Source organism: Meles meles, chromosome 13, assembly GCF_922984935.1.
Source record: "Meles meles chromosome 13, mMelMel3.1 paternal haplotype, whole genome shotgun sequence".
In the NCBI taxonomy this organism is placed as follows: Eukaryota; Metazoa; Chordata; class Mammalia; order Carnivora; family Mustelidae; genus Meles; species Meles meles.
In genome coordinates this window covers 38,006,222-38,150,400 of record NC_060078.1, presented here as the reverse complement: position 1 = coordinate 38,150,400, position 144,179 = coordinate 38,006,222, and the positions used below count along the sequence as shown (strand labels likewise).

The following is a 144,179-nucleotide window of genomic DNA, read 5'->3' as shown; positions in this document are numbered from 1 at the left end:
AGGGCAAACCTGGGCCTTAGGCGATAAAGCTGGAGCGTGAATATCTCTCTCCCTTCCATCTGTCAGGGAGATGATTCTGAGCCACACTGCACACAGATCTGATAGGCCCCCAGCAGGACTGAATCCCATTTTTCTTATAGTGGTTTCCCTTCCTTCCCTCTTTCCCACTTCCCAGCCCCCAGTTCTCTTACCTAGGACCAATCACCAAAATAAACTACATAAAAGCCCTTGTCCCAGGTTCTTCTTTGGAGGGAACTTAGGCTACAATGGTTGGGTAAGGCTCAAGTATGACACTAAGTTGAGGAAACAAAGAAAAATTCTGACAGATTCACTTTCTTTAAAATGTACAACATTTGTATATCAAAATACACCATATACACTCTTCTCTTCCCTTCCCTTCTAGGACACTTTAGGCCAAAAGTCACTGAGGGGGGGGGCTATCAAGACAAGCAGGGTGGGGATGCGGGCAACATGGGTGTCAGAGCCTGAACAGAGCAAAGGGAGAATACATGTGGGCAGGAGGTAGCCCAGTGTGAGTATCCGAGCCCACATGCACTGAATTGGGTTATATGTGAGAGCAGGAGCCCATCTGGAGCCTCAGAGCATCTGGGGAGGGGGAAGACAGCCTAGAACAAGGTATCTAAGCCTCAGTAAAGCGAGGAGATGCCCAGTATGTGGTGTTCGAGCCTGAACAAGATGAGAAAGGCATGTCCTTCTCATCCTGGGGTCATGTCCCTAGGACAGTGCCAGTGATGAGGGATTGATGACATACAAAGTATTAATCAAACAACTAAATATATTATAGATGATGGTGTGGGAACCAACGTTCTCACTTCTATAAAAGACAGTTATTGGAATAGAAAGAAAGCAAGCTAGAATATACCTCATGGTGTATGATTAGAATTGGAGGCATTAAAACTCATAGCTTTATAAAAATATATATACCTATATATAGATATACCTATAGATAGATAGAGAATAAATACAGTTGTAAACATCTGAATGCATGCATAAATATGTATGTGTCCACAGAGAGGGTGGAGGCACGACACCCCAATAGCAATGAGCACACCTAGTACTCAGATTTTGGCTTCTAAATACTATTCTTCACTAAAAGGAACCAGGGATCCTTGGAGAAGTGGCTGACTCCAAGGCTGAGGAGAAACACCTTGGTTTGCCAAAAAATAAAGGAAATGTTCAAAGAACAATGGGGACAAACTCAAAAAGAAACAGAAGTCCACTTGAAGGGCTTCTACTGACCAAACCTAAGGCCAGTTGAGCATCAAAATAAATAATGTATTATAATGGATTGTAATAAAATAGAAATCCAGGAGCTTATACAGATAAAACTATGCAAATGAATAAATTGAAAGTTTGAAGAGGAACAAGGTATTTAAACAGTCTCAAAGCATCTCCCCACAAAATAAGTATTAATTACAAAGTTGGGGAAGTACCTTTAGAGTGGACAAATCTGGTGGGCCCTGCTTTGATCAGGTGTTCGAAGCTTTGCCCTCCTGTAATGAGACCAATCCAAACAACATGTGAGCTGGTGGGTCACGAGGAAGAGAGCTGAGCTTCACTTCTGCTATCCTGCCAAAGGCAGATAAGCTGAGGCAAACTGTGAGGGAACTGAAAGAACACTTCTATGAACATTCAACCAAAATACTGGCCTGGAATCTTCAAAAGTGTCCAGGTCATGAAAGTCAAGGAAAGACCGAGGACTGGTTCCAGATTGAAGGAGAATAAAGAGACATGACAAATGCAACACGTGATTCTGAACTGGATCCTTTAGCTACAGACAGCATTGTCGGGACAACTGGCAAAGTCGAACGGGGTCTCAGGAAGAGCTGGTATCCACATACAAGGTCCACTTCCTGATTTTGACAGGTGTATCACAATAACATAGCACAATGTCCTTGTTTGCAAGAAACACACACTAATGTGCCCAAGGGTCCAGGAGAAAAATGGTCTTTGGACTCTACTTGCAACTTGTCTATAAGCTTGATCTTATTGCAAAATAAAAGTGTAAAAAACCTATATAAAAATATAAAGACAAACTGGAAAAAATGCAAATCACATGATAGAAAGAGTTATGTGTTCAACTTAAAGCAAGGCTTCAAATTGTGTTAGAAAAATATGAATACCCAGATAAGAGAAAAAAAATGACAAAAGGTGAACAAACCATGTCTAAAAAATAAATGTTCAGTAAACATGAAAAAAGTTTACCTTCTCTGGAAACCAAAGAAATGCAAATGAAGATGAGACACCATAATTTTTGAGCCTTCAATTTGCAAAATATATGTTTAAATAATAATATCTCATCTTGGAAAGAGTGTGAGGAAACAGCTACTTTTATTTACTGCTGGTGGGAGTATAAATTCACACATTCTTCCTGGAGGACAGTTTAGCAATTTGTATCAAAAGCCTTAAAATTTTGCAAACCCATTGTGCTAGTAAGTCTATTTCCAGGAATGCTTCCTTAGGAAATGGTCATGAGTGTTCACAAATATTTATTGCAGAGTTGCTTGTAGAGGGAAACAATTTAATTTCCCAACAATAAGGGATCAGATAAATTAACCACAATACATGCAAACAATAGAATACTATGGCAACCATTAAAAATTATTTAATCAAATATCATTTAATGACAGCTGTGCATATAAATGTAGTTATGTGAGCATTAATATTCAAATCCTAGTGGCTCTGAGCTCCCACCTGCAGAACCGGAAAGTCCTATCACCTCCCTGTTGTTGCTAGGGGACAATGCAGGTGCCTCACGTGTGCCCACATGAACCAGCATGACTGTCTCTCCTATGGGGACAGTGGGCCAACAGAGGAGGTGCCTGATAGACAGGATCCCCTACTGGGCTTGGTGGGGGCTGTCCCATTCCAGAACTGCTCCCTGGCCCCATCCTACACTCCTATTCAGTTTCAGCACTGAATTCACATGCACCTGGACCCAAAGCTGGTCTCCTTGAGCTTCAGGTCTCATCACACCACTCAATTTGTTCTGCCTGCCCCCTCCCATCTGCACCAAAAATGGATTTAGGCCAGTCAGGGGTCTCTTCTTTTGTCCCATTCCTAAGCCTCAGAAAAAAAAACTTCCCAAACCTCCTCCATCCAACCCCCAACCCCTGTCACAAAAAAATCCCCTGCTACATGACAACCATGGGGGTGGGGCAAGAGAATCACCACATCCACCTCCTGGAAGAAACAGCTGGGTCCCAGCTCTGTCTCAGCCCGAACATACATCCCAGTACAGACCAGATGCATGACCAAACTCCAATAAAAGTCAATAAAAGCCCAGAATAACTTCCACCAAAAGGTTACCTGTGTTTATCACTTCAGGGTGAGAAAGTGAGTGATATGTATTTTTTGTTTGTTTGTTTACCTGTATTTTATTAAATGGTCCCTTTAAATATGCACCTTTGAACCTTGAAAATGTAGGGAATAGAGAGTAACAATGACCAAAAATGACCTGTGTCAGGTTAAAACAAGATCATGCACACCCCACCCATATACCCATCCCCCAGCTGCATACAATGAATGGACTTCTCCTTCACCCCTCTGAGAGGCTCCCTTCCTTCCCCCACACCACAGCCTGAACTTGGCTCCTCTCATTCCATTGGTCTTCTTTATCATTCCCCTGTGTATGTTTGTATCCCAGCAGTACTTCTGCTGCTTTTTAAATTTCCCATAAATAAAACCATACTCTGTGTAGTCTTCCGAGACTTGCTCTTTTCACTCACCATTCTGTTTCTGAATTTAGCCACATTGTTGTTTAAAGCCGTAGTCCCCTCCTTCGGCCTAGTGCGAACATAACGATGGAGTCCTCCACGGTCACGTGATGGGCATTTGCGTGGTGTCCTTTCATTTCACTCTCACCAGTAGCCCTGCAGGAATATCCTCGTCCATTCCTCCCGGAACACACGTCGGAGAGATTTTCCAGGTTCTACTCTGAGGAACAGACTTTCTCGATCATAGAATGTAGGCATCTCCAACTTGTCAGGATAGTGACTAATTGTTTTCCATAGTGATGTGCCAATTCAGTCTCTCCCAGCAGTGTGTCAGTGACAAGACTGGGATTCGTTTAGAAGTTTCAAAATGAGAACTGTCTCCATCATGACAGGCCTCCCAAGGCACATCTTCTTTGGTGGTTGGAGTCGCTCTCAAGCACACCAAGTAATTAAAAGGCACCTCTTTCTTAAAAACCCAGGTGGTGTTTTAGAATAATCTGGATCATATCCTGCTCTCCACACTCCTCTTCAGTTGTTCTTGGTTCTTGAGCTATGTTCTTGGGGGCATCCTTTGCCCTCCAGAGCCAAAGTAGCCCCTCGGAAGTGCCATGAGAGGAGCCCCTGGGATGGGCAATGAGAGGCCCAGACCACAAGCCAGTCGCTGACCTCACTCACCAGGTGGCCTTGGGTGGGCCAGCCTTTCTCCTGAGGAATGGAACAAGGGGATAGGGCTGGACAGTTTCCAAGGTCCCTTCCACCTTCAGGCTGTACCACTAAATCTCCCACTGCTTTTGCTCCTTCCTTACCAGGACAGCCACTGGAGGCTACCTCCTATTTACTTGTAGGGCTCCTCACCCCTACAAGTCACGCAAGGTGTGCAGGGGCAGAGACAATGACTTCCCAGGATCACATCTCTATCTTGCTTTGGCTCCGGGACAAAAGCATCACTGGTAACCCACAGACCCGCCTCTCTGTCCTGGTTCCCCTCAGACACTCCTTGCTAGGAACTCTAGGATAGAAGTTCCAAAGGCAAATGTTTGTGCCCTCCTTCTCTCTCATGTTTCTCCCTTATTGTGTTAAAGGACAGAATCATCAGACCTAGAATTGAGTCCTGGCTGCCTCAACCTTTTTGGCCTATGTGACCTGGAGCTAATCACTTAACCCCTCTGAGGCTTTAACTTCTTCATGTACAAAATGATGACAGTAGTCCCTAGCCCACTGGTCCGCTATAGGTTGTGATCTCATATCTGAGGTCACATATCTGTAATACTTAGCCCAGTGCCCAACACACAAAACACAGTGAATAAATGGTCACTTCCTATTAAAACAGGGCTCCTTTTGCAGCACCTGGGTGGCTCAGCCAGTTAATCCTCTGCCTTTGGCTCAGGTTATAATCCCAGGGTCCTGGGATCAAGCCCCGCATTGGGCCCCTGCTCAGTAGAGAGCCTGAAGCCCACCTAGAGAGGCAGAGGCTGCAGACAGAAATGGCCACGCCTACATGCTGGTCCAAAGAGGTAACACTCCACATCCTTACAAAGGCTTTGATGTTTAATTTAACTAGATTGAATGAGAGTTTTATTTCTCAAAAATTCTCCCTGCATGCCGTGTATCCCTCTCGTAATGCACTGATCTGCCATATTCAGACATGGTGCATGTGTGTGTGTGTTTGTGTGTGTGTGTGTGTGTGTGTGCTCACCCATGAACATCCCACTCTATGTAATCACCCAAGGACGGGGATCGTATTGGACTCCTCCATGGACTCCCATGAATCATCTAGTCCAGAGGTTTATAATGAGTGCACTCAACAAACACACGTGTTTATCAAGTATCACCAAGTATGCCACGGGCCAGGGTCTTAGTGAGTAGTGGGCAAACAGTTATGACTACAACATTGCTCCTGCCCTCAGGGACTTCACGTTCATATGGGGTATGCAAACCAAAGTCAATGATGGGAGCAGCCAGAGAAAGAGAATCCTAGGCCGCAGTGGCAGTCTGAGCCAAGGCATGGAGGCAAGAGGTGGCTTCATGTGTCCAGTGTGGTGAGTTGGCTGGAGCTGCTGCAGCCTCGGCTATATGGAGAGGTTTAATGTGATGACGTGACAGAAATAGGCAGGCCTACAGGTCATACCAAGAACAAGAGACTTCCTTCTCCCTCAGGCCATGGAGAAACATGAAAGACTTCAATACCATGTGCCCAGATCTCAACACAATCACTCAGGAGCCATGTGGAGAGTGATTTGAGAATTAGGTACAGAAGAGAAGAAAGTGGTAGAACTCAATAAAAACACTGGAAGATAAAATGGAAGGAAGTTTTCAAAAAGAAGGTCCAAGACACAAAAGGAAAGGTAGAAAAAAGATAAAGTCAGAGGGCTGATCCTGGAAGTCCAATATACAAATTATGAGTTCCCAGAAAGATAGAATCAAAGAAACAGAGGGAAGGAAGGCATCCAAGAAATTATTTGGGAAAATTTCCCAGAATTAGAGGGCACAAGTTTGTAAAGTAAAAGTTCTATTAAAATGCACCATACAATGGATAAAACAGAATGTCAGTATAGCCCAGAGAGCTCAGCTCCGAAGCCTCCCACTCTGATGAGAAGACCCCTCGGCTTCCTCGAGCTTTTAACAAGAAAACCAAGAATGGGTAATATACACAGGATGAGGAAGTGAACTGACATTGACCTCTTTATGTCCCTGGAAACCAAATGATCATAGTGAATATTCTTCCCTTTTTTTAAGATTTTATTTATTTATTTGAGAGAGAGAAGGAGCAGGGGGAGCAGCAGAGGGAGTGGGAGAAGCAGACCCCCTCCTGAGCACAGAGCCTGCTGCGGCTCTCGATCCCAGGACCCTGAGACCATGACCTGAGCCTAAGTCAGATGCTAAACCATCTGAGTCACTCAGGCACCCCCAAATTCTTCCCATTTCTGAAAGAAAATATCCAACCCTGAATTCTATGTTCGACTGAGTCATCAAGAGTGAATTTCAGAAAGGCAAGTTTTTGCTTCTCACGGGTCCTTCCTTAAAAGCTCTCGCAGATGCATTCTGCCAAATCGAAGTTGCAAACCGAGAGGGACACAGAAGACTGGAGACGGAGGCAATGGTGACAAGACTCACCATGGAGGAGAGATGGGAAGGGCGTCCCAAGGACGGTGACAAAGGCAGGGTCAGGATGAGGTGGCAGCCAGGCACAGGACAATCTCACCTCTGAGGGCACCAGGACCGGAGACTCAGGTGGGACCATTCAGGATGATGAAATCAGTAGCATGCCCGAGGCACATGAAAACCTTGAGAGAAGGCGTAGGCAAGCTGCAGACTTTAGAGTTGAATGAGTGATAAAGTAGCACACAGACAGGCAAGCAGGCAAAAGAACAGGAAAGTTATTAGCTCTGGGGAAGAAAAGAAGTTAGGCAAGAAAGGAAAATCAAAGTGCTTCCCATGGACCTAGTTGCCTTAAGCATTGCACATACAGGACTTGGACAACATTTTAAAAGGAAAAGGTCCCATTATTACGTAATACACGTAACCCTGCCCAGTCCTCCTGCCCTCCTTCCTACTTTCCCAAAGTGCCCAGAGTCGGACAAACCAAACCCAAACATCTCCCTCAGTCCGTCCTCAAGTAGGCAGCTCCCCTTTTAGGAACAGGAGTTATTTGGCCCCAGTGGGGGGGTGGTGGAGGGATGATAAAATAAATTTGAAAGGAGACCTGTAAGACTAAAAGAGAAAAACCTGGTAATTAGTGCTTCAGACAGATAATAAATTCTGAATCTCACAAATAAGGCTTTAGGAGTTGAGTGTGTATAATTGATACCCCAGCCTGGAGAGCCTATCAGATCGCCTTAATCCCACTTTTTGTCTTGTGCATTTTAAATTATTCAGTTCCTTTGAAAACCAGAAATACTGCCTTTGTAGAATCAGACAGCTCACTCCACAGGGTGCCAATTTAGGATCTCCACAGTGGGTTTGGCCAGAGATGCTTGCCTTGAAGTCTGGAGACGCGTATCCATTCAAACCACAGCACTCAGTGCCGGAGCTCGCCCACTTCATTCCATCTGCATTCTGCTGCCTGCCACCCTCTCCCACCTGGCGACTCCACTGGGAAACAGCCAACCTTGGGGCACCGGGCAGAGTGAGAATGGTGTGGGACCAGGAAGGTGAAAGGCCCAGAAAACCTTAGGCTGCTCAGAGACACATCCCCCCCCACACACACACCCCAAGGATCATGTCCAGCTCCAGCTACCCATGTTCGACAGAGAGGTCACTTCTCAGTTTCAGACGCTTCTTATTGTAAGACTTGACATTCTCCATGCATGATGTCACTGGAGTCTCACAACAGCCCTGGGAGATAGGTGATACTATCAGGCCCATTTCACAGGTGAAGAAACTGAGGCTCAAGGAAGTAAAGTGCTTTGCCTAAAACAAAGCCATAGGGCTTGAGATGTGAATGCAAGTCTGACTCCAAAGACCACTTTATTATGCTACTCTGGGCTGGGGCAGGACCCTGTAGATTTTAAAGAGGACTAACCTCGAAGAGCACAACTCATGGGGGTGGGGGGGTCAGACACATAAATAGCATTGACATGCAATTGTGAGCTCCTTGTTGGAGGGCTGGTGAGCATAGGTGCAGAATGAAATGATGTGGGGGTGGAAGGTGGGGATTGGGAGACAGTGATGTGTAAGGGGCTGCCCTACCCCCTCTTCGCTGGGACCGGCCTTGGAAAGAGCAGACTCAAGGGCATAGGAGGTTGTCTTCAAATCCCTAAAGGGCATGATCATTCTGAGCAACTCCAAAAACTCAACCAGACCCAGTGAATGAAAATCACAGGAAGGTCAGTCGCCCTGTGGGAGGAAGTCTGAACTGGAAGGCCCACCCTGCAAGAGTGAGAAGAGTCCCTGGCATGGAGAAGTAGGTGAGCTGAAGCCAAGCATCCTTTGTCAGAAACGTGGCACAAAGGATGCCTGAGCTGGCAGAAGGGGACAAGAGCACCTCATTCTCTGTTCTGACCCATCTTCCCTTCTCAGAACATCTAGGAAAACTTCCAGTCATGTGAAAAACTAGGATGATAACAGCCCCTACCTCACCAAGGGGCTGGGGGGACTAGATGGGAAACCAGGGCTTAGACAGATGAAGCAATCTGCCCAAGGTCACATGGCGTGCCGGCAGAAACAAGGTCACTTTCGCTGTGTGATCTTCCTTTTAAACCAGCTGAGCTACCCCTTCTTCCGTGGTGAGCCCCTTATGGTCAGTGAGTCTTTTTGTGCTCGAGATGTGCAGAAAAAAACAACAGATAGAACTTGCTATCTGGCAACTGACCTGTAATCCCCATGTATAGACGCCGCCACAGGCCCGAGCCCACCCTGAGCTCCGTGGGAAGAGGGCTGGGCTTGAATTCAGAAGACAGCCTTCAAGTCCCCCATCTTCTTCTCACCAGCTCCAGGATCTTGTGCTTGAGTCTCAGTTTTATGTCTGTAAAGTGGGGATAATAAGTTCTGATCTGAGAAACTGCCAGAGTTAGCACAGGCTTCCACTGAACAATGTAGGCAAAAGCCCTGTTACCTAATACTCTTGATGCATGTGAAAAGAGGGCTGGGGAGAGCTGGGGAGCACTGAAATCCTGCTATGTTCTTTGTCACAAGCAGACCCCCGGATGAACAAAGGCTCATGTGCAGGTGATGTCTTACGAACTTGCTCCTGGGAGAACCTCACAGGGGACTGGGGCAAGCAGGATGAGAAAGCAGCCGTGCAATGATGTGGTCACAGGGGGAGCCCCGGTATGGCCTGACCCTGCACAGAGCTCTGGGGTAGAAGTTATACCCGCCAAGTTTGCCCCACCTTGAAGAAAAGAAGTTGAGCTTTCACAGTCCTGCCTCGCTGAAAACTGGTTACAGGCAACACTGGGGACACCTCCTGCTCTCAGTCTCTTGGGGCGAAGTAACTGGAATCGCCTGCAAGTGATCCCCTAAAGACGCCTGCGGCTGCGAGCCACAGAAAAGCAGCGTGCAGAGGCTGGGGCAGGGCGGGCGTGGACAAGAAGAACTCCTAAAGGAGACCCCAGCGGATCTGGGGAGAGAACTGACAGTGTCCACTCCACTCCATAGACCGTCAGCATCCATGTGCTCACTGAATTCATATGCAACTCAACGAAGAGGATGTCATGAGCCCTGCTTTGCAGATGACGAAGCTAAGTCTCAGAAATGGGACTCACGGGGCGCCTGGGTGGCTCAGTGGTTTAGGCCACTGCCTTCGGCTCAGGTCATGATCTCAGGGTCCTGGGATCGAGTCCCGCATCGGGCTCTCTGCTCGGCAGGGAGCCTGCTTCCCTCTCACTCTCTCTGCTTGCCTCTCTGCCTACTTGTGATCTCTCTCTGTCAAATAAATAAATAAAATCTTTAAAAAAAAAAAAAAAGAAAGAAAGAAATGGGACTCACGGGGCGCCTGGGTGGCTCAGTGGATTAAGCCGCTGCCTTTGGCTCAGGTCATGATCTCAGGGTCCTGGGATCGAGCCCCGCATCCGGCTCTTTGCTCCACGGGGAGCCTGCTTCCTCCTCTCTCTCTGCCTGCCTCTCTGCCTACTTGTGATCTCTCTCTCTGTCAAATAAATAAATAAAATCTAAAAAAAAAAAAAAGAAAAAGAAATGGGACTCACCCAAGACCCCACAGTTAATAGGCGATCAATTCTATCTGCCTTCGAAAAAGTCAATCCTTCCACTACACAGATTTTCCTCCATTTCCCTCTGCTCCACGCTCCAGAACCCCCTGTGGCATTGGTGGGCCCGCAAGGGTTCCATTCAGTCTGCTTATCCCCTCAACGTCACACGGGGTCAAGAAACTCATTAAATTTGGGGACATGGAGACACTGGTGTTGGTAGAGATGACGGGGACAGCGGTGGTGATCGTGACAATAGCAATGGGGTCAACGGAGAGAATGCCGGTGATAATATCAGCAGCGAGGGTCACAGTATTGGAATGGAGGAAGCGATGAGAGTAGCAGGGGTGACAGTCGTGGAGATGGTGTTGGTGTGGTCAGGACGAAGCTGGTCATGGTGGTGGTGGAGGCGGGCAGGTGGCAGCAGAGGCAATGATGGTGGACGGTGGTATTAGATATCATGGTGGCAGTAATAGTGGAGGTGGTGGCGAAAGTGGCCGTGGAGGTGACGGCGATGACGGTGGTAATGCTGTCGCCCAGAGTGTACGGAAGGACACAGTGAATGTGGTGGGCGAGGTTCTGGTGATGGTCATGATGGCAGCGGTGATGGGATTGATGATCGTGATAGTCCTGGCGGTGACGGAGATGATTAGGGCGATTGTGACAGAAGTGGTGGGGGCGGGGACAATCGTGGTGGAGGGGGGACGAGGTGGGGGTGGCGGTGAAGATGGTGATGGTGTAACAATGGTTGTGGCCCGCGTCGTATCGATATGCTGGAGGCAGTAGGCGTGATGGTGACGGATGATAGCGGAGGTGACAGGAGATGGTAGTGACGGTGGAGATGATACAGATGGGGTAGTGGAAGTGGCGGTGGAGATAGTCACGGTGGCAGCTACTGTCGCCCCAACACAGTGGAAGTGGAGGAGGTGACGGTGATGAGGGGACGAGGGTGGTGGTGATGGTCATGGTGATGACGGTGGAATTACTGCCGGGGCATTGGCCATATTCTTATTATTGGTGATGACGGTGACTATCCAGGCGATGGTGGTAGTTGACCCCTGCCTCCCTCGATGCAATAGAAAATGGGACCCGTGGGTCCCCAGCTGGTGGCCACGGGAAGGCAGAGAAGCCCTCTGAGGGGTTGGGGCTAGAATGAGAACACAGTGTGCCATGATGAGGCCAAGACAGCCTTGTGCTACCACGGAGAGCCAAAGTCTGCAGAGGGGCAAGGATGGCCGCACGGGCAAGACAGCAGAGCAAGTCAGTCACATCCTATTTCAGTAACAGCGCGTAGCTGCTTGTTAGCAGAGATCTGCTTTCCAACGGCAAATAATAAAATTATGCTTTTTGTGCAGCTAATGAAATGCAAATTGAAGCTGGATGCACATTAATGCGAAGAGTTGAATATCCATTTAATCAGCTCCTCCCTGCAGGGGCCAATGATAAAAATGACAGAGGAATTGCATTGCTAATTCCGGGCCTGTCACATCTTATACACCCTTACCTTGTAAACCCACTACTCCTGTGGCTGGCACCTGCCTGAAGGGCCCAAGGTTTATGTGTCAGGGCTCTGGGAGCCTGGGAATCCCTTTTGTCGGGGAGGGATTAGGTGGCTGGGCCCAGATGGGAGTGGGGAGGCCTGGAGGGAGTAGAATGAATTAGATAGGATCTTTTCTATATAAAATAAACCGCCACGACCCTCTCTGCTGTCCGCCCACTGGGCCGGCTTCTCTTCTCCGAGGCGGGTGGGATGACAGTCAGACTACTGCTTCATGTGCTGGAAATCAGAGATCAGTGGTGTAACACCAACGCTGGCACACTGCAATGGCTGACCATGCGCCAGGTGCCCTGCAAGGTCACGGACAAGCACCTGCTCCTCTGACTGGCAGAAGTGCATACCCTTCTTCCTATTTTCAGATGAGGACACTGAGACTGAGAAGGGAAGGGCATGGCCACAGGACACATAGCTAATAAGGGATCTGAAGACACACAGTGTGACTCTTACAGCCACAGCCTAGCTATTAAAGCATACTGCTTCCCCTGAAGGAAATGACCTCTGGGGAACTTGGTATCCAGCCACAGAGCGGGGCCAGGAGTAGGGTGAGGTGGGCAAGAGCAGGGCTGGAGGATGTGAGGCTACGGTTAGGGAGTAAAAGACAGGAAGGACACGCCTAAACAGTAAGAGGGGCTGGAGGTCATCTCTGTCCCACTCTGAGTCTAGTCCAGACCAGCGACTTTGGGGCAGAGGCAGCCACCAGCCTATCTGAGCGAGCAGAAGGGAAGCAGGCCAGGCATGCCCTTGTTAAACACAGGAGAGAGGTGATCGAGGTAAATCTGTAAGGCAGTGATTCCCAAAGACCAGGAGGAAGACAGATCAGAGGGGAGAGAGGAGCAGTGAGGGCGTGCTGCGATGACAGAGGCCAGGGTGATGGGCTGGAAGCGGGTCCACATGCACGCATCCTGTCTGGGTCTCTTCTCTGTCATGCCGGAGACACATGGGGACAGCAGGGAAACTCTGGGGCCTCAGGGGTCTCCCCAATATCGACAGTACCTGTGGTGGTCTCTGAGGGGCTTGGGGAAGTATAAGCCTGTCTAAATGACAGTGGTGACCAAGGGGTCCTCCCTAGCCCTGGAGATTGGGGAGGGGACCCACACGCTGATGAACAACATGCACTCTGCTTTTGAAGGGCCTCCGCCCTGACACCTCGTCTCGGATTTCTGCCTGGATCTGAAAGCGTCCTTCAGACGCCACACTGCTACTCCGGCAAGATTTACCTTCCACTTGGCCTCGGATAGGACACAAATGAGGAGGACCAAGTGCCCAGCTCAGCTGTAAACAAGGACCCCAGAGTCCGCCACATGCCCCCAACCCTGCCTACCCTCAGCAGCTGGAGCAGAGATGCCAGATCCTCAGAGCAGCCCTCAAAGCCCACCCTGATCACAGCCACACCCATGCCACTCGCCTCAAGGTGTCACCATGCTCTCATTTTGGCCACTTCCTGAGCACCTGCTGTGTGCTGGGCATCCTACACTTGGCGCTCTACTGAATCATGGCAACAATGACTCTTTCATAAAGTAACTCTTTTCATCCCCATTTTACAGATGTGGAAACAGAGGCCACCAAGCTTACCAAGAACGTGCTTCCATTGACGGCCGGGGTCTGTGCTCTGCCATGCCGAGCTGGGCCATGGGCCGCCCCTAAGGGCAGCTACGGAAGAAGCTCACGTGGTCCCTGCTCCCAGAGCCCTTGTGAGTTCCTCTGGGGCGACTATCTTTCAAAAGAGTGGGTAATTTCTCACAGATACACAAACACAACCTAAAAACCCAAGCGCAGAGCAGTGGGCTCACCACACGACCGCTGGGGTATAAAGGAGAGAAAGAAATATATGTTTGTGTTTGCTTTAATGTAAACACATTAAACAGAGGCCCTCAGGACAAGAGAAATTCGAAGCAGTGTCTAGCTCAGGGGGAAGGAATGGACAGATGGGGGCAAGGGGGCTGGGGAAGAAATTTACTCTCTGATCCTCTCATATTATTTGTAGTTTTGAATACATAAATACACCAGCTCTTCAAAACTTTAAGTCGAGTTTTTAACTAAAAAATTTAACATCCTTTCACCTGCATTAGCCCAGCGGTTGTCCACCGTAAGACCGTGAGGCGTGTTTCTCAGCGAAGGAGCCAGAGGCGCAGAAGGGTTGGTATGAGGCTGAGGCTCAAGTCCTGGTCACGGGCAACTGGGCGCAGCCGCCCACCTGTCCCCTCCTTCTATGGGCATCAGTTCCTGGTTCAGTGCCCTGCAGGGCCGGGCACACTGTGGATCTGTGAATAAGACGTCACGCCCTGCTCTGGGACGTAGATGGGAGGGCCGAGGTAAAATAAACTGGCTACTGTAAACAAAGGGGAAGGAGAAAGAACTAAAGCTTGGCACCTGCAAGGCTTGGCCAGAAGAGCCCCTTGGTAGGGAGAGAGGCAGGCCCAGAGCCTGCAGACACTGTGGCTTTGACCTCCAGCTCCCAGGAGGACAGGGTCTGGCCTCGATTCCCACTGCTGCCCCACGCACCTGCCCACTGCTGCCTCTTCCCTCTAGTGCTCCAGCCCCTGGGCTCCCTTAGCACAACCAAGACCAGCATTACCTTTCCACAAAGCTCCACTTAGGAAAGCAAGGAGCTGAAGAGCAGGAGAAGGAGGTTCTGCTGCTGGGGCTCATTTCCAGTCTCCCCACCCCGCCACTGACACACCTGCTGACATGTCCACCCAGCAGCACCTTGGCCACATCCTGGCTGCCGACTGGCATCCTCACCTCCCTTCTCCCCTGGGGCTTCACCAGCCCTACACTGCACTCCCATGACTTGCCCCCGACTCCATCCCCACGTCAGGCTCCTGGGCCTCATCACCAGGTGACAGGCACCAGTGAAGACCCTGCAACCCTAGATCCTGCCTGGGTGTGCCTTCCCCTCACTGGCCACCCTCATACAGCCCTCAGTGCCAGGTGGAGACAAGCGCCAATTAACAAGAGTTACATGTGGGCAGTATGGGCAGCCTTCTGTGACAGGCTGCATTTGGGTTGGTACTTTATGTGCCCAACAGCAATGGGACAGACACAGACGGTGAGCAGTGGAATAAGGATATGAGGAAGGGAGCGGGTTTTCACAGAAGTTTTGAGCTGGAACCTCTCCACCAACGTTCTAGATCCTGGCCTGGGAAACAGGGTCATGAAGGTGAATGAGAAAGTGTTCCCCAGGGTAAGAGAGACTGGCATGAAAACAAGATGGGCAAAAGAGTGTCATAAGTAAAAGAGAAAGGACAGAGAGTTGACCAATGGGGACATCAAGGAGGCTTCCAGAAGGAAGGATGAACAAGGGTGCACTCACCAGGCAGGCCAGTGGGAAGGAAACAAACTTCCTTCACCACAGTTGTTCAGACCAGGTCTATATCACCTCTGTACCCGGTCGGCTCAAAGCAATGCTGTGGGATAGAACTTTCTGCAGTGATGGAAACGTCCGATACAACTGTCACTAGCTGGGGGCAACTACTGAGCTCTTGAAATGCAACAAGTTACAATGAAGGAACTGAATGTTGAAGTCTTTTAAATTTTAACTCATTTAAACTTAAATAGCTACCCATGGAAGGTAACTACCACACTGGATCCTGACACTTCTAGAAGAATGAAAATGAGAAAAGCTGCACTTTTCTCAGTCACTTGTTGGCTGTGTCCTACAAGGAAGAAATCGCTGAGGATTGAGGCAGTCCAGGAAAAGTCTGGTCAAGGAGAGACTCTTAGCATTGGTGAACTTCTGACATCAAACCAAAGTGGGGGTCAAGCTCACCTCATCCCCCCAGACCCAAAAAACATGGGCCATCTCGTTTCCCCAAAGCCAAGGACAGTGGCTCTCCTGAAATCATCACTCAGCTGAGTTTGGGGTGGCCTGAATTGTCTTTGTTTAGGGCTGTTTGTTTTGAGTGGTGTCATTATTTTATTTTTAAATTACCTATAATGCACCCTTTAAAAATTCCCTAATTACAGATAGGATAAATACATAATTGCAGACTTTTTAAAAGCACATATTATTTACTCAATACTCCATAATTACGGTCTTTTCCACGAAATGTATTATTTCCTGGATGGTCGGTAATCACTCCTTTGAAGCCAGCTGGGGAAGGCCAAATTGTCCCTCCGAGTCAGTTCACAGGTCACTGGTCCCAGCCCGTGAGGCAGTTCATGAGCCACCGCAGTTGGCTGTGGGAGCCCAGCAGGCCTGCGCCCACAGAAAGCCCCAGGCTCCATTACCACACGGGAGGATCCAGCTGCTGGGGCTGCTGGTCTCAAGAAAGGCGCTGGGATTTGGGGGCTGAGGTGGAGGTGCTCCTGGTTCTCTAGATTCTTCTGATGATGAGGGGGGTGGCTTAGAGATGCATGCTCAGGCTGGAGGTTAGCAGCCTGGCGGGTGTGTATCCCAGGGCCATCGTTGGCTCACCCTGCAACTGTAGAGAAGGCTCTTGGTTTGGGTTTTACCCCAAGCAGCCCCTGAGCCCGGGATCTGGGTGAGGGGATACTGGCAAGTCCAAGGCAGAAAGCAAGAAAGTAAGGCCATGCAGAGAGAGAAGCTACAGGCTGTGCCTTCGTGAGCAGGTTACCACTGTCATCTCTACCTCCAGACATGGCAGGACACAACTCAGAATTGTCCCCAAGGAAACTAGGTCTTAATCTACCAAGTTTCATCCCTTAATTCTCAAGGGTTGTGCCTGGGCATCTTAACTCCCCGACCCTCCGAGGCTGCCCGGCACACAGCAACCTAGGCAGGAAGCCATCGGCACGCCCAGCCACTGCCCACCAAGGCTGCAGGTAACCTCCAAGAAAGACCAAAGTTGTTACGGGCAGGCACCAGGAGTCTCTGCTAAAGCACCTCAGTGACTCTCTCTCTCTCCCTCCGCTTGCTCATCTGCAAATGAAGATAAAAGTCGTACCTGCCTCGGAGATTATGGAGAACAGAAAGTGAGGTTGGATAAATGAAGTCGCTATTATTGTGAGTGACAATGGATAAGGCCTTAGCTGAGCCCTTGGCAGCGTGAATGGCAGCCCTCCCCAATTCAGAGAGGCTTTCAGGACCAGCCAAAAAATTATCACAAGGCCTGCAAAGCAGAACCTGGCATGATGGCATATCCTTTGCCCCATGGCTGTGTCCCCACACCTGTTACCCCAAGTCAGACATTGCTGGCTGACCTATCATGGCATCTCTCTTCTTTCTCACTATAGACCCACGAGTTGGTATAAATATGAGTGACTTCAGGAAGATGAATCTGGGTTAGGCTCAGCTGGTCACAGCCATTCCATCCTCCTCTTCCCAAGTGGTAGGATTAAACATTTGATCTATCTCTAGCCAGTAAGATGCAAAGGAAGACATTTGGGAAAGCTTTCCTCTCTAAGAAAAAGGAGATACTCTCTCTTTTGGCTTTGGACAATATCGTATGAGGAGTGATGCTTGGTCCAGCTGCAGCCATCTTGCACCACGAGGGCCCAAACCTGAGGACAAAGTCAACACATTGACAGTGGCAGAACAGACAATGGAAAAAAATCCAGTGCCTTGCTCACATCACTGGGTCCCTAATTTGATAAGCCCCTGAACTATCCTGGCTCTGGTATCAACAACAGTCAGTGCTAATGTTGTACTCACCACATGGTAGGCACTGCTCTAAGCACTTTGCATTTGTTTACCCATTTAATCCTCCCAAGAGCCCAGAGAGAAGGCTACTATTGGTAATTCCATTTACAGATGTGAAAACTGAGGCCCAGAAAGGTTAAGTCCTGGCTCAAAGTCGGCAGTTAGCAGTGATCCCACCTCAGGCAGTCTGGGTTTGGGCTCTGAACTCTTCCGGATTACACTAGACTCGACTATTACTTTACTGTTTTTACGACATAAAAAAAATAAATCTTCCTATACTTTAAGCTACTTTGACTTGTTTCTTCTGTTAAGTGCAGCTGAAAGGATCCTAATTGATACACCTCAGCGAGATAAGCCAGGAAGGAAGGAAAGGAGGAGGGAGGGAAGGTGCGGAGAGGAAGAAAAGGAAGAAGGGAGAAAGGGAGGGAGGGAGGAAGAAAGGAAAGAAGGAGTTTAATTTTAAATTAAAGGGGCAGGGCTAGATCTCAGATGCGTGTCAGGAAAGTGGTACCTAGAAGTACATGTCTCACGTACTCCAGCAGGTACACTCCCTTGCAATGGCAACAGGATAAAAGACTATCGTCACTATTAGGCCAGCTTTACTAGGAGCCCAGATCTGTGTGGACCACTAATGTAGATCATCTCAGAGAGCCCTTGACATGACTCTGCAAGGCAGGAGCTACCATCTGTATCTTACAAATGAGGAGCCATAATATTACTCTCTAGCATGTACTGAGTTCCTATTCTATGCCAGCCACCAAGCGAAGCACTCTCCATGCCTTTTCTCATTTAGTCTCCACAATAATCCAATAAAGTTACCATCATTTTATACAAAAATAAACCAAGGCTCAGAGAAGCTAAGTATCAAGTCCAAGTTCACAAGATGATAGGGAGAGCCATGATACATACTCAATCTAGAGAGGAAAGAAGGGATACCCAGAGAACCAGCCACCTGCGACCAGGAAATGGGGAGCCGGGCCAGCAGGAGCCCAGGTGGGCATGAATCTCGGCCAATGGCCATCAGTTCCAAGAAGGAATGAAGTAGTTATCAACTGAAGCTGCCAGCAGTGGGGAAGAGTGAGCTCCCCATCATCACAAGTGTTCAAACAGAGGCCAGGTGAGGATTTGTGCCATGGGTGAGAGTGCGTTGAGACCCCATCCATCTCCACAAGTCAGGGATTTTAGGATTCTAAAATTCTATAGCCACCTGTCCAAACTCTCTCCAAAGCCGTGGAGAACTCACAGCCTGTGTGTTTCCTGCTGACTGAAAAGGGAAACCACAGAAGGAGCACTGGATCACGAGTCCACAAATCCAGGACTTGTCACTCTACCACCCCCTGGCTGAGGGACTCCAGACCATTCATGTTGCCTCATCAAGTGCCAGTGCAGAGTGTGACAGGCATGGCCTTCACTGGCACAACAAGGCACAAGAATGAGTTTGAAGTTCCAGGGGCTTATCACTTAAACACCAGCCAGCAGGGTTTCTAGAGAGCCCTCCCCAACCCTCTCTGGGCCTTAGGCCTTGTGAGAGCTGCTCCAAGGCAGAGAACAGTCATCTACAGCTTGGCCATGCTTCAGGTGGATGTGAGACAATTCTCTATTCCAATCTCAGTTTTCTCCTCTGTAAAATGGGCTTGTAAACAAGGTCTTCCTGAGGTCCCTTCCAATTCTGGAGTGGAGGAGGTTGGGGTCTAAGCAAGGTTGCCATGTGGGTCCCAGCCCTTGGGAAAGAAAGAGTTCCTCCCTGGCTTCTGCAAGCACACACTGGGAAATGGGGAATCAAGGGCTCCTCACCCCCCACAGGGCCTGGTCCATCCTTTATACTTACAAATGGTCCCCAGGACTCCCCCAGAAAAGTGAAATTGTGAGGCGATCCAGCTTATCCTTCGCCTCCTCGCTCTCCCCCTCAAGAGGGCATCGTGGACACAGAAAGACCCAGATTGAGGTCCCCAGTTCTGCCTCTCACTGGCTGTACAACCCTGGACATGCCTGTCTTACCTTCGGTTTGTCCCCCTTGGAAAGGGAACGTACTATCACATTCTCCCACTACTGTGAGGGCGAAATGAAACAAGGCATTCAAGAGTCCAGCATAGTACAAAGGACACGGCTGGCGCTCAATAAAAAAATGCCTGCTTTCTTCCACAGGCAGGGCCCAGCTCCACCCCTTCCCCAAGGACAAGGGCAGCTGGCAGGGCTGGCTTCGATGCTGGCCAGGACAGAGGTGACATCCCCCTCGCCCCAGTCTCCAACCAGAGGCAGGACTCCTGCAGGGTGGGAGCCAACTGGGCTGCGGGCAGCTTCTCCGGCCAGAGAAAGGACAAAGGAGGGGCCAAGGCTGAGCTGCGTCAGCAGTTGGGAAGGGCAGTGCTGTGACAGTGACACTGAGCACAGCCCCCTCTTCTGAGTCGGTGCCCAAGAAATCACCCTTGGCCCACAGGAGCGTGCGCGGCCTAACAATGAGGGCTCTACAGGCTCCCCACTCCTCCTGCCCCACCTGGCCTGCTGCCTCACTCACCTTACAGGTCTCAGCTCCTGGTCAGGGCATCCCCCCCTTCCCAGCCTGCAGGGACCCCTCTGGTCAGAGCTCCTAGTCAGGTAACAGCTCTCAATGCGGCACACGTGGACCCAGGGCCTGCCGTCCGCCCCACCCGTGCTGTGGGCAAAAGTAGAGATGGACCAGCCATCCCCACCTTGGCCCCAGCACCCAGCCATGGAGCGGCTTTTCTCACAAGGAGTGGAAGCCAGTGCCCCCCCCCCCCCACCGCCTCAGCTCTGGGTGCCCGTGTGCAGGCTCCCCTACCAGAAAGCATCCCTGGAGCACTGCCCAAAAACTTCCAAGGACCGGCAACGAGTCGGACAACTCCCATAACAAACGTGCACGTTTCCTGGTAGCGCTGCTGGCCAGGTAGCATGGTGAACGATCAGTCCTCTTTGCAAAACCGATGAGTCAGGAATACACCCCTAAATGCCTTCCAGAAGTCACTGGGCAGGGGGGGACACTGTGGGAGGAGATCCCACCTCCCTATCTGCATATTTAGGGATGGGGCAAGGGGTGTGTAAGACTCCTCTCAGAGCTAACCATCTGAGGGTCTGGGAACCCCGTGTCTGGGCGGTCCAGCCCCAAGTCTCCAAATTAATCCACCAAGTCAGGCCTCCCAACCATGGCGAGGTGGGCTCCTGACCACGATGGGAAGGTGGATGCCCGTAAGAGAGGCCTGGGGAGAGCAAGAGTCTGCGTTCAGTATCAGATCAGGTACAACCACAGAATCAGCAAGCCAGAGTCCTCCGCCTGTATAGGGAAGTCTGGGAGGGGCATAAGAGACCAGTCAGCACCCACCATGGTACCTCAGGCCACTGTGGAGGCCACCCACAGACATGTCCCTGTCCTGCCGAGGCTGTCTGGCATCTCCTCATGAGGGGGGTCTGGCCTTTGTGCTGGGCAGGGCAGAGAGCCAGGGAGTTGCCATACCCCAGGAACAACCTTTGCCAATGAGAGACCAGAAATGGTGGGCACATGCCTCAACAACCTTGTCCCCAGTGGGGTGATGCCTGGTGTGTTCCACACACTGTCCTAGGGGCCTGGCATTGGGGGGTGACCTAGCTCGACACCTTAGAGGCAGCCACAGGCGATTCTGGATCCAAGCTGAGGACACACACAAAAAAGGCACAGAGTTTCCATTCTGTTGCCACAGCTGCACAAACATCCCATTTCCAAGGGCCGCCATGGCCAAGGTGCCCACAGAGCTGCCCAGTGCCCTGGGCTGGCAAGACGTGGCAGGGCGGGGGCCGTGATCCTAGACCCCCCGCCTACTGCCTGAACCCGGCTCTCCGTGCGTTCTACAATTCAGCAAATACCTGTTCCTCTTCCCATAAATTGTGCTTCCTGCTCCCAACAGCCAGAGTCTATTTCTGGGGCTTAGAGCAAAATGCCTAGCTGACAGACACACGGGGAGCCATGCAAGAGCGAGAACAAGACCCCCAGGCCTCTTCTCCAACCCAATAATCCTGGATTCCGAATTGCAGGAAGATGAAGATGACTATGGAGAGAGGCAGGGGGAAAAGAGGGGCGCCGGGGTCCCTCCAACAGTGACCAAGGGCTCCTCTCCTAAAAGAAAGCCATAGTCCTGCCTTCAGGGAGCACTCAGTCTGGGAGGAAGTCATGCAGGAAAACCAATAAACCCAAAGCAGAGCGATGGGAGTCAAGCCAGAGGGAAGCACGAGACAGAGGAGACAGCTGTGTCTGGGATCAGGAAGGGCTTCTCAGAGGAAACGCGCCGAAGTGGAGCTACGTGAAAAAGCAAAGGAAAGGGACGGAAAAGGGAGCAAACCAGGCGCTTCATGGCCATGAACAGGCTGGCCCGGAGCCAATCCCTGGATAAATCATGACTCAGTGCCTGGCTCCAACTGTAAATCTGGGAGACAGACAGACGGCTCTCTGGAGGGACTGCTGCTCCCTGGGGAGGGCTCCAAGTTTGTCACCAGCTAATAGGGAATAAAAACACATCCGTTTGTGTGTGCAGAGATGTCTAATCTGCATACAGGCGCATGAACACACACACTCACACACACGTACCTCAAGCAAGGGCAGGGAGCAAAGAGAGCAGGTTGCTGCAGCGGAGTGTTTGTAAGAATTCCTGATTAGGCAGACTTGTCCCTGTCAAAGCGGAGGCTTCAGGGAAAAGACTTGCCCAGCCCAGGCACAGAGCTGCCTTCCTTAGGAGCAGGGCCATTTCACTTGTTGCTGCTTTCAAAGAGAGAGATGACGGTGTCGGGGGCAGGCTGGCGAAGCAGGCTGCTGGGTTTCCAGCCTCAGCGTTTCCAAACCATTGAGGTGACTTTGGGAGAATCTCTTCCCTGACCTGGGCCTCAGTTTGCCCATCTGTACCTTGAGGAGGTTCATCTAGATCAACACTGGTGAGTTCAGAGCCATCATGCAACACTCTCCTGAGAAGGACTCTGGGCTTGGTGGAGACACTACTGATCAGTGCTGTCTGGGCAGGCACAGGCAGGGGCGGAGGTGGTGCGTGGGCTGCTCACCATCCTTTGCCTCTGGGGTCCTAACATTCTGTGAGTCTGTCTTCTGGGGCTTAGACAAGACTCCAGCTTGTCGTGCTGGAGTTCACTCACCCCTGTGCTATGAGCCAGCTCTGCATCTCTTCCCAGTCATGTTCAGTGACAGCACACTGCATGCGGCTTAAAGTCAGCCACAGCCGAAGTATTTACACCACAGAAATGGGCCAGTGCGATAAATCAGGGTTTTCCTGGTTTGCAGGCCAGGGCATGGGGAGACGGGAGTCAGGCAGCCCCCCAGTCCTGGGATCCAACGGGAACCCCTGGTCCCCGGCAAGTGGCGGGTGCCCACTGATGCTAGAATCCAGACCATTCTATCAGAGACTCACACCCCGACACCCACCTTGTTCTGGATCCTCACAGCATTTGCCTCAGTCCAGTGAGGTTACTGTAACAGAATGGCACAGACTAGGTGGCTTATAAAAGACAGGAATTTATATCTTACAGTTCTGGAGGCCAGAAGTCCAAGCTCAAGGCACCTGCAGATTCAATGTCTAGTGAAGGCTGCCTTGTGGACTCTCTGCGTCTTCGCAGGGTGGAAAGGGGCAAGGGGGTTCTCTGAGGTCTCTTTTATGAAGGCACAAATCCCACCATGCTCCTCTCTCATAATCTAATCACCTCCCAAAGTTCTCTCCTCCTGATACATCCACGCTGGGGAGTAGGTTTCAGCATAAGAACTTTGGGGGACAAACATTTAGTCCATAGTACTGCTTTTGCTGCATGCACCCCCATTCAGAGCCCCAGTCATGCCCTCCTCCTCCAGGAAGCCTTCTCAGACTGCTTTAGTTTGCAGTGATACCCCACAATGCCACCCCAGCTCTCATTTCACTTTCTGTTTGTTGGTTCTGGGATGGAAACTGCCTTCCTGGAAAAGGTTCAAAGCCTAAGTCTCCTCCTCCTTCAGCCCCCACAGTCAGGGTCCCACATAGGCCTAGTCATGGAACAGATGTCTAGGGAGATGCCAGCTGAGTCAGCTACTGCCCGGGACAGAGCCCCGAAACACTAGTAGCCATCATCCCAATCAGATTCTTATTCCCCAGGTGGGGAAACTGAGGCTCAGAAGAGCACGGAACTGCCTGTCCAAGGTTGAATTAATTCTATAGAACTGAGGTCTCCAAATGCCCACCACACTGCCTTCGGAGTCCCATTTACAGACACAGAGACTGAGGCCCACGAAGGTCTAGAGGGTTAGCCAAGCTCATAGTGTGACCCAGTAGCCGAGTCAGCACAGACGCCAGATGCTGTGCCAGCATCCCCGAGGGGGGCCAGGCCCTCTACACCAGCGCCCCCTGCCTCTCCTTTCACTTCAGTCCCAACTTCCCCCAGCTTACCTAACTAGGCCTTGCCATGTCCACAGCAGGGCTCTGGAGCCCACCTGCCACCTCTGTCTCCACCTCCTGGAGGGGACATCAAACCTCAGGGGTCATAGCAGCAACCCGTGGGGCCTGAGGCCCCAGAATCCACGGGGGCCACTTTCTCCCCCAGGGAGCAAGGCCCAGTCTGGGCCTGCACGGGCTGCATTTGGGGCCGCCTGCTCCCTGTTCTCTGTCCTCAGGCTGCTACTTAACATGCGCACGGGAACCTCAACGCTGAGCGTATAGATTTCTCTTTGTCTTTGGTGGTAATTATTAGCTGTCTCGGCGGGTGAATGCAGGCAGAAACAAAGGCAGCAAGGGTTGTAAAACCTTTTATCTCGATCAGGCCGCATTATTTGATAAGGTGCTAAGCTAATAGCAACGCATGTCAAATTGTGTTTAGACAGATCGAGGGGCTGGGAATGGATGGTATATTTGTCTCCGGAAACCTGCACCTGCAAGGATAAGAAGGCAAGCACGCTGATATTCACAGCCCCGTGCAAAACGCAGACGGCCCTGCTTCTGGCTCCTGGCACAGAGGCTCCTGGGAAAGGGGGCAAAACAAGAGGCCGGGAGGGGAGAGAGTGGGCCTATGTTGTACTCATTTCCATTCAAGACTATCTCAGTATCTTTGCCCCCAGCCCCACAGGTCCCCACGGGGGTCAGCTGCAAAGGTAGGATTCAAATCCAGGTTCCCTGGTTCCCAAGTCAGAGCTCTTACCACAAGCATTTACTAAACCCCAAGTATGTAAATCTGTCCTTTATAAAGTTGACTCTTACAGACAAATCCCTACCCCCAGGGACGGCGTGGACCATATAGAATTTGTAGTGAATCATGGGCAGCCTTGAGAAGAGGCTCACAAGGGCTGGATCAATCAAGGAAGGCTTCCTGGAAAAGGCAGAGTTTCATATGGGCCTTGCAGGATGAGAAGGGTTTGGAACACAAACCTGGGGAGAAGCATCCCTAACCACCAAGCTCCGAACCCCTTACTGAGAACTCCCAGATGGACATCTGCTTGTCTTCCTGGATCCTGCCTGGCACTTCCTCTGGTTTGCCTTCCCAGACCCTCCAAGAGAGACTCCCTGCATCTCTGTATGTCCACAGCACCCCTACGGCTGACCATTCCGTGCCCTAGAAGGTGGGCGGGATGGTGGTGTCAGAGCAAGGAGAGAAGGTGAGGATGCACATGTCACAAATAGTTACCAAAGCCTTAAAACAGAAGTGCACAACCATTGACACGGTGGCTTTGTGTCTGGGGATAGCCCCTAGGGAAATCATGGAGCATGCATACAGCTCTCGAGCCTTCAGGATGTCCACCACAGGACTGCTTATATTAGCAAAATATTGGAAGTAACCTGTAATTGTCCAACAATGCAGAATCGGCTGAAAGAAACACTCGGGACATTCTCAGGAAGCCATTATGAAGTAATCATTGATCAGAGTCTTTGCTGGGGTTCTCCCTAGTGCAGACCCAGGGCTCAAATGCAGGAAGGGGGAGGCAGAGGAGTGGGGAGGTGGCATAGGAAGGCAGGCAGGCAGTCATGCTGTGTTTCAAACCAGCTACCAGGGTGGGCAATCGGAGTCTAAGTCCTCTGGATAAACTGTGGGATCAGTGTAACACACTTGCCTCGATGTACCACACCTGTTCTTTGGGGGAGGGAGTTGGGGTATCTAACACCAGCTTGCTTCAGTCGTGGACGGAGGGCTGTTGGGGGCAGGAGAGGCCAGTGTTGATTGCCCAGCACTTGCAGCCCGCCACCAGGCAGCCGAGAAGGCTCCGGCAGCAAGAGAAAGCCCTCAGCAAACAAAACCCAGCAGCAGTGCACTGAAGGGGCAGGGCCAAGGGCACGTGGGCGCCGCGCTGCCTCTACAGTCTATGCTTCCTACAGCTCTCAAACTGGGAAAACCCAGGCTGGATAGACAACGTATTTCTTTGCTTCAGGACTCCTGTTGGCGCACCGATGCGCACTGGTGAATTTCCAAGCCCTCAACTATACGCTGTGTTGACGATACACCTGCCCTGAATTTTCCTCCGGAGGCACACCCATTAGTGGCTGTGGGGACGTCACTGCCGTCCAGAACAGAGCTGGGGAAATGCTGTCACAGCTGCCTTCTTAGTGACATGGAGAAATGGAGAAGGCAGTTTCCTATGGCAGTTAGTGCAAGAGGCTCCCATTTTCTTAATGTGTGTGAAAAGAAACTGACCAGCAATTTCTCTTCTCAGCTTTGATCCAGAATAAGTATCCTCACCCAAGGAGGCCTGTCCAAGAGCATCGAAGGCAGCACTGTAATAGTGCTGGGGGGAAAAAAAATGCAGAAGCAATCTAAAAGCCCATCAGCAAAAGATAGCTAAATAAACTCTGATGTATCTATGTACAGAATTCCACCCAGCAGTAAGAACAAACGACTCACTGCTATAAGTACTGACATGGAGAAAAACCCCAAGACTAATAGTTAGGTGACAAAATCAAAGCGCAGAACAATACATACTGTGTGATACCATTTCTGTTGAAGAAAAACATCCAAACACACTAAAAATAAAACCGTGTATCTCTATAGGTACAGATAGAAATGTGTGCGTGCGCTTCAAGCAAGATCAGGAACGATACACATCAAACCCACAGCCGTGGTTCCCTCCGCGGGAGAGGGATAGAAGACCCTAGCCTGGTCCGTCCCGTGCTAACAAGAATGCATTCCTATACTGCGTGTGTAATTAAAAATAAACGAAAATGTTTTCAAGAAGGAAAAGGGAAAGCCTGGCAGTATCTCCACCAAAACACCAAAATATTTACAGGGTTTATCTCTAAGTGCTGGGATTAGGGGTGTTCTTAATTTTCTTCTGTTCGCTTATCAGTATTTTTAAATTTTCTACAAAGAGCATGCATGTTTTTGTAATAAGAGGAAGAAAACCTGAAGTAACATTTAATTAAAGACCCGCTACATCAGCCCCTGGTAGGAAGCCGTCCCCTCCTCCAAGCACTCTCCCGAGCTGCTTTCGATTGCCACCCCAGGCTTCCTAGACATTACATTCTGGGTATGTAAGAACCCAGCACCAAGAACCGAGGTGCTGGCTTTCCTGATCATGGCCGTGATTCTCTGCCTGTGCAACCTTGGGTCACACAACACCCTCTCTGGGCCTCAGTGCCATCTTCTACTGACAGGAATTCTAGAACCCGCACAGCCTTCTCCACACTGTGCCTGGAAGGTCTGGGAAATGATAGCTGGGCTTGTCTTGTGTAGAAGGCCCTACTTGTGTACAACTCACGCAGGAGCCACCACCACCGGCCAAGTCCCAGGACCCCAGCCCCCAGGTTTCGGGTCAGTTCCAGAGAATCCACTGGAATTCAAAGTCAGGCTGTGCACAGAAACGTGAATGATGCACATCAGGCCACATGAGCAACGCCAGGCTGGAGAAGCTGGGTCTCCCTTGAAGCAGGGCTCTAAGTGTCAGATTTTCCACTCTATTTCTCTGTAGCATGTTCTGCACATCCCAGTGCTAAAAATAACTGTGGCATGTGGGGGTGGGGGTGCTGGGTGGCTCCAACAGTCTTTGGAGCCAGTTTGGCACGGCAGCCTCCCTTCATCTGGGCAGGACAGGACCCAGCTCCACAGAGCCCTCTCCACCCTGCTCTCCTTGCCCACCCTTACTCTCCTCGCCCACCCTTACTCTCCTGTCCATAACTTCACCTTCTGCCTTGGGACTCTGGGGACCATGGGAGGTGGCAGCTAGAAATCACAGGGATGGAAAATCCCCAAAGCGGTCATCTCTTCCACTGCCTGGGAGGAGCACCATCACCCCTAAGTCCTTAAGGATGACAGAGAATACCCCTACATCTAAGGCCGTTCCCTGAAATCTAATCCACCAAACGGCCCACCTTCATCTCTTTGTGGAAAGTCATTCCCTAGCCTGGCTGGGATCTCTGCCGCTCCAACAGAGGCCAGTTCCTACTGTTCTCCCCCTCCAGGGACTTAAGAGAGAAGTGATGGTTCCAGGTTCAAATCCAACTGAACACAAAGGCAGAGGCGCAGAGCAGGGGTGATGTCTACTGTCCTCCGTGTCAGGTCCCTTCCCACCTAGGGGGAAACTCCAGCCACGCCGGCTGGATGCAAGGTAGCAAAGTGTCTACCCCACCCCTCCACTTTCCCTGGTGCCCCTATCCACCAATGCAGCCCTGATGCTGGATCCTGCATGCATCCACGCCCAGCCCAGGAGGTGGTCAGGAGACCTGGAGGACACCTGCGGCCTTGAAGAGCTTACATTTAGTGCAGGGCTCAAGACAGGGGCGTGAAAAGGCAACTAAAACTGTATATAACCTGTGGCAGAGGGAGGCATGGCCATCAGAGCATGGTCTCCCTGGAGGAGTGAGTTGTGAGCTCAGAGCAGAAGCAGGGAGGCCTGAGGCCACAGGTCCCGTGGACACCAGGGAATGCTAAGGAGAAGGACTCTCTGGGATCCAAAGGAGATAAAACTGAAAATGGGATTGAGATCCCATAAGGAAGCCCCACCTTTGAAGGCCAAGAGCAGAGATTTGGACTTCACTCCCTAGGCTACTTTTCTTAGAAAGTATTCAAAAAGCGCCTGTTAAAAGTGATTCTGTGAAAGGAAAGGTGTGGTGAATGGTGTGCGGAAAGCCAGCAGGGAGTGGGCTGCCCCAGAGGAGAAACGGCAGCAGGCACGTGGCCAGGGAGGAGTCAGAGGAGCTGCCAGGCAACTCTGGGAGCTGCAGGAGCCAGGCCACTTCCCAGAGCCTCGGTTTCCCGTCCTATGGAATGGGGTGGCAGTCCTGGGGTGGGGGGCTGCTGGGAGGAGTCTGGCGCTGGTCCCATCCCAGCTCTCAGGAGCGGGCGCTGGACTCAGAGTGGTAGGATGGAGACAGATTGCCCTGCGATGAAACCAGCGGACAGCGATATGAGCCTGGGAGTCCCTGCACATGTAACCGAGAACTTGAGATAGGACAGCATCCCTCCGACCTCTCATCCTTGGATTCTGCCTTCCCAGCCCCTTCCACTCTTCTCCTGACAACAGAGAGCCTCCATAGGAACAGAGTAAGGAATGGGGAGGGAGAAGGTAGGTGTTCCAGGCCTAGCTACAGCATTTCCAAACCGTGTGGCCCTGGGCAAGTTCCTTAACTTCTCTGAGGCTGTTTCCTCGTCTGTGAGGGGATGAGAAGGATGACGACAACAATGACACATCTGAGGTTTTATCACGTGCCAAGCCATGCTTTACAACTCCTTGTGGGGAGCTCTGCCATGATCATCCTATTTCACACACACAAACTGACACAGAGAAGTCAAGAAAGCTGCCCAAGATCACACAGCAAGTGAAGAAGCCCAGACAGACCTGTCCGGTGCTGAGAGGATTGAAGAGGATGGAGAAGAAATGCTCTTGACACTGGAATTTGCTAGGCATCTTCCAACATTATCACGATGCTGTGGCAGGCCACACTTTCAAAGGTGCCCACGACACCATTCCCTCTGCCAGGCTCTTTGACCACAAGACAGTGCTCTCCTCCATAAGGAAGTGGGTTCTGTTTTGCTTCCTTCTTGAATCTGGTGGGCCCATGACAGCTCTGGGCCCATAGAACGTAGCAAAATGGCAACCCCGGTTCAAGGTGCAGCCCAGCCCTCACCTAGCCCAGCTGCCTCCACTTTCTGTGTCCTGGGAGCCAGCTGCCATATGAAAAGTGCAACCACCCTGAGCCCACGATGCTGGGAGAGACCCAAGTCATGCAGAGGGCCCTGGAGAAGGAGACACTGCCCAGAGAGAGGCCAAGGGCACTGAGGGCCCAGGCATGGGAGGCAAGTGACCATCTCTTGGGCGACTTGCACCTGAGCCCACTGCCCCGCAGAGCCCAGTCACCCCACAGGATTAGGCACCATAAGAATACATCGTTGAAGCCCTGAGTTGGGGGATGATTATCACACATGAGAACAGAACCAGAACAGATGTCTCCCTCCCTCCTCTTTCAGTTTTAAGAGAGAATGTCATTACGAAGAGATGGGGAAGAGGGAAGACAGAGACAAGGCGACCTCAGGGTTACCAGCAGCTGGAGCGCACAGCTCCCTTCTGCTCTGCCTCTGGGTCCCAGCCAGGGGTCAGCCTGCCCAAGCACCCTCAGACACTGGCCTATGAGTTGGGGGCCTGCGTGCCCGGCACTGACTAGCACCAGCTCCTCTGATCTGCCCTCTCCCCTTCTGCTAAGTGAGAAACTGCAGTGAGGACCTCTGCGGTCCCTTCCATCTCCTGCCTCTCCAGCCCCTGCACCACGGGGCTCATTCCAGCCTGGGTCTGTCTGGCAGAGCCAGGACACTGTGCACCTGCTCAGAACTCAGAGGCCCTCAGGAGGCCCACACCCTACCACAGGCCTCTTAAGCCCCTGGGAAGAGAACCACTGCAAGCCCCTGGGTCCAGCAGACCCAGCCCCACTGCTGGCCAGTGGAGCTGGACAGAAGAGGCAGTGCCCTCCCAACCCTCACGCTGACACATGGTGACTCTGTACCTCGTGGGCTAACTGTGCCCGGTGCCGTGACAGGCCCTTGACATCCTCCCAGGCATCCAGAGAGGTAGAGATTGCTATCGGTTCATTCTGCTGATGTGGAATCTGAGGCTCAGAGATGGTCAATGACTCGGTTAAAATCACACAGCTGTAAATTCACACACAGTTTAAACCTGGAGGCCTGATTCCCTGGCTCCCCCACTTGTCCACAATACTAAGCTGCTGCCAGTGAGAACATGTGTGAAAACACAGATACGTCACTCTGCGCTCCCCCAGCAACCTACCTCTACATGGTCACCACACTTGCAGCCACGCACACACATAGGCACAGACCGGGGAGTCCGGCACAAACAGGTGCACAGGTAGAGATAGGCCTTACATTGGTCCACACTGATCTGTATTTGAAAACCCACGTTCACACGGAGGCACACAAACACTCCCCCAGGCACACGCTCCAGCATTCTTACACACAGACACAGACGCTCGTGATCTCGGCATGTGCTCACACACACACGTACACATCTACACTTCTAGCCACATGGACTCACGTGCAGATATCTGCATTCATACATCCTCATAACACACACACACACGTGCGCGCACACACACACACACACACACACACTGCACCTTGTTTAATGATGCCCGGGAAATGAGAGTCATTATTTTTATTTAAAAAAAAAAAAAAGAAAAAGGAAGAAGTCTCTCAAATGCCAATAGATTCCAGTGTGTTTTTTCAGTGCTAAAAGGTTTCACAAGCAAAAGTCGCCCAACAGTGCCACCTGCTGAAGGCTGGCTGTTCTCTGTCCTCGCCCCTTATGCTCTCCTGCCCTCAGAAGAGACCCTTCCTCAGTTTCCCTCAAAGTGCTCAGGACTCAGAAGCTGGGTGGGGGAGCAGGGGCAGGGGAGTGAATGCAGATGGGGAGACAGGAGATACTGAGGCAGAAAGAAACATGGAGAAGGGGAGAGGGAAGCTGACTTCCAAACCCAGGCAAGGAGAGAAAGAGGGAGGGAGAGCAGCCCTGTAGGGAGTCTTGGCGGGGTGGGGTGGGGGGGACAGGAGCCGAGAGAGGAGGCCAGCAGGACACAGGCTATTCGAGACAGAGAGCACAGAAAGAACCAGACCTAGAGAATGAGTCAGGCATACCAGAAAAATAGATACAGGAGAGACGGGGAGAGAGCAGGGCACGCAGAACAAACTGTCAGCCACTCCCATGGGGTCCCCATGTGCAGCGAGCCTGACTGTGAGCCCCAGCCAGCCTCCCTCTAGAGGACAGTAGGGAATGGGGGGGGGGGTGCAGTGTCCTTCCGGAGACCGGGATACCCATGACACCCCCAACCCCTCAAAATGCTTGTCCAGCAGCCTCTGTCCCAAAACAGCTCAGCTCTCCCTGTCCCTGAGTCGGGATGGGCTGACTCTCCCTAGGGAAGGCTTCTCCTACAGAAGGCTGGGCTGTTTGAGGAATACTGTGGAGGGGACTTGTCCAAGGTCACAAGGCACAGTGAGAAGAGTCGGCCCTGAAAACTTCCACGGGCCAGGCGCTGACCTCCACCTCCACTATTGTGTGAGGCCATGACAAAACCTGAGGGAAAACAGAGTTTGGGATAGAAAACTCCTTTGGTTCATGTCTCCAGCTTTGACTCGCTGTTCTCGGTGGGCCCAAGACACTCCACTCACGGCAGCTTCTCAGCACTGCTCAAGCGGTAGCCGGCAGGGGGCTGGGCCTCAAGTCCCCTGTGAGGAGAATTAGCCTCCCCACCACCAAGTCAGTCATCAACCCTCTGGGGCTTAAGTGGAGTCAGAGCTGAACAATCAGCAGAAAACCCTTAAACAGACCCTCAAACCACAGGACATTAGTTCTGGACGGTGCTCTAAATCCCAGTGGTCCCTTCCTGAGAGGACACTGCCCAGAAGACTGGGTGTGCAGAAGCGATGAGAATTCCAGCCCTGCCAGGCCAGCCTGCCATGCCAAAATCTTGGCACCTTTGAAAACCAAGTCATCGAAATCCTAAGACAGGCGCTCCCTGCAGGTGGCTATCTTGGGAGCTTCCTCCTGCCCTTTGAGGCCCTCTACACTGGGCCTTCCCTCTCCCAGTGGGACACTCTCTCCAACAGAAAGGCCCCTGACAGGGCAAATCCTGCGGCAATTTCCCTGCTAAGCAGCCTCCTGCGTGTCCCATATCTCAGCCCAGGCTACCAGGAGACATGTCTCTCACTTTTGTTCAAACGCATGGGACCCTCCCTGCAGCAGAAAGCCGCCCAAGCACAGCATAGAGCAGGTGCTGGCTGGCATCTAATTTGCATGGGATTTGCATATGCTTCCTGACTTCTCAAAATACCAGGAAACCCTCCTCCACCTTATAACTTCTCGGCATTCAAAATCCCTCCTGACTGTGAATCATTTCAGTGCCATGGACTTCCATTTGCTTAGCTAGAAAATGGGGTTCTCTCAGAAACCAGAGAGACTCTAAAGTCCTTTAAAGGTGAGTCCTGGCTCCAACCTAGCTTTCCAAAGGGTCATGGCCCCCACGCGCTTTGGCTGCCCCTTCCCCTCCTGCTGGGCCAAAGCACATAGCCCCTCACTAAAGGCACTCTACTCTCCCACGTCTATAGGACCTGGCTATAGTCCTATAGGATGCTGTTCCCAGACCTGGAACGCCCTTTCCTCTACACAAAAAACTCCTATTTACCCTCAAGACCCAGTTCAAATGGACCTTCTGCAAAGCTCCTCCATGTCATCTTCCCTACCTCCATGCCGCTGAGCAGAATTATTGCCACTCAGTGGGTCCCAGCACTTGAGCTCATTAACGGCCAACAATTAAAGGGATGATTTATTATATAACAGAGAGGTGTTATCTAGCACATATCTTTCCTATTAGACTGTGGACTCACTGAAGGTAGGAACTGTGGGAGAAGCAGCCACCACTGCACGCCTACAGCTCCTTGCCAAACACACTCTGATTTTCCCTCCTTAATGACTAGCCCAGACTGCACTAAATAGCTCTGATATCCGCACTCAGGGCTTTATAACATGCAACAGCACAGAACAGAGGGTCCTCAGGGACTCCGCTCCCTAGAGAGCCCTGTCTCTTGTTAAGCACCCAACTCGTCACAGACAAAACCCCCATTCGGGGCATACAACCCCAGCTAGAGCCTTGTGCCCACAGGTGAGTGAGGCAAGGGGACCAAGGCTGCTATTTAAGAAGCAAATAACCAAGCAGGGAAATTTACAGTCAGATAATTGGCAGCTCTGGTGCATAGTCAAATGCAGTAAATTAAGTGTTTTCCTGTAAATCAAGTTTATGATTTGCACTGGAGATGTAATTGTTAAAACTGTTCATTTTACCCGCAAATAGCAGTTGAAAGAAACCAATTTAGGAGTGACAGATTGGTTTTGATTCTAAATGTAGTGCTAAAACAGTTAATTTTAATAACATCCATTGGACAGGAGTCTGCCTGTTACTTAATATCATAGTCAACAATTTGAAAACTGCGTGATCAGCCGCTGCTGCTTCCGCTAAAAATTAATCCAATTTTTCCCCCAAATGGAGGCATTTCTCAGCAGGAAGTCGCATCTCCACGTAGGAGGGCTTTCCTCATTCGCCAGGTTACCGCCTTCCCATGCTGCGGAAGGAGGGCCACAAGAAGGTCAGCTGTAGCTGGAACAAAAGGCACACACCCTGGAATGCTGGGACTGAAAGGGACCCTTCCCGGTGTCGCAGCGCCCTGGATCTCAGTCCTCTGTGCGTGCCTGCATGCCTCTGGTGCAGGAGTGTTCATTCTCATCCCTGCCTCCTTCGCTGCCGCCCTCCCCCGCCCCGCCCCGGGGCATCTCTGAAACCGCGGAGATGTCAACTGCAGTTTCCATGGTCCAGCCCACCAGTAAATGGAAGACACTCCCCAGGCATCCGCCACTCCCGTGTGGCTCTTTCTACTCCCCTGTGGCTCTTTTCCTCCCCTAGGTGGTACTAGACTGGCCCTTCCCCGAGGCAGCATGCTGTGACAGAGGGTCTTAGACAACAATGGATAGTTAGTGGGTCTTTCTCAATGAACAGGACAAAATTTTATCTTCTACACCTGTCACCATCCTCCTTGTCATCTCAAGACACACAGACCCATCTGTCAATGTCCAACGCTGGTTTGTGTGTCCAAGATTGGCCTTGCTATTTTTGTTATAAACTAATTTGGGTCCAAAGCACACGGTGGGCTTCCAGCTTCCAAGGACCTCCCCGTTTGGTTAAGGGGAGTCTATGAACTGCTTTAGGGGCTCACTCTGATCATGAGCCAGGCTCTGCTCCTAAGGAGTCAAGACTCCTCAAACTTCAGCATGCATCACAACCATCCGGAGGGCGAGTGAAAGTGGAGTGCTAGGCCCCCACCCGCCCCCCAAGGGTTCCAGTTCAGTAGGTTTGAACAGAACCAGGGAATCTGCATTTCTAGCAAGCTCTCAGGTATACTGATGCTGTTAGCCCTCACTCTGAATGGCACCAATGTAAGGGGCCCGTGTTACCATCAACACCATGAACCTGACACAGAGGAGGAAGCTGGGGCCCAGAGAGGCGACACACAGAGGTCAGCACAAACAGCTCCCCCACCCCTATGCAGCAGCTCCCTCAATGACTCGTTCTCTCCCAAGGCACTCCCCAAGCTCCAGAGTCCCAGCAAGAAAGATGCACAAATCAGCCCATTTACCCAGCTTTCGTTCAATAATTTCGAGAGGTATTAAAAAGGGAAACTTCTGTAAAAGAAGGAAAAGCCTGTTCATTTTCATGGCCACCACTTGGAGGAATGGTTTTCTGGAGTCTAGGCAACCGCTTGTAAGAGTCTATTATAAAGGGAGGTCTAAATCACATTTATGGCTCATACTGTAAGGCAAATGTAGGTATTAAAATTGTTCCTTTTAAATGATAAACACCCGCTGAAATGGCGCAATAGAGTCACATCAGAGACTGTTTTCACCCAAAACAAACTGACTCAGGAAAGGCAGTAAATAGCAAATTTGACGCAGACCCCATCGCTGCTGTTGATCTAAGGAGTGAGGAGGGACGGGGCGATGCAGAGAAGCTACCTCGCCAGGCCCAGTCTTCTCCAAGGCCCGAGAGGTAGGATTTCTCCCCAGAAGGGACACTGGCTCCTTATTTTCTCGCCTGGTTTTAGAGACCAGGGCCTCCATTCTACTGTGCATATCATAATTGTTGTGGTTTTGATTTCGAGAGGGAAGTAATGGAAAAAATAGTTAATCACCCATTCATAATCTCTTAAACATTATTTTCAAGCTGATAGTTGCAAAACAAAATGCAATCTTTCTAGCATCTTCAAGCAATTACTTGTCATTTTCCCAGTTTCCATAATAAAAGGAAATTAGGCTGGGGGGGTGAGGGGGAGGGAGCAAACTCCTGACTTTGACTTTCGAGAAGATGAAGGACAGACTTCAATTCAGTCCTCCCCAGGTTTTCCTATCACAAAAGAAGGCAAATGCCAAGCCATGCCTTGAGATGGGAACTGGGGTGGGGGCTTCTCTTGGCCTACCCTGCTCACTCCCAAACAAAATGTCATGTGGGTCTAATTACCTATACTTTGTTAAGCAAACTTGCTTCTGCCCACCCCTGAAGGTATTCAGGAGACACACCCACCTCTCTCTCCTGCCCTAAAGAGACTGAATAAATGAGGAGAGTTAGCCAGGAGCCAATCTACCTCTTCTGATCATCATAGTGAGAGCTTAATTCATAATAGATGGTTGGATGGATAGATAGATGGATGGGTGAATGGATGGATGGATGGATGCATGCATGTATGATTGGACGGATGGTTGGATGGTTGGATGGATGGATGGATGGATGGTTGGGTGGATGGATGGATCCATAGACGGATGGATGGATGGATTGAAGGATGAATGGATAGACAGACAGATAGGCAAATAAAAAATGAAAATAGACACCGTTTCTTGAGATTTCTCCCATGATGAGACAAAGCTTCCCAAACTCAGTGTGAAAACACATTTTTGATTTCCAATCAATTCATTTTCTAGTCTGTTAAAGATATTTTTTGTTAAAGATACTTTTATAAAACAAGCTAAAATGTCATGGTAATGCCATTGTTGCTGAGCAAGTTTCCAACTCTTCCTCTCAATTTCTATAATCAATAGTGTGAGGATGGTGCTGTTCCCCTGTGTCCAGGGCCAGCCTTGGAGAACTTCCCTTGGGCTCACCTTGAAGCAAGCCACACATGCTAATCCCCCATTTCCTCCAGCCACTCTCTGAGGTGGATGCTTCTAGCCCTACATTCCAGATGGGGAACCTACAGCCCAGGGAGGGTTAGTGAGTTACGCAGTTTCCAAAAGCTAACAGCTAAAAATCTAAGTGTTATACCAGATCTGTCAGCCTCCAAGCCTTTGTATTTGCCTGACTGGGGGCTCCAGAGATGCCTCCCAGCTAGGATGTGGGGAGGGACACCGTTAGGAGTTAGGAGAGGGGAGAGATGCTAGGCAGGAGGCAGGACCCCCAGGATCCAGAGGCAGGAGTGTGTGTGGTGTGGGACAAGGACCATGGGGGAGCTAGAGCAGGTAGGGAGAGGGGATAGGAGTCTCCCCCAGGCTGGCCTGGTGGCTCCCGTTCCTGGGCAGCTGGGCAGACAGTGGCCCTCAGCCCAGAGAAGGGAGTGGGGAAAGAAGCAGGCACTGAGTCACTCCCTGCACTTGATCCTCGCCATGGAGCCTGGGTTTCCCATTTTGAAACACATGGAGCAGCAGTTGGCATTAAAAAAAAAAAAAAAAAAATGTAAATCTGACAGAAGACACTCCCGTCATAGTATTTCTCCTTTACAAGAGTTTTAGAGACTAGAGGGGTCAGAGCAGCTCCTGCTCCTGCTGAGCTGCTTCTGTGGAGCTTTGAGCGCAGAGGGCCAAGGGCGCAGGGCAGCGTGTTCACAGAGGCCGGAATGAAAGGGAGGATCAGGGAGGACGTGCCAGCAGCCCCAGCCAGCGCCGGCCATGCTCCAGGGAGCCCAGAGCACAGAGCAAGACGCAGCAGGGCACATGGAGGCCTCCAGCAAGATGCACAGAGGGGATCGAGATGGAAACACGGCTTAAATCACACCATTCTCAGACAGGGAGCAGCTCGTCCCTCTCCTCCTGGACACCCATCCAGCTCTGTCATTTAAAGATTCTCCAAAGAGGGGCCTCACAGACCCAGAAAGCAGGGTCTTCCACTCTTCCTGGCCCCCCAGGAGAACGCCCTGATCCAAAAGTCCAGAATCTCCTCCCGTACTCTAATGGCAGGACAGTTCAACTAATATGAGTGAGGTCTCTAACCAGCATCTGGGCTAGGGATGGAAATTCTAAGATGGAAGACATCCAACGCCGGCCCCCAGAATGCTCCCAATCTGGGCAAAACCAGTTGCACCATAGAGAGATGAATATTTTGATAGAGGGAAATCCAAGGTTATATGGGTACCCAGAGGAGAGGCCCCGACTCAGCCAGGAAGGGTGGTCAAGGAAGGCTTCCTGGAGGAAGGCATACCTGAAGCGAGTCCTCCCTGAGCAAAGGAGGGAAGGTGGCAAACACATACGTAACAGTAACAGCAACACCTTGGAATGAAAAATTCCATTTTGCTTTCCTGATCAAGAGGAAGAGATTTTCATAGTTTCATGGAGCTGGAGTCCAAGCCCCTTATTTCTGAGTAAGGAGACTGAGGTTCAGAGAGGTGAGCTGCTAGGCCTAAGGTCACACAGCGAACTGGGAGGGGTGAGGGAGGGGTGGCTCAGAGGCTCTCCTGGCAGCCAGGCCAGCTCCTTTCTGCCCCACATCGTGTGACTTGAGCTATGCTCTTCCCCAACCAGGCATCACCTTGCAGAAAGTAGAGAGAGGGCTGCGGAGGGAGTAGAGGGACCACTCCACCCTCCACCTGCTGGACTCTCTCCCAGGAGCTCCTCTGAGGGAAGGCAACTCAAGGGGGCCAACCAGTCCCACAAGATTCCCCAGGAGCGCATCTGCCTCATGGGACACAGCAAAGCAGGGCAGAAGCAAGGCACGATCTTAAGGGCCATCAGGGAAACAGGAGGCTCTGGCATCCCAACATCACCCCCAAACTCGCCTGCCCCCCTTCTTTACAGCCACGCCCAGGGGCTGAAAGAGCACAGCTGACTCCCACTGGGCTCTCCTTTCCCCTTGGAAAATCCCAGCATGTGACCCATTTGTAAACTCTGGCTGCTGGGCCCGCCTCAGAGGCAAACTGGCTGGACGCAGGCATCAGGTGACCCATTCCAGCCAGGACGCCCCACTTCTCTGGGCTGTGTGGCCCTGGGGGTGTTAGTGATCATAGCAACCAGAGTCCAGCAATAGCCACAGCTCACTCACAGCCCTAAGAAGCTGCTTTCAGATGGCAAGGCACCTGACCCCTACAACCCTGCCAGGCAGGTGCTGCTGGCACTGTCCCCACGGCACGGAAGTGGACACTGAGGCTCAAAGACGGGAGGTCACTTGCCCCCAGGTCCCAGAGGTGGGAGTGGCAGAGCTGGAAATTGAACCCAGCATTTTAACCCTCTCGATCTCAGTTCCCTGTCCCTGAAGAATGGGACCGATCACCTCCTGGGGCTGGGGAGGTAAGGAGTCTGGTCCAGGCACTCATGCCCTTGGGGAACCGAAGCCAGGGAGAGACAGGAGCACCTGCGCTGGAGAGAAAGAAGGGAAGGCCCCAACAGCAGTGGGGTGAGAGCAGATGGTAGCCAGTGGGGGGGGGGGGGTAGGCTGTCACCACAGGGCACCAGGCCCTCAGGGACACCCAGAGGGAAGAGCACTCAATTTGAGGGAATTCTGAGAAGTAGGGCAGGCCAGTGCGGCTGAGCCTTGAAGGGCAGGCAGGTGGGTCCAATCCACAGGGGCTGCGGTGGACAGCACAGGCCAGAAACTGCACGTGCACGGGCTTGGGGATGAGACCTCCAGCTGTACAAAGCACTTTATCTTTGAAGCTCCTGGCACCAGGATAAGGGCTATGACACTGGAAAGGTGAAAAAGCAATGGCCGCACTTCCAGAACATGTACGTGCTAGGCACTGTGCTGGGTACTTGCCATGCACGATGTCATTTAGTCCCCACCTGGACATGAGGGAGGCTGGGTGACTTGCCCCATCTGACTGGGGAGGAGCCCAAGGCTCACAGAGCTGAGCAGCCTGCCCCCCGGTCACACAGCTGGTCAGGTCTGGGGCAGGACTTGGACGTAGGCTGTAGGGCTCTGCGTCTGGCTCTCCTCACCATCACACTGTCCCCCCCCACCCCTAAAGCTACACTGAAGCACATCGGTTGGAACAGAGAAACCGAGGCACAGCGAAGGGAAGGGACTGGCCCAAGGGCACACGGTCAATGAGTGCAGCATCTGGGCCCCTCACCTGGGGTGGTAGAGAGGAGAAGGGCTTCCTACATGCCTGTCTGAGGTTCGGTGAAAGTGTGGGGAGCAAGCTGGATGCAGGCAGCGGGGGGCACCCTCGGTATCATCCGTGGTGGGCATGGTGCAACCAGCTTGGCCAGAGGTTTGGAAAAATGACCCATTCCTGCAAAAGCGAGATGCTACACCTCTGTCTGGACGCTCCACGCCTGCCAACACCATTTGGTCTGTTTGGGAAGGAAGGGGTCCCACAGAGGCAGAGGCCCTGTGTCGGGCAGGGCGACTAAATCATTCATCAGCTGCCACCTTTGGAGGCTCTGCTCTTTGCTGGCCCCAGGCCCACCAGCTGTGCAGCCTAGTTCAAGCGCCTGCCTTCTCTGGTCTTGGTGAAAGGGCTGGGCCAGATCACCTCATTCAGTAACTCCCAAAGGGCAGCCTCGACCACAAGACCCAGGCCTTGCTCTCAGACACATACTGCACCAGTGTGATGCCAATACTCATTCCCAGCACGCTGGACGATCACAAACAGGGTGGTTCCAAACAACAGAAATGTATTCTCCTGTAGAGTTCTGGGGTCAGAAGTCTGAAACCAAGGTGTTGGCAGGGCTTTTTTCCCTCCAAGGCTCTAAGGAAGAACCTTGGCTTCTGCTGGCTTCTGGTCGTGCCCACGAATCCCCCGGCTCCCTTGGCTTCAGCAGCACAACCACCAAATCTGCCTCCACCTCCACGGGGAATTCATCCCTGTGCACCCTCCAGGCTTCAACTCTCTCTCTCCTTACAACACCGGGAGTCGGATTTACGGCGCCTCCTGGCCCACTATGGCCTCCCCCTCATCCAGGAGGACTTCATCTCCATTTGCTTCCATCTCCTAAGACCCTGATTTCCACACCACCAGGTACCGGGGGGTTAGGACTGCAACATATCTCCCTTTTTGGAGGAGGCGAAGGGAAACAATTTGACCAACAACACTGAGGCTCCCTCCTGGCCCCAAGAGTCTTGGCTTCCTGGTGTGATGGGTGGAGTCCACCTTGGGGGTCCAGAGACCTGTCTTCCTGATCCCACTGTCCCTAGCTTCCCATGTGACCTTATTTATTCAGTCATTTAACTAACACTGACTACGTACCTACCATGTACCAGAGACTGTCCTAAGCCCTAAGGCATGCTAGTCCACAACACACCATTCCTAGAGCCTGCCTCCTAGAGCCAATGACCGAGTGGGAAGGCCAACTATAAAGAAATTAACAAGCAATCTGTCCTCCAAGCCTCAGTTTCCCAAATCTTATCCTGAGCCATTCTCTGATGGAACAGATGAAGCCCATACTATGTAGCAGAACAAAATGATGCCAGAAGTTAAGAGATCTTCTGTGCCCCTAGCTGGATGTGTGATCTTGGGAAAGTCACTTCGCTTCTCTGTGCCTCTGTTTTTGAATGTGGTTAATGGAAATGTCATGTCCAGCTTAAAAACATATCATCTATATTTATCACCTGAGAATATGCATGAGTTCGAGTGTGTGAGGTCTGGGCCCACTGTAAGTACTTTTTTTTTTTAAGATTTTATTTATTCATTTGACAGAGAGAGATCACAAGTAGGCAGAGAGGCAGGCAGAGAGAGTGAGAGAGAAGCAGGCTCCCTGCTGAGCAGAGAGCCCGATGCGAGACTCGATCCCAGGACCCTGAGATCATGACCTGAGCCGAAGGCAGCGGCTTAACCCACTGAGCCACCCAGGCGCCCCCTGTAAGTACTTTTAAGGACCCTTTGCTCCTCTGGGTCTCTAAAGTATGACGCCATACCCTCCGTATCAGCTTTCCTGCCTCAGGACATTTGCACAAGCTGGTCCTTCCACCCAGAATTATCATCCCTGTCTCTTTTCTTTGTCAGGGAGATCTTTTGTAACCTCTTCAATTAACTCTCTCAGCTCCTACTTTAACTCTGGGCAGAAATAGCTTCCTCCTCTGTGGGGGGTGTGTGTGTGTTTAACTGATTTTGAAATAGAAATAAAAAATGCCTCTTTAAAAATTTTGAACTATTCATAAATGTAGGAAATAAAAAGGAAGTTTTACCTCCCACACAGACCCTCCTCAATATCCAAACTAGCCTCTGCTAACATTTTGTGTGTTCTTCCAAAAACTATATATATATAGTTTTATATAGATATAGATATAGATATAGATATAGATATAGATATAGATATAGATATATAGATAGATACATATAAATAAGGACTTACTCTGGGCTCAGTCCTGTTCATGCTTTATGTTTTAACAACAACCCTATGATCAGGTGCTATTATTAGCTCCTTTTGACAGCTGAGTAACTACACCCAGAGAGGCTGAGTGACTTTCCCAAGTCACAGAGCTGCTGAGTGTCACGGCAGGAATTCACACTCAGGTGGGCTGTGCCCAAGGCCATGCTTTCAACCGTCCTTTTTTATACACACAAGTGTGTTCTTATATACACTGCTCTGCTCCTTGCTTTATTTTGCTGAAAAAGCATCTCTGAATCTCTCCATATCAGCACAAAACCAGCTCCTCCATTCTCTCCTGCAGCCACTTGGCACAGAAGCAATGTGTCTTGCCCCCAGGCCCCTGATGGACGTGTTGGTGGCCCCTAGTTGCTGCTAAAAACATTTCTGCGTTAACTTGAGCTTAAGTCTTCTCTCCCTCAGTATACATTTGCAAGCACATCTGCGGAAAGGGGCCCTGGGACAGCTGGACCAGAGGGTACATAGGCTTCTCAAATGTAAACAGACGCGGCCCCGTCACCCTCCAGAGGGTCGGGCAAGTTTGCACTCTCACCAAGGAGGCCTGTGCCCACAGCGCCATGCCTCCACTTCTCCTAGCATACCTGAAGCGGTGTCGGTCCGTCAGGCTCCCTCCCCAATGTGGGCTCCCTTAGCGGGTGGGGGGCGGGGACCAACTTGGACCAAGTTGTGGAAATGTTGAAGGAAGAACAGGACCTTTTAAGCAAAACCATCTAAAGTCTGTTTCATTCAACAAACAGTAAGAATTTTGTTGGCTTCTATTGCATGCTCTGTCTGGGTACAGGAAGCAGAGACTAAGGGGCCAGGCAGGCTGCGTTGAGGAGGGACTCGGGCTCAGTGAAGGTGATGCTAGGGAGAGTGGCCAGAACACTAGGCTGTGAGCCAGGTCTTATGATTTTTCCAGAAAGCCAGAAACCTGGATTTTTGAGTGAATTTGTCCTGATGCTGAGCAGAACACCTGGCCCTTGAAGATTTCATATTTCTTAAGTGAATAAAGAAAAGAATGAAGGAGTCTGAAGTTTGTCTTCTTTCTTCTGCAGCTCAGCCTGGAAGAGGGACCTACCTCTCCAGTAAGACGTGCAAAGCCCTGGCCTTACTCTGGACAGGTGGGCAGGGCAAGGCAGCAGCATCCTCCTGCAACCAATTCCACCTGCCCCAACACTGGTGCACCACACCCCCCCCCCCCCCCGCCCCGCCTCAAGTAGATAGGCATCTCCCTGAAGGTTGCAGTGGGAGGCAACTCTTCCCTGTTTTGCGAGGTAACTTTTGGGTGTATAATCAGTTTTGTTCAGCAAAACCCACACCCTGACCTGCCCTGCTCCCGCTCAGACCTCCTGCCTTGCTGAATTCCTCCACCACCCCCAGGAAGGGCACAGAGACATGAGTAAGTGAACTGAAAGAATCAGCCACTATAAGTTGTGGGACCGTCACCTTGTTTCCCATCCTACCTTCAGTAGGTTTCAAGAAGGCAGGGATCAGACCTTACTCCAATTATATATCAGTCAGTAAGACTAATTAATTAGTACTCAGTGTGCGTTCCTCATCTCCATGTACATGCTATAGCAATTAAGACTGATGGGGCAGGGGGTACGGTAGCTCATGGCCAAGGCGGATAAGTTTGGATAAGTTTGCTTACCCTTCCTCAGGAGTCATCATGCCAGGAAGCAGGGGACAGGAACAAGATGTGCCCCTAAGGCTTGCCTTCCTAAGGGGCACCCAGAAGCTCTTGGAGTAGAAGGCACAAGAAAAGGCAGGGGCTGGACAAGTTGAGGCCGAGAGGAGACAATAGCATTAGACACATTCTGAAAAGAAAACACCTGGGCTGGGAACAGGAGCACAGGGTGCCTGGGGTGTGACTTCTACGGGCCTCAGTTTCCTCACCTATAGAGTAAAGGGCATATTCCCATTGTGACATCATTTACCTCACAAACTGGGAAACTGTGTTTAGATATAACCATATGAAATTGCTACCTTGTAGGTCAAAAAATAGATGGATATTGGCAATGCCTCTTGATCCAAATTCAGAATCATGACTGCAGGACACTGGGCACAAAGCAAACTGGGACACGCAGTCAGCCACCCCGTGGCTCGTGACCACACTGACTGTTTCTCCCCACTTACTTGTAATACAAAGACCCCTCCCGCCCCCCCAGCCCCTCTGTCATTAGGCTGAGGTATAAAGATTAAGTTAATGGCGGGCGGAGAAAATCAGCTTTGTTGGCAAATTGTCTCTGATATTTATTTTGAACATTAAAACGAATCATTCCGACTAAAGAGGGCTATAGTGCGCGGCCCATTAAAATGCATGCATTATGTATAACTCTCCCGGCTTCACCTCCAAGTATTATCAGCCTAAAAAGCAAACATGGTTTTTAAAGCCCCTTGTTTACGACATCCCGTGACAGCTGATTAATGGCCACAGTTTCCAGATCTGAAAGCTTAGTAACCCAAGCTAGAAAATTCAATCTTATTCTAATATATGCGGGGGGCAGGGGGGGATGCAGCCAAATGGGAACAGAGCACAGCTCCTCAAAGGCGTCCGCACCATGGGTTGTAACCACCACGGCAACATCAGCTGGGGTTTCTTGGTGGCACTGTCTTAGTTGCCTGGGGCTGCCGCAGCAAATGACCACAAACTGGGTGGCTTTTAACACATCAGAAATGCATTCTCCCACAGTTTTGGAGGCCAGAATCCTGAAACCAACATATCGGCAGGGTCAAGCTTCCTCCAAAGTCTCTAGGGGGTGACTTGGCCTCGCCTCTCCCAGCTTCCGGTGGCTCCCGGCGTTCCTTGGCTTGTGGGTTCATCCCTCCAATCTCAGCCACTGTCTTCACATGGCAGGTTTCTGGGTTGTTCTGCCTCTTAGAAGATACTTGTCATGGGATTTAGGGCCTAGTCTAATTCAGAATGATCTCACCTTGAGACCCGTACCCTAACCACACCTACAAAGACCCTTAATCCAAATACGATCACAATCTGTGGTTCCAGGTAGACCTGTCTTTTGTTGCAGGACACCTTTCAACCTGCCACAGGTCTCCTTCCCTCTCCCAGAGTGTCCCCTTTCTCCTTAGGAATGTTGCAAGACCAACGCCACCTGCAGATCTGAAGGGATCCCAGGAAGCTATCAGATCTGTCCACGGTGATGCTCTCCGGCTGCCCCCCACCCTCCCGGGGCCTCTGCTGGGACCCTGCTGCCTCACCCACCCCTCCATGGGTTCCCTGCCAGAGCACTCCCTCTCAAGAGCCCTGCTGACCCTGTCACTCCTCCCCTTGGCCCTCAGAGGCCCCCCCAGGACCAATAAGTGTCCTCGTCATGGTCAGGAGCCCCTGCCCAATCTGCTCTCCGACCATCCTGCCCACCTTACTCACAGGATGCATCCCTTCTGGATGGGTTTCAGCCACACTGTCCTACTTTCAGCAGGAGTGATGCACCCCAGTGTCCCGGCCTAGTTGCCTGAAGATCCCAACTCAATGTCACCTCCTCTGACAGAATCAAGCCCCCCACAATCACTACCATGACATCCTTCACTTCTTCTTAGCATTCAGCACACTTACATCATTTAGGAGTGGATCTTCTTAACTTTTCACTACTCCAACATGCAAATGTTGTGACTGGCCTGCCCAAAACTCTTCCTGTAGCATTTACAAAAGCTCCAATCACAATGGGTCCCACCTACCATCTGCCTTCTCTCCTCTCTCCTCCCACTTGATCACTCACTGGGGCTCCAGCCATAGCAGCTTCCTTCTGTCCCTCCGGAGCATAAGCCGCAGCTTACCTCAGGACTTTTGCACATGTTCTACCTGAAATAAACTTCCTCCAGATCTTCCTGATCTGGTCCATTTGCACCAAGTAGGACTCAATTCAAATAGTGCCTGTCACAGGGTTATGGTCCATGCAGTGGAGCAGCGGATACAGAAGCTTCTGGAGGAGAGCCAGGTGGGCATGAATTACTTTGACCTCCTGCCGCAGCCCATCACATGCACCAGAGATGCCATCCCAGCCAGACAGAACTGGATGTGTGGCAATGCCAAGTCCCCCACACACTGTGAGCTGATGGCGGGCCACCTCCAGAACCATATCCCAGCTGACAGGGTGCACTTCGAGCTGTGGCTGCACCTCATTGGCTGCCTCCCTGGGCCTTGACGTGCAGAAGTCTCTCCCTCACGGCCAGCACAAGCAGGCCAGGGAGTAGTCGGGCACCCTGCAGGAAGGCCTGGAGCCCATCTCTTGCACCAGCTTCTTGGCTGTGGAGGAGAACAAGCAGCTAAGGGTCACATGGCTCCTGCAGCTCTGGAACAGTGATGGCTCCGTCATCCAGCAGCTCCAGAGCTCAGCCAGTACCAGGGGACACTCATCAGCGAGTCCTCCCTGGTGGTCCAGCTAGTGCAGCTGGCCTTCCAGCAGCAGATGCAGCACAAGGAGTCTGTCAATGGCCTAGCCCAGCAGCATCAGCAGCGGTGGCAAATCTAAATGCCGCAAATGGAAGCCAAAGTCAAGTCCACCCCACAACCACCAGTCCTGCCTCCAACCCCCACACCCACCCACATGATCCCACCAAACACCCATCCAAATGCCTGGTTCCCCTGGGTATGGCACCTCTAGGGGAGACCAGGATCCTGCCACTGCCAGCCACCCTAGGCCCTGGGCCTCATAATCAGATCCCACCTAACAAGCCCCCATGGTTGGATCAGCCTCATCCCATTGCTCCTTGGGGCCAATGGCACCTTCCCGAGCAGGCCCCCTACCCCTACCATCAGGGCAGACCTCCCCACTGCCCACTCGGGAACAATAGCCATGAGGTCCTGTGGGGCAAGCAGTACGAGGACCCTGGCTAGAACGGTCACCATGATGCCCCCTGGAACAGCCAGCCTGACCACATCTAGAACAGCCAGTTCGAGGGCCCCTGGAACAGTGACACAAGGGGCTGCTGGGGGGCAGAGGCCAGCAGCACAAGATGCCCTTCCGAATGCAGTGGCTGCCACCCTCCAGAGGGCCTGTCCCACCCCACCAGCAGCACCCACAGTTCAACCAGCTCACACCCCCACAACCTGAACCACTCCCCACCCTGCTTCATGCAGGAAGATTTCCATCTCTGGTACCCGTTGTAGTGGCTATCCAAGCCTCACCATTTTGACTCCCCCCAGGGGGACTTCCCTGCTGAGATGGGACCCCCTCACCATCACCCAAGCCACCTCGTGCCTCTTCCTGGGATCAACAAGCACCTACCCCAGGCCCCAGCACCCTGACTTTGGCCCTCTTCCCCATGGTTTCAAAGGGCAGTCCCCCCACATACAGTGACAGGGTCCTTCCCACATAACCACGATGACCCCAGCCTGGTCCCCAGCATGCCTTAGTTCCATCTCCCTACCAGGCTAAAGGTCCCACTCATGAAAAAAAGAAAAAAGAGACAAATTCACCAGTTAAGAGAAGCCTTCCCCTTTCCAAAACATCCCAGACAGACTACTCTTCCCTTCTTTATTGTTTTCATGGCAATTATTAGCAAAAGTCCTCTCCCTTCCTGTTTTTGAGTTGTTTTTGCTTTCTGACTTATTCTCTGTGTTCCCCAACTAGGAAGGAAGCTCCTTAAGGACAGAGACCTTGACTGTCTCGTTCACTGACGTATCCCCCAGGCCTAGGATGCTCCTGCCCGGTTCCCACCACTTGTTGGATAAACAAGTGACCCAGAGCCCAGCACAGTGCCCAGGACAGAACAAGCCTTAGCGAATTCACTCCCTGTGGCTCTCTGTGTGTTGTGGGGGAAGAACGTGTCCTTCCTAGAACTCCTAAGGTCATCTAGGTCTTGATCTAAGGGCAGCATGGCCAACTTCACACACACACACACACACACACACACACACACACACACACAGAGGCATGCAATGCTTGGACAGCTCCCGAATTTATTCATTTGCTACTTCTTTTGTTCATTCATTCATTCATTCTGCATCCTGCAAACATTTACTGAGCCCTCGCTGTGAGCCAGGCACTGTTCTGGCCCTGGAGGTATGGTGGAAACAAGCTCTGAGTTGACATTCTGGTGGAGGCACCCCTATTCTCTCCAAGCCTATCCTAAGTGATCTACAGCAGAGCAGCAGAGTCCACTCTTTCTGAGTCTCAGTTTTTTCATCTGCCCAATGGGTAGCAAGATCTAGCCTACTGGCCTGAAAGTCCTGGTAAGCAAGGACAGGGAAACACTCTTTGGTTGTGGGGTGTGGCCCATAGTGCCCCTGGCCTGTCCCTTCTCCCCCTGGTCTCCCTGCTGCTCACCAACCATGCCCATTCCTTCCTCTGCCCATGACCTGCAGTCCCCCTGGCCTGCCCAGGAGCATGACCCTGGGCCTTAGACAACATGAGCGCCAACTCAGCCCTGTGCGTGACCATGGAAAATCATCTAACCTGGAGAAGCCGGAATTTGCTCACTTGTAAGACAGTGACACTAATGTGTACAAACCACTGGTGGGAGGACAGAAAATGATACGCTACCTTGAGACCCTGCACTCCCCACGTGCTGCAGGATGTCTGTGATTCCCCCGAAATGTCCAAGTTCTTCCCAGCTGCCTGCCTAACTCCTGTCTGTTTCCACAATGCAGGCCAAGTGCCCAGAGTCCCTCACACGCCCACCCTCTGTTTACACTGCTCCCCTCTGTTGGCCCCTCTTGGGTTTCCTCCTGGGCACATACTTGGGGCAAGGACCAGACCCGTCCTCAGGATTCTCGCAGTGCCTGACACAGCAGGCCCCACAACATTGGCTCGGCCAAGAGTCTGAGTTACTGCCTGTTCCAAAGGCAGCTACTCCCCACTGGCCCTGTACCAGGTTCTGGGGGGACAACCATCACATGGCTCCCAGGCTGGAGGTATCCACCATCTGGGAAGAACACAGGCACAGAAGCAAACACCTCCCACACAGAGCCATAAGCAGGAGGGTGGCATGTAGAGAATCCGGGGGGCTCCCTGGAGGAGCTGGGCCTTAAAGGGGCTGCCCTTCTTGCCTGAGTGGGAACGTTTGCTTGAGGAGTGTGTTCCTGGAAAGGCTCACAGGGGTTGGCATCCCCACTGGCATCTATGTCCATCTACCAGGCCTAAGTCCTGATTTATGATGACTCCCTTAACTGGCAATGGCTGACTTTTGGTTGCTCTGTTCCCAGTTCCTGCTCATCTAATTAAAGATCTGTGAACCGACACACACACAGGGTGAGATTAGAGGCCTCCTCTTTCAGGGACTCTTTGATGTGGGGAGGAGGGTGACTGGCCTCAATCTTCCCTTCCACACTAAGTTTGTTTTGACAGACTGTAAGTTTATTGCTTATAAATTTTCCAAAACACTCAAAAGACAGAACATTTGTCTTAAAAGCTCTTTCTTATCCAATATCAAAATATTTGATTATTGCAATAGATGTCACTTTCCCCGTTTGTTAGAGAGGAAAACTGAGGCTCAGAGAATGACACTGGGCCCACGTTCCCTTGGTGCATCCGTGCGGGGACAGGACTAGAACCCCAACTCCCGCACCCAGACCACGGTCCTGCCTAGGGCCTCTGGGCCTCACTCCTGGGCCCCTGAGAGGGGTTACCCTTACCCTGGGCAGGATTCCTAAATGACCTCCCCCCTCCCTTCCCTACAGGAGAGCCTTTCCTGTCCCAGCAGATGGGGGAGGGGGGGAGGAATACCCCTTCCACCTTCCGAAGGCCAGGGAGGAAGGCCAGTGGAGCCAGGCATATAAGCCGAGCTCCGGAGAGGTCTGAGAAGTAAGGGCAGCTTGGGGACCCCCCGCACGCTGCAGAGGTGGTCATTTAACTTAATAACTGTGACTTTGGGACAGTGGCTAAGATCTTAGCAGGGACACCCACCGACACACACACTCTTTGTGTCAAGAACAACAGTTGCCTGCTTTCCATGTCTGTTCTTACCTAGTTGCTCAAACTTGGATCCTAGCAGTCATCTCACGGAATTCACCTGGGAATTCAGAGGGTGGGGGGCATTTGCACCAACCCTTGCTGGTCTCCACAGGCCCCAGGCTGTACACGATTAGGGCATGCTGCCATGCTAACCAAGCCCAGGGCATCTGCAATTGTAGGCCCTCATACGCAGTCTGCCCTGCAGAAGAATGCAAACAGCCAGGCCCTCGGATGGCATGAGATCCAACCTCCCTGGCTGGCGCTCCAGGCTCTATGATCCTCCAACAGCAGCCTGGCTTCCAGCAATCCTGGCCAGGCTGTTCCCTGTGTCTAAAGTCCCATTCCCCTCTCCTTTCTCTGTATAACCAAGCCCTCTATCAAATCCCAACACCCAGAGTCCCCCTCTATCAGGAAGCCTGCCAAGATTTCCTCAGTCCCCCAAGCCAAATCTCATTCATGGCTATAAGGTTCCATTCTCTTCCACTCACTTCACTCTTACAAGTTTCTTATACTAACTTCATTGGTTACATTTTTATGTCGGCCCATTATGTGAGTACCTGAGCTATGAGCTCCCAGGAAGCAGGAGCTCTTTTATCAGTCTCTGAGTCCCTAGGGGAGAGCCTGTTGCCCATCACAATTTAGTTCTCAATTCATATTTGTTCTATGCCTCTAACTGCGCAGTCAGCTCTTGGCGATTTAGACTCAAAGGAGGAAGCTCGAATTAGGGCCTCAACTGGATTCCAGGATGGAAAGAAAAGCAGGTCCTGACTTTAGTGAGCCACATGTGGTAGACCTTGAACATCGGGCCTCTGGCCAAAATTCCCTCTCTGCCCCTCCACCTACAGAATCCCCACCAATCCTCAATGCCCAGCTTATACATTACCCTCCCCGGAAGTCTCGAGGCAGACTCTTCATGCCCTTCTCATGACATTCCAATATACCCAGGTTGACTTGCAGCCCCAAAAAGATGCCGAGGTCCTAGTTCCCAGGACCTGTGAGTGTGACCGTATTCAAGAAGAGGATCCTGAAGATGACTGAGTTAAGATGTGATCACTGGGCTGAGCCCTACTCCCCTACGGCTGGTGTCCTTACAGAAGGAAGAAATTTGGACACACACAGAAGGAAGACCAGATGAACACACAAGAATGCTCCCTGTAAGCCAAGCAGCACCTGAGGTTATCAACAGCTAGGAGACAGGCAGCCTCTCTCTCCTGGACCCCAGGAGGGGCCAGTCCTGGCAACGGCAAAAGTGTACTATCTCACCCGCTCAAGGCCAGCTTTGATTTCGGACTTCCAGCCTCCAGACTGACTATGGAACAATCAGTTCCCGTTACGGAAGCCACCTAGTGTGTAGTCCTTTGTTAGGGAAGCCCTAGCAAATTCTGACTCCGCCTCTCACTGGCTGGTTGGCCTCAGGCCAGTTAGTTAAAGCTGAGTCTCAGTGTCTTCCTCTTCAGAATGGGCACAACCCATCGACTGTACACCCCTTTGCATTGTTGCCTGTCTTCACACCTCCAGGCTACCTTTCCAGCTCTGGCCCGCGGACCGTGGGTGGGAGTGAAATGCTCCAACTGACCCAGAAACCCCTCCCATGTTCCTGCACACTCACTGCCCTCCCCTTCTGCCAGCAGACAGTGGTAGGGCCCTGGGAGGTGACAGAGCCACCAGACGGAAAGAACCTGAGTTCCTGCCAGACTGCCAGGAGGCCCTACCTTGGAACACGCCTTAAACGTGCGATACAGGAAAAGTTGAGGGCTTCGCATGCAGTTACCCACCCTGACTCATAGAAACACTGGTCACATGGTACTTCATGAGCATTAGAAATATTATGGTAGGAAGTTAATAGTAAGTTTTAATAGCATTACACTCTTTCTAACTGTCCCACCACCTAACACAGAGCCTGGCATAAGTAAGGAAACAAATAAGCAAAAAACAAAACAAAACAAAAAAACACTGTATTGTTTCAATTAAAGAGCACTGACATCAAGAGTGCTTGGCTCTAGATCTGCCTCAACTTTAGGCAAAAAGCGCAAACCTCTGGGCCTCGGTTTAATTTAACTTAATTTAATATAAAATGGGATTTTTAAATATGCTACAGCTTACTAATAATGAAAGCTTGTTTTGCCCCTGATCGAAGACTGCCTCAGAATCCTTCTCAACACGGAGCCGGGGACAGGCCCTCCAGGTGAGCTATCGTGACCCACCTGCGATGTGATTCTGGAACTGACTTGTTTTACTATCTGTCCTAAGGACAAGAATCTCAGTCCCCAGACTCAAGCTTATAGGCAAAATCATTTAACCTCTCCTACCGATTATTTTCATTTTGAATTCCGAAGCCTTTTCCATTTTGAATTCTGGAGCCCTGATCCTGCTGGCTAGAAAGGTCACCCAGTCACCTATGCCAGGAGTTCTTCCCTCCCAGGCAGATTTCCCTGGGTCTACACAAGTTGTGGGCTCGGGGAAGCCCTCCAGGCCTCAGCAGCTCTGCACGCTGCAGCTAGAGCCCCTGTACCCAGCTTCAGCCTCTTCAGGTGGACAGCATTCTGCCTGCGTCCACCCTGGGATTGGAAACCTCAGAGAGGCTGAAAATCACCCAACTATCCCTCCCGGGCTCTGCAGGGAGAGGCCCTACAGCAGCCACCCTCCACTCTGGTCTGAAGACACCTCCTGGGAAGTGGGGGACCTCCCTTCCTTTCCTTCCCTGTTTCTCTAGGGGCTCTCCCATCCTCCTCCTTCCTCTCTCACTTCCCAACACCACTGCCTCAGTGTGCCTTGAGAAAGGAAAGCCTGACAGGATTGTCTTCCACATAGTTTCTCTTTCCTCCTGGCCACAGTGACTCCTGAAGGCAGAAAGCCCCAAGCTGCTGCCTGAGCTGGGGAGAGGGAATGCCGGTATATCTGGGACGGTACCCTGCGGTTCTGGTGAAGCCCGGAGGCTGTTGGGGCAGAGTATGCACGGAGTTCTAACTTCTCCGAAATGCCACTGAGGGGCAGAACCAAACACCGTGTGGCAGTGTTTTGTGTTGCCAGCTCTGCTGTTACATCTCAAGGGGCAGCCCACTCAGGTGGGATGTGAGTCACGGTCATTTTATAATAAATGCCAACGTTTATGAACGAGTCACCTCCCTTACAAATGTCAGTCTCGCTCCCGTTCTGACACACTCTCCTGAGAGGGAGTAAAAGGGTTAATGGTGTCTTACAGCCACTCACAGGGAAATTCCACAGGACCCAGCCTAGAGACCCAGCAGTGTCAAAGTCAAGTGCCTCCAGGGCCCAGTTCGATTCTAAATGTATCCATGGCTGGGGGTTGGGGGGCACACATCTATCACAGGACAACCACCATGCTGCCCCGGGCCACAAGCTGGTTGCTGGAGGGATTTCTATTTTTCTAGAGAAGGCAAAAAATATGGAATTTTTAATATGCAACATTCTGACTTTTAAATCGTTGTAGCTAGCTCAGAGTTTTTTTAAGGCTGTGAGCCAAACAGAATCTAGTTGGGGTCAGCTTTGACCCATGACTTGTTTTGACGGCTGCTGTCAGGACTGAGGGAGCACAGGTGCAGTTGAAACTCCTGGGCCTGGCAGGGAGCTGGGTGGATGGTTCGGTGCTCTGTATGTGGGCACTGGTGTGTGGACAAGACTGCAAGGCTTAGGTGAGAATGGGTGACAGTGGGGGGTAGGGTTCTTTAAGATGCTAGGAAAATGTCACCTCCTCCTTGAAGCCTCCCTGCACCCCACACCCACATCATCATTAACCATGGGTCAGTGAGCACGTGGAGGACAGCACAGATGAATGAATGCCAATGAACCAACGTGTGAATTCTAAGTGGAGCATCTACGAGAGGCAAGAGCCCCACCTGCCCCTCTGTGTACCTGCTCCTGGTTGTGGTAGGCACTGCACACTCAGGGCAAAGTGGCTGACCAGCGTGCTGAGGCATGTGGGACCAGGCCTGGTGGTAACAGAGCCATTTCCCACTCCTTTGTGCAGAATGATCTCCCTGGAAGGTGAAGGAGAAGAGGGCTTTCTCCTAACTCCATTCTACCCAACGTGAGCCCTGGCAGGGCCGAGGAACAGGCCTGATGAGGCCCAAACAGCTGGCTCTCCTGGCCATCCTGGGGCAGCACTGCAGGGATGGAAGCTGTCCCACAGTCAGACAGAATGAGAAGGCTAATATCCCCTCCACCGCCACTCAGCCTCACCGGCAGATGTCACCCCCTAGCGCCAAGTGTCCTATGAGCTCTGTGCCTCAGCTTTCTCATCTGTAGACTGAGGGTAATTTAGGAACTTTAGAGCCAATCTGAACATGAAGTCAGACTGTCTCTACAGTACTTGGTCCAGGCCTGACATATAGTAGGTGCTCAATAAAATGTACCGTTAGGAGTCTTAGGGTTCTAACTCTTCACACACTGCCATTTGACCCGGAAAGGCCGTGAGGCAGCACCATCACCCATTTAGAGATATGTCAACTGAGGCTAGAGGAGAGGGCCACCGCGGGCTGCCCAGAACTTCACCTGGTTCTGCCGAGCCAGTGTTTGCCACCTCCCGTTGCTGCCCAGCCACTTTCTCCCACCCCTGCTAACACACAGTGGCAGCCCATCTCCTGTGGCCCCTGAAAGCTCCCTGGGGGTCGGCCAGCCTTGCCCCGACCCCCAGCTCTGTGACTGTTCCCCCATTCACCCCTCACCACACTCACTGTCTCCACGTTGCTCGCCACGGAGTGGGCCACCGCAGGATACGGCAGCACCCACAAAGATTCACTAATGGGCCACACTCCCCGCATTCCATCCTTAGGACACGATTTCTTGATTTTTCTGATTCAGTAGGCCTGAGCTGAGGAGGTCGCATCTCTAGCAAGTTCCTCGGAGGGGGCTGAGAGCAATGTTGGGGGGCCACGTGGCTGCACCACAGGCAAAGTCACCTCCACATTTCACCCACGTGGGGCGTGTCCTTCTCTGCACCTGTCCTTGCAGGTGATTACTCCCTGCTGGGGGCGGGGGGTGCCCTGTGCATTGTAGGAGGGGTTAGCAGCGTCCCCGCCACTATCCACTAAACACCAGGAGCAATCAGATATGTCTCCAGCTTTGCCACATGTCCCTAGGGGACCAAATTGCCCCGGGGTTGAGACCAATTACTCTAGAGTAGCAGCAGTACTCCCCCTTAGCTGCACAACGAAATCACCTAGGGAGCTTTAAAAACTACACACTCATGCCTGGGACCTCCCCAAGATAATAACTTCATTGGTCAAGGGAGCAGCCTGAGCACAGAGGTCTGTAAACCCTCCCGAGCAGGTTCAACCGGGTGGCCTTTGACTCTCAGTGGGGATGCCAGTGGTTATGGTGATAGGAGAGAGGCAGAAACTGAGGGGCTGTGATGGGCTGCGCTAAAAAAGACGGTCAGTTCTGCAATCTGGTGATGTAAGGGAACCATGATAGCCAGGCCAGGGACAGGCTATAATCTGCCCCCAGGGTGTCAGCCTCCGTTAGAACAAAGTATCCTAAGATTCTGGACAATGACTGAGCTCTGCTTTCTTTCAGTTAACCCATTTCCCAGATGAACCAGAGTTAACCCAACAGGACAGGGGTTCTGGTTAAAGTAACCAACTTGGACCTGCTGGGACCAATCTCCTCACCTTTGAAACAAGAGGCTAAACCAGGTTTAGGTGACATCCCAGGTCTTCCTGGGCTTGTTCCCTGAGGCTCTTAGTCAGTAAAGACACTTTTGACTAGCCACTGAAGAGTTCAGGGGGGCCCATTTTTCAGCTGCTAGAAGCCCTCCCCATTTGGTCTCTACAAGGCTCACGGGCAGGTGACACAGCAATCTAGGTGCGAATGGTGCGGAGGACAATGTCCCCAGCCAGAGCTGACCAGGAGCCAGGGTTTGGCCAGTGTCTGCCCAGCAGCTGGACCACAGGACCAAGGACCCACAAGCTCCTGGTTGGGGGGCGGGAGCAAAGTGTTGCCTGGAGGCAAATGAAGAAAGAGGTGGTGCCCTTGTTCTCATGGAGTCACAGCATCTTAGGGCCAAACAGATAACCCAATCCCACATATGCAGAGTGTGGAAAACCAAATGCTGGAACCCCTGCCTCAGGACCACCTGGGAGCCTACTAAAGAGAGTCCCTAGCCTCACCCCCAGAAATTCTGATTCTAGAGGCCTGGAGTGATGCCTGGGAATCTGATTTTTCAAACTCTCCAGTGCTTCCGATAGGGGGTTTAGGAAGAGCTGAACCCTAATATACCCTTCCCAAAGAAAAACTATTTTGGCCTCAACATACCCAGGGTGTTGGCAGCCTGCGCTCGAGCCCCGCTCTGCCCGTGCAGACCTCTGTGTAGCACAGCATTTCATTTTCCCTGCACACAGAAGCCCTCTCTGTCCGTAAGGACTGTGCTGTCTTCACCTGGCTCAGAGAGCATGAGCCACTTGTCCAGCAAAGTAGATGCAGAATGGGGACCAGGAGCCCAGTCCCCCTTTCTCCCAGGCTAGCCCAGCACAGTTCCCCCAGCAGGGTGGGAGCCTCTGGCCCGTGCCCGGGGCCCGAAACAGCCCGGCTGGCTCCAAAGCACACAAGGCTGTTTATGCAAGCTGACAGCTCTGATCCACCAAAGGCGCCTGCTTCCAGCTCAGCCTCTAATAATAGCTCTTCCTCGGAATCCCTCCCGTCTTGGTGGGAGCGGAATATTTAGACATATCAAAGATTCCTTCCCCTTCTTTCATCGAGCCAACAGTGATATGAAAGGAGTACAATGAAAAGACGGGTCTCTATGACAAGCTTCAGAGAGCAGCCAATTCCCTGACATCCCTCAAGACTGCAATTGACTCCACGCTCCTCAGATGGGAGTCAGTGTGGTTACATAATAATAACACCTTCCATCTCTCTGGCGCTATTATGGGCCTTCTGCCAAAGTGCTTTCACAGGCATTAGCTTTTGAGCCCACAAAGTATCCGGGAGGTGGGCAGGGCAGGGATCCTTCTCCTCTGATTACAAATAAGAAAATTGCTGTGTGGAGGGGTTAAATGACTTGCCTAAGGTCATACAGCAAGTTAGTGGCTCAGCGCAGAGTCCTCAGGCAAGCAGGGAATCTGGAGAGCACGGAATTCTAAATGGCCTGCCCTGAAAGACACAGAAGGGCCTTTGCTGGCTGGCAAATGGGCCCCACCTGCCTCCACGTCCTCTCTCCCTCACATTCCCTCCCCACCTGCACTCTAGTGAGGCAGGATTCCTCTCCAGGCCTCCAGACCCACCAACCTTTTAACACTTCGGTGTCTGTGCACATTCTGTCCCCGCCACCTGGCACATCCTCTTCCCCTGTCCCTAGGACTAGCTCCTTCTCGTCCTCCTGCATCTAGCTCCAGCACTCCCGCCTCCTCCAGGGAACCTCCCCTGATGCCCACCTGGCAGAACCAGGTGCTTTCTTCCTGTGCATACCCCCACTCCATCCCATATTATGCTGCATTATAACTAGCAACCAGAGCATCTCTGGCACTAAAACTGTAAGCCCCCATATTAGTCTACTTGGGCTGACTTCACCAAGTCCCACAGACCGAGTGGCTTAAACAAGAGCTATTTATTTGCTCACAGCTCTGGAGGCCAGAAGTGCAAGATCAAGTTGCAATCAGGGTTGGTTTCCAGTAAGGGCTCTCTCCCTGACTTGTAGGTAACCACGTACTCCTTCTCACATGGTCTCTTCTCTGTGTGTTCTTGGGGAGGGAGGTCTCTGGTGTCTATGCCTCTTTTTTGTAAGGACACCAGTCCCACTGGATTAGGGTCCCATGCTTATAACCTCATTGAATCTTAATTACCATCTTCAAGGCCTCATCTCCAAACACAGTCCCTTTGAGGGTTAACATATGAATTTGGGGAGACACAATTCAGTCCATTACACCTCTCAAGGACAACAAGCAGGTCTGGCTCTCTTTTAAGGAGACAGTATCTAGCCAGCCTGCTCCACAGCAGGGCTGGACAAATGTCCCATGCAGGAATCCCTTTTACAGGTTCCAGGCACATCACCCACCATCTGCTTGACACCCCGAGAACAGGGAGCCTGTCATTCATTGTTAGATAAGGAGATAACAACTTAAAAGTCCTAACACCTAACTACAAAGCCCAGTTGTTCCTACTGAAATCATCAAAAGAATCCATCCTTCATTCCCATTATTTGAAAATAACATCATTCTTCCCCTTGGTCTCTGCTTTCCTAGGCTCCTCACCCCTAGCCACCCAACTGCCCAGCAAGTGTCTGCTCCAATCACCCTCTCATCCCTCTCCCAGATCAGTGTGCAGGGCTTGGATAGAACCAGACAGAACCACCACCACACCAGAGACACTTCTTCCTCAGTACCAGAAACAGACTGCAGGCCCTCTTAGGCTCTTAAAGGTTTATGCAAGGCTAGACCTTGGAGATGACCTGTCCACTTGTTCAGTGACTGCCTGGTGCAAAGGGTCAACACAGATGCCACCTCCTCCAGGAAGAGCTCCTGATTCCTTCTTCAATCCTCCCAGGACACCAGCACTCCCTTCTCCCACACAGCACATACCCCCACGCTAGAGTACATTTTCCTAATCACCTCCTCCACCACAGGAGGGTAGAGGGCATGTCACATTCATCTCTCTGCCTCAGGCACCCAGCCCGGCTGAGAGGTCTTGGCGCCCATGCCCCGGGAACCACACAGCTGCACACAGGGCCTCACCACTTACTCACTACTGAATTTTAACAAACACTCCAAGAGATAATGGTTAATTTCACAGAGCCATGAGTGGAGGCTGTTAAAATGTTAATATTATTTAAATTGTTTTACATTTTCGACAGTTTGAGCCGCAAATATAAATGTTTTCTTTGCTTTCCACAGAGCTGAGCTCACAGAAATGATTGATGAGGCGCCCAATGTGGAATTTCCCGCTTTAAATTAAGGAATGCAACGTGAAGGTGATGAGAAAAATACTCCACACCCACGTGTTCATACGCTGGTGGCTCTGGGACCCCAACTCCCTGGCTTGTGGCCGCACCAGGTCAGTTGTCCCCCTGGCCCACAGTGGCCATGTGGGCGACACTCCTCACTTCACCCTTCACCTCGCTGGGGCTAACATCATCATATGGAGTTGGGGATAATAAGATCTGCCCCAAACTTCTGCAGCGGGCTTGCATTCAGGGGTGCTGGGAGTTTCCTCTACAACGTGTCCCCGGAGCTCACTGCAGTTGTTGCGAGGGTACCATCTCATACCCATTTCATACAACACGTGCACAGTCGCGCACCCGGAGCTGGGGGAGCCTACCTGACATTAAAGCCAGGACTCTGAATCGCCAAATTTGTTTCAAGACTTTATTTATTTATTTGAGAGAGAGAGAAAGAGAACATGAGCAGAGTCGGGGGCAGAGGACACAGGGCTCGATCCCAGGATCCTGAGGTCATGACCCAAGCAGATAACCAACTGAGCCACCCAGGCTCCCCTCTGAATCACCGTATTAAGTAAGATGACAAAGTGCCTGCTTCCTGGGACGCATGGATGATTCAGTTGGTCAAGCATCCAATTCTTGATTTAGGCTCAGGTCAAGAGATCAAGCCCCGCATGGGGCTCTGCTCTGGGCATGGAGTTTGCTTAATATATTCTCTCTCCCTGCCTTGGGATGGCTGGGTGGCTCAGTTGGTTAAGAGTCCGACTCTTGGTTTCAGCTCAGGTCATGATGTCATGGAGCCCTGAGTCTTTTCCTCTCCCTCTGCCCCCCCCCCGCCCCCGCTCTCTCTCTCTCTCTCTCTCCCTCTCAAATAAATAAAATCTTTAAAAAAAAAAAAAAACAATCTCTCTCTCTCCCAATGCCCCTCCCCATACAAAGAAAGTACCTGCCTCACAAGAGTGGTAACTAATACATGGTGTTTTGCCTCCCCCTCCCCCCGCCACCACCTCCCATCCTCCACACCCTGATACTCCAAACCCACGGGTGAGATTCCTCACTCCAACGGCCTCTGCTTCACCACACTGGGAAATCTCCATGCCTGCCAGTTCTAACATTGGCCAAATGGTGAGAGCCCAGCCCCAAAGGCAAGCCTTCAGGCAGGGTGGGGAGCTGTATGCTTTGGGTCTCCATCTTTTCATCTCCCTCTGGCCCCAGGCCTCAAGGCCCTCCAGACTGGACAGCACAGGTGCACCCCTGGGCCTCATACCCAGGGGGGAGACCTGGGCTCCCTGCTCAGGCCCCAGAGGGGGCCCTACCTTGCCTCTCTGGGCCTGGCACGGGACTAGGTACCGCACATGAATTCTCTCCGGGGCCAGTCTCCACATGTTCTCTGCAAAGGGGGCACTATTAGCACTGAGTTGCATGTGAGCCAACCGAGGCTCAGAGAGGCCAGGCCAAAGGACACACAGCTTGTGAGCTGCGTGGTCTGGTCTTAAATCTAGTTGCTCAGAACTCCAAAAAGCACATGGTTCCTCCTGCAGGGAGCCATCTGGATCAGAGCCCTGACCCCTGTCACTCCTTCAGGACTTCATCTCCACCTTCTGACGCATCATTCATTCATCCCATCAGTCATTCGTTCGTGCAGCGTCCACTCTGGAACAGGTCCCATGCTGAACCCTGGAGGAATGGGGGTCAGGGGGACACACTCATGGCCTCCCTGGGGCTGACAAGTCAGTAGAGGGTGCCAAGCAGGGAAGCAAGTGGGGACAGTGTGGTTTGTGCCATGAAGGAGGGAAGCACAGATGAGGGCCCCCAAAGCCCAGCCTGGCATATCAGGGAGGGCTCCCTGGAAGAGCTTACATCTAAGTGTGAATGATAAGCAGAAGTTAGACAGGCGAGGGGTAAGATGGTGATCCTGCTGGGACCAAAGCAGGGAAGCACCAGGCAGGGATGAGGAGCAAGGGAGGCCTGGAAAGGAGAGAAGCCCTATAAGATAGGCCACAGAAGACCTGTGGGCTTTACCCCAAGTGAGGGGTCACGGTTTTCCAGCAAAGGCGTGAGCAAGCAGTTGTGGGCTCTGGAACCATCCCTTTAGCTACAGTGCAGAGAGGAAACAGAACAGGCATGCTATGGCAGTCCTCTGTGAGCAGGCCACAGCAGGGGATTTAAGAACAGTCAGCAGGGAGAGCTAAGAGACTGGCCACTCAGTGAGTGGAAGACTGAGGGAGTGGGAGGTGACAGGAAGAGCAACTGGACAGGGCCCACCACCTATGGCCAGCTGTCCTGTGGCTCATCCTGCGCGGGAGCCCTTGGCCCTGTCCTAGCCAGGGCCATCCTCCCCTGGGCACTGTGACCACCAAGTGCGCTGGGAGTCTGGGGCTCCACCTCCACCTCCCTGCTGAGCTCCTGTCCTCCCCACCCCATCCTAGAGTGCAGAGGACTGAGGGGGTCCTGACCTCACATACCCGAGCTCAGTGTGACTCTAGCGCCTTCAGAGTGACTGTGGGCAATGGAGCAAACTTTCTCAAATGTTGGGCTCCACACCTATCAAATGCAACAGTCACTGCACCTGTCGGTGGTCGGGGGTCCAAGGAGATGACACACGAAAGGTCTTCCAGTCTGCCCAGAACACACCAAGCCTTCACTGACTGGTGCTCTTGTTATTATCATGGCTCAGCCAAGCCTGCAGCCTCTTCTCAGACCTCCCCCCCCCCCCAGGGGAAGGGAGCAGCTTCCGAGGCCCGTGGCAGGGTCCATGGCATCCCCTCTCCTTCCCCCTGCTTGCCAAGTGCCAGCGAACACAGGCGGAGGCCTGCTCTCTGGAGTAGGTCAGGAAGGCGGGCGGAGGGGGGTGGCCGTGATGGATGGTTTCGGCAGTTCTACGATGCGTCAAACGTTTAATGGAAGTCAGCGGAGTGAGCCAGTGCTTCCCGCACTGCGGGGCGCGGGTCTGGGGGCCCTCTTCTCCTATCTTGCTGATGTTCCCTGACGTTCTGGGAGCATGGAAGGCACTTAGGTGCTTTGCTGAGAAGGAAGAGAATACCAAATGAAGCTGAGACCTCCTTTCCTCGTCTCTGACAAGGACTCGTCGTTTCAGGAAAGGAGAGGGAAGTAGGCCAAGCACCCTCAGAGGCAGGATGGCAGAAGGGCTCCAGCACCAAGCACCGAGGCTTTTCCTGGCTGCGTGACCTCAGCAAGACTCAAAACGAATCCGGGCCTCAGCTTCTTCGTCCCTAAATAGGGATCATGACAACAATCCCTACTTCACAGGGCTACCGTAAGCTTAAACAGGGAACCGTGCCGTACAAAGAGCTGGAAGAGCACTGGGCACACAGCGGGCACGCAGCAGCTAGCTGCAGTAACAGGGGACAGAAACAGGTATGAGGCCCTCTGGGCTGCCGTCCTGCCCCACTGCTAACTAGCTGGGGTCACACCAGAGTTCAGTGTGGCTTTCCCAGAGAACCTTCTCAAGGCTGGTCGCCTCAAAGCCAAATTCAGCCTGAGAGGAGCAATGATGCCCAGATAATTGAAAGCAACATAGACAGGAGGGGTTGGCTTCCATCACCTCCCCTCCTGCTTTCCTTTGTCTCCCCTGCACGGCAGGCCCCCACAGGCTGGCTTCCCTTCTGCTCATCTTTACCTCCAAGCCTCTTCTTTACTCCCCTCATTCATCTACTCCCCAAATCCTTCCCACCCCTCCAGCCCGGTTCAATCCACGCCTCCTCCTGGCAGCCTTCCAGCTCCACTTCTAGGGAAGCACAGACCATCAGCATCACATATCTTGGAAAGAGCATGATCATATGGAACAAATTGGGCCGAACAAGATAAGGGAAAACGGGTGGAGCTGTGGACCAGATATGCCATGCCTGAACTGGAGCAGGGCACCACTCCCGACAAGCCATGAGCAGAGGCACAGAACTCTGTTACCCCAGTTTAGTAATAGCCATCCTGTGGGGGTACGGTCTAGCTGCCAGGCACTACTCCTTATGACCCATTTTGCAGATAAGGAAAACTGAGGCTCTGGCAGAGCAAGTGACACGTGGATTAGAAAGTCAGTGAGTGGCGGTACCAGGATTCGCACAGGATTCGTCCTGGTCATCAAGTCCAGGGGCCACACCATTACCCCAGTCACAGGCTTTTGGGGCTCCCCCTCCAGAAGGCTAGAGCTCAGAAACACAGCTGGTCCTGGAAGGAGCCCTGGGCTCTTGCAGGGAAGACTTAGGCAAGTCACCCCAGCCTGCTCCGCACAAGGCCCTGTTTTATTAGGGACATTCCCTCCCCTGAGTCTTGACAATACTCCGCCTTTGACCAATCCTGCTACAGTGATGGAACTCAGTAGGCACTCAAAAGGATGTTTCCAGATAGGTGTCAGGCAAGCCTCAAGCTGTGGGAAGGCCTCCTCGGCCCAGGCAGGCACACCCCAGGCCACGGCAGGTTCACAGAGCATCGCCCTGGCTGCAGGTGGTTCTCTGAGACCCCATGGGCTGTCCAGCCTCCTCCATGTAGAAAACCAGCCCGTGGGGTAGAGTTCACCCCTCAAGCTGCTGACAGCCTGGATTTCTAACAGCCAACTTCAATTCCCTCCCTTCCCTTGCCAGCACCGCTCTCTCCCCCAGTAAATAGCCCCGAGCTGGCTGTCCTGATAAACTGGGGCTTTGGGGACTTTCTTCAAGTGCCTTGTAAATGGAAGCGTCTCAGACCGACAGCTCTCAGTGTTCAGTGAGATTATATTTCTTATTTAAATAGCTGATTGGAGGATTGGTTTCAAAGTAAGGCGCTGTATGCCCATGGCCTCCTCTGCGCTCCCGGGGAGAAGCAATAGAGTGGGGCATTGTGCACCAGAGCCTCTCCTAGCTGCTCAGCTCCCATTCAGATGCCTCTGGGATGGGGGGAGCCAGTCGGGGTGGGGGATAAAAGCTGCCTCCCCTCTTGGTTTGGGGAACCGGAGATTATGCCTTTCATTCAAGAGCGCCTTCTCCGGGGCTCCCCACCACGCTCTGCACCAGTTGTCTCCCCTCTCAAAGCGACGAGGAGATAAAAGGCAAGTGTTCGCTTCATCCCACCTCCGGGGAGAGCTCAAATCAGTCTTTTGTCAGCGAAGGATCAGCGCCACCATTTTAGGAAGGGCCGTTGTTCAGCGCGCTCTGTCGGAAGGTTTTGTGCCGGCTCTTTCCCCCGTTTGTGCCGTGGTTTCCCTGGCCCCGTGCTGGGCTCCAGGCAGGCTGATGCACGCTTTCTGATGCGGAACCCACATCCGGCCCCGAGAGAGGTGGCATCATTGTGGGTAGCAGGTGACCCCTGGCCCTTTGGGAAGGACGAGGTTTGCATGGGACCCAATTCTGCCGAACAGTGCCACGCAGCCCTTGGAAGGCCCCGAACTCTTTGCTTAAAGCAAAATTGCAATTAATTGTGTGTCAAAATAACATATTAGCAACAGCAGCACTGGACCATGTGCAATCCCTCTCCTTTCAAGCTTTTGTCTGCCCAGGACCGGAGGGGCTTGTCAGGGCATCTTTGAGACAGGCTGGCGGCCCCCGTCAAAAGCAGCTCCAGAATCTCGGTGACTGTCCCAGAGCCCTGGACAAGATAAAAGGTCAATGGTGGCCTCACAGGATGCCCAGCTCTGTTTACGGGGCCGGGCGGGGCCGGCGAGCTTCCCTCCTGGCAGCTGCAGCGCAGGGGCGGGTGGTTTGGTATGCCAGGCACATCCAGTGCCTCGTGCATCCAGGGACTGCAATCAGGTAGCTGATGGGGATGCAAGTCACATCGCCTGGACCATTGCCGCAGTGAACTGATTCATGCTGCTACTTTGAGGCAGGGAGAAGGGACAGCGGGGCCCGGAGACGAACCAGCCTGGCTTTATTATACAGCTGCTGTTTTCAAGCTGGAATATTCCAGCCTCTCCTGCTCCCTCTCTTTCTGCAGAGCCGGCGCTGGCTGCCTACCTGCAAAGACAGTGCTCATTCTGGCCCCTGGCTCTGTCTGAACAATGGCATTATGTAATGCATAAAGAGTACCCGGGCAACGGAGACAGGCATGGCTTAATTCGCTCAGTGCCCAGTGGCTTTTGAACGCCCCTGCATTCAGCCTTTATCCTGAGCAGCCCCAGGCCTCCCCTACCCTTTATTCCCCATCCCTCCCCATCACAAGCCTCCCTACACAGGCCTGCAATGGAGCTGATGGCCATGAAATGAGGGACACAAAGGCAAAGGGAGACAAGAGCTCTCTGTAAATGGGAAAGACTCTGGCTCTGGGTAAGGGGACCTGGCCATCAACTCACCAGGTGGCCTTAGCCCATCCCTTCCCAGCTCAGAGTTCCAGGTCCTGTCTGCAAATGAGAGATGAGAACCAAGTCCCAGAACGGCTTTTGCAAATCCAACGTTCTATAATCTGGATAGACACAGCTCAAAGCCATTGTTCTGGCCTCACTTATGTATCGTGTAGGTCCTCCGGTGTATCAGTGATATTCACCTTGACTGTGACCTAGGGCCAGGCCACAGGTCAGGGACAGTAAGTGTCCAGTGATGCCTGTGGCACGCTGGTGCCTGCCTGGCCTGTCTGCAGCAGCCCCCATGGCTCAGCTGCAGCTTGCAGTTGCCCTGGAGGACTAGGAAGTCCCATTCTGTGAGGTCCTCCAATTCTTAAAAGAAAAGAAACGGAAAGGAAAGGAAAGAAAACTTTATGCCAAGTCTTACAATTTTAAATGTTCATCCAATTTCTTGCAAACACTGTCAAGTCAAACAAAACCTTTCAGGGACCTTATCTGCTCAACCGGCTTTCAGATTACAAAGCCAGGACCCCACAGGGATACCGGACGGGTATCCGGTCTGGACTCCAGGAGCACAATGCTATTAGAAGCCTAGAGTCGGGTCACTAGTGTTCCTGGGACTGGACAAGTTCTAGAAGGCAAGGATGCCCCATTATGCTTTGAGAAGAGAAGAGGAAAGGAAGGGAGGGGAAAGCAGGGGTGAGAGAAACAAAAACTGGCCCCAATGTCGGGGCTAACTGGATGGCCCCCTTTCCAGAAGTAAGGGAATTATTCCTGTGAAACCTGCTGCTCTCACCTCCTCAATGCCCCTGCCACTTGCCCAAACAGGGCCAGATGACAAGCCTGGCTCCCTCACCCCTGAGAAAGTGTGGCTGAGAATGTGATTCTACCATGTAAGTTACCACCTGCCCACCCAGACCCTGGCTCCCTACACTTCAGGCCTCAGTCTCCAAATCCTGACCTCCTGATGCAAGCCCTCCCAGCAGAGGGCATTTGCAGGAACTTTCCTGTAAAGATCCCAGGATAAACAGGAGAGCTTCAAGCAGATATCTGCCCACAGAATCACAAACCAGCAGCAATGTCCCATCAGCCCAGCTTATAAAAACATATCCTAAAGAAGAGAAGCCACATCTTAGTAATATACCTGACAAGTCTCTGAAGCTACAAGTTCATATTATTTCAACAAGAACTGAACAACTAATATTTACCAGCAGGGAGGGAAAATATGAGGTATGAGGAGCTCCTTAAGGGCCAGGAGAAAGGACATACTCATATACACTTTCAGTTAGATAAAAAGGAGGGAGAAGGCGTTCTGGGGCTAAAAGCAACCATCTTTTGTACTGATTTAGAGATCACTATATTACAGCACCAGACTTACTGTCAAAAGCATCTTCACAGACACAGCATTAATATAGGAGGCATGAGGCTAACTCCCTACCCATCACTGTAATACAAAATCAGAATCCTCTGTAGGATGTAGATCAGATTGCCATGGTAGTGGAGAGGAGAAAGAGGTGATATTTAATCTGTCCTCTAAACACACATGTGGAGATCCAGGAAGGGTGTCCCTCCCCTCCAAATAAAGGGGAAGGGCATCTGTGAAAGAAAAGGTAGGGGAGTGGGCAGAGAGTGGGAGGCATAGCCTGCTGAGTGAGTAGGTAATCAGCTGGGCAAGTGGTCCCCAACTCCAGGGAAGTTCAGCTGGCTGCAGCCCAGGGGACATGCGAGGGGACAGTTGGAAAAAGATGGGAGAAGTTGATAAAAGGCCAATCATGATGAGCCTCCAGCAGATGGAGGTTATGCTTTATTTTATAAGCAATAGGGAGTCACTGGATGTTTACGGAGAGAGGGATTCTGTTAAAACTGAGATTCAGAATGAGCCTTGGCTGGCTACACGGTGAGCAGACTGAAAGTTGGAGAGTGACCAGGAGACAGGAACAAGGGTTTGGGGGAGATGACGGTCTGAACCAGAGCAGGGGCGATGGGGTGGCAGAGAGGAAACAGACATCATAATCAGCATGAAGAGTCTAAACAGCTTGGTAAGTGATTGGCTACCAGCCGTCAATGATGGAAGCCTCCTGCGAGGTTGGGGTGATTACGTCGCCACCCTCAGAAGGAGGAGGAACAGGCTGGGAAGGGAAGAAGATGGTCTCCGACTCATGCTCTGAGTGGACAACCAGTCGAAAACCAATAAGCAACCCTAGGCTTGGCTGTGTGGGTTGGAGGGTCCTGGCACAGGTGAGGGGGGTGTGGAGCTGGGGGATAAGAGGCAGCCAAATTCCGAAGGAGGCATTGCGGAGGAGCCACAAGTCTACCAACATGCCCCAGAGCCCCACCCGGGCCAGAGGCTGGGCCGTGAGCTCCGCCTCTAGGTCCTGGGAGGCCCTGAGTGCCTTATGGGGACCACAAATATTTGCCTGGTTTAGAGCCCTAACTAGGGACTCGGCAACAGTTTCTCCACTGTGGTAATTGACACATCTTTCACGGCGGGCTTAAGGAGGGAAACCGTCTCAAGTGATGGCACTTCACACTCAGTACTTGACATTTCCGAGGCACTCCACAGGCATTAGCTAATTAATCCTTGAGTCTGTTTAGCCCCCAAAAGAACTCCCAGAGGCTGCACTTATACCCCACGGGCAGGAGTTTCCCGCCCTCCCGAGGCTCAGGATAGCAGGCATCGGGGTGGCAACCTTGGAGATAGCCACTCGCCCGCTCCCTCCCCAGATGGATCCTGAGGCTACAGACTGCCGGCAAGGGAGCCTGAGAGAAGAGGCCTCCACGGTGCAGGTGTTTCCTGGGAAAGAGATGAGAAGGTGGGTCGAGGGCCAGGAGACTGACACGCACTCAGCCCAACCAGGTGCGGCCCCACTGCGCACTTTACTTTTCGCTGATCATTTTTAGTGATTACTCATTTCACCCTCAAAATGATCCTTGTCTTAGGATGGATTCCCCCAGGAGGAGCCCTGAGACAAGGATTCAAGGTCAAGCAGGGTTTTAAGGATGCAATCCCAGGAAGCACAAACTGGGGAGGGGAAAGAGAGACAAAGACAGGACAGAAGCCCACGCAGGATGTGTTGTGGGGTGCAGGCAGGTCCCCCAACACTGCGTCCTGGAGGTTTACAGAGCCTCAGGAAGCTCCCGCCAGCCACAGGTTGAGGGTTGCGAGCAGAGTATTAACTCCCTCCACCTGCCCGTGCCACCTGTGCATTCAGATCCACCAGAAAGCCCTTCAACAAATATCCCCAGGTGCGTGCTCCAGACACCGTCAGGACGGAGAGGCCAGGAACTGTCAGAGCACATAGACACGGACAGAGCTCCAGCAGCATTGCACACAACAGCACTACTCCTATTTTCAGACAAGAGGCTCCTAGGCTGCAAGCTGGGACCTGTGACCAAACTCACACAAGCAGGAAGCGGTGAAGCTTGCAACCCAAGTCCCTTTGCCTCCAAAGCCTGGGATCTTTTCACTATGTCCCACTGTCTTCCAGGCCCAGATTCTCCTCTCCTCCCTCCTTTCTCCTCGTCCTAGACCCACAAAACAAAGGACAGGCTGTCTGCTAAAGACGTCGGCTCCCCCCAGATCAGTGTCTCAGAACCAGACTCTTGAGCAGGTTTCCCTGAAATAAAGACATAAAGACAGATCTGTCTGTTGACAAGGTCTGGAACCAAGCAGGTAATCCTTCCTCCGCAGCAGCGATTCCTCCACTCGCAAGTCCCATTTTTTTACTTGGCCCTTTAATTCATTTGATAACTTTGTGAAGTGCAGATCCGCAGGGTTTCAAAGAGCCGTAAATTCTCCATCCCAACGCCACAGCTCCCGGCGCTGGGTTTGTGCTTTGTTTTTGCTTGCACAAGCTGGTGGTAAGCACTTATCGCTGGTTGGAGAATTGAATTTGGCAGGAGAGATTTCTGTGCATTTGGGGGATTAATTTGCCAAGCACCTTCCCCAGCAGAAATTCTAAAGACAGCAGCCAAGTGTAGAGGGGTGCAGGCAGCCTGGCAATCACGAACCAAACCCTATTCTGTAGGTGGCTCTCTCCAACCCTGAGAAGAAATGCAACATTTCTCTGTTTTCACATCCCAGAAGGCACTGTCTCGTCCTCCCCCAATGAGTACCGTCCCATCAGAGCCCAGCTCAGGAGGGAAACTGAGGGTCAAGGAGGTGGTCGGGTGGCCAGGTGGAATAGGGAAAGGTCCTGGGACAAGGCATGTCCCCAACAGTGCAGCACATACTTGGCCCAGCTACCAGGACTGGAAAACTCACAGGCAAGCAGGTACGGCAGTAAGTGAAGATGGCCAGCCATGAGCATCAGTAGGAGCAGCTACAGGCAATAAGCAAGAGAGTGACTTGAAGTATCGGAAAGGTAAATGGGCTGAGATCTGGCAGGTAGATTGGCAGTTATAATGTTGAGGGTGTGCTGGAGGGGCGCCTGGGTGGCACAGTTGGTTAAGCAACTGACTCTTGGTTTCAGCTCAGGTTATGATCTCAGGGTTGTGAGATCAAGCCCTGTGATGGACTCTACACTGAGCGTAGAGTCCACTTGAGAGTCTCTCCCTCTTCCCCGGCCCCTCGCGCTCATGCTTGCTCTCTCTTTCTCAAATAAACAAATAAATCTTCAAAGGTGTGCTAGAAATGGCTTACACAGCCCTCAAAAGGCAACTGTTGCATTTCCAGAACATCTACAAGCAGCTGTTAAACAGCCATTATTAAAAATTAAATTATATAAGCTTACCACTAAATGATCTATATTAAGAACAGAGGTTTAAAAAAAAAGAACTCGAAATTTATCACTTCCCAATTCTTCTCCTACATCTTACTATCATCTATACTGTTGAGTATACGTACATCTATTGTGTCTGTACGATGGAGATTCTTCATCCTTAGGGCCATTGCACGTCTCCCAAAGTTAACCGTGTTGGTAGTATTTACACCATGGAAACTGGCAAACACTAAACACTTGGACTTCATTTTCTCCCCCTAGAAAACCTGTGTTTAGTAGCATTTACTGGTACACTATTGGAAATTGCTGCCGTAAATCAACCCCTTTCCTCTCCCCGGCACCACAGGTGTGCCTCATGCTTATTACATTACAGCCCAGGCACCGCACACCTGTATGGCACACCAGTTAGTAAAATACTGATGGACTTTCAGTTTGGTGGGTAAATAGCTGCTTTCCCAAGGCCCCTATGAAAAGGACATCCTTTCTCCAGCCACACAGCCCTCCCCCCAGTGCCATTAACAGTTAGTGCCCAAGCCTGTTTGAGCGTCAGCGGAGGCCAGTGTTCATGCAGTACACTGTCAATATGTGTACCATAACTTCTAATAGCTATCCTATGAGTTAGGTTTTATCATCATCCCCATCCTACAGAGAAGGAAACTGAGGATCTGAGGGAAAAACAACCCTCACCAGAGTCGCATAGCTAACAAAAAAACAGAGCGGGGATGACCCCAAAGTTGGCCTGAGCCCAGCCAGTGTCCCCAGCCAAGGGGCCACGCCATTTCTCAGTGGCCTGGAGGTCTGAGGGCTAGTGGCAGTGGCTGGGCTCCAAGCCCTGGGAGATGAACAGAGTGAGGTGAACATCACCTCAGGCTAGCTGAGTAGGGCCTTGGGCTTAAGGAGACAGGCATGAAAAGGGCTCATTTTGTCAAACAGTTAAGCTTGTCTCATGAACAAGGCAAGCCCTGGGTATTACAGCCTGATGGCACACCAGAGAGGGCCCAACAGCAAAGATATCCTGGTGGCAGAAGCACTGAGATCCAGCCTAGGAATCCTGAGGTCTCAAAATGAGACTGGCCCATGAGGGTCCTACGTGGTTCAAGAGTCCTGACAACTGAGCCACTAGACATTATGGAGGCCCTCCCTTCTCCTCCCCTTCCTTTCTGTGCCTTTCTGAGTCCTTGAACAGTGAAGTATAAAACCCTATGTCTCTCCTCAAGAAGCCTACAATTTGCGCTAAGGAGAAGCTGCATGTCCATATGAACAATATAAATACTAAGTATTTGATTAATGTAACACAAGTGAGGTCACAAAGCAGGTGTCATGGCCAAGAGAAAGCTTCCAAAACTGAGACAGATGCCCTCCTCTATAAGACATGCCATCTACACAAAGGTTTTCCTATCACTATAATTCCCAGAAATAGCGTGTGCCATTGTAAGACAGAATCATGAAGTTAGCAGTTTTCTGGAGGAAAAATACTGCTGCATAAAATTTGCAAGATTATAAGAGCCATCCTGATTTCAGAAACACTCATTGTAAGACAGAAAAATAGATCCTCATGTTCCAAGGTCACTAGGACAAGGGATATGGCAAAAAGCCAGTACCCTCAAAGCTTCCCTTTAGAGTCAGTCAGTCAGTCAGTCATTCAACAAACAGGCATTGAGAAACCAGTGCTGGGGACACAGCACAGAGCAGTAAATGCAGTCTTGCTCCCTGCTCTCCTAGAGCTCCCAACTGAGTAGAGGAGGTGATCATTGCCTTAGTACACACTTACAAATATATACACAGTTACAAATATGTACACACTTACAAATACATACACACAAATATGTACACACAAATATTTACATGCTTACAAATACATACACACTTACAAAGATGTACACACAAATATGTACACACTTACAAATACATAAACACAAATACATACACACTTACAAATATGTGCACACTTACAAACAGGAGCATCTGCTACGGCTGTGCTGGAAGCAGCAAGAAGCTTAGAGAGAAAGGACTCTCTTTAAACAAGTGGTCAGGGAAGTCCTCTCTGAAGAAGACCCTCTACAGAGGAGGGTGGGACAGGGAGGGGGCTCCAGGGAAGGGGAAGGCACCAGCCCAGTGGGGGCAGAGGGTACAAAGGGAGCATAGCTCAGAACCAAGTCAGAGAGGTCAGCAGAAGTCAGACCAGGCACAGCCGTGTAGGCCATGGCAATGGGTTTGGCTCTAATCTGAGCTCGAGTGGGAGAGCATGGATAAAACTTTCATGAAGGGAAGTGACATATGCTGATGTAGGTCTTGAAAGATCCCTCTGGATGCTGGGTTGAGAATAGACCGATTGGGGGTGGTGGGAAGAGAGAGACGTAGGGAAACCAGCGACAGGGCTACTGGAGGGACGCAGGCATGCAGTGGTATCAGCTGGATTAGCGTCATGGCCATAGAGAAGGAGAAAGTAAACTGATTCAGGATTTGGAGAGAGCCAAGGCTATGCTGTGACTGACTGAGGATGGGGGAGGGGGTGCTTTCATGGGTGATGCACTTGGGTAGGTGGAGGTGCTGTTAACAAGAGACAGTAGTCAATGCACACCACTATCTGACACAAGAAGAGACAGAAAAGCACCAGGACCAGAGCCACCACTTAATGAAGCCTTGAGGGGACCTGAGAAAGCAAGTTCTGATGCTGGACCGAACCCTTCTTAATTTGTCTCCGAATCAGCAAGACACACCATCAATGATCCAAGTAGCAACATGAAAATAAATGCTACACAAACACATGAGATGGAAAAAACACAAGTCAGGTGTGGTCCTGGAGGCTTCATGGAGGAGCAGATTTCTCCTCTAGATCAAGAAAGACAAGTAGCGGGATGCCTGGGTGGCTCAGTTGGTTGAGCATCTGCCTTTGGCTCAGGTCATGATCCCACATGGGGCTCCCTGCTCGGCGGGGAGCCTGCTTCTCCCTCTGCCTGTTCTGCCTGTTCTGCCTACAGCTCTCCGTGCTACTGCGCTCTGACAAATAAATAAATAAAATCTAAAAAAAAAAAAAATCTAGAAAATTTTTAAAAAAGAGAGAGAGAAAGAAAGACAAGTAGCATCTAAACAGGTGAGGAGAACTGAGAAGTCATGCCCTGGCAGAGGGGGCAGTGAGGCCAAAGTGGACAAATACAAACAGAGGAAGACATGGGAGCCAGGAGCCTATTCCATCTCCCCCCTCCCCTGGGCAGGACAGCAACTTTCTTGGGGTACCTCATCTGGTCCAAGGGTTGCTGGTAGAACCATGTCTTCCATTTCTTTTTAAAACAGCATTATTATTAAGACATAATGGACATACAATGAACTGCACATAACTAAAGTGTGCATTTCAAGAAGTTTTGATAAATATAGACACCCATGAAACCATCATTGTAAGTGAGATGATGAACATATCCATCACCTCCAGAAATTTCCTCCTGCCCCTCCCTGAAAGCCCCCTACCCTCAGTCCCCAACAAGCACTGATCTGCTTCCTGTCACTATCCATTAGTTTGCATTTTCTAGAATTTATATAAATAAAATCATACAGTATTACTCGTTTTTTTCCTGGCTTCTTTCACTCAAGACAATCATTTTGAGATTCATCCATGTTAGAGCATGTATCAATAATTTCTATTACTGAGTAAAATTCTGTTGTATAGCAATGCTACTGTTTGTGTACCCATTCATCTGCCAAAAAGCATTGAAGTTGTTTCCAGCTTGGGGCTACTACAAATAAAGCTGCTATGAACATTTGTGTGCATGGCTTTGGATGGACATATGTTTTCTTTCTTCTTGAGGAAAGAGCTGGCTGTGGGCTGGCTGGATCATATGGTAGGTGTGTGATTAACTTTCTAAGAAACTGCCCAACTGTTTTCCAGTGTTATAGCAATTTACTTCCCACCCACAGAGCATTCCAGGTCCTCCATATCCTCACCAACATGTGGTGTGGTCAGTCTTTAATTTCAGCTACTCTGAGAGGACATGTAACAGGATCTCATTATAGTTTTAATTCATATTTCCCTAGTGATTAATATGTTGAGCACCTTTTCATGTTTATTAGCTATTTGTGTATCTTCTTTAGTGAAATGTCTATTTAAATCTTTTGTCCACTTTTAACTAATTTGTCTTATTATTATTATTTCAATTTCCTGCTATATTGGGATACAAGCTCTTCATCAGATATAGTGTACACTATTTTCCCCACTGGGGGCTTGCCTTTTTAATTCCCTTGATAGTATCATTCAAAAAGCAGAAGTTGTACATTTTTGTGAAGTCCAATTTCTATTTTTTTCTTACGGATTATGCTTTTGGTGTCATATTTAAGAATTCTGCCTAAAAAAAGCTCACAGAGTTTTTCTTATGTTTTCTTCTCAAAGTCTTACAGTTTTATGTTTTACATTTAGGGTTATCATCCATTTTGAGTTCCTTTTGTATACGGCACAAGTTTTGGATCCAAGTTTATTTTTCTGGCATATAACTATCCCACTATTTAAGCCATTTGTTTAAAAAAGACTATACATTCTGCGCCTAATTGTCTCTGCACCTTTGTCAAAAATCGGTTGCCCATATATGCATCGGTCTACTTCCGCATCCCCAAATCCACTCCATTGTTCTCTTTGTCTATCATGATGCCAATGCCACACTGTCTTGATTACTGTAGCTTAACAGTAAGCCTTAGAATCAGGCAGTATTAGTCCTCCAACTTTGTTCATTTTCGAAATTGTTTTGGTTATTCTAGGTCCCTTTCATTTCCATATGAATTGCAGAATCAGCTTGCCAATTTCTACAATTTTCATGCTGCGGCACACCCCCCTCTTTCTTCTTGGAGCATTTGACGAGAAAACAAATAGGGAAAATCTGAGCTGGGGTTGGTACCGCAACTCTGAGCCAAGTAAGTACTCAGGAAGACTGAACCAAACTGAAGGAATTCATCTCCACCTCCAAGATGGAACAAGAGTGGTTTAGTACTTCTAACAAAGCATCCCAGGGTGAAAGGTGATGAAAACATAAGCCTTCAGCAAGCTAGTCCTGACTCTGGGCATGGAGCATTGTCTCTTGCTCCTCCATTAAAACATACTCTCTTCCACTCTGTTCTTTATTGGCCATTGGGTGTAGTTCCTGCCCATAAGGACATCCCCTACTGTATCTGTATCTTCTATATCTGGGTAACCACAGAGTCCAGGACAGAAAAAATCCAGCCCTCAGTAGACGTCACAGGGGGAGCAGAGATAAAAGGAAAAGGAAATAGGCATGTCCACTGGGAAATCCAATAGAATATCAATTGCTGACCATTGCTTTTGTAGTTTAAAGCTGTTTGGTGGGGGGCGCCTGGGTGGCTCAGTGGGTTAAAGCCTCTGCCTTCGGGTCAGATCATGATCCCAGGGTCCTGGCATCGAGCCCCACATCGGGCTCTCTGCTCCACGGGGAGCCTGCTTCCTCCTCTCTCTCTACCTGCCTCTCTGCCTAGTTGTGATTTCTCTCTGTCAAATAAATAAAATATTTTTTTAAAAAAGTTAAAGCTGTTTGGTGGGTTTCTAGAAATAATTATAGCCATGATGCTATAGATGCTAGATGCTAGGCCATGTGCTAGATGCTATAGATGCTAGGCCATGTGCTAAGCTCTGCTCTGCGTGAATTTTCTCATTCAGTCCTCAAAAGCATTCAGTGAGTGAGGAGTATAATTAAACCCATTTTCCAGACGAACTGAAGTCTACAGAGGTTGAATGACCTGCCCAGGTCATTGCCAGCAAATGGCAGAATCAGAACAAGAATCCAGATGTGTCTGATCCCAAAGCCCATACTCTGGACTGAACCCCAGGATGATTCTGCCTTTAGGGATGGGAAATGTAAAAGCCCCATAAATGTGGGCAGTCAGATTATCAACATGACTTAATAAGCTGCTGCTATGAGCCAGGATCAGCCTCAGGACCCCTCTGACATATTCACACTCAGGGAAGAGGCCTGACTCTCTTCTCACTAGCTTGGGAAGCCACATCCTGACGAGAGGGAGGAGGCCTTCAGTGATGGATTTGATGACAGAAAGGAAAGACCTAGGTGTGCCAGTTTCTGTGGTAAGAGGTCACCTGGCAGAATCTTAACTCCTAGAAGGTTCTCGAACTTGCTTTGGCACAAAAGAGAATTTATGGGCTCTAGTACCAAGTGGCCAGAGACAGTGGAGCACTGGGCCAAAGGGAGTCATTATCAGCAGCTTCTCTCCAGGTGGCCCCTTTATGACCACCCACACTTCCAGAATTACATTTCTCCTACTTAAAACTTTTCTCACAGAAAGTTCCATCAAAAAGCTCAAGCCAGACTCTTATTGTCTCAAGTAGGCCATTCCAGAACCTATCCATGAGACTCCTGGGCTAGACTCAAGTTACACATCACTTCTGGAGTCAGAGGATGGCAGCTGGCCCAGTGAAACTCCCCTGCCAGAGAGCAGACGAATAGTGGATCCCCAGAAGAAAATGGAGAGCTCAGGAGGAGGAACAACAGATGAACCCTGAATTCTCTCTGACTACGATATGCAGGGCAGACCCACCCAATCCACAAAGCATTAACTGATAATGCTTATTGCTTTGTCGGGCTCTGTGTTAGGGGCCCAGAGCTGGTGTATGAAATTAAGAATAGGCAGATTATGGCCTGCTGAAGGAGGAGGCACAAGCCACTCACATGGGTTCGGCCGGTAGCTCCCTTGGCATCTGATCTCCTGCTGCGGAGAAGCGAAAACCACAAGGTCTCAGTACACTCATGAAGGAAATAAAGTCACAAGATTTATTACTTACAAATCCCAGAAATGGGGAGGTGAAAAAGGCAGGGGAAGGGTGCTCCTCCATGCCAGGGCAAGAGCGAGAACTTTTCATGGGTTCAACTGTAAGCTGTTATTTTAAAAGGTGCCCTGAGAAAAGCAAGGCTGGCCCTTGGGGCAAGAATCCTCAGCTCTGGTCCTCACCTAAGTGTCCAGATTTGGGGCGTTAGCAGGACTGTCATACTGCCAAATGCCTAGGAAGCAACTCAAACAGCTGTCTTCTCATCACACTCTTCTGATGTTGATCCTCACAAACTCAGAGACATGAGTCTGCTTCCGACACTGGCTCCTCCTCTGTCCTCTGCTAGCCAGTGCATCTGAAGGCCTGGCACCCAGCCCATGCCTGCAGAGGGCATGGGCTTCCTTCTGCTCCAGCAGCGGTCCTTGTTCAGATTTATACGTTCCTGTGTGCTCTTCCCCAGAATCTGGGTCTATATTTAGATATGTACCACTAGGGACAACGAAAAGGGAGGTGGAAGTGGAAATGTCCCCATGCACCAGGACTGTATGGTCACCATACCCACTATCCTCTGTCAAGCAGCATGTGAACAAGGTCAGGAGACAATGCTTGTGCTGGCAACTGTACCCTCTCCCTGGGTGCCCTTGCAGAATGACACCTTGTCTCATGTCCCAGTAGGGCAGAGGGGCTACTACAAAAGCTATTGTTGGCTCTAATTAACTGGGCAATTTAACACAGGACAGATGAGATGCCCACCAGCACATCCAGGATACGTGACTTGGCCCCAAGCTCCCAGGTCTCCTCTGGCCCACCAATGTCCAGACCCAAACAGGGTAAGGCAGACCCCGCTTTTCGAGGGAGTTACTGGGGTGCAAGATGTTTCACAATGCAGCAGCCGCAGCCACTGCAGCAAAAAAGGCAAGTTCAAAGGTAATTGGACGAGGAATTTTAAGCACCGCTGTTCCCGTGGCAAACTGCTTCATGAATACCCATCGGGATCTGTCCATATGGACAGCAGAAGGGCTCCTGCTGTTCTTTTGCTAATAAAAACTGTTGTGATTACATTTCCAATCCTCTCGGAACAGGGTCTCCGTGGGGCCGCAGCACGGCGTGCCGAAAATGTGTCTTCCAGGCTGACAGGCAGCTCCCCTCCCTGCTACAGAGGGGTGCAAAGAGCAGCACCCCCTGGATGTGGAGGAGCGTCCTTAGGGGAGCCGGGGCTGAACAGGTGTGTGAGTGAATCTCTGACTGTGTAGTTTCACACATACACTACACACACACACACACACACACACACAGGAAAACCTTAATTAATGGAACAATCTTCCATAAGTGGTTCCAGTTACTAGCATTTTCCGGTTAATTAGAGGTTAACCTGCAATCACTTTTTTATTTCAACCTCCTTGTTGAAGTACATTAGTCTAATTTCACCCCTACCCTTGTGCCTGAGTTCCAGCCATTGTCTGTATAAGGAATGCCCTACCTGCCTCCCATTCCCTGTCAGTCAAAATCCTACCCATGCTTTCTTTCCCATGACAATTCAAACACTGCCTCCTCCATGAGGCTTTCCCTAATTCCCAGCCTGGGAGAAAATTTCCCTCCTGAATTTTCCTAGCCCTCTGGGGCTTCCTCTTACAAAACACTTACACTTCCTATCTCTTCCCCTAGGAATGGCCAGACTCCAGCAGGTCACCATCACAGACTTGCCTCTGAAACCCCAGTGCCAAAAGCACAGGACCTAGGTCTCCGTAAGTGCATGATAGAGGAATGGATAAAGAAGATGCAGTATATAGAGAGAGAATGGACTATTACTTAGCCATCAAAAAGAACAAAATCTTGCCATTTGCAGTTATGTAGCTGGAACTAGAGGGTATTGTACCAAGTGCAATAAGTCAGTCAGAGAAAGATAATCATCATATGATTTCAGTCATATGTGGATTTAAGAAACAAAACAAGATGAACATAGGTGAAGGGAAGGAAAAATAAAATAAGATGAAAATTACAAGGAAGGCAAACCATAAGAGATGCTGAACTCTAGGTTTACTGCTTGTTCATAGAGCCAACTTGAGTCTGAGGTGGGCTCTGCTCCACATAGTAACTCAGGGATCCTGGCTGACAGTTTCTACCACCTTAAATTTGCACCACCTAAAACTCCTGGCCTCCTCCACCACTACAACAAGGAGATGGCTGTAGGGTTGCACACCAGATCTCCTATGCTTCATCCCAGAAGTAACCCCCTCACTCCTGTTCATAGCCATTGGCCAGAAGAGCACATGGTCCTGGGGGAGCAGATAGATCCTTGGTCAGATGGTTACCAGTGTCTCTGCCACATTCTAAGACACTCCTCACTCCTACTCTTCCATCTACTTATGGCAAATCCAAACTCCTCTCCATAAAACTGTCCTCCATAAGAAAGCCAACAGGACATCAGTGTCCCCACGCACAGGGCCAGGGTTGCCAGCCCTCATCGTAGGCTAAAGTAGCCCTCTCTCTGGCAAAAGAGCCTGGTTGGTGCCAATTCAGAAGTGATCCAACCCAGCCCTCTCCAGGCTCCAGAGCAGCCCCAACCCCCACTGCCATGGGGACTGACATGGTTAGGCCCAGCTAAGCATTCTCTACTTCTCGGCTAACCAAGTCACCCTAATTACGAAGAGCTATCCCAGCCAAACCACTACTCCAGCCCCTGCTATCCCTGCCAACTGCCAGCCTCTGCCCACTGTGGGCCTTTGTGCCTCCCAGCGCACGATGGCCATCCATCTGCCTCAGACAGCAGCTTCCTAGGACAGATCCTCCTCACAGGCCACCAAGACCCTCCCTCTTGTGTAGTCCCCATTCTTCAGCCCCCAGGGCTGTTGGAGCAGGGAACAGCTAGAAAGAGAGACACATTCAGAGCCTATCAGTCCTTTGGAGGAGTTTCTGAAATATATTTTTATTCTTCCTACTTTGCTGATCCATCTAGAGGCCACGTTCCTCAAGTTCACAATAAAGAAAGCCTGAAGGGAAATGACTGACTTCATCAATAAAGTAGAGAATTTCCCCCTGCCCAACCTTCTCCAGACAGAGGACAGCTTTGATCATGAGACAGGGAAGAAATGGAGTAGCTCCCACCCTTTTCTGATGCCCCCAGGTGAGTTATGTCAACTCTGAATGGTAAGAGAATGAGTGAATGAATGAATAAAGGTCACATGACAAGTGCTTAATGAATATCCTTGCATGTATTCTTCATAGTGTTAGCTGATGCCGCATGGCAACAGATCTTGGTCTTTCCAAGAGAATTAGGCAAGACTGCTGAGTAAAGAACAAGAGATCTCCTCCCCTAATTTTTTTTATCATTCCTTATGCACCAGAATATACAATACACATGGTCTTTATTTTCATTAGCTCTTCTGATCCTTACAACAACCTTACAAAATAGATTATTCTTTTTTTTTAAGTTTTTTTATTTATTTATTTGACAGAGAGAGAGAGAGAGAGAACACAAGCAGGTAGAGAGGCAGGCAGAGAGAGAGAAGAGGAAGCAGGCTCCCAGCTGAGCAGAGAGCCCGATTCAGGGCTCGATCCCAGGACCCTGAGACCATGACCTGAGCCTAAGGCAGAGGCTCAACCCACTGAGCCACCCAGGCACCGAAAATAGATTATTCTTACATTATTATGATTATCATTCCTATGATATATTATTCCTATGATTATTCCTACATTACTTATTGAGTAAACTGGGCCTAAAGATGGTTATAAGAATAGCCTAGCTCATCCAGCTTATAAAGGGCGGAGCCAGGCTCTGAGTTTAAAGGTCTGTTTGATGTCAAACATTGCTCAGGCTCTAAGAAATGTCCAGTCCTAGAATCTGATTGGAATTTAGTTCAATCAGAACTTCGCAGGCACCTCTATGGAAGAGCTCCTACAGTCTATACTCTGTGATGTGGGGAATATGGATGAGTCCTGATTCCTGTCCTAAAGGAGCTGTGATCCAGCAGAGGAGGTAAGATGAGGCCCTTAAGAACTGTGCCAAACAACATCCCCTCCCCATTGCATTCCGCACAGCATCATGAAATGTCCATGGGTTCATGTTCATCCAGAGGAATAAGAGAAGGTTTCCCAGAGAAGGAAGGCATTTGAGCCAAGTGCCGGGCCTCAAAGGAGAAATGGGATTTGTGCAGGCAGAAAATGGGGCAGAATAGAGCAGGGGCCATGAGATTGCAAAATCAGGACAACGACAATGGCTTAACAAAGAATCCTGATCTTGGAAGCCCACAGCCTGGGTTCATGTCCTCACTCACACAGTAACTCTAATCAACTCCCTGTGTTCTTGGAGCCTCAGTGTCCTTAGCTAGTACACTGGGATATTGACGATGATGCCACACCCTAAACCCATCTAGAAGATGCTGTAGGTGACAGCTATAAAAGCACTGGGTAAACGGGGAAATACTGAACAAAAGTGGAGCATCATGGTTGCCATGGCTACACACAGGGCACCCAGGGAAGCCACACTCCCAGCCATGAGCATCACAATGAGGCAAAAACCTCATTGTGGTTGATTGCCCCCTCCTGCCACCCTCCTCTTAGTGAGTTCAAGACAAAGGTTGAGTAAGGAGGGCCTGCTGCTCCTAGGGGACCCACAGACAACAAACACAGTCGAGGCAAAAGTGGTGTGTTCTCTCCCAACATGATGACTAAGACCAGTGACGTGGGAGGGACATGCTGTGTCTCCTAAAGATAGCCTGACTTCAGTCCTCCATGGAGCCAGGAGCCTGAGCCATCTTCCAGTTGTGGCTCTGAAAATAAAGCTGCAAACAGGCCTCCTGCTCCCCTTGGCTGCTCTGGGCCCATGGGTGGGGTGTCTGGACCTGAAGCATTGGTAGAGAGGGTGGAAATGAGGCAGTGGGCCAGGGGCTGACTTTACAGCCCCTGAGACCCTTCTGGAACCCACACTTGGAACATGTGGTCCTGTCTCAAGAGCACAACTGGGGAATGAATCAATGTCACTGACTTCAGGAAGTTCACTGAGCATCGTGATCTGGCTAAGTGCTGGCAAAATATCTCAGTTCAACCAAAGTATTCATTATTCCCACTTTCCAGATGAAAAAACCAAAGCTATTCAGATAGGAACATGATTGGGTCACAGTCACACTAATGGTAAACAGCAGACTCAGGACATCATGGCATCTTTCTACATCAGACCCACTAATGTGGGGCTGGCTTCCCCCAGAGCCCCCTATTTCTTCACTGCCTCCATCAGCAGTACTTGCCTCTCCTTGAGCTTCTTTTCCCACTCCCACCAGAGCCCCAGGTGCCACCCCGATCCTCCCAAAACAGGCAAAGGAGAGCGTGGAGTGTAGGATCTACGAGGGATGGGATTATATCTACTTTATGCTTCACTATTCCTTCAGCCTCTAGAATAATGCAGGATAGAGAAGGCACTCGATTCATATCTGTTGAATAAATAGCTCCTTTTCTTTCTCCCATAGCCCAGATCCAATCCATTAAAATTCCACAGGATCCACATTTCCAGAGCATATCCAGAGTATTTATCTGAATGGCCCAAATGAAAAAAGACTGACCATACCAAGCGTTGGTGAAGACATGAGGAACTGAAACTCTCAAACACTACTAGATGCAAAACAGTTCGGCCATTTGCTACAAAATTAAACATACACCTAGCGTAGGATCCGGGTGGCCCACAGCCAGCCATTTCACCCAAGAGAAAAGGAAGCATTTGTCCATACAAAGGTCTGTACACACACGTTCATCACAGCTCAATGTGTGACAGCCAAAAACTAGGAACAGGGCAAATGTCCGTAAGCAGGTGAATGGGTCCACAAACTGTGGTATCGTGACTCCGCAAGGAGGGGGATGAACATGCAATGATGGGAATGAGTCTCAAAATATTTATGAGTGAGAACAGTAAAAACAAAGAAAAGAGTACATATTTTTTGTATGACTTCATCTATACAAAATTCTAGAAAGAGTCAATCAACCTGTCATGGCAGCGGGATCAGTGTTTGTCTGGGATGTGAGAGCTGGTGGGCCAGGGGTGGGGAGAAGGAGCAGGAGGGAGGGTCGTCAAGGGCCACGATGAAGCCTTTGGGCATCAGGGACATGCTCATTGCCTTGATTATTAGATGGTTGCAGGGAGGTATACATCTGCCAAGATACATGCAATGGTACACCGTACATGCAGTTTTCTGTGCGTCAATTCTATCTCAGTAAGCTATTTGTTGTTCTAAAAAAAACATGCATCCAAAATCCAACCAGTTCTTACCACCTCCATTGCTAACTACCCTGGTCGAAGGGCTACCATCTGGATGTCTCACTCTATATGAACCAGCCCTGCTGAAATTTCTCCTGTGCCAGAATATTCCATCCTCTCTGCAGGAGATGTGGCAGTTCCTGCTCTCCAGGTCCACCTACCCCCAGCTGCTCTGCTAGTTGGCCGACAGCGATTCACAGCTGCCTCTCCTCCAGAGCATTGCTCTTGGCTGACAGAAGTCACCTTGCTAGGGAGGTTACACCCCCATTGCAGGGACACCAACAGCCAGTAGCTAGCTAACTGACATAGGGTACAGAAGTCTAATCCCCTTCCTTCAAAAGCAGATGGCTTTGCAGTATGGTTTATACTCCAGAGTCCCACTATCGAGGGTCAGGCCAAAGCTAGACTTTATCTGCAACCACATTCTTGCTTGGCTCCTTCCCCTCCCTTGTCCTAATTTATTCCCTTTCCCTATAGGTTTGTTGTTGTTGGTGGTGGTGGTGGCGGTGGTGGTAGTGGTGGTGTTTTAAGCAGGCTCCATGCTCAGCGTGGAGACCAGTGTGGAGCCCGATCCAGGGCTTGAACTCACAACCCTGACATCAAGACTTGAGCTGAGATCAAGAGTCAGACCCTTAGGTGACTCAGCCACCCAGGTGCACCCCCACCACTACGATAGGTTTTTCCTAAAGGGCCCTCCCCCAGTAAATCCTGGAAACCTGAATACTTTCTCAGGCTCTGGGAACCCAACCTAAGACAGTGCCAGTGTGGACCCGGGCAGCGATCTGAGCATAGGATCTGCAGGGGATCCCCGGTGGGCCCTGTGGCCGTCCAGAATAAGTGATGCAGTGCAGTGGCTAAGCCTTCCCCCTGGGGAGATGGGGGGAGGGAGGAAGGGAGAAGGCTACCTACTCATGCAGTATCTCTGGAGTTTGAGAGAAACAGGAGAAAAAGCATAAGGACTAGCAAACTGGTGGCTACTGCTGAACACCGATGTTTTGAGGAGAGAAAATGACAAGCTTGGGACAAGCAAGCATTAATTTAAAGCAACTGTGAGAGGCAGGGGACTTCTTCAACAGCATTTAAAGAGCCTCACCTCCAGCAGTTAGCAGACAGAGTGGAGACTAAACCAGGACAGAATTGTAAGAGAAGTCTTCTCAGCCCCAGCAATTCAGATAGGCCAGATCAAGGCCCTGAGAGGAAGAAGTAGGGCCCTGCAATTTGGGATAGAGATATCCAAGTAGATACTCTTGAACCCTCAATTCTCCTGAACCCCTGGGCCTGCTGAAAAGGCCCAACCCCCACAATAGAAGCCTCAGCTGAGGGGGGTGCCTTTGAGGATAATGCTGGCCCTCTCCATGATGCTCCCCAACTCCTTTCCTGGCCACCAGAACCATAACCAGGGCCAGAGTGCAGCACGGATTCACCAGCAAGTGCTCAGCCTGCTAGGGGAGAGAGAGGTCATGTGTTGAAGGAACAGTTAAGATCCAGCTCATAGGAACCAGGAGAACATGTATGGAAGTGGATGCTGAAGGAGGGAAGCAGAATCTCAAGCTGGATCAAGAAATGTCTATCAAGGAACACCTGGGTGGCTCAGTTGGTTAAGTGTCTGCCTTCGGCTCAGGTCATGATCCCAGGGTCCTGGGATGGAGTCCCACATCGGGCTCCCTGCTCAGCGGGGAGCCTGTTTCTCCCTCTGCCTGCAGCTCTCCCTGATTGTGCTTGTTCTCTTTCTCTCTCTCTCTGACAAATACGTAAAATGTTTAAGGAAAAGAAAGAAAGAAAGAAAGAAAGGAAGAAAGAAAGAAAGAAAAAGAAAAGAAATGTCTATCAATATGGAGGCACCCTCCACATTGCAGGATTCAACACCCTGGTGAAGGAGCCCTGGAGGGTGGCCCTCTACATGGCTGGTATGGCCATTAGAAGCTGCTGTCAAAGACTGTGAGGAAAGGGGTCCAAAGACGCAAGTTGAAAACTTCAATTCGATTAATGTTGAAGGACCATGTGGCCCTTAAAGCCTAAGATATTTACTGTCTGGTGCTTTACAGAAAAACTCTGTTGACCTCTGATGAATGGACGTGACTAATAATAACATCACGTCCTCAGGGACGCCTGGCTGGCTCAGTCAGAGGAGCAGGTGACTCTTGAACTCAGGATCATGAGTTCAAGCCCCAAATTAGGTATAGAGGTTACTAAAAAAAATCAATAAATAAAAACTTTCTAAAAAATAATATTATGCCCTTAAGAGTCAACAAGGGTATGATCTATGAATAGAATCAAACAAGGTGAAGCATGAGCAGAAGCCTGAGATTATATACCCCAATGGAAAATCAGTCCTTTGCTCAATTTCTAGACTTGACCCAGTTCTCAGACCCAGAACCCCAGCTGATAAAGAGAACTGGTCCCCATAAGGTAGTACCTCGCAACAGTATAGTAAGTATGGGTAGTAGTCATTCCCAACTGGAACTGCTTCCATTTGCTCGAGGGAACAGAGAATTACCATATGGAAATGGAATGTGCAAACCTTTTAAGGGATGTTAGAGGGTATAAGCTAGTATAGATACCCCAAGACCCAAAGTCCCATTATGGCTCCTTCATTAGAGTAGAGACATATGAGGGTTCAGATAAACAATGGTCATGGCCCAGAATCAGTGGTCATTTCTCAATTCCCAAATACATAATTGGAATATATCTGCTTAGCAATGGGGCAGAATTTCGGAATGATTCTTTGTCTAATAGAATGAGCTCTTCTAGCACAAAAGGATATGTAGAGCTGAAGCTGCCCCCTTCCCTGGACCCAGATGGTAAATCAAAAATATTACCATTTCCTGGGGAATGGAAGAGATTATCATCATCCCCAAAGACTTAAAAAATTTGGAGGAGTTGGTCCCTCTGTCCTGTCTCCCATTTAACACAATAGTCTGACCTCTGTCGTGAGGTTTGTCTGTCGACAAAGAACGATGACAAACTTTACCAAGTAGAAGCCTCATTTGCAACTTCTGAGCTGGATGTGGTATCATTTTTTTTTTAAGATTTTATTTACTTGAGAGAGAGCATGCATGCATGGGAGTGGGGAAGGGGCAGGGGAGAGAGAGAGAATTTCTGGTAGACTGTGCTGAAAGCAGAGCCCAACATGGGCCCAATCTCACAAGCCTGGTATCATGACAAAAATCATGGCCAAAATCACGTAACTGACTGGGCCACCCAGGTGCCCCTGGATGTAGTTTCTTACCTCGAACAAATTAACATAGTTGCAGGTAAGTGATATACGGCTATTGATCTGGCAAATACTTTCTTTTCCATAACCAGCAGAGAGGAGGACCCAAAGCAGTGGGATGAATAGCAGTATTCATTCACAGCCCTCTGTTCAATCTGTCACAGGACCCTGCTCATTCTCCTTCATTTTGTCACAATATATCCACAGGGGACTGGACTACCTAGGCATTCCACAGAACTTACTTGTTAACTATACTGATGACATCATGTAAATCAGACCTTTAAGAGTAAACAGTAACAAGCACGACAACAAGTAAAGATCTAGAGGGTAGGACATAAACCCTACGAAGATTCAGAAGCCTGCCGGAATTGCTGTTTTTAGAGATTTCATGGTCTTGGGGGATATTGGGACATCCCTTCCAAAATGAATAGCAAGTTGTTGTACCTTGTCCCCGGGGACTAAGACTTTCTTTTGGCTGTATCTTCTGTGTCACTGAAGTCTCAGCACCCAGCACCACGACGCCCACCACAATAATAAATGCGTGCATGAACGAATGGAACTAAAGCAGTCCAGAAGTCAAAGCCATGGCCAACACCATCCACATCACATGCAGCCAAACCTTGAACTTGCCTCTTTTGAGGCCAAACCCTGATACAGTCAAGTCTGAATAAATGAATAAACAGGAGAAGCAATTCATGCTTCCAGGTGATTCTCTATAAAGAATCATTCCAAGTTCCTCAGGTTCCTAAGACCAACTCGTACAGATGACTCTAAGTTGTGAAGGCTTTTAAAGGGAAACAGAAACCAATACCTTTGAACTCCTGTCATGTGTTAGACACTATGTGCATCACATTATTTCATTTTAATAGTTCTCTCAGATTTTACTAACATCCCCACTGTACAGATGTTTAAGAGGTTCCCAGTAATCAGGGATCTCAGACCCAGCTGCCTACAAGGATGAGTAGGTAGAAAATGAGCAAAGTGTCCCCAGTCACAGGCAGCTGGGAGATGTGGGGATGGTGACAAACCGGAAAGTGTGTGTCCTATCACAATAACCAACACATGAGGTGAAAATTTCTCCTGATGATCGTTCAAAAGAAGCTAGAAATCACAACTTTGGGGGGAAATCTCCTCATTGGTGACTTCTAACAATTAATTCAACAAATTATAAGACCCTGTCAAACAAAATGCATGTCAGGGTCTTCTACGACCCATGGGCCATCAGTTTTCAACTTCAGCGGTCAAGGATTCAAGCATAAGGAGATATTAGAATAAAACCCCTAAGGGTCCTTCATACCCAATATTCTGCCATCCTGTGGCTCCAAAGGCCCTTCAGTGCTCTGATCACCAGGTCTGTGGGGAGAGGCCTTCTCCTCCCCTTCCCCAGGCATGATCTCTGCCAACCCCATCATTTCTGTGTCCACCCATCTAAGAGACAGCCTCAAGCCTTCTGGGTGGGCAGGTTAACTCGGAGCTTTAAGGACCTAGTTCTGCTTTCTCCAGGGATGGTGAGGGCAGAGCATTCCAGCCCAAAGGAGGAAATATTCCTAACATCTGACCCTGTCCTTGTTCCTGACACTTTTCAAACTTCCTCACGCTCTGGTCTCTTTTGTCCCTCAGCATGGCAAGGTGGGTGTTACTACCTATCTGATGGGTACAAGAACCAAGGCTCGGGAAAATTCAAGTTTGCCCAAGGTAACACAACAATATTGCTGGGGCCAGACTTGAGTTTCCTGAGATGCTTTTCTTTTTTTTTTTTTTTTAAGATTTTATTTATTTATTTGACAGAGAGAGATCACAAGTAGACAGAGAGGCAGGCAGAGAGAGAGAGAGAAGCAGGCTCTCCGCTGAGCAGAGAGCCCGATGCGGGACTCGATCCCAGGACCCTGAGACCATGACCTGAGCCGAAGGCAGCGGCTTAACCCACTGAGCCACCCAGGTGCCCCTGAGATGCTTTTCTAGGGCTCCTTTCACACAGCCACTACATCCAAGACAACAGATGCCCCTGAACAGGCCTGGAACAGCCACATGGAGCCTTCCAGCCCAGGGCCATCTAGCCAGCGTCGTCCACCATTTATGCTTGGGAGCCACCGATGGTTCTGGCGGCCCTCCTGCCCACACCCTGGGTCCTCTGGGAAGCTCCCCACCCCCAGTAATATAGCCCCCAATGTGCTGACTTCCACTGCAGCCATGCTATCTGTCCCCAGTCCCCAGCCTGTGCTGAGAGGTTCATTTGCCTACTGAAACTCTGGGCATTAAAAGGGCCAAGGAGGATTTTGTAACCACTGACTACTGCTGTTGCTAAGAAACAGGTCCTTTAAATTCAATTTACAAAAAAGGTAGAGAGAGTAAGTGAGCGAGAGCAAGGAAGAGATGCTCGAACATCTGGTTATCTTCCCTGGCCGTCTCCGGTGACTATGAAAATGAGATAAGTACCTTCCGAGACACATGCCGACCCTCTTCAAGCCACTTGCTAACTTTCCTCTGAGCTAATATTTTACACCAGCAGTGGGACAGGGGGCAGGAGGAGGGGATGGCAGTGGGGGAGGGGGCTCTTGCTGGAAACTTGGTGGGTTTAAGACAATTCCAGCCACCTTTTCCCCTCCAGGCATGACTCAGTTGCCCAAGACAGTGAGCTCCCTGGTTCTTGAGGCCAGTGACCCTCACCCCTACTCCTACCGTCAGAATAAATTCTGCACATAAGCCTAATCTTCTTTGGTTTAGGATTTCCACACAGTTTATATTAGCTCTTATGCAGTAAATATACTTACCCATATCACAGATGAGGAGGGGAAGAACATGGCGGTTGGAAAATGCATCTGTACCAGGAGTGGAAGGGGTATGAGTCTCATCTGCCAAGAGCAGGTTCAGCCACTCACTTCCCTCTTCAGGCTCACACAACTCAGCCATCTGCTGCAAGGTAGAGTTGGACCATGACTTCCCACAGTGTACACCACATACAAACAGTGTTTCATGGGAAGTTACTAGGTGTTTGGTTAAAAAAAAAAAAAAAAAAGAGTTCTCTGGCCAAAAATGTTCAGAAAACACTGGGCTAAAGTGAAATAGGCCTCCCCACTAGGAGATTTCTCAGAGCCTTTCATGCTTTAATGTGCTATAGGAATCTCTGAGCAGTTCGCTATCTTGGCTTGGCTCCCACCAGAAGCAGGCTATGATACAGGGGTTTGAGCACAAGTAGTTGATTTGGAAGGTGATCCCGGGGAACTGTGGTAGGGAAATAAAGAAGAGAGGCAGGGAAAGGAAGGTGGCCATGATGCAAGAGTTATCAAGCAAGTCACCTCTGCCAGCAATGGGAGCTTTGTCCAGGGGGCTCTCTGGGAGATGGCATGGGATGCATGTCTCAGAGTTATCCCGCCTGGAAGCACGGGAGCTGGAGTACTCATACTCCAGCTGTGGTCGGTCATTGGTCCAGGCCTGCTCTTGCTGGGCTGGGGAAGGGTGTCAATAATCTTCATCAATTGTCAGGCACTTCCTGTTGTTCCCCAGGCATGAGCAGAAAGACCTCAGGCAGAACTGGCAGTTCGAAGTCCAGCCCAGTGCCCTAGCCTGGCAGCGACTGGGAGAGACAGGAGAGACCCGGACAGTATCTGCTATGGACAAGGGAGAGAGCTGCCCTTTCTAAGGCTTATTGACCACAAGACTCTTTAGAGATAAGCTCCCAGAACTCATGGTCTGTGGAAGAGTTCATCAACCTAGGAGCTTTCTGAGGGCAAGGCACCTCAATGAGTCTGAGGCAATAATCTCACAATGACCAAAGAGATACGTTTGCTCACCATTTCCCAAAAGCTGGACAGATGAATTCTCACAAACGTGAGGTAAGTTTGGCTCTGATCTGCTCCCAGTTCATCTTTCAGAAGATTCTGCCCCATTTCTGAGACCCTGCCCCCTGACCTATCTTCCGATCTGACCATCACAGCATGACCTCGTACCTGTACAGTAAACTCCTACTATAACAGTTCAATCATATTCTTAGGGCCCCCCACCCTAGGTCACTACCTCCTTCTGAGTCCTTAAGTTAGCCAAAAACAGAGAAACTATCCTAGAGTGCCTCCTCCACTCACCCCTCTCCTTTCACTGGTCACCCGGACCTGCAGCCTTGTTTTTGAAAATAAATAACAATAGTAATCCCAAGAGAGGCAATAGCAGGATGGTTAAGAGCTTAGGTACCTGAAATCAAATTGTACCTCCACTACTCACTACCGGCATGGCCTTGAGCAAGTTATTCGATCTCCTTGTGCCTCAGGTTTCTATAAAACAGAAATAATAACAATACTTCCATCATAGGATTATTACAACTTGTTAGTTATTATTAGAATGCAAGGCACAGTGCCTGAGGACAGTAAGTACTCAAGAATGATGTCATCAGGAATAAAAATGATAGCAGCTAATGTGTATTGAGGGCTATCACGTGCCAGATACTATGACAAGCACTTTGTATGCATTAAATCACTGAATCCCAATTATCTACCTACCTGCCTACCTATGTTATCATTCTCCTTCTCTCTATGTAGAAATGAGGCTCAGAGCAGTCATGCCCCTGGCCCAAAGTCACTATGTGGGTAAACAACCAGGAATGCTTGTCTGATGGTAGAATCTCAGAAGTGCAAAACAAGGTTTGCTGCTGCTCAAAGACTACTACTAGGTTTGTCTTCTAGGCAAAGATCTTTCTCTTTCCTCATCCCCGAAAGCTATAGAAAATGAATGGCTTCCCTTGGGCCCCAAGATAAATACCTGATCTTTAGAAGTAGAAGCTTTTTACCTATATCCTCTCTGCCAATCAAAGCCTGGCCCATGCCATTAGATTCTCTTTCTCCCAGAAGTCTTCCATGATCCTTCCCATACCCAACCACAAGGAGGTCTCTCCCTCCCTAGGTAGAATACTATCCATATGTGACATCCCTTTGGTATGTTGACCTCCTGTTATTTTTGTGTAGGTCTCTCCAGATTTGATCTTATGAGAAGATATGGCTGCCCACAGAGGCAGAGGCATTGCCTTAAACCCCAGGCTACATTCCTGAGTCCAAGTGTGTCTGGTACTCAATAAAGAGTCACACATCCTAGCACTGAGAGAGAGATGAGAAATTATCAAGCACTCCCATCCATTCCCTGCATTTTACAGAGAGGGACAATAATCTGGGGACTGCTTCAGTCACCCAACCAGGCAATGAAAGAACCAGACTCAAACCCAAGATTCCTGACTCTCAGGCCACAGCTCTCACTCTGAGGATGCAGAAGACTGTTTCCAGCATGATTCATGATCTTGAATTAATCACTAATATTTCTAGCAAGGAACTTACATCACCCTGCCTCCCTACCGCCATCACCCATCAGAGAGGGGACACTGAGTCCACCTCTCATCTCCCTGGCCCACTTGCTCCTCCTCTCCTTGTGACTTCTCTGCAATTATAGCCCAGTGTCTGGAGGTTTATATCCCACCCACCCCTGAGAACTGGAATGTCAGCCATTAGTCTCCATTCTCTGCACTCTCAAATGAGAGAACCAAGATTAATGAAGCATCTTCTCTCAATCAAGAAGTCATTTCAGGCTGTGCTTTTAAGCCCAGTGAGTTGTGCAGATGAATTAACACCATTTGACCTTTTTATTTTCCATAGGAAGATTTGTGGTGCTCTCCTCTACCCCCACCCCATCTGAAGAACAAGCATGCTCCCAGCCACTTACATTTAGCAGCCTCAAGTGTGGGCTCAGAGGGAGGGTATTGTGTCCCAGCGCTGCAGTCAGATTACTCCTCAGAGTGGCTGGGAGAGGGGGAAATAGGTGGATGTCATTTCTGGGGGCTCCTCAACTCAACACACCCACATCTAACAAAACACAAGAGACCCTCCTCTCTCAACAGGCAAACAGAACCTGGGAAGGGGCCCCAAAAGGCAGCTCTTGCCAAGCCAAGTTCTCAACATGTAGGTGGGGGAACCAGAACTGAGTCTGAAGCTAAGCCAGAGCAATATTTGAAAGAGCTAACAACAAAGCATAGCATGCACACCAACCTACCAGAGCAGACACCTGCCATAAACCACCATAATGTTACCCAGGCACATCCCAGGGGCTATTGGCTGCAAACAGAGCATTTCCTCTTCCCAAGAAATAGGAAGAGTTGGGGTGTTGATCCAGAAAGAGAGAGAACATGCAAAGAGAGAGGAAGATCAAGTAACATGGCAGAAGGCTGGAATCCAAGTCATAGAAACAGTCAAGGGGCATTAAAAAAAATTAAAATGTCTTGTCTTAAATTTTAAGTTGTTTATGTTTTTGCAAAATAAATCACTCCTTCACAAGCTTTCAGTGGATGTTTCTAAACACTCAAGTGCCTGAGAGAACGGGGTATGTGTGTGTCTTTGTGTGATGTAGCAGGGGTGGGAATAATGGGGAAAGGGCTGAAGTCTATATCTGACCCCCCACATATCTGGGCAAGAATAGTGCATAAGGGTCCCTAAGTCATCACTAGACTAAACTAATTCAGCAGAAGCTCAAAGCAAGAGATGACCATGAGCAATGCAGGCTTTTTTTAAACTCTTGGGGTCACATTTGCTTCTAACAAATCTATTCAAGGTTCAAGGAACCTCAGTCCAAGAAAATCTTATTCGGATCTGAACAAGCAGAATAATCCAAAGTGACATCTGAGTTACACAAGCAAGATGGAAGTTACCCTCTCTACTATCAGCATCTGCCCATACCCCCATTATATGGCTGAATGCCACCCCAAGCCAGGAGGGCCAAACCCTGGAGTCATCCTTGACCTGTGCCCTCACTGCTAGTGCCAATGCTGTTAGAAGCCAATGCTTCCCAATATCCATTCCCCACTTTTTCCCAACTAACAGAGCCATAATTTGGTTTGGGGGCAATGTGCCCAGTCCTAGAAAATGGATTGCAATCAGTCTGAGCTAATTGTGTAATTGTGACAATCTATTTCTCATATTCCCTGCCTCCCTTGCATCTAAGAGTGGCCATGTGAGTCAGGTCCAGCCACCATAGCCTAAGCAGAAGTCTGCTGAGGATGATTCTGAGCATTTCGTTGGCTCTTCTGATAGAAGGAACTGATGGGGCACTGCCTTCCTCTTCGTCTGGGAGGGAATGTAGAGGAGATGTCTGGAGTTCTAGTAGCCATCTCGTGGCCACAGTGAGAAAGCCCAAAGAGCATCACAAAAGCAGGCTCTGACAGTACACACAACTGAACCCTGCCTACAACCACCAAGACTCAGAGATATTCTGATAGGAGAAAATGAACTCTACTTTTGTAAGTTAAAAGTAATCAAGTGTTCTGTGTCTTGTACCTGAACACATCCTAAGTGATCCACTCCTCTTTTCACATATCCAAATTGTCACCAAACCCTATTCCCTCCATCTCCTGAGCATATTTCCCTCCAAGCACTGGTCTCCACTTCTGCTCAGCCCAAGTCCTTTACGAGGACACTAAGGGAGACTTCCTAAAACATAGATCACTGTGAAGCCCAGCTTCTGTTACTTTAAGAGAAGCTTAAATTCAAGGTTCCGTATGACATTCCCCCACCTGCCTTTGAGCAGGTGATTTGTAACTTAGTAAATATTTGTCTCCTTTTTTCAAAAAAATGGCATTTAGAGCCCAGAGCAAGTTAGAGAAGTATAGGGACAGATGAGCCACAAAAAAGGAGGCATTTTGGGGCTGTGCCTATGGCCTGCCAGAGCCATGTTAAGGACTGTGGACTTAATTCAGTATGAAGCCATTGAAGGACTTTATTCAATATAAGCCTGCAGATGAAGGAATGGAAGGCAGAGGCAGGGAAGTCTATAAAGACAGCCACCTGTTCCCCAAGACAGCTCCCTGTTCCACTCCTTGTTCCCAGGGCCCCCAGTGCATACGCCCGCCCTCCCGTGCAGACATCCTCATTTGGGCTGTGTGAGGGCCAGGAGACATGTGACTCACATAAGATCATCCTTCTCCTCACTGTTTCCCTTTTCCAATAAGGAAAAAAAATGACTTTGGTCTCTGCCCACAGCTATACCACTCATGACATTCATTCCAGTGTGATAAGAGAGGCCGCGTTGGCCAGGAGTGGAAGGACAGAACCATCTGGACACCTGCCTGAGCTCACGCCTGGGCAAGCTTGGCATTTCCCAACAGACATGGCAAAGCACCTCCTGGGGAGTGGGTCAGCTCAGAAAACTCCCTGTACAGAAAACAAAGCTTTGAAACCCCATCAGCAGGAGCTAAAATCCATTCCTAAAATAAACAGAACCCAGCCACTCACTGTGTCTCTACAGCTAACTCACAACTGAAACAGCCAATCTAAATATCTTTTTTATTTGGTGCTTCTTTCATAGCTTGTCAATAAATATTTTCAGTTTAAAAAAAAATGTTTTGACTTCCTTGCAGGAATATGTACTCTCCTTATATCAAAAAACATCTAAAGCTTTATGATCAAATTTTTTAGCGAACAGATAGAAATCCAAAGGGGAAATACGTTGTGAAATATGCAAAACAAGCCTTCCCACTCTCCTTTAAAAAAAAACAACACAGCAGCACACATGCAACTCCCCAGCTCATTCTCCAGAGCCCCAGAAACCTCCTTGCCCTTGGCAGCCAGGCCGTGGAGAGCCCCCCCAAATCCCCACCATCTGGCATTTTTGTCTGCAAAGCACAGGCCCTTCTACCCTGGGCTGCCTGCCCACTCTGCGGATGGAGGCCAGGCGCTGGCGGGGACTGCCTGGGCTCTGCCTCCCTGCTGAGTACACACACACACACACACACACACACACACACACACACACACACACTCTAACACTAACACTCTCAGCCCTGCTGCTTCTTGGCCCTGCACGGTGTGCTCAGGCTAGGCCTGCCACTCTGTCCTGACTCTGCCTTCCCCACACACCAGCCAAGGGGGTCCAAATGTCAGAGAGAGGGTGAGGGAGGAAGTGGCTAGACTGGAGAGGGGAGAGTAAGGCCCTGGGTGGGGCGGTAAGTGGGCAGGTGGTAGAGAGGGCTTCATTTGCTGGACCATCTGTCAGAAGCAAAGGAAAGGCACCCAGCTCCACAGCCCAGGACCCTCATGCACACACACTCGCACACACTCACACGTGCACATGCCCACGCACACAATACACAACCACATACATACACACATAGACATCCACACATGTGCACGTACCCACAGAATCCCACACATAACGATAGACTCAAACAGGGCCACCTAGGTGGCTCAGTGGATAGGCATCTGCCTTTGGCTCAGGTCATGATCCTGGGGTCCTGGGGTCAAGTCCCGCATTGGGCTCCCTGCTGGGCAAGAAGCCTGCTTCTCTCTCCCACTCCCCCTGCTTGTGTTCCCTCTCTCACTGTGTCTTTCTATCAAAAAAAAAAAAAAAAAAACAATCTTTAAAAAAAAAAAGATACACTCAAACACACATCTCGTTGACATGTGCACATATAAATGTACACAAATGGGCACCTACACACACATACACAAGCATATGCACAAATAAATATACCACCTATAGAGTCATACACACACTCACACTCATGCATACAACCGTGCACACAGACAGACACAACCATATGCATGCATATTAAACCAACACTCATATGTAGTCAAACACACGTGAACATACTTATAAACATGATCGCACACTCCCACACTCATCCATTCTCTCTCACATGCATCCTTACACACCATGCATAAGTAAACAATTATGTATACATACATACATCCTTACACACCATGCATAAGTAAACAATTGTGTATACATACACATGCCCGCAGACACACAGTGTCTGCACAAAGTCTTTCACATGCACAAAGGCACATGCACACACATATACTCCTGCCCATGCTCTGCCACTGCCACCCAATATGGACACACCATATCCACAGACACTCTCTCACATGCACACCCAAGTACGCAAATGCTTGCATACACAGGGACATAAATACACAACTATATTGTCCTAGTGAGGTCAGGCTGCTTTAATCAAATACCACAGACTGGGTGGTTTCAACAATAAGCACTTGTTTCTCACAGTTCTGGAGGCTGAGAAGTCCAAGGTCAAGGCACTGGCTAACTGGGTGTCTGGTGAGGACTGTCTTCCTGGCCTGTGAACAGCCGCCATCTAGCTACATCCCCACATGGCAGAGGGAGTGCTTTCGGGTCTCTTGCTTTCTTTATAAGGGCATCCATGCCATCATGACCTCATCTAACCTTATTTACCTTGCAAAGATCCCGCATCCAAACACCATCACACTGGGGGTTAGGGTTTCAATGTATGAATTTGGGAGGCTGAGCATACATTCAGTCCATAGCATATATACACACACAGACATACATGCACACCCACACACAGTCACACACATGCACATACCCCTGCACACTTGGGTAGGCAATCATACATGCATATGCTTATACCAATACAAAGACTCACGTATAAGCCAAAACAGACACATTCACACAATTGTCTACTAATACATACACACCCACACTCAGACAATACTTATACATGTACACATGCTCACAAATACATACACAGACATATGTCTATGCATGCAAACATATCCATATAATCCCACATGCAGAAATACACTAATGCACACATATACCTCCTCACATGCACACATATGTCCACATACACATTTCTACAATTACATAAGTGCATACATGAGCACACAAACACATAATCACATGCACACACATATATGCCCGTTATCTCTCTATCTCTCATACATAGACACAGACAGCCTGCTGGCCATCTTTTCTTCCCATTAGGAAAAATCACATTCACTGCCAATATGCAGAAGACTCTGGTATGGTCACACCACTAGGTCTCCAGGAGTGAGAACAGCTGTCACCATTCTCCACTATTCTCAATATGAACCCACATTTACCCTCCCCTGCCTTTACCACCTCAGCACCATCTGCTGTCCCCCGGGGGGACACCTGGTCCGTGTTCTTAAGCTTGGCCACATGGCAGAATCACTCAACATTGTCCATCAATACTGACCCTGGGACCCTGATTCAATTGATCTAAGGTGGGACCTGGGTACTGAGTTGAGATTTTTAAGTTCTACAGCCTCTCTGGCATAAATCCCCATCCCAGCTCCATAACTTCAGAGCACTTAAGCAGGAATTACTTTCTCCATCTCTAAAATGGGAGAAACAATAATGCCTATTTTATAGGTTGTTCTATGGATTAAATCAGATAATCCATCCAAATCACAGAGTGCATAAATGTTAGCTATAGTTACTATTACTAGTTTTATAAGACCACAGTATATTCCTGGAAAATGTTGAGTCCAAAATTAAAAAAAAAAAAAAAAAAAAAAAAAAACTGAAAGTAACCCCTGAAATTTGTGTGACCCAGAAACCATCTGGGCCCATCTGGTCAACCTCCTTCTGACCCCTGTCCCTTGCAGGACCAACAGTGCATTGGTACTTCTACCACCCAGAAGCCAGCCTGAGGGACTAAGCATCACCCTCTTCCTGATTGTTGTTTTCTTCTCCTCTTATTTTCTTTAGTACAATACTAACAAAGACATCCTCCTACACATGCCTGAGGCTGCACAATCAAGAGTGGGTTCCCATCATGCAGGTCTGCCACCCCCCTGACATGTCAGAATTATCCAGTCCCCACTGTTGTGATGAAAAAGCAGAGCCGCAGAGAGCTTAGCAATGTGTCCAAAGTCAGTCACCAAGCAGCAGATGTGTCTGGCTCCATGTCCAGAGTTTTCTCCACTGACATCCTGCCAGGCTGTTACTCCTCCACCTCCACTCTCTGTGCCTCCTTCATACTCTGTACTCCCTTTCCCTCCACTCAGAGGTCCTTCACAGCCAGGGTGGCCTGCCACTCTCGTCAGGAGAACAAGGGGTGTCACAGACTTGATGGGTAAGCGTTTAACACCATGGTGAGAAGTAGTTGATTATAGCCCTATTCCAGAAATGCTTAAAATGGAGGGAGGAAGAGAAGACAATCAATATCGGTCAATGGACCTCAGATCACACTACTAAAAGCAGGACCTAAGGGAGCCTGGGTGGCTCAATCAGTTAAGCAGCTGCCTTCAACTCAGGTCATGATCCCAGGGTCCTGGGATCGAGCTCTGCATCAGGCTCCCTGCTCAGCGAGGAGCCTGCTTCCCCCCACCCCCGCCTGCTGCTCTGCCTACTTGTGCTCACTCTCTACCTCTCTCAAATAAATAAACAAAATCTTTAAAAAATAAAATAAAATAAAAGCAGGACCTAGACAAGAAGGAGGAAGGGGACAAGACCAGTACTTCTGACTACCTACTAGGCCAGAAGCACTGTGAAGACATAACTTGATATTGTAGGGAAGATAAAAGAAAATGTGGTTTCAGGGTACCAAGTTGGCTTGAGTTCCAGCTGCACCATGTCCTAGCTATGTGATCTTACTGTCGTAGCTTCTTTAAAGGGTACGGTGGGGTCTGATGAGGTCAGACCTAGAATATATGATCGTCTGGTGCTGGAACACCCGAAGAACTCAATAAACCTTGGGTATTTCAATCTTATTAACTATTATCCATATTTCAAAGCTTTATTAAAGAATCATGGTCCAAGTGAGGACTCGAGATTATTTCAAAATATATTCTATTTTGAGTGAACTAACATGGTGTCCACTGGCTGGACTCTGTGATCAGGCACGAACTCCCAGGGTTCTCTCATTCGTTCCCCACATATAACCACGGAGGTGGCACAGCTCCTCTTCCCAAGGAGTTTAGAGGCTCCTAGAGAAGAAGAAAAAGTTTAGGGGGGTGCCTGGGTGGCTCAGTCAGTTAAGCAGCTGTCTTCAGCTCAGGCTGTGATCCCAAGGTCCTGGGATCGAGCCCCTTGTTGGGCACCCTGCTCAGTAGGAAGCCTGCTTCTCCCTCTCCCACTCCTACTCCCCCTGCTTGTGTTCCCTCTCTCGCTGTCTCTCCCTCTGTCAAATAAATAAGTAAAAATCTTTATTAAAAAAAAAAGTTTAGGAAGAAACAATATAAGGAACTGGATGAAAATGAATAAAATGATCCATGCCCACATGCAAATAAGGAAAATGAGATTCGGAGAAGCAAAATAATTTGCCGGAGGACATGCAGCTGATAAAGGGGAGGGCAGGGCCTGTAACTCAGGTGTGTCCCGATGCCAAATCTCAAATCTAATACTCTTTGCACCAAACATAAGAGCTCTGGGGACTTGATTTTTAGAACAAATAGAAACTCTGGCGGACTGAGTGGTGGGTTCTGATAGAAAGAGTGATCTAAACCCCTGAGTGACTCAAACTTGAAAACAAGAAGTCTTGGAGAATGATTAACGAGGATCAAATGGGAAGTTTTGAAACTCCCATCCATAAACACAGCAAAATACATAAGCCATCTAGAAGTGACCCTCAAGGAGGTAACATGGCATTTTCAGAGAGGCCTCTAAGAACTAAACAAACAAACACACCGTATTTCTACATTTGAAGAGGGCCTATTGAGAAAATGTTTATTTTTCCAACTTAGTGCATGACTTTAACTGATTCTAATCAAAATCCTAAGGGAAGTTTCTTTAGAAACTATAAAAATGACTCTAAGTTTCATCTGGAAGAATAAACAGATAGAGTTGGGCAAGAAAATACTGAAAAAAGAAACCCAGGGACGCCTAGGTATACTGGATAGGAAAACTTAGTCATACATGTACGAAGTTCAACATGGGTATTGGTGCAACACCACACAGGTCAACACTACAGAATATGTAGCCAGAAACACGCTGGCAAATGCAAGAACCTTGTGAAGCTTCACAAACCAGTGAGAACAGGAGGGATTACTCAATAAGCAGAGTTGAAAAAATTGGACACCTGGGGAAAAAAATCTTGTTAGAGCCTCACCTCACAGCATTATACCTTTAAACACACACACACACACACACACACACACACACGAAGAAAATGTAGTTGAGTATCTATCTGGCATCTCTCTAAATATAAACATAAACATTAGGATGAACTACAATGGAAAACATCAAGATTCAACTATGTACAAATTTGAAACTTCTGAAAGTCAAAAATCAATATATGACAATGGTTAAAGCTGGGGGATGGGTACAGGGGGAATGGGTTTAAATTACACTGTCTGGAGCGCCTGGGTGGCTCAGTTGGTTAAGCAACTGCCTTCAGGTCAGGTGCTGATCCTGGAGTCCTAGGATCTGGGATCAGAATCCCTGCTCAGCAGGTAGTCTGCTTCTCCCTCTGCTTGCTCCTTCCTCCTCTCGTGTGCTTTCTCTCTGTCTCTCTCTTTCTCTCATTCTCTCTCTCTCAAATAAATAAAATCTTTTTAAAATTAATCAATTAATTAATTAAAATTGTACACCTATAAGCACTAATTTTTTTAAAATTACGTTGTCAGCTCTGCTTTTATGTATGTTTAAAAACATCCACAAATAAATAAAAATATTTTTTAAAAAGGAGGGGGAGGATGCCTGGGTGGCTGAGTGGGTTAAGTGTCTGCCTTTGGCTCAGGTCATTATCCTGAAGTCCCGGGATCAAGCCTCACATTGGGTTCCCTGCTCAGCAAGGAGCCTGCTTCTACCTCTGCCTGCCTCTCCCCATGCTCATGCGCGCTCTCTCTCTCTTTGACAAATGAATAAATAAAAATCTTTTTTTAAAAAAAGTCCATGGTTATAAAGAACATATGGCATATATATGTTTATATTTATATATAATGGAATATATATTATGTTTATATTTATATATAATAGAATATATATTATATACTTATATAATGGAATATTATGTAGCCATAAAAAAAGAATGGAACCTTGCCATTTGCAACAACATGGATGGACCTAGAGGGTAAAATACAGGTGACATAAATCAGAGAAAGGCAAATACCATATGATTTCACTTACATGTTGAACATTAAAAAAATGAACAAACACAAAAAAGCAGAAACAGATCCATAAATACAGAGAACAAACAGATGATTGACAGAGGGGAGGTGTGTAGGGGGGTGGACAAAATGGGTGAAGGGTAATGGGAGGTACAGGCTTCCAGTTATGGAATGAATAAGTCACAAGGATGAACGGTAAAGCAAAGGGAATATAGTCAATGATATTGTAATACCATTGTATGGTGACAGGTGGTAGCTATACTTTTGTGAGCTCAGCAAAATGTCTAGAGTTGTCAAATCACTATATGGCACACCAGAAACTAACACCAGAAACTAATGGAATGCTGTGTGCCAGTTATGCTTCAATTTAAAAAAAAAAAAGTCCATGGTTACAAATTAAAGTATTTAAAAGTTTAAAAATTTAACATAAATTTAAAAAGCAAACAACCACCAATATAGCATATAAACCATTATTATCTTTAAGGTATAAAGAGCCCCTCCAATGACTAATACTCACTAAAGCATCAGTAGATAAGAAGTGACCATTAGTGAATTACCCCTTCATATCCAATTCCCCTTCCTGCTTCCTCATGGCCTTTGATTTCCATTGAAAGACCCAGAAGGTTCTGGGGAGGCTGACTCCATCCCCCATATTAAGGAGATCATGTGACTTGACCACCCCAATCAGTGCATCTCATTCCCCAGCCATTGTGATTGACTGAGGAAGAGGCATGCGAGCAAGCCAGGCCCAAGAGAATCAATCTGAATTTCTGAGATTAGGGACAAGGAAGCTCTTTCTTTCCCTCATGGACCTCAGTAGAGCTCTAGGAGCTTCTGGGAGAAAGTTGGTATCTGCAGGAAGCACCATCACCAACCCCAGAATAAAACCAACACTAGGAAGCAGAGCCAAGAAGTCAGTAGAAACAGAGAGGGGGGCTCCGTGACTGTTTTTTGGTTTTGTTTTGTTTTGTTTTTTAAATTCAGGACCAAGTTTCATATAAAGTTGAATGTACTCCTGTTTAAATGTATTGAACAAAAATGCCATTTTTTTTCTGGGTTTCTGTTACTTGCAAATAAAAGCAATCAAACAAAAATGAGCTAACTAAGCCTGAACGTGTAAAGATCTCAAGCATGCCCCCAAGTAGAATGCAGAGAGCAGAATTCTCACATGGTCCCTACGTGGTCAGGGAGGTCCAGGCAGGGCCAGTGGGGCAGGCTTCCCCTCTCTCAGATGCCTAGTAGTAGTAGAGATTCACCTGAGCTCTGATTGCTGCTCTGACTCATCTCCTGTCTTCCCACAGCCCCCTTCTCTCTCATCTCCAGTTTTCCTCTGAGGGAATAGACTCAAGGACCACTTGGGCCCCTGGAATCCCCATGGCAAGGCATACCTCCCTCAGTACCATGAATTGTCTGCCCAGGAAGATAGTGAGACACCTGGGGGCAAGTGTGTTGGTTGAGATCCAGACTCTCCAATCTGAAGGTCCTTTCTCCTGGCCTAAGATTGGAAAGCAGATTGGGGAATCTTCCAGCACATGCAGCCTCACTGGGAGTGGTCAAGAGTGGAGGCTACCTTCACTAGACATCTGAGTATGGCTTCTTCAATTTGACCAGGCCAAAATGGGACCTTCTCCTGTCACCCAGACAGGACAAATTCTCAGTCACAGATCATTAAATCTGAACGCCAGATGAACAAACCCCACAGCCAATGCATTCATCCACAGTGGTAGCCTTCCCTCTGTAGACCTGGAAATGCCCATGCCGATATGCAGGATCCCTCCAGGTATCTCAGTCCCTGAAATGGCCTAATAAGCATGATATTGGGGCCAATGAGGACTCAGATCCTCCGCCAGGCATGGGTGTGCCTGGTGATCTGAGCTGCCCCGGCTCACTGCCTGTCCCTTCTCTTCCAGGCCCCTGAACTCGGCCTCAAAATGTATTTTGCCAAATTTGATTCTAGAAATCCTGTTTTTCTAAGACAACTCTTTTTCATAATCACTTTCATCTATTTTTTAATTATTTCCTTTCCTAGTTGTTATTTTTATATTTTAACTATATTTTGAGCATATTTGATAGAGAATAGAAAGGATAAATGCAATAAATTTAAGTTAAAATATATATTAAAATGACCACCCCTCAACTCACCATTCAACTAAGAGCTAGAACCTCACCAATAACTTGTATCCACCTCTCCCATCCACATCCTTCCCCTGCAAAATAGCCACATCTTGAGTTTTTGTGTTTTTCATTCCTTTATGGTTCTTTGCACTGTTTGCACATATGAATGAATTATACAATTGGAGTTATACTCTGCATAGTCTTCTACAGACTGGCATGTTTCACTTAATATTATGTTTCTAAGACATATTCATGTTGTTCCAAATTGCTGAGGTTTGTCCATTTTAATTGCTGCATGTTATTCCTCTGTATAAAAGTGTATCCTGCTGTCTATGTCCCTCCGCCTGTCTACAGACACTGATGTTGTCAGAGATCTTGAGGGCTTTGTGCTGTACTAAACGTGCTTCTATAAACTTTTCTGCACACTTCTCCATACATATAATGCCTATACGCAAGAAGCTCTCTGGGGTCTATACCTGGGAAGGGCATGGCTGGGTCAATGGATAGTCAAATGTTCAATTTCACAAGAAAATGTCTAGCTGTGTTCCCACAGTCTCTCTTTATGTGGTTGCCAATATTACTGTACCCCATTATTCACTCCCCAACCTTTAAGGGGATTGATAATAAACCTCTACTCCTGCCTGTAGCATGCAGTGTCTTGCTGCGGATGTGGATGGAGCATACCTTCCTGCCATGTGACTTGCACATATCAACAGAATATGACAAGTGACAAGTACCTTGTCTAAGCAGGAGCTTGAAGAGCCACCACAAGGATCTGCCTTTGTTCTTTTTCCCCTCTGCTGTGAAATTATCATGCCCTAGATGGAAGCTCTTCCCCTACTCTGGATCCTTGGATGAAGATACATGGAGCAGAGCTATAACCATCCTGAGTGACAAAAATTATGAGAGAGAAATAAACCATTGTTATAAACCACTGAGTGCAGGGGCTGTTTGTTACTGCATCATAATACAGCAAATCCTGCCTGATACAAGATACTCAACGAATATTTACCAAGCATCTCCCACATGCCGGGCATGGTGCTGGGTTCTGTGAAAGCAATGATGGCCAAGATAAACAAGGTCATGGCTTCCTGAGGTTCACACTCTATACAAGCAGCAGGTCCCAAAGGCCCTTAAGGTTTTCACATATAACTCCCAGGAACAAACTCATCAGTTAAGACTCCTTCTGTCAGAAGTGATGCACTTGATACAGAAACATGGAAATTTATAGATTCTTATAAACAGAAAGTCCAGGCATTAAGCTTGAAGTAGGGATGGATCCAGGAGCATGCTTGCATTCTCTTTCTCTCTCCTTTCTTTTTCTGCTGTTTTCCTATGTGTTTGTCCCCATACCCAGACCCAAGTCGATCCAGGCTACACTTCCCTAGCTCTAAGACCACCAATTCAAACAAAGTCCTGGGCCTGACTCCCATAGCCAGATCGGCCCACAAGCCCATCCCTGAACCAATCAATGTCCAGGGAGATGGGATACACTGATTGGTCCAGACCTGAGTCACATGCCACCCCTGGAGCTTGTGAGGAGGTCACCCTACCCAAACCCCATGGGCCAAGAAGAGAGTAGGTGGTAGATACCTTCAGGAAAAATCATGGCACTCTTACCAGAAGGGAAAACAGATTCTAGACAGGCAAACCATCAATTGCCCCTACCAATGATACACTGAAGCTGGCTCCAACCAGCTCATTTAAAGACAATATTACACATCCCTTCCAAACTCTGCATTCAGTGACATCACATTGGTGGTATGAAATCAGTCACTGTGGGGGTGTTTACACCAAAGGAATAGGCAGGCACTGTACATCAGAGCTGTAATTTCCCTAGAGAGTCAGTTGTTCTGCATTTACTAGCAGACCACTGGCCCTAATTCTGTTGCAACCTGAAAGGGGTGTGTGGATGTATGTGCAAGCGTGTACACACGCGCATGCTTGCAAGTTTAAATTTGCTTTCTCTGCATCAGAAATCACAAAAGCAGGCATTGGCTATAAACTCCAATATAATTTGGTGAGCTGTACCTCTTCACTTGGGCTATTAAATCATTTCCCCTCCAAAGGTACACATGTTGCGGCATAAGGAGCAAACTGTTGACAGATGGTGGAGAAACTTCACAGGCCCATAATTGAGACTTATTTTCATACATTTGTGCCAGTTTGAAATCTAATTGCCAATAAAACAATACTGTGATACTGCCACATCTAATACCTCTGCCACTCTCCAAAGTTACACTTGAATCCACTAGTAAATTCTAATCTCCCAGAGAAAAATATTTCCCCCTCTCCATCGGAAAAGCAGAGCTATAAATCCACGTACAGTGGTTCATTTTCAAATGCGAACCTCCTTTCCCCGATCCCCAAAGAGCCCTCACTCGGCTAATGTTAGTGCCTGCCTGAGAGCAGTAGATATTCTTTGTTTACTTGACAGAAGCACAGATGTGGCTTAGTGAGTCTGGGATGAGGTCTTTTCGCAGAGAAATGTTTGAATGGGCTAAGTTACCCTCCTTCTTTGGAGTGACCCAGTGCCATGTCTGGAGATATTTTGCCTTGATTATAAAAAAGTGGCCAGAGGCCCATCACTTTTCACTGAGCAAGGGAAGGTGGAGGAACCCAGAACCGCCCCCCCTACCCTTGCTTTTCTGTTTTCACTCTCCTGATGAAAAGGTTTGACAATAGATCGATCCAGATCAATTGAGACTGTAAATAAAAAACGGGCTTTCAGTGAGATGAAGGAGAGCAGGGGCTGGGTTCATTTGTGTCTACTGAAAAACGCAACCTGTCACCTGAAACCACAAGCCTGCTACTAGTAGTCACGGCCATCGTTCACAAGTCAGAGCTCAGCCCAGTTCACAAAGAAATCATTATTGCGGGCTGAGCCTGTACCAGGTCTGTGCCAAGCCCAGAGATGGTGCAGTGAATATAGCAAATATGGCCCTTGCCTCCATGGTCTTCACATGAGCCCTGGAGGGGGGCGGGTATTATTTTCCCTATCACACAGACAGTAACCCGAGGCTCAGAGTGGTCAAATAATTCTTCCTCCAGGATGCGCAGTGAGTGCGTTGGTGGTATAGTGGTGAGCATAGCTGCCTTCCAGGATGCGCAGTGAGTTGGAGAGGAGAGACTTGGCAGATGCAGATCATCTGATTTACCTCCCGGTCCAGCTGTGTTGATACAGGGATTCAGTGAGGGGGCACCTGGGTGGCTCCATTGGTTAAGTATCCAACTCTTGCTTTCAGCTCAGGTCATGATCTCAGGGTCATGAGATCAAGCCCTGCATGGGTTCTGTGCTGAGTGCAGAGTCCACTTGAGATTCTCTCCCTCTGCCCCTCTAAGCCCTGCTTTCTCTCTCTCTCTCTCTCAAATAAATTAATAAATAAAATATTTTTTAAAAGGATTCAGGGAAATAGTTAACTATGGAACATTTAAAGAGTTGGGTTTCCTTTCTCCCACCCCAGCCCCCCCTCCAACTGTGGTCCTCACTCTTCCATCTGGGACTGCATCTCCCTCACCAGCCACACACAGGCCTTTAAACAAGAGAAGGTCGTTATACAGCTTCCTGGAGCCTTCCCTTTTCCATGCAAAATAATCCTCAGTTGCTTCAGACATTCCCCAAACCATAGCCCAACATCTAACCACTGCTTTTCAAACTGTAGTGAGCGCAGAAATCATCCAGAGAATTTGAAATGCAAACTTCAGCTCAGGAGGTCTGGTTGGGCCCCCCTCCAGACTTGCATCTCTAACCAGCTCCCCTGGGGAGTATGGATGCTGCTGGTACACAGACGACACTTGGAGGAGTAACCTCAGGGCACAGACCTGCTCTGTCCGATATTGGTAGCGACTGGCCACATGTGGCTATGGAGCATTTGAGGGGTTGCCAGTGCAAGTGAGGAGCTCAGTATTTATTCACTTAATTGTAATTATTTAAAATTAATTTTAAAGAACTAAATTTAAAACATTTTTTAAAACTAAAATGTTATAATTAAATTTAATTAAAATTAAAGTATTAAATATTTTCCCATTAAACACAATTTACTGTTTTGGTAGGACTCTATTTTAGTCTAACCACTGAAATTTAGCATGTGAATTGAGATGGGCTGGAAGTGTGAAATACATACTGGATTTCAAAGACTCGGCACTTACGGGGGAAAGTTTCCACTATGTCACTGATAATTTATTTACATACGGGGAAAGTTTCCACTATGTCACTGATAATTTATTTACATGGGTTAATACTGAAATGAACATGTTTTTAATATATTGGGTTACCTAAAATCTATTATTAGCTACTAGAAATGTTTTAATTTTTGGTAAATGATAGATAGGTAGATAGAGTGAGCTCACATTTCTATTTCTATTGAACTGCCGTGGTCTAGATAATTCATCAGCCTGAACACCTTCTGTTTGTCTGAGCTCCAGCTTATCTACAACCTACTGATCCATGGTCTGGACGCTGTACTCAAACCGATGCATCCTGAAGTTATTGGGTTGTTTTGCATGAGTTTGAGGGGCAAACACATCACATCAACCCCACTGTCTTTTTGTCCCCTGATATACATCAGCTCTCCCCTAATGTCCACATGTGTGGTCTAGCTTTGTGAGCTGTTGCCATTATTCAGACAGTAGAGTTTGCCCTAGTCAGTTTCTCATGCTTGTTTCAGCTCATTCTTCCTGCCAGTCGGGGTCTCCCCTGCATCTCAACTCCATCATTCAACATCTCTCTCTCAACTTCACAGCTTCCTCCTGTTTGATAAGTTTGCCCTCGTGTCTTCAATGGGACCAGCAATTACATTGCTGAAGAGTACAGGCCACATTTAGAATAGAAAATAGTAAGGAACAACTAACACACTGTCTACACTCAGGAACTGTTTAAAACAGAAAGTCTGGTAAGTCCTTCCACTGGAATGACCTACAGACATTTTTTTTTCAAATGGTGCTACAGAAAAACATTTAATGATGCAAAACATTGTCCTTAATGTATTTAAGTGCTAAATGCATGTAACATAACAGTATATATAGAATACTGTTTTGAAGTACTTATTTACATAAGTGGAAAAAAGACTGGTATACAAATATATCAAAATGGTAAACACAGTTCTCTCTAGATGATGGAACTGAAATCACTTTCATTTTCCTTGCAGAATGTTCTGCTTGCATTGTCTTGTTTAATACATACTTGTTTAATATTTGGAGTCACTGGCATTTTATTTTATTTTTTAATATGGAATGCTTCACAAATTTGCATGTCATTCCTGTGCAGGGGCCATGTTAATCTCTGTATCGTTCCAATTTGAGTAAATGTGCTGCCAAAGAGAACATGGGATCACTGGCAGTTTACAAGAGATGGAAACTGAGTCTCAGAGAGGTTACTCCGTCTGTCGCTGGCCCCAATGCTGAAGCACAGAACCATGGGGGGCTCTAGTCTCCCACGGGCAATGACTCAGGCTCTTCCCCCAGACCCGCTGCTACCCCCTTAGGGTCCTATAAGTACAGAATATCCGGACTTCAGCAAAACCTCTAATTACAGCCTATCTTCCCAGTTGTGCTTTAACTCCACTCCCTGGCCTAGTGGAGGACATGGCTTCAGCTCTCCTTCTTCTCTCTCCCACCGAATCATGTTCCTCCTCTCTACAGAATCACCCCTGTCAGCATACAAACAGACTCTTTAAAGAAAAAATCATAGCCTTTTCTAAACCTATTTTTCCCTCCAGAGACCATCCCACTTCTCTCCTTCCTTTTACAACAAAAATCCCTGAGAAAGGAATATACGGCGGTATTCAACAAATGGTAGCAATCATTAGGTGCCCCATCATGGCAATGATGTGATGGAGTGGTCAGCATTGCTCAGAGCCCATGTATCAATGCACAGAGCATTCTGCCATTTTACATCTCACCCCTATGGCAAGTAAGAGCTAGAGTGGCAGGAGCAGCTTCAAGCCCATGGCTCCTTGTTCCCAGAGGAAATCTACATAACAAATACAATGAGACCCTCAGGAACCAAGCCCCAGCACATATCCCATCTCTTTAAGAACAACAGCAGCAAAACTAGTCAGAAAACAAAATCAAAGATACAAGAGAAGACAATCTTCTAAAATAAAGACCCGAAATTGCAGATCAAAGGGAAATTTGTCCTCTCAGATTAATTCAATAAGAAGTCAATATTCCAATGGACAGAGAAATAGAGTCGGTTACATGGGGACACAATCAGGCTGTCTCCATGGTCTTCTTTGCAACAATCAATGGCAAGAGATCGAAAAACAACCCTTACAGAAATCAAGTGGTGGGGGCATTCACATTCACACAGAATGTGAATCAAAATTTTTTATTAACCCAGCAGAGGTGTCATTGTGTACAAAGACAACAGAGCAGTTCTCAGAAAGGTAGTACCCATCAAACCCTTCCTAGTGAAAAAATCTAGCCAACCCATAAATGAATCCAAAAGAGGTTAAAAAGAAGACCTTGTGGGTATAAGGCCTGTGCTGTACAAGACTTGGCAGGAAAAAAAACAGATTGCAGTTAACTACAGAACAAAATCTAGGAAATGTGACAAACTGAGATTACAAGAGAACTCAATCTAGTACAGGCCATGCCAACGAACAAACATAACATAACATAACATAACGAACAAAAATCAGAAAGCACAGGGAAAGGAGGGAAAGATGGAGGAATTCTGTGTATCCAGTATCCCTGCTGGGGGCTGGGAGGAGTCAGTCCTTTCTACTGTGGCTGAGTTCTGTTGGTAGTTTCCCAAACATTGTGCCATCAATTCCTCAGGCTCTCCTGGCCCCAGAGTCCTCCAGATTCAGCTTTACCCACAGGCGGTTAAATGACTTACCTACACTTCTCTTGAGAAGCCAATTTCCCCAAATCCAGCTCAGTGACTACATTCTGATTAAAACACTAGACCTAAACAGGCTGGATAAAAGAGCTTCAAGCATCCTAAGACAAGGGGGCAGGGGGTGTCTCCCCCAGTGGTAGTCTTGTCCCACCTGAGATCTTGTCCTCCCCCCAACTCTGGGCACCCTGCCCATACAAGCCCTGCCATTCTGCTCAAGAGACTGCTTTGCCAGTTCTGCACTCCACAACAGCCCCCTCTCCCTACCTTCCCTTATGCCTCTGACTTCAGGTTGAGGAGAAGGGGTCCATTCCTCAATGCCTGCAGCCATCTGGAGACCACTGTCCCCTGCAAACATTCCAGAAAGTCTCTTCTATCACCATGCTCTTCTACCATGTTTCCCAAAACGTGGTCTACAGATATTAATCCCACAAAATGCTCCATTGAATAAGGGCACCATAGTCCCATATATTTGGGAATCATAGATCCTATACCTCTTTCCTGAGAAATACTAGGTACAAAAGTGTGTTAAAAGTGAGAAAAATCTCATAGTATAGATAACTGGCATTTCCCAGACTTCCTCCTCCACAGAACTCTTGTCACAAAACATTTGCTTGAATTGGCAATCAGTGGGACACACTTTGGGAAACTGTTTTACCACCCTCCATGACACTCTCACTCACCTAGTAGCCTCACCACCTGACACAGGTTCTCTTCCTGCTTGCCTGCCTTCTCCATAGTCCTTCTCGACTTTGTCCATTCCGCTGGTATAGTGGAAATTTCTTCTTGCCCAGTATCCTTTATCCTTTCTCTAGTAAAAATGCCTCACTTTTTTTTGATACCATCCTACCCTCAGACCATGTGATTCAGCTCTAAAGGTTAAGTGAGACTCAGGCCTGGCCAACGACTGCACTGAATTCCCCTGGCCACAGTAGTCAGGTCACTGATGGGCTGGGAACAGCAGTGGGGCCAGTAAGAACCAGCTCCAAAGCCCTTAGCTGGAGCTTTCAGGGAAAAGGTGCTCTATCTTCTGCTGGCATCGCCCAGCTAATAGGATGTAAGCACAGAGAAGCTGGTGGTCATCTTCCAGACAGCCTGCCTGAGAAGTAAACCAACACAGAAGAAAGTGAAGTCTAAAGATATTCCAGACAATAAAATGGATCCACCAATACCTGGTTTCTTATACTTTTCACTTATAGGAGTCAATAAATCCTTCCTTTATCCTAATCTAGTTATATTGAGTTTCTGTTCACCACAACAAACTCAATCATAATAACACCTGATATTTATCTAATATTTATTATGTTCCAGGCACTGTTGTAAATGCTTGACACAGATTTTCTCATTTAATCCTAACAAATATTGAGAAATAGGCATTGGTATCACTGTGTTTCCTACAGGCGAAGAAATCAAGACACAAAGAAGTTGAGTAATTTGCCAAAGTCCACACAACCAGTAAATGGCAGACCCAGGACCCAGATCCACGCAGCTGCCCCTGAGCCCACCTTCTCAACCACAAAGTCATCCATTTCCATCATTAAGGATTCCAATCAGTGAGGCGTACTCAGCCCAAACACCACACCCAATCCTTTACTTAATCAGGAGGGAGTTCAGTGGCTGATTAATTCAGGAGAAGTTGGCCTCAAGTAATCCCAGGCTCAGCTGAATTCCCTCACTGCTCCTCCAAAAACCCTTTCAACCCACTTCTTGTCAATTCCCAACCAAATTCCCCGCCTCAGCTGTTCTAAATTTTCTCTCTTACTTTACAGAGGCCCTCTGACATGATTTTCTTCAACAGCAACCTTCTCAAACTCAAAATTTTTCTTCAATTATCCTTCACTGTCCTCCAACACAACTCCCCAAATGAGGCCTGGCACTAACCTGGATGGGGGTCCTTATCCTTCTACTGTCCCCTTCCCTGGGATCTCACTCCCTCAGTTTAATTATTCCAAATGGAAAAATGACTTACTACACAGTGAGATACAATGAGATAGATACAATGAGACATTCTAATTATATGATTCTATCATTATTATATGATGCTATCAGCATTAGGAAATAATATGCAGTGTAAAAAGCAGACAACAAAGTTGTGCATGAAGTAGACTTTAATATGTAGAGATAAACAGGTAAAGAATAAAGACTGAAGAAAACCCACAAAAACACTAATAATGCTGTCCATTCTCAGCAGAACAATGGGTGATTTTTTTTCTTTCTGCACTTCTTTATTTTTCCAATTTTCAACTTGTATTACTTTTAAGTGAAAAAATATTTCAAATATATAGAGAGACTATAAACAATTTATTTAATCAAAACTCCTTTTGATTACTATTCTTTATTTCCTAAGCCCCCAAATTTTTCAAGAAAAGACACCTGTACTGATGCCTCCACCTTCCTCACTCCTAACACTCCCTCACTTCTCCCCCTTTGTTTTCTGGCTTTTCTCCACAACAGTCTCTGAAGAAACCCCCTCTCCCCTGGGACTTTGCCAGGTTAACTGGCACATTTCTGAACCTCTGCATCAGATAATACTGCTAATCACCATTCACTGTGTCAAGGGGATTTTTTCTTTTTTTTTTTAGTAGTGACACTAGTATAAAGAAGTCCCTGAACTCAGCCCCCAGTGTTCACCATTACCGACTTATACAAACCCAGCTCAAATCATCTTAACTGGTTCATGGGATGAGGAAATACAGAGTGCCATAGCTTCAGAGACATGACTGTTTCTAGGAATTCAAACAATGTCACCTGGACCACAAAGTGGGTGAGCGGGGAGAGATGAGAACTCTAGCTGCTCCATCCACTACAAATAGCCAGAAGCAAGATGATGGCCCACATTCCCCTTACTCAAAATAATCACACTGGATGTTTTGGTGTATTTGTTTCATCTCTTTCCCTTATGCACATTTTAGCCTGCTCACATGCAGATGTTCAACAAAGCCAAGTACTGCATCCTGTAAGGTGGCAATACAGACACAGATTTTCATCAGCTTCATCCCAAGAAGTGACCAGTGCACTGACACATCACCTACAGTCCTCGCAGGAAGATGTCTAGGAGGGTGTGCAGTGCCTGACCCAGCTCTCTGCAGCTGCCATTCTGCAACTACAGGGCTGTCCAGTCCAGCAGAACTTTTCTGCGATAACTCACGCTGTACAATATGGTAGCCATAAGCCACATATGGCTATGAGCCCTTACAATGTGGTTCGTGTGACTGAGTAACCACACTGTTAATTTTATTTAGTTTTAAGTAATTTGAAATGTCTAAAAGCTTTATTGACCTACTATAACATTTAATTTTTTAAAGTATAAAATCAGTGGGTTTTAGTATATTCACATAGTTCTATAATTATCACCGCTATCCAATTATATTTTTAATGTAATCTTTTTTTTTTTTAAGTAAGCTCTATACCCAACGTGGGGCTTGAACTCATGACCCTAAGATGAAGAGTCACATGCTATACTAATTCAGCCAGCCAGCTGCCCCACCACTATCTAATTTTAAAACATTTTCATCACTGCCCCAAAAGAAACCCTTTACCTATTATCAGTCATTCCCCTTTCTCCCCTCCACCTAGCCCTTGATAACCACCATCTACTTTCTGTCTCTATAGATTTGTCTATCTGGACATTTAATATCAATGACATCATACAATTTGTGACCTTAAGTAACGGACTGCTTCCATTTAGCATAATGTTTTCAAGATTCATCCATGTGGTAGCATATATCCACTCTTCATTCCTTTTAACTGCCGAATAACATGCCATTTTATGGATATACCACTTTTGTTCAATGATGGACATTTCAGATGCTTCCATCTTTTGGCTATTATGAATAATTCTGCCACTATGAACTTTCAAGAGGATGTACTCTTGGATACATGCCTAAGAGTAGAATTTCTTGATCTTATGGTAATTCCATGTGTAATATTTTTGAGCAAGTGTACAACTGTGTTTTCCAAAGCAGCTGTGCCATTTTATAATCCCACCAAAATGTAAGATTCCAATTTCTCCAGATCCTTGCAGACACTCGTTATTGTCTGTCTTCTTTATTACAATCATTCTAGTGGGTGTGAAATGGTGTCTCATGATTTTAATCTGCTTTTCCTTAAGAATGAATGAGTTGAGCATCTTTTTATGTGCTTACTGGACATTTGTATATCTTCTTTGGATAAGTGTCTTTATATCTTTTGCCCATTTTTAAACTCAGTTATTTATCTTTTTATTACTGAGTTATAATAGTTCTTTCTCTATCCTGGACACAAATCCTTTATCAGATCTATGATTTGTAAATATTAACTCCCATTCTATGGGTTCCTTTCATTTACTTATTGATGCCCTTGGAAGCAAAAAGCTCTTTTATTTTTTATTATGGCCAATGTATCTGTTGCTTGTGTTTTAGCATCCTACCCAAGTAACTATTGCCTAACCTAATATCACAAATATTTAATTCTGTTTTATTCTAAGAGTTATATAGTTTTAACTCAACTTTTGTAAATGTTATCAGGTAGGGGGTCTAACCACTCTTCTGCATGTGGATATTCCATTTCCCAGAACCATTTGTTGAGAAGAGTATTCTTTCCCCAATTGAATTATTTTGGCACCTTTGTCAAAAATCAATTGACCATAAATGTGAAGGTTTATTTCTGGACTCTCAATTCTATTCCATTGATCTATATGTCTACGCTAGCACCACACATTCTTGATTACTGTAAGTCTGTAGTACATTTTAAAACCAGGAATTGTGAGTCCTCTAGCTTTGTCCTTCTTTTTCAAGATCTCTTTTGTCTATGCTAGGTTCCTGGCATTTGCACATGAATTTTAAAATCAATTTGTCAATTGGTGGTAAGGGGAAGCCAGCCGGGATTTTGACGGGGATTGTGTGGAAGTTATGGGTCAGTTTGGGACGTACTGTCATTTTAACAATTCTAACAACCTTGAACATGGGACGTCAGTCCATTTATTTAGGTCTTATTTCATTTCTTCCTATAACATCTTGAAGTTTTAGTTGTACAAGCATTACATTTCTTTGGTTAAATTTATTCCTAAATATTTTGTTCATTTTTACTCTATTATAAATGGAATTGCTTTCTCAATTTTACTTTCAGATTGTCCACAGCTAGTGTATAGAAATTCAACTGATTTTTGTGTTTTGATCTTATAGCTTGCATTCTTGCTAAAAGCAAGAGATCTTTTCTTGCCTCTTCCCACTTTCGATGACCACAGGCACTCTGTGGCTTATGGTTGCACCACTCCAATTTCTGCCTCCATCTTCACATGGCCTTCTTCCCTGTGTCTCTCTGTCTTCTATCTCTTAGCAGGACATTGGATTTGGGGTCCACTTGAATAATACAGGATGATCTCATCTCTAGATCCTTAATTAGATCTGCAAAAGAACTTTTTCCATATAAAGTAACATTCACAAGTTCTAGAATATGGACATATTGGGGAGGGCGATCTTCAACTCTCTACATCTTTTTTTTTTTCTTTTTTAAAGATTTACTTATTTATTTATTTATCTGGAAGAGAGGGAGAGGGATGGAGTGCACAAGTGGGAGGGGCAGAGGGACAGGAAGAGAGAATCCCAAGAAGACTCCATGCCCAGCACAGAACCCAATGCAGGGCTTAATCCCAGAATCCCAACACCAGGAACTGAGCCAAAACCAAGAGTGAGACACCCAACCAACTGCACCACGCAAGAGCACCTTGACCCTCTACATCTTCTATTCCTAGTTTGTTGAGTGATTTTCATTTATAAAAGCATGTTGGATTTTGTCAAGTGCTTTTTCTGTGTCTACTGAGCTGATCATGTGGTTTTCGTCTTTTCATTCTATTGATAAAATACACTGGTTGATTTTTCAGATATTTAACCAACCTTGCATTCCTGGGATAAATCCCACTCGATCATTTATATGATCCTTTGTATGTGTAGCTGGACTTAATTTACTAGAATAGTGTTTAAGATTTTTGCATCTGTATTTATAAGGGATACTGGTATGTTGTTTTATTTTGATGTGATATATTTGCCTGGCTTTTATATCCACATATTATGATATCTGGCTTTATAAAATATGCCAGGAGTGTTCCCTCCTCTCTTGCTATTTGAAAGAGATTGTGATATAGGTATTAATTTTTCTTCAAATATTTGGTAGAATTCACTAGTAATGCTACCTGGGACTATTATTTTCTCTGTGGAAAGTTTAATTACTAATTCAATCTTTTTACTTGTTATAGATCTGTTCAGATTTTCTATTTCTCTTGAGTCAGTATTGGTAGTTTCTGTGTTTCTAGGAATTTGTCCATTTCATCTAGATCATCAAATTCGTTGATGTACAGCTGTTCATAATGTAGTTATAATCTGGTTTCTGAAAAATCCATCATGATCTTATTCTCCTATAATCTACTTATTTCTGTAAGATCACTGGCGACATTACTTTTTCATTTTTCACTATAGGCACTTGATTCTTTCCCTTTTTACTCAGTCCTAGCTAAAATTTTGTCAATTTTGTTGGTCTTTTCAAAGAACCGACTTTTTGTTTCATTGACATTCTCTATTTTCTATTTTTTCTATTAAGCTTACTGAGATTTGTTTCATGGTCTAGCAAATATTCTAAACTGGAGAATGTTTCATATGCACTTGAGAAGAACCTGTATTTTGTTTTTGTTGGATGGAGTGTTCTGTAGATAGTTCCTTATTGATTTCTGCCTCATTCTATCTGTTATTGAAAGTGGGGTATCGGAGTTTCCAACTGTTACTTTTGAATTGTCTATTTCTCCCATCACTTCAGTCACCTTTTTGTATTTGAGGTTCTATTATTAGGGGAATATATTTTTGTAATTGTTATACCTTCCTATCCTTCTATCATTATTAAATGTCCTTCTTTGTTCCCTGTAATTTCCATCTTAAGGTCTCTTTTGTATGATAATACTACCAATAACCCAGCTGTCTTTTGGTTACTGTTTGCATAGTCTATCTTTTTCCATCTTTTACGTTCAACCTATGTGGTTATCTTTCAATCTAAAGTGTGTCTCCTTTAAGATAGCCCACCAGTTTGTTTTATTTTTTTTAAGATTTTATTTATTTATTTGACAGAAATCACAAGTAGGCAGAGAGGCAGGCAGAGAGAGAGAGGGGGAAGTAGGCTCCCTGCTGAGCAGAGAGCCCAATGTGAGGCTCGATCCCAGGACTGGGATCATGACCTGAGCTGAACGCAGAGGCTATAACCCACTGAGCCACCCAGGCACCCTACCAGTTTGTTTTAAAGCAAATACCAAACATGAGATCATTTCACAATACCATTACCATACCTAAAAACATTCATGAAGCCTCTTAATACCACCAAATTCCCAATCAGCATTCAGCATTTATTTTTAATTTCTACCTCATGGGCTCCTAGACATGGTATCCTCCTGGTCTTCTGCTATATCTCAAAGCACTCTCCTTTCTCAGGTGCTACTCTAGCCTAAACCTCCCAAATCTGTCTCTTTTCCCCAGAGACACTATTTTCAGCTCTCTGATCTGTCCTCACATTCCCTCAGGCATCTCATCCTGTCCTAGGCTCCCTAAGCTCAACACAGGAGACAGACCAGATTTGCTTGGAGCCAGAGGTTTCACACTTCTAACTGACTGATGGAACATCTGTATGGGAGCCTCCACCCTCCAAACTTCACATTTTCCCAATTTTAATCCTTCATCTGGCCCCCAACTTTGCTCCCCTCACAACTACTCCATCCTCATCATTCATATCATCCTCCCAAAAAGCTACACTCAAAACTCTTGTCACATTGGTCACTCACCTTCTACCTCCACATGTGACAATCCTGCCAATTCCACCACTACCTGCAACTGCCAAAGTCTCTCTGGTAGGTCCTTGGGGTTTCAGGTCTCGTGATCCATCCAACCTGCAAGAAATTCCTATCATCAGACTAATGCTTGGCTTGCCTCATCAGCAATGTCCTCAATGAAAACTTACTTTCACCGGGCCTTAGGTTTGTGCAGGGTTTGGCATATCCTATTTGAGTCACAAAATGCACAAAAGGAAGTGATGGCCCAGAGAAGTTAATTTAGTTACCCAAGGACACATAGCCATCAACTGGGGGAGTTGAAACCTCAACCAGGTCTACCCATCTACAGGTTGTTCCATCTAGCTTAGCAATGTAAAAAAACTTCACCAGGCTTCTGGAGAGAACGAAGACAGCTAAGCCATGGTCCCTGCTTTCCAGGGATTTATGAGTCCGATGGGAACCAAGACACAAACAGGAGAAAAGTATATATTTTGTTAAAAGTATTAAAGCTCAGCAAGACAGCAACAAAACAGGCAAAGAAGGTTTCCTCAGGTGCCTGAGGGTGCCATTCGCTATAACATAATTATCAATGATGGGCCTGGGGGCTATGTCCAAGAACTGTTCCAATCAGCCATGGAGAAGCAGGACCAGGAAACCAGCCTATAAGGATATGGCTTGGATAGGGCAAGAGGGGAAGGAGTCTGAGGCAACAGTAAGAAAGGTTAGGGGAGTGTGGTAGATTCACACTGGAGAGGCTTGTGCTGCCAGGATAAACCTTTTGTATTTAATTTAGCAATGGTTGTGTTTCCATTTGTTTAGAAACTTCACATAGTAGAAGTTCATAAAAAAGGAGTGGTGCAGGGGCTCTAGGGTGGCTCAGTCAGTTAAGCATCTGCCTTTAGCTCAGGCCATGAGCCCAGGGTCCTGGGATGGAGTACCCCATCGGGATCCCTGCTCAGCGGGGAGCCTGCTTCTCCCTCTCCCTCTGTCTGTTGCTCCCCCTGCTTGTGCTCTCTCTCTCTCTGTCTCTGTCAAATAAATAAAAAATTTTTTAAAATCATTTTTAAAAAGAAGGGCTGGAAGATAAAGTCAGGGAAATTCTCCATATGGTAAACCAAAGAATAGGTACAAAAATAGTTGAATAAGAAATACAGTGATTAATCTATGGGCCCCAACATTTGAATAACAGGAGTTCAAAAAAGAGAAAAGAGAAGGGAGGGAATCCTCCACAGAGATGTCGTCTGGTAAGGAAGGACTGGCATTCCAGGCAGAGGAAACAGCATGTATCTGCCTAAGAGAGCATGAGCTATTTAGGGAACCACAAGCAGTTCTGTGTGACAGAAGGACAGGATTCCTGAGAGGAAGGGCAGGGAGATGAGATTCAGAGGTACTCCCAGAAGACTTGTATATCACACAAAGGTGTTTGATCTTTAACCAACAGGCTTTTGAGGAACTTTTAAGCAAAAAGGTAAGATGATCAGGTTTGCAGTAAGAAAAGTTTGGTCTATAGTCCAAAATATGGGAAATACTCTGTTCTGGTCAATTGACATGTAACAAATCACCCTAACTTAGTAGCTTAAAACAACAATGGGCTTCTTTTTGCTCATGAATCTACCATTTAGAAAGGTTAGAGTGGGGACAGCTGTCTCTGCTCCACGTAGCACCAGCTGGGGAGGCTCAAACTCTGGGACTGACTCAATGGCTTGCAGGATGGAATCACAAAATGGCTGCCGCAGCTCCTACCTCACACCCCTTTGGGAAAAGATACAGAATGGCCTTCCCTTGGTTCCCATCAAATGTCTCATTGAGTCTCGGGGTATCTGATTTATCTGATTGGGTCACAGAGGTACATCCATGAGCCAATCACTGTGGCCCAGGCAATGCAGTTCACTGATTGGCCCAGCTTTGGTCACATGATCTCCCAACCAACTTGAGCTAGGGAGGAGCCCCGCCCTAGCATAGACTGAAAGTGGCGAAGGGGAACCTCTCCAAATGATAAGCTGCGGAGAAAGAGGGATGGAGCTGGAATGGCAAACATCAGGTAGAAGAGGGATGGAAGCTGGAAAGGCAAACATCAGGTATGCACGCTTTTCCTGCTCCTTGTTCCGCCCCTCCCCCTCTGCCTGTTCTTCCACGGAAAGAAGCTCACTGTTCCCATGTCTTGCTGGGTGGAAGGAATGCTAATTCCCCTAACTGGAGAGCTCTGTACTCAGAAGGGCCATTTACACTCTGCTCAATACGACTGATGAAGCATAAACTAATTAATTCTTAGAGTGAGAGCATCCCTATCAGGTTTTTCCCAAATAGTAATGAATCATTATCAGCCAAAACCTTAACATCTGCTTACTCAATCAACCTACTGCTAGTCACATGCTATTAATGTCGTTTGCCATGTTCTGCATCCCAGCCCCCAGAGTCTCATTAGGCTGTGTAGCCAAAGGAACTTAGGCCGGCAAGGGGGTGAGGATTTTACTCTGGGCACTGGGGTACAGCTTGCTGGGGGGATGGCTGAGGATCCAGTAAAAGAATGACCAATTCCCAACTCTTAGAAAATCTCAGAACCAAAGGGATCTTTGAGCCAAATGATCCTTCAGTCTTTTCTTACACACCTCTGATGGCAGTGAGCTCATAACCTCACAAGGCAGCATATTACATTGTTCTGCTCATCTGACTTGCATTTCGTAGTCTGTGCCCAATTAGTTATAGATTAATTAAATACAAATTTGAGGCAGCTTGAATGAATATGTCAAATGCTGAAAGAGAACATGATCAGCAAAGGGACAAAAAGGCAGAAAAAAAACAAAGCAAGGGCTAAGATGAGCATGCAGAAATGCGAACCATCCCATTTTACAGAGCCACAAATTTGACATTAGACTTCCTTGTGGCCAAAAGGAAGAGGGAACCATGATTAGTTATAAATTCACATCAGTAAGAGATAGATAAATGACAGAAAGATACAGACCTCAAAAAAAAAAAAAGTTAAAACAACTTGTTGCAGAAGTCTGTTTTTCCTGAAAGCCCTTGCTCATATTTAACCAAAATCTAATTTCCCTTCAATTTCTACACATCAGTTCAACTCAAAGACACTTAAGAAATCCCAAGGACTGGGGCACCTGGGTGGCTCAGTTGGTTAAGCCACTGCCTTCGGCTCAGGTCATGATCCCAGGGTGTTGGGATGGAGTCCCGCATCGTTCTCCTTGCTTGGCAGGGAGCCTGCTTCTCTCGCTGCCTCTGCCTGCCTCTCTGCCTGCTTGTTTGTACTCTCTCTCTCTCTCTCTCTCTCTCTGGCAAATAAATAAAATCTTTAAAAAAAAAAAAAAATCCCAAGGACCGCCTCATTCCAGAGACTTCCAGTGTGTGCTGGTGATGGACAAGACATTGGACTACGTGTTCTATAGAGTTCATCTTCCCCACCTTACCCATGTGACCTTAAGCACATCGTGAGCCTCTGTCTCCTCATCACAAGAGAAACAAATAACCCTGGAATATCTACTTTACAGGACAGGGAGATGTAAATGATGCAGAGCCTGCCCTCATCCCTCCCCCTGCCCCCTCCCCATGGATGTAGTGCCACTCTACCCTTCCAACTGTATTGTTAATTACCCCCTTTCACAGACACTCTGCTCAAGGTCAGTCTAATTGCCTGGTGTATCCCCAGTTTCCAGCTTCTCAGTCTTACTTTGCTCAAGCTGGGCGGTCCACCTGGAAAGGCTTTCTCCCTACTCTTACACCCACCTCGATCTCTAAATCCTGCCCACCCTTCACATCCCAGCTCAGGTGCCAGCTCCCTCAGGAAGTCTGCCGTGAGTCCTGCAGCTGTGCATTGTGTTTACCTTCCCCAAACCTGCTAGCTTGTATCTGCCCCTCCCTCAAGACGAAGGTCTCCATTCAGAAACTTCCTGTTCTTTCTCAGGAAATTTAAATATTCCTCCAAATCGCAACTCCTGAGAAAAAACAACTAAGAAAACCAAGAAAAGTATCATATTCTCCTGTGAGAATCAAATCCTATCAGTACAGAGGCATTACTGGTTTGAAGGAATCTTCCAATGTCAAGTCAAAGCAAGATCAGGAAAGACTGACAGGCAGAGTTGAAGGTTAAGGTTGACATGAGTCAGTCTTGCTCAAGGCTGTTGTGTTATCAGTATGTGTTTGATGCCCTTTTTGCTGCTAATGGTGAGTTATTCTTGCAAATAAAATAAATATTAATAAGTTTATATGCACAGTATATTTTACATAAATTCTATGAGTGGTGTTCCAAGAAATAAATTTTGGAAGACAAGGAATTCCTTAGTGTTGTTAACCTTGCTAGGAGATCTCAATGTGACATTATTCAGACACTACCCAATTATGTTCACTGGCATTTTCCATGTTTTAATACACACTCTAGGCTACAGTTCTACTCTACTAACTTAATATCTCTTATTTCTTCATCAGAAAGTTTAGTTATATATAAAACTATATACAGAGAATGAAGAACATTGGAAGTCTTTTTTTTTTAAGATTTTATTTATTTATTTGACAGACAGATCACAAGTAGGCAGAGAGGCAGGCAGGGGGGCAGAGGAGGGCGGAGGGGAGTGGGGTGGGGGAAGCAGGCCCCCTGCTGAGCCCAGTCCCAGGACCCTGAGATCATGACCTGAGGCATGACCGAAGGCAGAGGCTTCAACCCACTGAACCATCCAGGCACCCCAGAACATTGGAAGTCTTAAGAATAACTTAGGATTTTGCAAAGTCCCTGAAATTCTCATGGTTTGGCCCCTGTATCTCAAAGATTCACATCATTACATGTAGATGCTCCTCCCTTCTCCTTTGCATTACAGTTATCTACACAGCCTCAGCTCCTCTAATGGGCTGCTGGGTTGGATGACAAGATTCACACCTGGTCAGTGCTCATCATCTCTCCACCTCCTGCACTGCTCAGCATGGCCCCCCCACACAGGAAACCAAGACAGTTTCTCAGAATACAAAGAATGGGGGGGCACTGGGGGGTTTGAATATCAGCTTTGTCACCTTCTCATTGTCTGGACTTAATATGTGGCTTACAGGTTCTAAACTTCAGCTTCCTCGTCAGAAAAAAATGAGGGTATTAACAATGCCCACCTCAAAGGGCTGCAGCAGGAATCCAATAAGATAAGGTAAATAGAACACATCCAGTGCATATTTTACCTTTCTTTGAAATAAACGTTCAGAGCTCAGAGAATCCATGACTGGGTGGATGGATGGCTAGCCTAGTGACAGAAACAGCAAGTGCTTCCCATACCACATTCCCCACTCCTACCCCCAACTCCTTCCCCCATCACCAGAGGGAGAGTCTAAACTGAAAGAATTTAATGAAAGGCAGTGACATTCCCTGGGTTGCAGAGAAAGCAGCCCTCAAAAGCTTAGAGTGCTTTTTGTAATGCCACAGGCCCCAGGAGGGACAAAAATAAATCCCACATTCCTCAGCAAAACTGAGCAGATCTGCTGTATCTCACACGGCAGGACCACAGACCAGCTAACAGAGGTAATGTTGCTTTTTAAATTCTTCTGTATAGGTTTAGACTGTGCTTTGGAAGGAAAGAAGGAAGGAAGGAAAGAAGGAAGTGAGGGAGAAAGGGAGAAAAAAGGAAGAAAAGAAAAAAGGAAAGAATTAAACAGTGGGCTCACTTAATAGTTCCTCACCCCATGAGGAGACCCACAGCCCCACAGCTCTCACTCATGGGAAGAAAGAGTAAATTGGTGACCTGTGCTGTGTCTTTTCTTTTTTGACATGGAACTCCTACTCAGCTACACACAAGCCTGCAAGACTGGGCCAAGTCAGACATTGGATTAGTCAGGACTCCTTCAGTTGCAAGTGACAGGAATCCAGCTCAAAATGGCTTCAGCAAAAATAAATAAATTTGTTGTCTCCAGTAGTATCCATGGTAGACCTGGCTTCAACCTAAATGGAATATAGGAGCTCAGATCTTTTCTTCAGAGCTCTCTCCCTCTCCCTATCTCTCTCTGTCTCACTGTTTCTTCTCCCATCTTTCGGCTCTTCTCCCCTCTGTTTTGAATTCACTCTCAGGGAGACCACCTCCCCATGATGTCTCTTGCATGACTCATCTCCCACCAGCTTAGCAGACACTAAAAAGAGAACATCTACGCTAGCCACTGGAAAATGAAAATTTTTAAAATACCTTTATAATAGCATCATGAAATATAAAATACTTGGTAAAGAACAAAAAAGACTTCTACAGTGAGAACAAAACATTGCTGAGAGGAATGAAAGAAGAACTTAAAAAAGGGGGGGGAGATATACCATACTCATGGTTTGGAAGATTCAATATGGATAAGATGTCAACTTTCTCCAAATTAAGCTACAGATTCGTTGATGTTCCAATCAAAATCCCAGCATGTTGTATTGAACAATTGGAAGGGTAATTCTAAAATTTATATAAAAATTCAAAGAACTTAACAAACAAAAACAGCCTTAAAAAAGAACAAAATTAAAAACATTTATACTGCCTAACTCCAAGGCAATATACCAAGGTACTGTGATGTTGGATTAAGTATAGGCAAGGGGATACGTGAAACAGAATGAAAAAGCCAAAATGGAAAGTAGAACAGGAAAAGTAATCTATAATGATAAAAGTCAGAATAATGATTGTCTTTACTGTGTATACTGGGAAAAGAGTGGTATTGACTGGAAAGGGACAAGAAGAGGCTTTCTGTGATTGACTGGAAAAGGGCCTGAGGGAACTTCTGAGGGTGATGGGAATGATCTATACCTTTATCTGGGTGCTATTTACACAAATGTGTATACTCGTCACATTAAACACTAAAGACCAGTGCATTCCCTCTATATGAATTATATCTCATTGTTAAAATTTTCAAAGGAGCTTCTCTGTCCTTAAGTTGGGGTTTTTGTTAAAAGATTTTATATATTTATTTGAGAATGAGAAAGAGCACAAGAAGGGGGAGAGGGAGAAGCAGGCTCCCTGTCCAGCAGGGAGCCCTACATGGGGCTCGATCCCAGGACCCCTGGGATCGTGACCTGAGCTGAAGGCAGACACTTAATAGACAAAGCCACCCACGCACCCCTGTTGTAAGGTTTGGGTTTTTTTTAAGATTTATTTATTTACTTGAGAGAGAAAGAACAGGGGGAGGGCAGAGGGAGAGGGACAAGCGCAGGGCCCAAAGCAGGGCTCAGTCTCATGACCCTGAGATCATGACCTGAGCTGAAATCATGAATTGGATACTTAAACCTCTAAGCCAATAGGCACTCCTCTAAGTTCTAATAAGTTCCCAGAGCTATCTCTCATTGCACAAATGTGGTCACATGTCCATCCCTGAACCAGTCACTGGCCAGGAGAAGAGAATGGTATGGTTATCCAGGCCTCAGTTTTCTGTCTGTCTCTGGAGTTTAGGCATGAAGTCAGTACCCTTGAACCACATGCCTTGTGGTGCCATATTTCCCCAAAGTAAAAGTCAGGATGTTCATCCCTTCACATTCACAAAGCTGTGAGAACAAAAGATGGAAGGGACACTCAGGCCATCCACTCCAAAAGATGGAAGGGACATCAGGGCCACCTTCCCCCTCAAACTGCAGTCTCACGTTGAAGAGATAAATTAGATAGGTCGAGGATAAAGCCAAAGTCAACCAAAGAAGTAAAAGCCCACTCACTTCACATGTCTACTAGCAAGAGTTTTTCTCTAAGAAAAGCCACTCAAAATCTCTCCAACATGGCAGACTGTGGTAGCACAGCAGCAACTGTAGGAAGTGGCCAGAGGACTGAGTCAGGCAGAACCCCTGACCCTCCACCAAAGAGGCAATCAAAGGAGGGCATACAATGGTACTGAGAGGGAAGAGGCCGTGGTGGACAGGAACTTCTAAGGGCAAATGGCCAAAACCACAGACTCCACTAGCACATCACCCAGAAGGCCGGAAGAGAGAAGTCACACCTTAGTGGCCACCAGTCCAGGGAGCAGACCAGACTAGCTGCTGGATATGGAAGACACCATGCAAATCCAAGGCCTGTCCCTCCATTATCCAGAGAATGCAGTAAAGCCCTCACATACCCAGGTGCCATCTTGGAGAGAAGAGAAAGAAGTGAAAACTCTGAAAGACCACTTACTTAAAGAGTTCTTCATTAATCCCAAAGGAACTATTTAAGCCAGCTCTGAAAGGAAAATAGGAATGAAGAATGGGAACATTTTCACTGAAAGGTAATGGAATAGGCTAGTGGAGCCTGTCAACTGATGTGAGGTTTCCCTGCTCCCCTGTAAGAAAGGGGCTCCTCAAGGCGGTCAGACACAGACATTAAAGGGGCTACATTTTGAAGCATGTTAAAGTGAGGAAATCTGCACGTTCTCTCACACAGAGCTCATTTAATCTCAGTGTCATCAAAGCAAAATTATGTGCCCAGGGTCACAGGGCTGAGAACTGAAAGAGGTCTGTCATGTGCCAAAGCCACAATCTTTCCTCTGCCTTATGTACCCTCCATACCTCAGTGCCTTCTGTTGCCCTGTCCGCTGTATCTGAAATCTGCCCCTGGCCAACCCTGACCACGCTTTGTCTTAGCAATGTTTCTGCCTAAACTATCCCTTTCTTGTTGTGTACCTACTGGGGTGGGAGGGCAGGGGGGAATGGCAGAAAGTCCCAGAAACCCCACACTCCAAGCTTCCTGTTCTTCCTCCAAAGGCACACTAGACCTCTCTGCAAATAATCTCCCATGGCCTGACAAATGAAGCCAAACTCCTCAACCAGACATTCCCAAACAACATCCACCTGACTCCAAACTGCTTTTCCTCCTGTTCCCACTGTTCTCACACACTCTCTGTGTCAGACCTGCTTACTCTTGGCCCCGAGCTCTCTCTCATGTGTGCGCCTTCACTTGTCACCCTCCCTCTTTCCATTGCGTCCTCTTGGCCTGGAGGCCTTCCTCAAGACTGTCCCACCCTCCAAAACTCCTTTCACTGGGAAATTGCTGCTGGGTGGAAAGAGTTTAAAAGTTTAAAGAGTTTAAAAATCAGGCAGAACTTGATTCAAATCTTGCCTATTACTTGTTTGACATTTGGCAAGTCAAGTCATCTCTTTATGGCTCAGTTTGGCTCATCTACTAAACTGGAATGGAATGGCTTACTTTATGAAGTTACACTGGAAGTTCAACTGAGATAATGTGTGCCAAGTACGTGGCAGGGCCTGGCACATGGTAGGTGTCCCAGAAACGTCCATTTTCTCTGGCTACATCCTGAGGATCTTTCTAATTTTACCCTCCTACCCACAAAGGGCTAACTCACAGTGTGAGTGAGTCTTTCTTGGTCCATTCCAGAAGTAGTAGTACTCTACTTACATCAGAGTAGTGTGACACAGTACAGCAAGTGTGGCTTTTAAAAGTGTACTTGGAACCAGACAAGTCTGAGTTTGAGTTTTGGCTAGCTGCTGAAGCTGTGTGCCACTAGGCACATTACTTATCCTCTCAGAGCCTCAGTTTTATGATATGTAAAATGAAGGTAACAGGGACTGACTCAAAGGATCATTTGTAGGATTAAATGCATGCATAGTTGGATTCAGTAGAGTATGAAGCTAGCCACACATAAAAAAAATAATGGCTTTCAAAGTACTGCCTTCATCCATGCCCTGATGAATCTCACATTCCTATTTTGTAATGACATCACAGGAAGACCCTCAATCTCTTTTCATTTTCAGTATCTAAGTGGAAATGTCAGTCTGGTTTAAAATCTCAATCACCAGGGCACCTGGGTGGCTCCTTTGGTTAAGCATCTGCCTTTGGCTGTGGTCATGATCTCCGGGTCCTGGGATCAAGCCCCATGGAGGACTCCCTGCTCAGCAAGGAGTCGGCCTCTTCCTCTGCCTCTGCCCCCTACTCGTGCTTGTTCTTTCTTTCTCCATCAAATAAATAAATAAAATCTAAAAAAAAAAAACCTCAATCGTCTATCTCATTTAGCACTCACACGCTTCCCATACCACCCAGGCAAGACCTACGTTCTGCTCTTCCATCCTCCTCCCCCTTCCTCTCCTGGGCCCTTTCTCCTTGGGAGCTCTTTGGGAGGCCCCACAGGAGGGAGAACTCTCCATTACACACCCCCAAGGGCTGCTCCAAGCTGACTTCCTCCACTTCCCCTCAACTACCACCCTTGGTGGCCTACCTGAAAGCCTCTAGCTGCTAAGCTTCCTTCCCTCCATCCAGGGTCTTAGCAGAATGGGTGAAGCCTGGCTGTGTTCCACAAGCTCCACTCAACTCAAGAGCAACTCATGCAGTTTTATTTTGCCAAAACACTATACTCTCTCCAATCCAGTGTCTCTCTGTATTTGCTTCCTATTGCTGCCATAATGAATTACCACAAACAGTGGCTTAACACACACAGATGGATTGTCTTACACTTCTGTAGGTCAGATATCCAGCACCGATCTCCTAGGCTAAAATCAAGGTATCAGCAGGACTGTGTTCCTTTCTGGAGACTTTAGGAGAGAATCTGTTTCCTTACTATTCCCAGCATCTAGAGGCCATGTGCATTGCTTGGATCATGGCCCCTTCCTCCATATTCAAAGCCAGCAGTAGCAAACCAAACCCCTTTCACACCTCTCATTTTTCCTGCCTTTTCCATCATCCCAGTCATACCATCTCTCTCTGATGGCAGCCCAGAAAGGCTCTCCATCTTCCAGAACTCAGATTAGGCCCAACTGGATAATCTAGAATAATCTCCCTGTCTCAAGATCTTAACTTCATCACAACTGCAAAGTCCCTTTCACCATATAAGGTAATTCTCAGGTTGCTGGGATTAGGACATAGACACCTTGGGGTGACATGGGGGGCATTTTTCTGCCTACCACACTCTCCGATTATCTTTTCCTCCTGTTCAAATAAGCACAGGGAGCAGATCAGCAATTCCCCTGCTAAGGAGAAGCTAATCCAAGAATTAAAATGTCAATCTTCTTTTATCCAGGACCCTTCCATCTCTGTGAGTGATTCTCTTAGAATCCCTTACATGGAGTGGGGACAAATGCCCCTCTAGCCTCCCACATGAGAAATGGGAGGAAGAAAGCCACATTACCACACTCCTAGTACACCCTTCTCCCATTAGAAAAATTATTCAAATATTTAAATATTCTTGAAATAATTTAAATATTTCTATTTCCAATAGAAATACAATGTAAGACTACATAACTTTAAATTTCCTACTATTCAAATCAAAATAAGCCAAAAAGAGTTGCCTGGCTGGCTCAGTCGTAAGAGTGGACAACTCTTGATCTTGAGTTTGAGCCCTGCAGTGGGTATAGAGATTACTTAAATAAGTAAAACTTTTCCAAATGAGCCAAAAGAAACAGGTGAAATTAATTTTAATATTCTATTTCACTTAACTCAATATATCCAAAATATTACAACATGTAATCATATAAAAAGTTACTGAGATACTTTACATCCTTTTATTGTGCTAAGTCTTTGCAATCCGGTGTGTATTTTACACATCTCAGTCTGGAATAGCCACATTCCAAGTGTTTATTTATTTTACAAACTTTAAGATTGTATTTATTTATTTAACAGAGAGAGACACAGCGAGAGAGGGAACACAAGCAGGGGGAGAGGGAGAAGCCCCACTGAGCAGAGAGCCCGATGCAGGGCTCGATACCAGGACCCCGGAATCATGACCTGAGCCAAAGGCAGACGCTTAATGACTGAGGCACCCAGGTGCCCCTGCCACATTCCAAGGGTTTAATAGCCATCTGGGGCTGGCAGCTACCATACTGAACAGTGCCACATCTGGACTTTCATTTCTCTAGGCTGGGACAGTGTGAGGCCAGGGTCTGGGCTGCAGTAATGGATGGAGGTAGAAGAGGCCATGTAGTAGCTTCTGGGGAGAGTCTATACCTCTCTGCTTTTGGTGTTCTTTATAACACAGCTGTTTTCTGCCTCTTATCCCTACATTTACTTGGCCCATTCCCAAGCAATGGGAAAGTCTCATTCACTGTGCTCTTAAATACTGAAGTGATTAGTACATAGTTTGTATTCATAAATGTTACTATTATCCTACATAATGCTGAGTACAGGGACAGACACACAGTAGGTACCCCCAAAAGAAGCTGTTGAAAGAATCAGCTTTTGTTCATTCCCCAAGTATTATTTCCCACACTCCATGAAGTCAAGCCAATACCAGGCCCAGGACCAAGAACAAAGTGAACTCAATAAGTATATTCCACACACCCCCCAACAGGGCCCAGTCCTGAGCACTGACCACAGCAGATGCTCTGTAACAGTGTACTTTCACTCCACAAAGAAGTTAGAAGAGAGGGTTACAGTCTGGAAATGGAAGCTAGACTTCCTTCCTGAAAGTATGAAGCCATAGCCAGCCAGTCAGGGAACTTAGAAAGTGGATGGTGATGTGGAATGTCAAAGCTAAAATAAGGGGGTCTGAAGGGTCATCTCTTCAGCACCTTTATTGTACAGACAAGGAAGCTTGAGCCTAGAAATGGAAAGGGACTTGCAAAGCCAGGAGAGCAACCCGAGTCCCCCACCATGGAACCTAGGGCTCAGTTCTAGACTAAACACTCTGAAATGCACCCCATGGCTTTTAGTGCAGACAAAAAGTAATGTTCTGATTTGGGGGATGAAGGGGTAATAAGAAGTGGGTCTGAAAGTTACGTTGACTCTGCCTCCAATTTCCCGTTTGGTCTTGAGAAAGCCCCTTCCCTCTGGGGTTCCCATCTAGAAGGCAAGGAACAAAATCCAAGCAAATGACACGCTGCTGAACTTCTACCAAGATTTCATAAAACCACATAGACCACCCAACACAAGACCCATTTTTTCAGATGGGAAAACTAAGGCCCAGAGAAAGTCTTGTGTAAGATCCACTAAATAGCAGCAGATCTTCACTTAGGGCTCTTTCTTCTCTGCCAGGAAATGTCTCCCCCAATGAGGGCACTCCTACCTCTTTACTCCTGATTTCCATAGCAGGGGCAACCACCACGCCTTTGAAAGGCAGAAGAGGAGAAAGAGGCACATCTGGAGGAAAGGGAGGCAGTCAACTGACTTTTCTAAGCAGGGCTCTGACTCTGGGGGAAAAAAAGAGAGTTCAAGAGCCAGGCTGAGGTGAAAGCTGACAGCCAACAATCAGACCTAGAGAAAAATGCAAATGAGAGAAAAAACGCAGCCAAGGAGGAGAAATGCAGAGACCCGAAGCTGGTTACACCAAGCGTGCATGCGCGTGCACACACACACACACACACACACTCTCTCTCTCTCTCTCTCTCAGCCTCGCGTCCCGCGTCATTCAATTCCCCTGCGTGTTCTAAACCTAGATGATCAGATAATAAGAGGTTGAGTGGTATGCATAACATCAAGTTGATTAAATTTGTTTACTGATAATTCTTTCAGGTTCCCATGAATATCGTGTAATTTCCTTGCTGTATTTCAAACAGATTTGGGCTAATGCATTATTGACAGCACCCTTGCAGACCATCTCGACAATGTCATTCAGGATAATTATTTCACAACAGATTTCCAGAGCCCCTGGTTCCTGTTGGGATTCACTTGGGCATAAATTACAGAGCCGAATATTTAATCAGTGTCCCCATTAGAACCCCGCGGCTTATTTTTAGGAATGGAGGAGGGAGAGCGGGTGGGGGAGAGGGTATTTGTCTTATTACAGCATGAATACATTTCTTCTGTTCCGGGTGGGTTGGTTTTTTTTTTCCCCCCAAAGCTCAACCAAGCTGAAAAGCAGCCTGAAGCATCCTTGCCTTTTTTAGAAATAAACACAAGCATTAATCTTTTGACTGCATTAAATTAAATATTAATGTTAACAGATCACATAATGTGAAGTTAAAAAAGCGATTAACATTTATATCACATTCTCTCTCCGTGACTTTTCCATTACACAAATTAGTCCCTCTCTTAACCAGTAACACCTAAGCAATGGTACCTTGGAAAGGTAGGAGCAGGAGGCAGGGGGCTGTGTGACTGTTTCTGGCATTTCTTAAACAGAACGGGGGCGGGGGGGGGGTGTCAATGGGCAGCCGCTGACCAGACCTGCCTCCTCGCTTGCTTACTCAGCCAGAACCAAGGTGTGATATAGTTGCTTCCTTGCAAGGAATAATCTCAGAGCTAATTAGCAATGCCAAGGGGCGCTGTGCTGGATCCAGCAGTGTTTACATTTCCGGCTATTTGTGTTGTTCCAGCAGCAGAATCAATCAAGCAGCCAGCCTGTGCTGAGTGCCCTCTCCTAGCCCATGAGCCATGCCTCAGCTGCCGGCTTCCAACTGCAGTCTGGTTTTGCCACGGTCACACCCCGGAAACCCACCACACGGCACTGCCAGTGGCCTCCCCCCTGCTGGGCTCCAGCCACCTCTCTCCTAACCCTCCAACAGAGTGACCTCTGAAGTCTGTGAAGTTGGCCATCACCCCTCCTTTGTAAAGAGAGTGTCCCTCTGTTGTTAAGACTTCCTTTGACCCCTCTTATTACTCGAAATTCTGTTACCCACCGCCTGTCCATTAGAAGTCACCCAAGCACTGGGAGTCCTCCCCAGCCTTTCTTTCTTCTTCCTCTCCCCGGACTGCTGACCCCAGTTCTGGCTGCCATCCCCAGCCCTCCCCCACTGCCTAATTCAGATCCATGCAGGGACGTAGGCCTGTTGAGTCCCTGGCTGGCTACATCAAGGCTCTCCCTGTAGCCCCTGGTTTCCCAGCCTACCGCTGCCAGAGCGACTGTGCCTCTGATGGCTCCCAAGGCCTCCAGGATGAAGTCCGCGTGCAGCCTGCATGATAAGGGCGTTCACAACCAGCCCCAACTCCGAACACTAGCCCCTGGCCACTCCCTATCACACGCCCTCTGTTCTAACCATATGAGACTCATCAGCATAAAGGATTTCTGTCTGGAGAGTGGAGAAATGAGGGCAGAAGACCTTTCAGCCTTCACAAAACAGGACTGGGCCCCTATAATTTGCCAGAGGGTGGGCAACGTCAAGGAATCCAATCCTGGCTCTCTGCTTGGAGGAGGACTCTGAGGGGACCGGCTCACTCTGCCTGGGGTTCCTGCAAGGTCAGAATAGAGTAGCCCAGCCTCACGCCCTGCCCTCTGGCGCCTCTGGGGTCCTTGACTCCATCATGTAAGTGTCCCGCTGGAGTCCACAGTGAGGTCGGTGCCCTGCCTGCCTGGCAGGCACAGCTCTGCCTTCCAGACCTTTGGTGTGTGGCCCAGTCTACAGCCTACCCACAGAGGCCCTCTGCACCTCCATGTCCCCCTGTCCTTGCATGGTGCAGACAGAGGCCTGGACAGGGGGCCCTTTGTGCGTGTGTCCCAGTGAACTCTGCCGACACCCGCTGCCCTACTTTCCTCTCCTCCTCGCTCTCAGGGCACCACAGGAGCCTTGTTCATCTTTGACTTGCAGACTTGGCTGCCACTGCTCCAAGATCAAAACATCAGAGAGCCAGACAGGACTATGGTTCTCTATTGCAAGCGCTTTTTGTTGCATTTTCATTTTTTTACTAGTACGGGTACAGTTGGTCCTTGAACAACACAGGGGGTTACGGCAACCAACCCCCTGCGCAGTTGAAACTGCACGTGTAACTTTTGGCTCCCCCAAAACTTAACTACTAACAGTCTGCTGATGTCTTACCAATAACATAAATAGTCAATTAACGCTATTTTGTATGTTATATGTATAATATACTGTATCCTTACAACAAAGGAAGCTAAAGAAAAGAAAATGTTACTAAGAAAATGATAAAATACATTGACAGTACTATACCGTATCCAAAAAAAAAAATCCACATATAAGTAGACCCATACAGTTCAAACCCATGTTGTTCAAGGGTCAACAGTATAGGCTTTAAAAACTTGAACAGTACCAAAGGGAATTCAGTGACAAGTGAGTCTCACTCCTATCATCCCCAGCCCCAGTCCCTAAGGGCCCTTTCCAAGAGGGATCTGCTATTGCCAGAGATATGTGACATAAACTCAAACATGTATTTGTATCTTTTCACACAAATTTTAATATATATATTGTTCTTTACCTTGTTTTTTTTTTCACTTACTCTGAGAGATGAGCCCAAATCAGTACAAACACATTGTCCCCACTCTCTCTGACACTGTAGAATATTTTATGGCACAGATGCACCATAACTTCACGTCCTCCTTGTTGACACGTGGCTGTTTACAGTCTGTACTGGTGCCACAGCAAACCACCTTGCAAACACACCACAGCACACAGCAGGGGCCACAGGGGACCAGCAAAGTAACCCAATCCTGTCCACGCCCCAAGGAGCCGCCTCCTCCATGAAACTGTCTGAACACCGTCGTTTTGCTGAGAAAGGAAATGGTCCCCAGAGAGGTCTGTGACTCACCCAAGGACGCTCACCTAATTGATAGCAGAACAGGGTGAGGATCCATGGAATTACTTGAATCTGCACTTTATTTATTTATTTATTTATTTATTTTAATCACAAGTAGCCAGAGAGGCAGGCAGAGAGATGGGGGAAGCAGGCTCCCTGCTGAGCAGAGAGTTCAATGTGGGGCTCGATCCCAGGACCCTGAGATCATGAACTGAGCTTAAGACAGAGGCTTAACCCACTGAGCCACCCAGGCACCCCTGAATCTGTACTTTAAAAAAATCATTCAAACTCTCCACTTTACAGAGAGGGAAAGACTTGAGGCCCTTTAAAAAGGAGAGCATCTCCTCAAAATCCTAAAGCAGTCATTCTCAAACTCAAGCACTAGCATCTCCTGGTTCGTTAAAACAGAGGGCTGGGCCCTATCACTGGAGTTTCTGATTCAGTGAGTCTGCCATGGGGACTGAGAACTTGCATTTTTCACTTGTTACCCAGTGATGTTGACACTGTTGATACAGAGACCTCTGCCCCTTGAGAACCAATGTCCTAAGGGTTCCTGGTATTGGGGTGAGGCAAGGGAGGCTACGTGGGTTCTCCCCATCCAGCCGGCCACCCACACGTGATTTGAATGCAACAGCAATACTTTTTCTGCTGTGTGGATAAGATTAGCTTTCATTTTTTACTGGCGTTTGACTGCTTCAGTGCTGTCGTGGGGAAATGACTGGAGTACATCATAGTCCTTATCATCTGACAATGGGGAGCTACCTTTCATTTCCCTGGAGCTCAGTGGTCATCCCCCATGGGGGGCAGGGGTGAGGTGAAGACCCTGAAAAACAAGATGTGCTGTCAGAGCAGGAAAAGGGCCTTTCCAGCCAGTCTCTTGCCCACTGGACACACTATCTCATGGGGGGGCCTGGTGGGGAGGGGCATCACAGCCCAAGTGTGTCCCCAGAAAGGCATGGCAGCTCCCACCTTAGCTGCACTGCCGTCTCTCCCTTTGCCCTCAACCGTGGCTCTGATTCACTGGTTGTCTGCACAGCTGGACTCTGCCCTTGGCCTGAACTTTTTGACCAGCTGCCTTTGAAGGCAGAGAAAAGTCCAGCCATCACTGATATCCTCATTTTCCTCCCCCACCGGAGTTCCCAAGCAGCCTGTTGATGCCATCGAAAGATCTGGGCCTCAACTTCCAGGAGCACAAGTCCCTTTCTCAACACAACAGAAGACAAAGTACCAGTCAATGCAGAAATATGCCAGAAATGTGCCAGTGAAGGTTTCAACATCCTCATGGTCCACTGCATGGAGATGTAGAAGACTGCTGGTATTTGTCACTGACGTGTGTTACGTTAGGGCTGAGACTTCCTACTAGGGAACACCCTACTGTGTGAGTCTTCGGGAGGCAGAGCCCTCCTCCTAAGTCAGAAAACAATGGAGGCCTGATAGTTGTTTCATATTTCCATTCTCCTCTTTGCAGCTGAAGCCCAGTGTGTCATGCTCATGACTTGAAGAGGCATGGTCAGGAGAAAATGCATACCAGAAGTAGAGGCGACTCCCAGGTCCTAAGGGCATCACAGTGGGGACAGAAATAGCACCAGCTCCACACCAAGATACCCTGCAGCTCAGTCCAGACTGTGGTCCTGGTGCCCAGCCACTCTTATCCTGCTTCCCCAGCTATCCTGCTGATGTTCTGATAGGTCATATTCTTTTTCAACAAATTCCTTTCCTACTTAAACCAGCCTGAAGTCATTTCTGTTAACAGTGTACTTGGACTAACATCATGCCAACGTCAGAATCCTCTGAAACCAATGGGGCTCCTGGGTGGCTCAGTTAAGTGTCTGCCTTCAGCTCAAGTCATGATATTAGGGTCCTGGGATCGAGCCCCACGTGGGATTCTCTGCTCAGTGGGGAGCCTGCTTCTCCCTCTGCCTGCTGCTTCCTTGCTTGTGCTCACTCTCTCTCACTCACTCTGTCTCAAATAAATAAAAGAATCCTCTGAAACTGAGGAGAAATTTTGTCCTGAACTACCCCCCCCCCCCCCACAAAGTGATCAGAGCAAGCCATTCCCTCCCTGGAATGTGGGAATCTGCAGTCTTCAACTTCGCTTGTTAGTAACAATTATCTCTTTTGCTTCAGCACCAATTTTGTCCTTTTCAAAGCTGTCCCCTCCCCTATCCTGCTCACTATCACCAAGCACAGGTGAGGGTGAGAGAGGCCAAGGGAGAGGAAAGCAGACAGAGACTGCGACTCAGGGTATTATTTTTAATCACTACTATTAACAACAATAATAAAAGACACTATTTGTTAAGAGTTGGCTATCTGCAAGCACCAGCTAAACACTTCATTAAACGTTGTGCAACCCTGCAAAGTAGATGTTTTGCTACGCATTCTAGTAATAGGGAAACAAGCTCAGAGAAGTTAGTTAATTTGCTTAAGAGCACCCAGTTTTTAAGTAGAGAACTTGGACTTGAATCTGGGTCCAAAGCCAGAATTCTTAGTCATTATATTAAGTGGCTCCCGACTGTTCTGCCTCTGTTTACCTTTCTGACAAACCACTTAATCCCCTCTGAACTCCAGGGTCACCAGCTGCAGTAACTGTTCTGACTTGCAACATTGAAGTTTACATTCTCCAGGAAGAAACAGAGTGCCCTTGAGACAAGGTTCTCTTCAGCCAAGCTCTGCTTGGGAAAGGAATTTAATTAGAACCCAGGTGTCTCAAACCCCAGCATTGAAGCTGACTGGACAGGCTCATATCCAGCCAGCCACGGAGCCCTAATTTTGCACTCTCCGCATTAGTAAATTCTCTCTCCGACTCTTTGGTAGTCTTATGCAAGGTGGTTGGCTGGACAGGTGGGCACTGCCACATTATTAATTTGGATGCTGATTCACTGCACCTCCTAACTGAGAAGGATTCTAATTACAAAACCCTGGAAAGTGGCAGGTCCTGGGAGCTGACAGAATCAGCCCCTTACTGCTCCTTCCCTTGCCTTGCCCCTGTAGTACAGAAAGGGAGCACAGGGCAGAGGGAGTGCTGGTCAGAGAGGACATGTCTCTGCTGGCAGAGGGAGGGGGCAGTAGGTTCTGCTGCATAGCAGAGAGGGGGGCTGAGTTCTGGGCAGCTCAGCTGGGGAACCCAAATAGCTTACTCTGCCCTTTCACTGTGCTCAGAGGAGGCGGAGCCACACCCCACCTTCAGCCCAGTGGGACCAATTAAAGCATTTACAATAAAACACAGGAGGGGATGTACCTCCCTGGCTCCATCTTGCCACGTTTGTTGAAGGAGCGCCTATGACATTACACAGATTAATACTCCACTGAGCAAATTAATCCTTGGGATTTCACTCACTACCTGTGGCTTATAAATTTTAATTGGCTCTAAACCACCACCTGAATTGATGTGGGAGTGTAGTGATGCAAGGCAAGACATCAGAAACAGTGCCAGCCACACGTGTAACTTCAGGAAGGAGGAAGGAGGGGGACGCCATATTCCAGGTGCCAAAGGGGTGAGGGAAGGAGAAAATCTTTCAGTGGCCTGCCAGCAGTATTTCCCTGGGCATTCAAGGGTGGGCAAAGGGATGAAGAGGCAGCCTTGGCCTCCTCCTTCCCTCTGCTTGTCTCAATCTTGTCCATCATTCAGATCTCTCCGGAATTCCACAATTCGACAACCTTTGATTGAACATTCGTATGTGCCACATCATGGGCTGGGCAGTAGGGAGTCAGTGTATTTAGAGATCGCTGGATTGTAAGAAAGGGAAATTCACGGAACTGGCCCCACCCCTGCCCCGCCCTTGGTTAGCACGGTTGTGAAGACGCCCAGGTGTCACAGGGAGAAGAGAGGGCCTCAAGGGAACTAAAAGGTGATCAAGCCATGCTCTCTGCCTCTGTCCCTTCCAGGAGCGTGGTACTCTTCTTTCTGTGCATACACCTGCTGTGTTCCACACTCTCCACAGACAGGCTGCTCATCTTCCCGCACAAAGCCTTCATAGCCTCCCAAAATACAGCAGCCTCAGCGGCCACAGTTAATATCCTCAGTCACTGTGTCCCAATTCAAATTTCCAGGAGAAAGATGCTGACCAGCCCAGGCTGCCTCTCTCCTCACCATTTCTGCCCTTTGCTAGCTAGCCTCACCAGTGGTTTCTACTTATTGAAACTTCTTTCTTGACTTCTAGGACTCAGCTGGTGCCAGTTTTCCTCCAACCTCTGATTAGGCCTTTTCTGGCCACTACCATCATTTTGACCCTGTTAACGGCCTCTGAGCACTGCTTTCACTCCACGCACCAGCTATCCCTGAATGTAGCTCCACTCTGGTCCCGTCTTGCCACACCCATCTCTCCCTGCCACAAGAAGTGCACGGACCCACCCAGACACCACGGTTCTGATCTAACTAGTGCTGTCCAATAGAACATTCTGCAGTGATGAAGTCTATATGCACTGTCCAGTGGCAGCCACTAGCTATGAGTGGCAAACAAGTCCTGGAAACATGGCAACTACTGCTGAGGAACTGAAGTTTTATTCATTTACTGATTTTTATCTTATTAACTTTGCCTCCCAAAGTCTCCTAGCCCTGCCAGACTTCTCTTCTAATCCCACCCCCGCCTAAGAGCAGCCTGAGTCACTCTCCTTGACTCTATCACCTGTATTTCAGAACAAAGTCTGGCTTTTCAGTTTAATAGTCAAGGTTTTCGTAATCCTGCTTCCTCTCCCAGCCTTCCTCCTTCTTCTCCCCCCGGCACATACAGCAATATCTGCACCCACCTTTTTTTAAAAGAATTTATTTATTTGAGAGAGAGAGAGAGACAGCCAGAGAGGGAACACAAGCAGAAGTGGGGGAGAGAGAGAAGCAGGGTCTCCGCTGCGCAGGGATCCCAAAGCGGGGCTCAATCCCAGGACCCCGGGATCATGACCTGAGCTGAAGGCAGAGGCTTAATGACTGAGGCACCCAGGTGTCCCTATATCCCTTCTTTATGCTCTTTGAACAAGCCCTGCCTTTTCTCACTTCAGTGCCTTGCAGACTGTCCTTTCTGCCCAAAATATTCTTCACCCCACCTTCACTCCAGTGCTAGCAGACTCCTATTCATCCTTTGAGCCCCAGGTAGACTGAACTTCCCTGATCCTCTTCTGTCTCTAAGTTAACGTGTCTTCTTCCATGCCCAGCTATCAAGGTCAGGCCTATATAAGCTTTGGGTAGACTGGGGCATGTGTAGATTTAACACTGAGATGATATTTGCATCACTGCTATTTTTTTTTTAAGATTTTATTTATTCACTTGACAGACAGAGATCACAAGTAGGCAGAGAGACAGGCAGAGAGAGGAGGAAGCAGGTTCCCTGATGAGCAGAGAGCCCGATGCGGGGCTCCATCCCAGGACCCTAAGACCATGACTTGAGCTGAAGGCTGAGGCTTTAACACACTGAGCCACCTAGGTGCCCCATCACTGCTATTTAAATATTAACTCCACCCAAGGTCCCCTACACAGTGAGCATCCCTGGAGGCCCCTGCAAAGGCATAACTTGTCATGTTGTACAAGTGTAGACTTGAATCTCATTCTGGAAGGCTACTGTGCAGGGGGATATACAGCTGTTTCATGAGACTGACCAGCTACTCGACATCCATTTCTCAACACATATTGCTTATTTTCCATTCATTATTTATGAGAAAAAAGTGATTTTTTTTAAATGGAAAAAACTTTGTGAAAAAAATGCCTCTCTCATCTGCTAGCCAAAAAAAGCTCTGTGATAGCATATATATAAATTTAGATACAAATCTTTTATTTTTTACCAAAATATAATTAACCTACAGTGTTAGTTGAGGTGTACTACATAATGATTCAACAATTCCATACATTCTCAGTGCTCAAGGCAAGTGTCCTCTTAACCCCCTTCACCTATTTCACGTACCACCCCTCTGGTAGCCATCAGTCTGTTCTCTGTATTTAAGAGTCTGTTTTTTATTTGTCTCTTTGTTTTGTTTCTTAGAATCCACATGAGTGAAATCATATGGTATTTGGCTCTCTCTGGCTGACTTACTTCACTTAGCATAATAGTCCCTAGCTCCATCCGTGGTGTTACAAATGACAAATTTTCATTTTTTTATGGCTAATATTCCTGTATGTGTGTGTGTGCATTCTTTGTGCATTCTTTGTCTATTCATCTATCAATGGACACCTGGGCTGCTTCCATATCTTAGCTATTGTCAACAATGCTGCAATAAACATAGGGGTACATATATCTTTTCAAATCAGTGTTTTCACTTTCTATGTGCAAACAGCCAGTAGCATAATAACTGGATCATATGGCAATTCTATTTTTAATTTTTGGAGGAACCTCCATACTGTTTTCCACGGTGGCTGCACCAATCTGCACTTCCAACAGCAGTGCTGGAGGGTTCCTTTTCCTCCACATCCTCGCCCACGGTTATTTCTTGTGTTTTTTATTTTGGTCATTCTGACATGTGTAAAGTGGTATCTCATTGTGGTTTAAATTTGCATTTCCCTGATGATGTCAGCTGGCCATCTGTATGTCTTCTTTGGAAAAATCTAAACGGTCTTGGGATATAATTTCTAAGTCCCATGAGTCTCCCAGTGTTTCTCAGAGGGAGATCCCTGGACTAGAGCATCAGTGTCACCTGGGAGCTGTTTCAATATGTAAATCATGAGCCCTCCCTAGTCTTGCTATATCAGAAACTCTGGGGTGGGGCCCAGCACCCCTGCTTTAACAAGCTCTCCAGTCTCGTTCTATATTATGAGAGCTCCTGAATGGGGGTACTCTGCTACCCTCAACTCTCTATGCTCAGCCCCTAGTCCAGTATTCTTCTGTGATGCTCGATGTGTGTGTACTGAATGAGAAAATGAATGCATGCATGAGTGGATGAACAAAAAGTTAAAAACAAATAGAAAAGAAATTGAGCAACAGATGCAAAAGAAACTAGAATAACTTCTGGTTAGGCATTCACTCAGACCTTCTGGTCCAATGAGTAGGAAGAGAAGTGTGAATAGACGATACAAGCATTATAGATCCCCCCAGACCTGCTCCTCTCCCATCCCCCCATCTTGTTCTGAGACCTGAGTGCCAGTGCTTGGTCACTCAGCCTCTCCAACCCAAGTCTCAGGTAAAAACTCCTAAGTTCCTCAAAAAAGAACCCAGGAGCAAGGAAGCACTGCGTCCTAAATGGCCTGTGCAGGACCCATAAATTAATTACTTAATATCATTTACAGAAGGCCAGTTGGTCTCAGGATGAATGGAGCTAATGCTGTTCCTGGCATCCAACTTAAAGATTCAAGGCGCCAGAAATACAAAGGAAGGCTTCTTTCAACTTCCAGACTAGGCTGCTGAATAAAGCTGGAAGGATGGGTTGGGGGGAGGAGGGCTATTCAAAGAAGGAAGAAAGGTTTCTTTGGTGAAGAAATATTAATCTCAATATTCACATGGCGTTAAAATATATGTTTGAGATCTCTAGAATGAGATGTTCATAAATAGATAAGCTCTAAGTGGATGATTTTTTAGCCTTGATTTTCCTTTACTGAAATATAATTAACACTTCCTGAAACCAGCTAGCTTGGAATAATTTAGTTCAATTGTAAGTATGCAAAACACTTAACAATTAGCTCCATGAAATGAGACCAGCCAGCGCTGAGCCGACTTCATTAATGCCCTAAGTGCATATGCCCTATTATAAGAGCTTTCAGAAATATTGTATAAATCTGAAATGCCCCCATAGAATGAAACGGGGAGGGAGTTTCCGATTATTTCCATTCATTTGAAAGCTACATCTCATAAACGCAGCGGTCTGAAAGATGACGGCAATTGGTTTTAATATTTTTACAGCCGCTTCGAGGTGGTAAAAAGAAAAGAAACCAAGGTATTGTAATGGGGTCTTTAAAGGCAGAGTGATTTAACCTCCCATAAAGTGAGGCAGCTTGGGCGGGAAAAGCTCATGGGTTCTCAGAGTTAAGGGCCCTGGGCTCACTTGCAATGCCTGGCACACGTCCTTCATCTGTATGGGTTTTCTCACCTGTAAAATGGGGATGACCAGGGATACTATCCAAATAAGTAGCCATCAGTGCAGCACAAGCCCAGAGCAATCAGAACGAATGCTGGAGGAAACGACCAGAACCACAGGCAGAGTGGTATTGTCTACAAACCTAGTAGCCTCACCTGTTCATCCTGCTTGAACATCAGAGCAGCAGAATGAGAATACAGCCCTCAGAGAGCTGCTGAGAGCATTACAGGAGATACTGAATGGGACAGGGCTTCAAAGGGGGAATCTGCCTCTTCAAAAACAGATAGATACTAGCTGGAGGAAACACCAGCTCAGGCTACTTTTATCTTGGAGCTCTGAGTGGAGTGAAAAATGAAGACTTGCCAAAGCAGGAAAAAAAAAAAAAAAAAGTGGGAAATTTTCAGTGTGTACATTTACCAAAATATTGTTCTAACCCACCAACCCAAAACAAAGTGCAATCCATGTGATTTTGCTAGTCCTGAAATAAAGCCTGTATTCCTGAGCAGTGTGGAGCTCTACAGACATGAAGATAAGGACAGAGACACAAATTCCAGACTGCAAGATGCCCATCTTTCAGTTGCACCAGTGAGCTCTAGGATGACATGTAACCGCATGGGGTGCTGACATCAAAGATCCTAATCCGAAGTCCTAGGGGAGGGCAGCCATAACACCTGGGTCCCCTGAAAACCAAGGGGGCAAATTGCTGGCTCCAGCTCTGGAGAGCGCTGGCTGAAAGGGAGTTCTTCCCCACATCTGGCCCTAACCCTGTTCTGGGCACTGCTGGGCAGGCCAGCTGCCCATTCCTCAGGAGAACCCCAGAGACAGGAGGCACTGAACACAAAACCCGCGAGTCTGCTTTCCCCAGACAAGGGCTCTCCTGGGGAAGCATAGTGCCATGCATCTGAGTTGGAGGAAGTAGGCAGCAATATGAATTATGTTAGAAGCTATTGAGTACCTAGCCATGTCAACTATTTTCATGTGTAAAACTCTCTCCTTTACAGACATGAAAGCTGAGGCTCAGAGAGGTCAGGTGATTGGCCCAAGATCACACCACTAATGAGCAGTAAGACTGGGATTCCCGCTTGCCTCTTCTGCACGGAAGCTCCTGCTCTCTGCACCCACTCATCATGCTGTTTATAGAGACGCATTTAGGTGAGGTACCTAGCACAGTGCCTAGTCTGGAGGGGGTGCTTATAAATGCCTATGGAATTTGAGTAGAAAATACTAAATACAGATCTTGTATTGATTTCCTACTGCTCCTATTAACAAATTAACACAAACTTCATGGCTCAAAACAACACAAATCGGGGCACCTGGGTGGCTCAGTGGGTTAAAGCCTCTGCCTTTGGCTCAGGTCATGATCTCAGGGTCCTGGGATCGAGCCCCGTATCGGGCTCTCTGCTCAGCGCGGAGCCTGCTTCCCTTCCTCTCTCTCTGCCTGCCTCTCTGTCTGTCAAATAAATAAAATCTTTAAAAAACAAAAGCAGGGGCGCCTGGGTGGCTCAGTGGGTTAAGCCGCTGCCTTCGGCTCAGGTCATGATCTCGGGGTCCTGGGATCGAGTCCCGCATCGGGCTCTCTGCTCAGCAGGGAGCCTGCTTCCCTCTCTCTCTCTCTGCCTGCCTCTCTGCCTACTTGTGATCTGTGTCTGTCAAATAAATAAATAAAATCTTTAAAAAAAAAAAAAAAAAAGCAAAAGCAAAAAAAAAAACCCACAAATCTATTACCTTACAGTTCTACAGGTCAGAAGTCCAGAATGGGTCAGCAGGGCTGCATTCTTTAAGGAAGCCCTAGGAGAGAATCTGCTTCCTGGCCTTTTCCAGCGTCTAGAAGCTGCCCACACTTCTTGGTTTGTGGCCTTTTCTTCCAACCTCTGAGCTAGCAGCAAACCATCTTTAAATCTCTTTCTCAACTTTGTTGCTTCCATCATCCTACCTGCTTAACTCTGACTTTCCTGTTGCCTTCATATAAGGATCCAATGGGCCCACCCAGTCTCGGATAATCTGCCCATCTCCAGAGCCTTCATTTAACCATATCTGCAAAGTCCCTTTTGCCATGTAACATATTCATAGGGTCCAGAATTAGGACATGGACTTTTGGGGCCCCACTATTCAGCCTATCACAGACCTTACTAAATGAAATCACAATAGCCATTCCCTCTTCAGAAATTAGCCAAAAGCT

General features: G+C 48.2%; 1 non-coding gene and 1 pseudogene across 1 annotated transcript; one reads left to right on the top strand and one right to left on the bottom strand.

Moving 5' to 3' along the window:
* The first annotated feature begins 45,990 nt into the window (after positions 1–45,990).
* Positions 45,991–132,443, top strand: LOC123955038 (annotated as a pseudogene).
* LOC123955858 lies at positions 108,299–108,400 on the bottom strand. Its single transcript, XR_006821402.1, has one exon. It is a non-coding gene; the product is annotated as a U6 spliceosomal RNA (small nuclear RNA).
* Positions 132,444–144,179: the final 11,736 nt, after the last annotated feature.